At 37.6% G+C, this 132,397-nt stretch overlaps 14 protein-coding genes across 27 annotated transcripts; 9 read left to right on the top strand and 5 right to left on the bottom strand.

The window, feature by feature from the left end:
• Positions 1-15,833: 15,833 nt before the first annotated feature.
• Positions 15,834-22,350, top strand: LOC106643234 (uncharacterized). Its single transcript, XM_014358279.3, has 5 exons — positions 15,834-15,925; positions 16,058-16,394; positions 17,119-17,387; positions 20,537-20,725; positions 21,077-22,350. Exons 1-5 carry the CDS (start codon positions 15,923-15,925, stop codon positions 21,113-21,115), a joined length of 837 nt encoding a protein of 278 aa, XP_014213765.2. The 5' UTR covers positions 15,834-15,922; the 3' UTR covers positions 21,116-22,350.
• Positions 22,351-28,012: 5,662 nt separating this feature from the next.
• On the bottom strand, positions 28,013-36,533 carry mon2 (Mon2 homolog, regulator of endosome-to-Golgi trafficking). 3 transcript variants are annotated; one of them, XM_014358245.2, is made up of 21 exons: positions 36,004-36,533; positions 35,338-35,472; positions 35,035-35,217; positions 34,720-34,956; positions 34,385-34,510; positions 34,102-34,299; positions 33,776-34,025; positions 33,502-33,655; positions 32,843-33,405; positions 32,187-32,770; positions 31,938-32,113; positions 31,694-31,856; positions 31,231-31,632; positions 30,783-31,168; positions 30,529-30,691; positions 30,312-30,455; positions 29,886-30,199; positions 29,629-29,810; positions 29,299-29,545; positions 29,130-29,212; positions 28,013-28,804 (listed from the first exon to the last, which is right to left on the bottom strand). In XM_014358245.2, the coding sequence occupies exons 1-21, from the start codon at positions 36,127-36,129 to the stop codon at positions 28,632-28,634; spliced, it is 4,989 nt and encodes a 1,662-aa protein (XP_014213731.2). In that variant the 5' UTR covers positions 36,130-36,533; the 3' UTR covers positions 28,013-28,631. The 3 variants fall into 3 exon arrangements, with proteins under 3 accessions (XP_014213731.2, XP_014213732.2, XP_089445924.1); XM_014358246.2 differs by having other exon boundaries at positions 29,130-29,206; XM_089589798.1 differs by having other exon boundaries at positions 29,299-29,542.
• Positions 33,672-41,478, top strand: LOC106643225 (protein MEMO1). 3 transcript variants are annotated; one of them, XM_089589800.1, is made up of 9 exons: positions 33,672-33,693; positions 38,554-38,607; positions 38,893-38,974; positions 39,062-39,130; positions 39,262-39,374; positions 39,452-39,563; positions 39,643-39,862; positions 39,945-40,049; positions 40,129-41,478. In XM_089589800.1, exons 2-9 carry the CDS (start codon positions 38,556-38,558, stop codon positions 40,264-40,266), a joined length of 891 nt encoding a protein of 296 aa, XP_089445926.1. In that variant the 5' UTR covers positions 33,672-33,693; positions 38,554-38,555; the 3' UTR covers positions 40,267-41,478. The 3 variants fall into 3 exon arrangements, with proteins under 3 accessions (XP_089445926.1, XP_014213751.1, XP_089445925.1); XM_014358265.2 differs by lacking the exon at positions 33,672-33,693 and adding an exon at positions 37,834-38,004 and having other exon boundaries at positions 38,504-38,607; XM_089589799.1 differs by lacking the exon at positions 33,672-33,693 and adding an exon at positions 38,022-38,215 and having other exon boundaries at positions 38,504-38,607.
• A 117-nt stretch (positions 41,479-41,595) lies between these two features.
• Positions 41,596-43,193, bottom strand: LOC106643226 (RWD domain-containing protein 1). The gene is made up of 4 exons (XM_014358266.2): positions 42,827-43,193; positions 42,376-42,725; positions 42,101-42,287; positions 41,596-41,915 (listed from the first exon to the last, which is right to left on the bottom strand). Exons 1-4 carry the CDS (start codon positions 42,894-42,896, stop codon positions 41,800-41,802), a joined length of 723 nt encoding a protein of 240 aa, XP_014213752.2. The 5' UTR covers positions 42,897-43,193; the 3' UTR covers positions 41,596-41,799.
• A 2,607-nt stretch (positions 43,194-45,800) lies between these two features.
• Positions 45,801-74,181, top strand: Tusp (WD40 superfamily protein Tusp). Its single transcript, XM_089589852.1, has 18 exons — positions 45,801-46,576; positions 55,648-55,815; positions 61,694-61,876; positions 62,330-62,513; positions 63,494-63,880; positions 64,007-64,143; positions 65,754-65,842; positions 66,511-66,645; positions 69,058-69,577; positions 69,672-69,849; positions 70,101-70,693; positions 70,901-71,293; positions 71,377-71,605; positions 71,685-72,141; positions 72,235-72,369; positions 72,446-72,662; positions 72,991-73,161; positions 73,976-74,181. Exons 1-18 carry the CDS (start codon positions 46,481-46,483, stop codon positions 74,090-74,092), a joined length of 4,389 nt encoding a protein of 1,462 aa, XP_089445978.1. The 5' UTR covers positions 45,801-46,480; the 3' UTR covers positions 74,093-74,181.
• LOC106643273 (uncharacterized) lies at positions 69,019-86,965 on the bottom strand. Of its 5 annotated transcripts, XR_016292882.1 has the most exons (11): positions 86,361-86,965; positions 85,639-85,686; positions 85,271-85,402; positions 85,014-85,168; positions 84,748-84,924; positions 83,516-84,106; positions 83,062-83,265; positions 80,183-80,411; positions 79,339-79,893; positions 69,669-69,875; positions 69,019-69,585 (listed from the first exon to the last, which is right to left on the bottom strand). XR_016292882.1 is itself a non-coding variant. In XM_089589855.1 (8 exons), exons 1-8 carry the CDS (start codon positions 86,389-86,391, stop codon positions 80,391-80,393), a joined length of 1,359 nt encoding a protein of 452 aa, XP_089445981.1. In that variant the 5' UTR covers positions 86,392-86,965; the 3' UTR covers positions 80,181-80,390. The 5 variants fall into 5 exon arrangements, 4 of the variants coding, with proteins under 4 accessions (XP_089445981.1, XP_089445982.1, XP_089445979.1 ...); XM_089589855.1 differs by lacking the exons at positions 69,019-69,585; positions 69,669-69,875; positions 79,339-79,893 and having other exon boundaries at positions 80,181-80,411; XM_089589856.1 differs by lacking the exons at positions 69,019-69,585; positions 69,669-69,875; positions 79,339-79,893; positions 80,183-80,411 and adding an exon at positions 80,529-80,576.
• Positions 86,966-89,957: 2,992 nt separating this feature from the next.
• LOC106643276 (U6 snRNA-associated Sm-like protein LSm8) lies at positions 89,958-91,037 on the top strand. 5 transcript variants are annotated; one of them, XM_014358349.2, is made up of 5 exons: positions 89,958-90,054; positions 90,160-90,244; positions 90,315-90,355; positions 90,448-90,575; positions 90,654-91,037. In XM_014358349.2, the coding sequence occupies exons 2-5, from the start codon at positions 90,214-90,216 to the stop codon at positions 90,742-90,744; spliced, it is 291 nt and encodes a 96-aa protein (XP_014213835.1). In that variant the 5' UTR covers positions 89,958-90,054; positions 90,160-90,213; the 3' UTR covers positions 90,745-91,037. The 5 variants fall into 5 exon arrangements, with proteins under 5 accessions (XP_014213835.1, XP_089445615.1, XP_014213837.1 ...); XM_089589489.1 differs by having other exon boundaries at positions 90,147-90,244; XM_014358351.2 differs by having other exon boundaries at positions 89,958-90,108; positions 90,210-90,244.
• An 87-nt stretch (positions 91,038-91,124) lies between these two features.
• Positions 91,125-104,720, bottom strand: su(sable) (suppressor of sable). 2 transcript variants are annotated; one of them, XM_014358247.2, is made up of 10 exons: positions 104,149-104,720; positions 98,817-99,399; positions 95,719-96,193; positions 95,432-95,630; positions 94,657-95,268; positions 94,137-94,568; positions 93,490-94,050; positions 92,940-93,403; positions 92,563-92,848; positions 91,125-92,479 (listed from the first exon to the last, which is right to left on the bottom strand). In XM_014358247.2, exons 2-10 carry the CDS (start codon positions 98,861-98,863, stop codon positions 91,875-91,877), a joined length of 3,681 nt encoding a protein of 1,226 aa, XP_014213733.2. In that variant the 5' UTR covers positions 98,864-99,399; positions 104,149-104,720; the 3' UTR covers positions 91,125-91,874. The 2 variants fall into 2 exon arrangements, with proteins under 2 accessions (XP_014213733.2, XP_023245240.2); XM_023389472.2 differs by having other exon boundaries at positions 93,490-94,047.
• Positions 104,721-106,271: 1,551 nt separating this feature from the next.
• okr (DNA repair and recombination protein RAD54-like okr) lies at positions 106,272-109,933 on the bottom strand. Its single transcript, XM_089589441.1, has 9 exons — positions 109,547-109,933; positions 109,038-109,265; positions 108,775-108,965; positions 108,057-108,702; positions 107,723-107,984; positions 107,463-107,634; positions 106,980-107,385; positions 106,735-106,898; positions 106,272-106,625 (listed from the first exon to the last, which is right to left on the bottom strand). Exons 1-9 carry the CDS (start codon positions 109,547-109,549, stop codon positions 106,430-106,432), a joined length of 2,268 nt encoding a protein of 755 aa, XP_089445567.1. The 5' UTR covers positions 109,550-109,933; the 3' UTR covers positions 106,272-106,429.
• A 1,526-nt stretch (positions 109,934-111,459) lies between these two features.
• Positions 111,460-113,768, top strand: Fitm (acyl-coenzyme A diphosphatase Fitm). Its single transcript, XM_014358286.2, has one exon. It carries the CDS (start codon positions 111,718-111,720, stop codon positions 112,888-112,890), a length of 1,173 nt encoding a protein of 390 aa, XP_014213772.2. The 5' UTR covers positions 111,460-111,717; the 3' UTR covers positions 112,891-113,768.
• Positions 113,769-115,991: 2,223 nt separating this feature from the next.
• LOC106646351 (ER lumen protein-retaining receptor 2-like) lies at positions 115,992-118,540 on the top strand. The gene is made up of 4 exons (XM_023392112.2): positions 115,992-116,293; positions 117,197-117,389; positions 117,679-118,177; positions 118,402-118,540. Exons 1-4 carry the CDS (start codon positions 116,122-116,124, stop codon positions 118,447-118,449), a joined length of 912 nt encoding a protein of 303 aa, XP_023247880.2. The 5' UTR covers positions 115,992-116,121; the 3' UTR covers positions 118,450-118,540.
• A 615-nt stretch (positions 118,541-119,155) lies between these two features.
• LOC111642874 (ER lumen protein-retaining receptor) lies at positions 119,156-121,528 on the top strand. Its single transcript, XM_089589732.1, has 4 exons — positions 119,156-119,333; positions 120,540-120,729; positions 120,892-121,399; positions 121,508-121,528. The coding sequence occupies exons 1-4, from the start codon at positions 119,240-119,242 to the stop codon at positions 121,526-121,528; spliced, it is 813 nt and encodes a 270-aa protein (XP_089445858.1). The 5' UTR covers positions 119,156-119,239.
• Positions 121,529-122,244: 716 nt separating this feature from the next.
• Positions 122,245-124,667, top strand: LOC149375241 (ER lumen protein-retaining receptor 3-like). The gene is made up of 3 exons (XM_089589641.1): positions 122,245-122,463; positions 123,607-123,799; positions 123,919-124,667. The coding sequence occupies exons 1-3, from the start codon at positions 122,373-122,375 to the stop codon at positions 124,364-124,366; spliced, it is 732 nt and encodes a 243-aa protein (XP_089445767.1). The 5' UTR covers positions 122,245-122,372; the 3' UTR covers positions 124,367-124,667.
• A 6,342-nt stretch (positions 124,668-131,009) lies between these two features.
• LOC149375240 (uncharacterized) lies at positions 131,010-131,984 on the top strand. The gene is made up of 5 exons (XM_089589731.1): positions 131,010-131,092; positions 131,176-131,266; positions 131,342-131,481; positions 131,712-131,844; positions 131,931-131,984. Exons 1-5 carry the CDS (start codon positions 131,010-131,012, stop codon positions 131,982-131,984), a joined length of 501 nt encoding a protein of 166 aa, XP_089445857.1.
• Positions 131,985-132,397: the final 413 nt, after the last annotated feature.

Here is a 132,397-nt window from a genome sequence, read left to right as displayed (position 1 = left end):
CAAGAGGGAGGCTCCTGATATGGGGCTCTCTCTCTCTCTCTCTCTGCTAAACAGTGCTGTATGTCCATCATGTATACGCTGCAAACATTTGGCAATTATATATAGCCGTCGTAATATATACGCTGGCCAAGTCGAGAGCAGTTGTGCTTGCGCCGAGGAGCTTGCAGTGTAGTCCATGCGCGCTTTTCTATACGAGTCGCCGCGACTGGAAAGTTCACTAAAAGACGGAGGCATATATCTCTGCTTTTTTTTTTTTTCTTTTTTTTTGCCACAGAAAAACAAGCACTGCGGTTCGAGCTTTCGAGAAAAGTGGGAAAAGCACAGTGGGCTCGGCGATACGAGAAGACTGGACGACCGCTGGGGTCTGATCGCGGGTGCAGTACTGCTAAGGCAAGGTAAATAAAATCTTTGGATGTACATAGTATAGGTGCCTCGAAAGTTACTTTGACAAGTGTTTTTTCATCTATCGCGTCCAATCGATTGTTCAACTTTACACGAATTCGGAAATAATTAAGCCATCCAATGCGCACGAATTTAAAGCTACGGATTACCCCGTACGGTAATTAATTTTGCGGTTCCTTGCCAGATTGTTTACCTCACACGTAGATGTGTATGTATTATAGGTATGTTTTCACGTGCGATCTAAATGCTCGAAACGTTCCGTGTTGGGAACTATAGAGGGTAGAAACAAGCGCACGAGCGCACAATTTACCGCACCACAAAATCAACGGTCGCGCGCAATGCGAATAAGTGGGCAAACGCGCGCGTACCGCACGCAAATGTATAATATATGCTTGTACGTGTGCTTGGATGCATCCACGCGTTCCTCGAATTTTACGGATTTATGCAAAGGTACGTATATACACGCGTACGGAGCAATACGGACGTCTACATGCGAGCAATTTTCCTATGTCGAACCGATCGAATGCCCGAGCAAAACGGAGCAACAAGGTGGCTGGAAATATAATACTATGCGAGCGGAGCTTTCACTGGATTTTCTTCTTTTCCGTTCACGTGTCAAGTGTGGATGTGTGTGTGTGTGTGTGGCTACCCATCAAATATTTGCATTGGGGAGGGGGGTGAGTTGATTTTTGGGATTCATACACGAGGTGGTGGCAAGAGGCTTTTGTTACGTGTTGGGAGACTTTTTTTCCATAACGCGGGTGCCATCGCACACGTTCATCGAGGATGATTTTATTCGTTTTCATCGATCACGGGATCACCGGGTTATATCATCCGATGCATGAACCAATGCTCGCAAGCTGCCAGACCACGATACACTGTACCCAACTATAGTTCCAGTGTTTGGTCAGTTTTTTTTTTTTTTTTTTTTTTTTTCAACGAAGCATCGAAAAACGAGAGAGCTCGAGAGAAAATACCAAGAGTCTCGTACTAATCCGTCGGACCCCGTCTAATTTCTCGAAGACGTGCTCTCGCACAGCCAACGGGATGGAAGAACGTAACGGCAACCCCTGCGGCCTGCACCCCCTCGCACTCGATGAGCGACATTTCAATCCCCCCCGTGAAGAACCCCTACACAACCTTCCCAAAAGTTAGGCGCGCAGTGTAACATGCCACAGACGCGACAACACTCCAGTCCGGGGCTGCAAATCGATTTTTTCTCTCCCCCGGCAATATGTGACACGCAAAGGGGATAAAGCCCTCTTCTTTTTTCTCCTTCTTCTCGTTGACGCGTACGCACATTCGTGCATCGTTTCGTTTCCGAGTTTCTCATCGAGTCGCACTTGTTGCGTGCGATACCAGAGCCGAGCTTGCGCGCGGGCACCATCTACTGGCCCCCTATATATATACGTCTCCGTCGTGAGAATCGCACGTGTGTTTGTGCTCGCTGCTTCTTGGCAGAGGGATTACTTTTTTCTTTTTTTTTTTTTCTACTCACAGGTGCCCTCGATTATTAATAATACAGGCTCAACATGTTGTGCATGCATATACGTACATGTAGTTTTGAAACAAAAGTTACTAAATTAAAAAAAAAAAAAAAAAAGCCTGATTCTACTCGTATAAAGTCGAGGAGTTTATTTCTTCGAGATCTCGCGAGGAGCTGTCGAATCGCTCGCGGAACTCTGACAGCAAACTCGGGCGCTGGTTTCAACGTCGTAATGGAAAAAAAAAAAAAAAATCGAGTATTTCGCTGGGAGAAAGACCGAGGCTGTGAAATAAGTCCTCCGATGACCCAGAAAACCAAAATCCCAGTACTGCCACTCGTATACCTGCGAACCGAGAAACACGTCGGAACAAAGGAGCAGTAAAAAACTTTCCATTAAACCTTTAAACGCTGGGATGTGTGTGAGAGAATTTTTTTTTTTTTTTTTCTTCTTCAGTGCGCGGGTAAACGTTGGTCATTTTTGCCGGATGAAAAACGAACGTGCCTGTACCTCGTTCTCCGCTAAGCTTTTTACCGATGTATTTTCCTGGTAAACTTTTTTTTTCTTCTTCTTTCTTCCCCCTTTCCCCACCGGTTGACGCAAATGACGAGTCGTTGCGCACGTGTTTCTTTTTTTATTTTCGTCCAGCACGCGCCGACTGATCAGAACCGATTAGTACAGCGCGATATGTGTGGCGGTGTCAAAAGAAAAAGAGGATAAATATGATTAAATGTGGATCGTCGGCGTGATTCCATACCTTATATACAGAGCCTAAAAACTACGCGAGAATACGTCTTTACACCTACGCCTGCTGTCTCGCGTATTTACATCTAGTAATTTTAGCTGAAGCGCAACGTGTTGAACGGGTGTTTATGGAGATTAGATCTTTTTTTTTTTTTTCAATTATAGTTGTAAAATTTTAAAATTAATTATGTGCAAATTCCACTTGATATTTTTAATAAAGCTATACGTTACGTTGTCACTTTAATGGTTATACATATATACGTATTACCACATGTTCCACTTGGATGTGTATACATATAGAAGTCTTTGATGCAATTTCCAAAAGTACACAGGTGGTGCAGCGTACGAGTGAAACCCGCAAGAGTTGCAAGCTCAGAACGATTTTACGTATAGGTATGTAATATAGCATAAAACGACAAAGTGAATGGAAGAGAGAGAGAGAGAGAGAGAGAGAGAGCGTGAGCGTCACGCAGACACCGCGAGAAAGTAGGCCGCGCCCTGACATATATTTCATGCACATACACACACGTGTTTACTTACGTAATATAATATGCACTTACGCGTCCTTTGCTGCCGCGGGTTAACTCACTCCCCGCAGTAACCTCGGCCTTTAGGCTGTATCGTATCGCACTGTAGCAACTGCAAAATCACCGAAATCCTCGAGTGGTCTGTATTCCGTGTCCGTTCAAGTTGTTTACTAAGTAGTACGTACTAGAATTGCGAATCCAGTTTTTACCAAGTGATCGGATAACCCCAGAGTCAATGTTGAAATTAGCAAAGAGATAAATTTGCCAATAACCAATTTTCAAATTTTACGGTAACCCTCAAAAATCTTGTATGTACACCTACACTGCAATTGGAGCAATGTACTCGTTGGCTCGATTATGCGTTACATTATTTATCGACCACGTTATTGTATACGGTCGATCCAAATGACCATTACGTGTATACGCCCAATACATCACGTACCCCCGATAACCGACACTGAGGTTTCCTATTCCCCGAAGGGTGTCGCGAATACGTCAATTTCGGGCTAATGGAGCCACCCGCCCTAGCTCTTTGTTTACTGAATAAACGAAAAAAAAAAAAAAAGTCCACGCGTGTTCGTCGCTCCATAAAAAAAGAAAAAAAAAAATTAGCATCGATATAATTACATGCTGTACCGCGATAAAAATCGGTTCATGTTACGCAAACCCTCTATATGTGTAGTCCTCGATCAATCAGCGGGCTCGGTTGGCCCTACGCGTGAGTCAACGGTGATGGACGCGCTTGAAGGATTAGCCCACAACCGCGTCGAGGCAAACTCAATACGATATAATATACATTACACATGAGTGTACGGAAAGCCTCGAAAGCTCCTACAAACAGCTTTCGCCATACGTAAGAGGTAGACGTTTTCGTAACCCCCGAAAGCGTATGGTTTCGCAAGTTTCGTTTGCATCGGGGGTACTAAAACGAATTCAAGAGACGATGAAAAAATCTACATTACAGTGCTGAAACTGTGGATACGCAATCTCGGTTGTTATTGATCGGCTATCGATCGTCGTACCCGCAGCTCCGATAGACTTCTTCCGGACTAAAGTCCCGTTCGTCCAAATACGTTATATATATATATATATATACACTGCACAGATACTTTGTAAGCCCATATACTTGGGACTTTTTTGTTCTTTTTTTTTTTTTTTGTTCCTCATTGCGTCACTCGAGCCTCTGCCCCCAGTCACTCTGTTCGAGAGCACTGACATCGATACGAGAGGGTTTTCCTCCCGTCTGTAAAAGAGTATCCCTCCGCACATCTGACGAGGGTCAGACTGAGCGCGACACGTGCTTCGACGAGTCTGCGGTGAGTTCGAATTTGGACTCTCGTCTGATACATATACGACCTCCCTTGTGTGTGTTTTCCGCCTTTTTTTGTACTACCAACTTGTGGCGTCACCCTTTTTTTTGGGAGGGTGGAAGGGGGTCGGGTGGATGACAGGGATCGGCAAAGTTCGAGGAAGGGGACCGAATGAATTTTCTACGAAATTTGCAAGGCTGCAATCGATTTTTTTTCCCGGACTTACGCACGAGCTCGTATTTTGGTGATTTATTTATATTCATCGGAAAGAGCGCGCGTGAGGACTTTGAAAGCAATATCAGATTAGCTATTGAATTTCGTCATTCAAATGTTCCGTTGGACGGCAAATAATTTGGGACTGGGAAAGTTTGATTAATTTCAAAGGTCATGTGTATGTAGGTGTGACGTACCGATCGCAAGCTCGACTCCAGAATCAATATCAACTTGGAATCGCTGTAATTTACGAAGACGAAAAACTCAAATAAGAAAACTATTCAAACTTTGGCTCGTTTGGAAATTTTATGATGAGTTTGACTCGTTGAATGAATCTTCTTCGACTTGTCGGAAAAATCTCTCGCACTTTGCTTTTACGTGGATCGGAAAACTTTTGTCCCCTGCAGGGACCGGTTATTTACGATTGGTGATTGGATCTGAACTTTATTCAAAAGTTATAAGGTCGGTGGGAAGAGTTTTCATTGCTATTTTTATGAAATATCTAGAGTTAAAAAAAAATAAAATAAAATAAAATAAGAAAATAATCCATGGTAAAATTATAAAAGTATTGCTTTTTATTTATTGCACTTTTGCATTTGAAAGCCTCCGTGCATTAATCCAGGACTTTGTTGTTAATATGTAGGCTAAGTGTAAGCCGCTTAAGTGTTTCGTACTTGTGCAACTGGCGTATTACAAACAAACTTTAATGGTCTAGACTCTTGAATTATTTTTAAAATGAGAAAAAAAATTAAGGTATACCTAATGGTTCACAAACTCTATGCGTAGAGAGAATTGTATTTTTTTGAATCTGCAAGTTTCGTCTTCCGCGTGTTGTAGGTGCAATACACATAAAAATTTAATAAAAAAAAATTATAAACTATTCTACATCATTTTTTCGACGTTTCAAAACAAATTTCATCAAGTATTTAAAGCACTTGTTAGCGATTACAAAAAAAATGTTGAGTATATAAATCAGAATTGTATTAGCATAAAAAGTTTGTTCACCTTCCAATGACTGGTACTGAAAAAACTGAAACTCTGCGTGAAGAAAACCCCATTGTAATTATATAATTATGCCCAAACTCATGACGTCGTGCAAAGTCAAAGAAATCAGCGAACAATTTTTTGCATCCATTTGATATACTTGTAGCGAACAAGATAAAAAAAAAAAAAAAAAAGAATCCTCCCCCCGCCTACCCCCATCAACAACACTTCTCGCCTTCGCATTGCACTCGAAACGGCAATTCACCAAACAACCTCAGATCCCGTAGCTAACTAACTTAACTAACACTCTCCCAACGCGCGCAAATTAAATTCACCAGGTTGAAATAACAACAAGCCTAGGAGAGCGCGCGCGCGTGCACGTCCCATTAAAAGCCACTTACTCGACTCTGATGCATAATACATGTACATATATATATATATACTCTCCTGTAGCGTCAGCCGAAGGTAAACAGTGACAACGCCACATACCTACGCAATTCGCACACGTGTGAGCAGTTGAAATTACGCGGGCTAGTGCTCACGGGCAAGTAATATACACTATAGAATTTCCCACGTGTGCGATCGTCGTATTATTTAACGGGAGGAGGCCAATGCAATTAACTTGGTGGATAAATTTCGTGGCGCCGACAGGTGGGACAAGCCTTAGATTTTCGGACTGGAAATTGCGAGAGGAGGAAAGGAGAAAAATTATTGAGCGACGCGATGAATAAGATAACAGAGGAGTATTGCTTTCTTTTTTTTTTATAAAATTTAAAATTACATCGGCTTTCGTTACAAAAATATTTATCGATAATAATATTATCGTGGGTCGATTGTTGTCACTTTTACACAAGCGACCGATAAAAACTCTCTCTGACCCACGGCGGACCAAAGTATAATATAGGGCAACCCTCATTGTCATCAGTTATAAATCGAATTAGATGCTTCATTAGCGTTGCAGGAATAATGCTATTAAATCGATGTTGAGATTAACAAAGAAAAATATAAGATAACGTTATTATACGGAAGGTAAAAAATATTTTCTACTCGATTAAAAGTGGCAAAATTGGTTCAAAGAGCCAATCACTATGATCATGGTATACAATACAAGCAAAATTAATTACCAGACTGAAGAAAAAAAAAAAAAAAAAAAAAAAGAGAAAAGAAAAGGATCTTGCAAACTCGATTTTCTGAACCCACAGCTCGGAGGGCAAGGGAAAGGGGCTCGTTTCGCGTGGGCGGTTTTTCACTATATGTTTGTTGATCAGCAACGCGGGAGACCGTCGGAAAGCCAGGACTTATGAAAACCCACGTACATAGGTAGCAAGTGCGAGCGAAAATTCACAGTCTGTCGCATCTCAATGAAGCGCGTTCGAGTGCCTTCGAATCGATGATAAATTTAACGAAAGCAAGGCGGAAGATGGATGGATGGATGGATGGATGGATCGATTGACCCGCGCGTGGGCGAGTGAAATTCCAATCTGGAGTCGAGCGATGACGAAAACCCTCCCTCTCGATTGCCGCGTCAAATTCGTTTCAGTATACATGGCACCATTTTCCCGCGCTCACGTGTGGGATATATACATATGTATGCGTATGTGGCTGTTGGCTGTGTCGATGTGCCGCTGACAGGCTCACTCTTTTTGCCTATGTTACACGCTCCCGCTCATCCTTTTTATCGGCTATGGGCTCACGTGTCACGTGTTCTATACCTACTCGGGTGGCTATCGATTATTTATTACCTATACCACGCAGCCTATACACGTGCCCGTGCTGGTTGGGTGGCATGTATCAACCTTTTCTCGCTGTAGATCTATTGTACCTTATGTAGATGCGCTCGGCGGCTTCTCCTGTAGTACCAAAAAAAATGACGTGTGTTATGTGTCACGTACGTCATTGCAAGGTGTGTATCATACAGGACGTGTATTGTTGCAGTTATCATGTTTGGTGCACATGCAGCACTCGAGTGAAATTTTCCTCTGGTGTTTGCGAGAACGAGGTGTGCGACGAATGGGCTTTCTCTACATACGCTAATTTGTTACGTGTGCTCATCGAGGAGTTATCCATTGCGTGTGAATAATTTTTCAAGAGATTGATGCTCCTTCAAGTAAATCATTCATATCTTGTAGCGTTTCTACCATAAAGTAAAAAAAAAACAGAAAAAAAAAAAAAAATTTATCACGTTTCAGTAGTACAGACCGAGTTTGGTCAGACGGTACATTGTTTTTCAATACCCGACGGTTTATTGACTTTCCGGCTGTCAGAGATACATTTTTGTCTCACGTGTTACTTTTATCGCACCACTCTAAGTGATTTTATCGCATCGATTTTGGTAATAACATGTCACCAAAGTCTCCGATCGACGGCCGTGGCCATTGAACTTTTGACGTTTGAACTTAATGTCAGTGATTGTTCCCGATTTTTAGATACTTGCAAACTGAATTATTTAATCTGCCTAAAATTTTGCTCAAAGCTTTGAAACGAACATATCGCGTACTCAACTTTCGAGCAAATAGAAGTTAATTTTGAAACACGAGTTTGCGCGCATCTTCGTCGACAGTATGTCACAACAAGACGGATTTTTTGAAATATTGATTAACAATGTTTATGTCACTTTACTCGGTTTCATCGAGGACGTACTTTGATGCACTTTCGTCTAATTAAAAACAATGAATGAAAAAAAGAAGAAGAAGAAAAAAAAAATTAAGAAAAAAGGTAAATTAAGTCACATCGAAGAACTCCGAAGCATTTATCTTCCTAATGAACGGCAAAGAGAAAGTTCGGAGGATGACAAAAGTGACAAATATCCTGACGTAACTTTGCTCGCGTGCAAGAGGAGAAGAGGAGTTTGACAGCCGGAAAGCTATTAACGACTCGACACGCGCCTCCGGAAATTGCACGCCAGACTCTCCCGACTGGTACAGTCGAGCTGGACGAAGCAACCGTCCCAAAATCAATTGACCTGTTTGGATGGCGTTGAAAGTACGAGCCAAAGATACGCAATAATATTCCATCAGTCATTTCGTGGTTTCCCAAATAAATAAACAGAAAACTTTTCTTTTTGAAATATCGTAAAAGTGAGGCAGTCTGTATACAAAGGAACACAGCACCGAGTCGGAGTACCGTCGCATCGAGAAACTCGCGTATAGCGGCCTCGTCCTCGGTCGAGCTTATACGCACTTTCTTCTTCCTCCCCAAGGCTACCTTGTCCATACAATGTAGATAGTGGCATTAGAATCACAATCGACCGAACGGATGACGTGGTCGGGATCGGCCTGCAGTTTACGATTCGCGTCCAGAGGCAATATGATAGAGGAGCGAAGTGGAGGAAGGCCGTTTGGCGGTTGATCCGTAACCATCGTAAAGTTGCCGAGCGGATTACCCTCTTTTTCCAGACTAATGGACCACGGGAGCACGATAGAAGCCAGTGGGTCGCACAATCCATCATCGCGAGTTTGCAAGACAGGGCTTGTGCTTGATAATGTTACAAGTTTGCCAAGAGCTCCAAGTAACAACTTTCACGATGCCGCTACTCTAATTATTATGTACATGAAATCGTTGTATACGTAACTACGTTACCCACGTTGTTCATGACGGGTGAGTAGTCGAAAAAAGTTGGACCGTGTGTTTTTTCGGTGCGAAAAGGATGATACGAGGAAACGTTTCCCTCGCAAATGGAAAGCTCGTGGTACAAATTCACGTCGAGTATTAAGGGTAGGAAAAGGATTTATAAAGGTGTTGACACTTTTGTTACGAAAAAATTTTGCACAAAGGGGACTTTCTGTGGTGGAAATTTCCACTTTAACAAGTACACGTACATGCGAGCATCGTCAGCATGAACAAAACCCACACGTCTCCTCCCGACAACAGCTTCTTTTTATCACCGCAATAATAAAATACGCGCGCATACGGCACATATGTGGAAATATCATGCTAAGCACATCCGACAACAGCTGCGGCTGTACTATCCTCTCCCCCCCCCCTTCTCCTGCACCACGTCTTTTGCACCCTCTGTTTTCTTCGCGCGTGTCGCACAAAACATCAGCCTCTCTCGAGTGCCTCATGGTTTTTTTTTTTTTTTTTTTTTTTTTCCTACAACACAACTGCCGTTTTTGTTGTTGGACGACGGGACGCTTGGTGAATAATTTATGCCGGCCAAATGGGCCTTTGATTCGCGTGAGTTATTACAATCACGCGTGCAAAGCATTTTTTTCTTTTATATCAATGTGTACTTACTCACTTTTCATTTTAATGCAGTTATATGTGGTGAATCGTTATTGTATTTGCAATTCTAGAAGTACTTTTACATATTCCGGGTGCATATGTATTTCCCCCATCGAACTTTTATGGATTTACAAGAGCAAAAATTGACTTGGCCCAAAAATCGAGAAGCTTTTTTGAAGCTAGAGGTACAAAAAAAGTGATCTAATAAAGATTTACATTATAAATCGGACAAATTCTGTTTGACCAAACAAAGGGAAAAAAAAATCAACATTATATGCGTACACATGGATTGATTGATCGATTGGATGTTATTTCGGAATACACGTTCACGAGGTGATGTGGTCCATGTAGAAAAAAGAGTTCCCATATTTGACGAGTGTCGAGTAAAAAGATAAACGGACCATCAAAGTAAACAATCACCCATCGACCAATCCTTGAAACGATATATTTTCAAGAGCAAAGTTCTTTAGCAACATAAATATTTACTGCGCCTGACCAAGCATTGATACCGTTCACTGACACTTTTTTTTTTTTTTTTTTTTTTTTTCTTCCTCCTCCCAACGAAATCAAGCTATTTGCCATTATCTCCTGAAACTTGTTCTATCGATGAATCCATCGGAAAATCTCTAGCCACGCAGACGTAAAGCTTCACGGTACGTCCTCAAAGACTATTTTTATCGCGTGCACGCGCGAAGCCACGACCGCAAGGGTACATCATAAGCCCCGGATATATCGCACGAAAATCGAATCATCCAACAGGCGGCTCTTGTGCGCGCACAAGCGTGCCATAGTTGCTCCACGTGTACGGAGCCTTTGCGAAGCCAATAATGCGAGCGAACGAGGATCCACACGCGTGCCCGAGCAGACTCGGAAAATGCAGTTACGCGCTCCATCCTCGCTACACGTGTAGGTATATACCTATGGAAAATGCCGGAGGGCTCGGTTCACTCGGCTCTTCAGGAGGAAAGGACAAAAAAAAAGTAAAAGGCATACGTGCCGGGTTGCGAGGAATTCCCCCGGTGCTTTTGCCTCGGAAAAATCGTAGGCGGGAAGACGAATATTCTCGCGAGAGATAAAAGTTTAATGCCGTGTACGGAGCTGATCTCGGGTTGGCGTTTTTTTTTTTTTTTTTTTTTTTTGTTCTCCCCGGGGAAAATTCGCCAAACTTGAGATCGAGTTTACCGCGTAAGGCTGAAACTTGACGCGTGCACAACCGTTCGCTATATATGTATTTACGTACCTCGAGCGTTTTCCAATAAAAAAGAAATGGCGCGGGAGAGCGGCCATCAGGGTTTCCTCAAAAATCAGATGAAGCGGAGTAAGACGAACGAGTAGGAGAGAGTGAGCGGACGACGATGCGAACTGCTCGTGGATCGAGTACCGGCTCGCTGGCACGCCTTTGCGGAACCAACCGCGCGCCATTTTCTCATTTCCTGCTGACCGGCTTTTCTGCTTCTGTCTCTTTGACGGATCATCCGCGCTTCCTTTCAGCCACCAATGACGACTCTATCGGGTGCCATGCGTACACCTCTTTTCACTCAATCTTGAACCACTCCGATGTCCGACACACTTAGTATACCATGTCATGTCCTATGCGACCGAACGAATCAAAGCAGTCATGGGGATACTTTTCTCTTTTTTCAAACTAGAGAATTTTTTTACTTTCATCGGTAACGATTTAGCTGCGCCACCTTCGAATGGATGGCTTGTATGCACATCGATGTACGGCATCGAGTATGTTTCCTCTGTATACCTAAATGTTTTTTTTTTTTTTTTCTTTCTCACCTCGTGGGTGCACTGAAAAGGGCGCTCTGCACGCGCAAAAGACCATCATCTATTGTTTCGTTTCTCAGCGCCTCCGCATAATACAAAGCTATTCAAACGCCCCAAGGCTGTACTACGGCGAGGCGGAGCTATTGTTTCATAACTACAACCTCCCCTCATCCTCGTTCGTGGCAAATTGTTTTTCCGATTTTAATTTGTACGATTGCCCGACTCGAGTTCAGCAAATGCTCCGTTTTATTTTTTCCTTTTCCTTTTTTTTTAAACCTACTCGCCACGATACAAAGTTTTTGTTTGTGCTCTTCAAGCGCACGTTCAAAGAAGTGTCGGTGCTTGCAACTCGACCATTCAACTTTGTATACACCTGTCATTACGAAGGAAATCATTTTTACGTAACTGTTTTTCCTTTTTTTTTTTTTTCAATTATTTCAAAGAATCATAACATTGGTGAGTGTTAACTTTCGTGTTGATAAAAAAAAAAAAATAATAATAATAATAATAAATACTTCGAGCCTCTATTGCCCCGAAGCCTTAAATGGTTTTCGCAGTTTTCCTCAAGAGAGCTCGATGTCAAAGTTTCTGCCGTCAAAGCTCTTCCGAGGTATTTCATATAGAATCCTTGAAAACTTGTGGATATTTCCTTTTGCAAGGGCTCGATATACCTGATCCATCAAAATTCGAGGTGTCTTTGACTTTGAAGAGGGAAAAAAAGGGGAAAAAAATTTTTAAAAATGAAAGATCTTTCGATAAAACTTATGAATTTCCTGAAAGGAAAAAATTTTAATTTCGATCATATTTTAAAAGTACGACGAATGTATTCTTTGTAGTACATAGAAAAAAAAATAAAAAAAAAAATACCTACCTGCTATAAAATTTTCTTCGAAAGACGGATGCCGTCCTTTAATGAGAGCACTATTACGAGATCTCCCACAATCAAGCTGATTCTAATGGCGCCCCTGCACTCCAATCATAATTTAGTACTCGAGAATCCTTTGAAATTGGGAGTAACGCTGAAATATTTCGCAATGAATTTGAGGCCACAGCGCGAGTCAAAAACCACCATTGCCCACCTATATTTGCTTATAAATTACTAAGTTTGTACCTCACAATCCATATATACCCCCAACTACGTACAAAACAACTCAGTATCCGACGCAGAGCTATCGATTCGATTGAAAATCAAATCGCTGATTGCCTTGGCTCATCGTAGGTACATAAATTAAGAGCACTACTTGTCCCACGGGGTCTTGCACTGGCACGTGTCAACTGTGTCCATGTCTATACACGCGCGTGACTTTATATCGTCGTACCAAAAAACGGTGTGATGTACATCACAGAGGTGGGGCTTGTTACTTTGCTTTTTACGACCATAGACGTGAAAACGATCTTATACGAGCGATTGTTTGTTCGTGACATTCTCGATCGATGGTAAGTGTACAACGCCGTTCACATAAGAATCACGTGCCACATCGTTCGTCGCAAATCATACATCCATATTTGAAAAAAATCACCCTCCGTCAAAGAATCAAGTGATTTTGAAAGAAGAAGAAGAAAAAAACAAAAAATATTTAAGTACCCTTTAAAGTCTATTGTTGTCGTGACAAGAATCATAAAGTTAACAGGGCATTGTTTACACTTTCTGCCGGATCGACTATCCAAATTAGCCCATTGATCCAACGTAGCATCGGTCGCGTTGACCCTGAACTTTGGTTGTATCGTATTGCTCTCTCTCTGGGAAGCTTAAAATTATGTATGAAAAAATGCATAGCTCGTGTGGCTCGCGAGTTCGTCACGTACCCCCAGACGCTTCTCATCCCCTTTAATTTGTAAACAGACGCATTCATGGATATTGGCGTTCTTGGGAAGCACTCGATTCCCCGTGCCGAGCTGTGTACACCCATCAGTAGTAGCACGAGAGTGGGTTCGATTTCACCCTCCCCCCTTCCCATCCCCGTCTTTATATTCAAATCCACTTTGAGCGCGTGTACGGGCCGGTATACAACGAAGATAATGATGTGTACCAGTGCTTCGGGCAAGCTTGGGCGTAAACATCATCTGTCTTCGTGAGCATTGTTTTCTCGATCGATCGCACGTTCATTACGATTTTTTTGTCCCATTTTTCTTTTTCTATGGCTCGTGTTTAGGGGATACGTTGCGTGCTTCGACTCATCACCAGAGTACTTTAATTTTAGTAAACAACCAGCAAGGAAGTAACCCAATAACCATATCATAGTTGGTTGTTACTCACTGAGTGTGAATCAGGTAGCCCGTACAGGTGTTGTAGTGGACAACTCATCGCCGGAATGGATGACCAGAGAATTTTTCGAAAATAGGATATTTTGATGGATGCAGATATATGTATGTACATACATCGCTACCACCTCGGGGCAAGTGAGACTCGATGATGCATGGGAGCTCCTCCTCCTCCTCCTGCAGGCGCGTCTCGGTGAAAAAGTAGATCGTCACGCGAGAACCAGCCCCGAGGGCACGTAAATTTTACATCGCGATTGATTCTCACTGGACGTGACTCGGTGTTTCATGCTCGTGCACCCCGTCGCCTTAATCATCTCGAATGTTGACTTTGGCTATGCTAATGGTGCGGGCATTATCGCTCGAAGAAAGTGCCCTGAGCGAGGTTTTTTCATCGGAACGCGGGGAATGAAGGCTTCGATCCCGAGGTCGAGGTTAATTGAGTTACACGCGGTCTTTGATTTTCATTATAGATACGCTGGCTTCGTATAGTTGAGGCTAAGAGAGGGGGGGGAATTTTCGTGTTTTTCTTTCAGAGTGCTGAAATAAATCGAAACTCGTGAATTTTCATAGACACTTGGTGCTCCTGCGTTCAAGTATTGTGACTTGACCACACACGGATACATCTGTACCGTGATGGTTAGTGTGGGCGGTGTACGGAAAAGAAACAATCACCGATTGTAACTTGTAAAAAGTTGCACTTTCACAATGAAAAGCGACGAGACATGTTTCAATAAAATCATTGATGGTGAGACGAGTATCTGTTTTTCAATGTTTTGTGCGATTAATTACATTTCATCGACAGCAGTACAAAGATGACAAAGCACAAAGGGACGCGACGACGCTGCTGCCTTTTCAACAATCGGGCGCACGTACAGCCTCCAACGGTGTCGTGCTTTTGTTCGGATGAAAATATATTCCACGAATTCGTTTTGCTGCAACAGAAACCAAAAGATGTCACGGGACAATGCTTATCATTGCGCACCGTATGGAGCCGTCATAGGTAATAGGTGTTAGGCTCCTGTGGAACACAATTCATTTTACACCAAACGCACGAAGAGAAACATTCGTTTTTCAAGTAGGGAAATGTTTTTTTTTTTTTTTTTTTTTTTTTTTTTTTTTTTTTTTTTTCAAAGCAAATCGCCTTTTCGACTTTCAATGAGATACCACAGACGAGCAACTGTAGAACACCGCACTCCCTTCCTCCCTCGCTCCTTCCACACACCACTCCAGTGGAAAGGGAAACTGCTTCTTTAGTCAGAATTTCCCGTGCGCGCAGTTTTAATTACAGGCACAGCCGGAGGGACGTAACCCCAAGAGCTTGAAACCTCGCTCGTGAATCAGCCAGGCATTTTAATCAAGATTAATGTGTACGCTTACTTCTGCTCTCCCTTACATCTTCTCGTTCTCCGCGGATTATTAATTTTACAATATTACGCGCCATACTGCGTAATTTATAAATAGGTACTAGTCGTTGTCCCTATGTTTCTTTAGAAAACAATTGTTTACATTTCAAACAACGAGACAGTTAGATTGAAAGGGACCATCAGTTAACTAAATTCAGATTGCGAACCATCGGTCTGACCGAAAGCTGACTCTTACTACTTGCCAGCTGGAGCGGAAGCGACGAGCGTCCTTCACTCGCTCCCGTGGGCTCAAACGTTGTCCGAGCAATCGGCCAATGGCTCTTGGAAATCACAGCACTGTAAATTACCATCGTGGTAGTTGCCGAGCTTTCGCCTATACGCAAATTACAAGCGCAACCTCTTTGCAAACGTTTGACTCGAATCGATGGATTCCTTGATTGTTTTATCACGCACGCGCGCGGGCCAATACGAGCACTTGAATAATTAAATAAACAGATAATTAACTTGTTTTAACGAGTTACATCTTTGTTACTGTGTTTCAGCGAGCGAGCGAGCACATCCTCCCCGAGGTATCTCGAACTCTCGGTAATCGTTAGATCATCTAAACTCGCACCGAAAGAAGACTGATTCCACCAATGGTAATATTGTCACGGCTGCTCATTACTAGCAAAAATTGTATACCCATATGGTCCCCAAATTACTTGAATATCTCGCAAAAAAAAAAAAAAAAAAAAAAAAAAAATCACTCTAACCAACAACGATTATTGCAGAGGATGAACGTAGCAGCGAGCCTGGTTCTCTTGCAAACGACGTTCCTGCTGGCAGGTTCCCAGTACCTGAACAACCCGTTCGCCGGTCAGAGGCCCGTATCAGCGAGCAGACAACCGCAGCAGCCGCAGCCAGCCGTAGCCGGGCCGGGACAATTGTTTGGCAGCAAGCGCGCCTCGACAGTAGCCGAGCCTACCTGCGAGGAGCTGCGGGCCATGTGGCGCTACAGCAAGCGCCAGTCCCGCGCTGCCGAGAGCACCAACGAGCTCCCCGTGTACCGGGACCCTTTCTCCTACAACGTCTGGGAGGCCTACCCCAGCCGATCGCCGTCTTACTCTGGTGAGCTATAGTTTTTTTTTTGTTTTTTTTTGTTTTTTTTTGTTTTTTTTTTTTTTTACTTCGAGCTAAAAACAAAAAAAAAGTATAGGTGTTCGCAAGTGTCACTGTAGAACTGTAACGATCGATCGTCGCTCGGAGCGAGGGGTTATCGGGACAATCGTCCACGCTAAGAGACGACCGAGCACTTGATTCCATTGTGATATGCTGGTGCATTGTTTCGTTACGGCACGCCAAGGCGCATCATAGACAACGTTATTGTATCCCCCCCCCCCGGGCCAAGTGACGTGCTCTTCGATCTTCTCGCGCGCGCGTTTGTTTGCTTCTTCTCTCGACTCGAGACGGAACCGTCGGTCCCTCTTTAGATTGACGTGCTCTGTCCTACTTTGCGCAAGTACGTGGTTTTAATCGAAAGGAGGGTAACACTTGTTTTTGAGAGCAAGTGATTTTCCCAGGGAGATTTTTTATTTGTCAAATTGAATCATGCACGGACGCACATGATGATAATTTGCAACGCCTCTCGAGTCCAGGTTTCGGTATACAAAATACCACACCGTCACCCGCGTGCCCTACTCGCTGTGCGCCCACGTATGGCGTATGGTTCTCTTTACCCCGAACAAAAATCTGAAAAGTGCGTATACATTGGCGAAAAAAGAAAGAAAAAAAAAAAAAACAGAAAAAAAAGTGCTTTGCACAAACTCCATTAACCACGAGTCGTGTCCGACAGAGGATTACGTAGCGCGCAGTCGTTCGAGCGGGGCACCGATATACGGGAAAATCATGCACAAAATGCCGGCTGGCAGTAGGCCCCGCAACGGGAACGACAGATCCAAGGCGTTCGAGAACTTCATCAAGGTCTACGGCTACGTCAACCGGCACCCGCCTCGGAACCGGCAGACCTACCGAGTCGGCGGTGGTGGCTCCGTGACACCCCAAGCGGGTAGCTTCCAGCATCTCAAGGAACTCATCATCAACGAGAGGGCCCACGAGTTACAAGTCAGTATTTCTTCTTTTTCCTTCTTTCTTTCCACCCCCCCCCCGCCACCTTCAATTCTTACGCTCGAGTAGTATAGGTCAACGTACGGTCAGACGGACGTTTTTCCCCTTTTAAACGCTCTCGCGCGTGCACGTGGATGTGTAGTTGATTTGTTTCACCCTGGAAATACTATTTTCATCACACGGGACACAGAACTGTATAATTTTTAGAGGAAAAATGTTTCTCTCCTACATAATATGTTGGCACGCAATCATTTTCTTTTTTTTTTTTTTTTTTTTCTGTATTTTTCATTTTTCCTCTGTTTCGCAGCACTTGACCACCAAAGTGTGTTACAAAGTGATTTTTTGCTCCAAAGCTAACAGCTCTCGAAAGCCTCTATAAAATTCAAGTGCACTTATACTCTAGTGGGCAAAAAAAAAAAAAAAAAAAAAAAAAAAAAAAAAAAAAAAAATCCTTTCGTGACGTACGCGTAATTGAGTCGCAAGAAATTCATTCTTTCAAATCGACCAAATGCTTGTGACGTATAGCTTTAGAATCGTGTCGCGCAGAGTACTTTTGTATTAACAATTGTCATTAAAGTCGATTTAACCTTCTTCCCTGTAATATAGCACAATAAACAATGACGAGCGATCCATTGTTGGGTGAAACAAATAAAATATGGGACTTGACGCGATTGAGAGCAGTGCGCAATTTATTCAATTCAATTGCTTTTAGTTTCAAATCTTTGCTTAAAAATCAATAAAATAACGCGTCGAGCGATGCCGATATTGTTCAAACAATGCAATTTACAAGTACACGCGTGCACAGACGATATGCATTGCATAAACAAGCAAATCCTGATTGTTATTGCACTGCTACCCTACAAGTGTAAGGGGTGATCATTGTTTGAATTAAAAAAAAAAAAAAAAAAAAAAGGCATTCGTATAAATAAAAAGAAGGAAAGAAAGAAAGTTGAACATTGAAATCGGGCAAGTCTGCGGTACAAAGTCGGAGCTCTGTCCTAAGGTACGGGAGTTCTTATTTCATGTACAAACATGTACACGTTAGCTCATGATTGGAAGAACAAAATAGGCGATTTATTTTTCTCCCCTTAGAAAGACCTCGACTCCAGTGGCAATTTACAGGTCAACAAGGGTACTCGCTAACTCGAATTCGAATGGATGAAAAAAAGGGTGGTGCATAAATGGCCGACGAGAGTATACGCGTCGGGAGTTATTCGAGAAGAAGAAAGCTTGAAGTTTGGTCAATAATAACAGCAAAGTTGTCTCTAGATGGCAAATTTTTTTTTTTTTTTTCAGACAAAATGATATTCCGACATAGACAATTGGTACATCATCGTACAAAATAGCTTGTAAAAATAACAAGGATATTGTTCGGCCGACATTTTCATTATTTCGGTAAAATCGAGGGGCACCAGTTCCTTTAGACTTTTGGTACTCGCAGAAAGGGAATATCGTCGTAAGGTTGAAGCCAGAGGGAAAAATAAGACAACCCCATTCCATCGTCAAACAAACGAAAAAAAAAAAAAAAAAAATGGGGGTGCGGATCAAACAACTCAAAAATACGGGCACACAAGGATAAAAGGAGGATAGAGGGAAATAAGAAAGAAAAAAAAAAAAAAGTCGTCTGCACGACCGCGCGCGCGAAAAATTCAGTGCACGAGAGAAAAATAGCACTCCTCCCTCCCACGCCCCTAAAGAAGGGGCGATTTTCCTCCCACGGATCCTTTTCCTATAGCTCTTTCGAGAGCCAGCCTGCATCGCACCATCGCCATATCACCAGCAGCGCGCGCGTGTGTGTGTGGCAGAGCGGCAGGTCAAGAGGTGGCTATGACGTCAATCCTCGCGATGCGTCGGGTTATGCCGAGTAGAGCGTGGAGAGAGCCACCCCAGGCCTTTTCAACTGCACCGCGAGTCCTCGTTTTGGGCGCGCGCGGGATGTGTTGTCTGTTTCGAGTATATGCATCAAGGCACTCGCAATGTTAAGTACATATGTATAGGTATATCCTAAGGTAAAAACGAGGAATTGTGCAGAAAATTATTGCGAGTGTGAGAGCGAGTGGAAGCTGCAACGAGGGATCGCGTGCCTGTGTGATCAGTTGTACAGTAGTTACAATTGTATTGATCATAAGATTAACTTATTAATGATAAATTACAATTGAAGTGGTTAAATGAATTTTCATTGTTTTACACATTGAAAGTTTAATCCTTGTAATTAGGTTATTTTTAATTAACAATGACAAAAGTAATGGGTATATTTATCAACGCCTCCTTCAATTACAAATGTATGATTAATTTATTGTAACTTTGGTCCACCTTTATTACATCCCCGCCAAACTTTTGCGTAAAAGATGGAATATTTTATGATAGATGATAAATTAAAATTAAAGCATACATAAAACTTTTAAACGATATCGTACACTCGAGCTCATCCGCTTTTCGTGCAAACGATAATGCGGTTATCGGATCCACCGCCAAGAATGGCCGGAAATTAAGTTACTCGCTGCTTGAATGTTTAAACAAAATTAAAATGCAAGTCACGTCAAAGAGGTAAATCAAAGAGGATAGATCTATCGATACTCGCAAGCTAAATTCAATATTTGTATTGTTTTCTTTTGCTTTTTTTTTATGATAAAATTAATCAACTTTTCTAAAAATATGATATCCTTTTTGTTTCGCTATCCTGAAATTTATACATTTGTTTATGGATTTGTTATTCATTCAAACATTAAACGACATCACTATACAAAATTATATTATTTAATTTGTCTATTGACTCGATGCTCGGAAGTAATACGTGACCGAGGGTTTACACGAACCCCGTCAGTTTCTAAGGTCAAATTTGAATTTCCTTCCTCGATATACTAATGTGGATAATAAATATACTTCCGAGAAATCATGAACTACAAAGCGCATTAATACTTTGAAAAAAGCATATGCGTGCCCGGGAATAATAATAATAATATTAATGATAACTTGACTCTTTTTTAATCGCGATTAAGCTCAGGGTTAAAAAGTTAGAAAGAGCAATTAAGGTTTCTCAAAAGGAGTTGAAATTCAAGCCCCAGTGAAATAAAAAAAAAATGCCAACTACCCACAGAGGAAAAGAAAGAAATAAACGCTTTGGCGTTGGCCTTGGCTATTCGCAGGAGCAGCGCCAAGCCGAGGAGATGGCGGCACGCGCGGCCGTGCTCAAGGAGATGACGTCCGGCGAGCACAGGCGCGAGCCCCTCAATCCCAATCACCTGGACTCGCTCCAGGGATCCTACCAGGACCCAAACAGTTACGATTTTGCTCAGTACACCGCCGACGGACCCGAGTTCGGACAATCGTTAACGGTGAGTCGATATTTATTCTGTACTGTCCGATGGGACTTATTGGGGACTTATTACGGTACAGCAACGACAGCACAACCCCTACCTACCCAAAACGAGATAGACATCGTCGGAGGAGTATATTTACAACACATCCTTTGACGGGTCAATTCCCGCTCTCTAAAAATAGTAGCACCCCTCGAAACTCGTTGGGAAAAAAAAAGTCGCGTGCTGTGCGGGTTCATCGAACCCTCGCCCGATTTTTTTTTTTTTCTTGTTTGCGAGTTAGAGAACAAAAAAAATCACGTCAAATCAACCCTATTTTTATCCAGCCAAGCACACACGAGTTGACGAATTAATTTCTCTCTGCTCCAGAAATCCGATCGCTACGGGCGTGAGTACGCGCTACGTTAGACAATAACGAAAGAATAAAGACGACGTGGAGAAGAAGAAGAAGAGAAGGAGGGCGAGAAGCGCTGTACATTTGTGTGTTTTCTCTTGCGTTTGTCCAACACGTTGAATGAACGCATCGTCACCACCACCGTCATTAGGCGTTAGATCTACACTGCTGCTATACGACTTTTTTTTCCTGGGCGCATACATGTAGGCGTGCACGAGGTCTGGGACGCAAAAAAACGTTGACCGAGGTTTTCCTCCTCGCGCGGGGACAAATTCTTTTGTTTCTTTTGTTACCCGGAGGAATCGCTCACTCATGCGTTACACCAACTCGCTGGGGGAGGGGGGGGATGTGAAATAAACCGAGCAAGCTGATGGTTACCATATGGAGCGGTGTATCTTGCATCTTGAATCATTGGTTTCAAAGTCAAACGTGTAATTTACATGGGTGTGGCTCTTGCGATGGGGAAATACATACACTGTACGGGGACTATTCACTTTTCTCCGCACTACGTCTTTTACGCATGTTGTCTCCGTGTTGCTATGTCCGCGGCTGCAGTTCTCGTCCATCGAATCATTTGAACATGTATATATATCTATACCTTCCCACTCGAGCATATCAAGCTTTACTCTTGTATCTCTTTACTGTGTGGTATGTTTATGTAAGTGTACACGTTTATTATACCCGTTACGTGAGGATACTGTGTTAACGCACTTTGAGCTTTCCGTTACGTCGAGTTGAGTGTGAACAAAAATTGTGTAAACTTGCTTCCTTTTGCGAGTCCTTTGTCATATTATTGATGAAGGAAAAAGGAGATGGGAAATTTTTTTTTTTTTTTTTTTGTGTACCACTGTGTTGGAAAAATATGTGTTTCGTTGATTTCGAACGTCTTTGTTGTTTCCGTGTTTTTACACGTAATAGGCGCGACTCGAAAAATCATGCTGGGTAATATAAAGTATAAATGTCTTTTAAGATAACTTTCAACTGCTTATTGCGATTCCTTGTATACATATCTTTGATCCGTAACGTTGCATATCAGAGTAGAGACACATCAAGGTATGATTCGACAACTTTAGTCATTAAATTGTAGACAATAATAAAGTAATATTTTAGATTGGATATACACATGATTAAATTAAAGACAATAAAATTTTTATCAAGTATTGGTTCATTGATGGCAGTAAGAACAAAAAAAAAAAAAGAATTTTTAAATCTATACGCAATTAGAGGTAAAAAATATTGATCCAGTGATACGTACATATATATATATATACAGTTAAAAGGAGGAAAAAATTTACATTGACAATAAATTCTTAAGGTTAAATGTTATCACGCGAGCGTTTCATTGAAAAAATTATGTACATAATATTTTGCGAGATTTGAGACTCGGAATTTGTTTTCTAAAAAAAATTAATAAAATATATATAAAACAAAAAAAAAAAGAATACTATTTGTGTCGTGTTCGCTGGCAGAACTCAAATATGTAGGATGCATCAAGACAATAATAATACTATTATTAATATCATTATCGAAAACCATCGGTATGTGAGCGTAATCGTAAATTTAACGCCTAAATGTATAAAAAGTTTTGGGCGCGCGACATTACTTTCCTTAAAAAAAAATAACAATAATAAATTTAAAAAAAAATAATAATAATAATATACGAGAAAAAAGTCGTGATTTGAAATTATTGACAATAACAGAACGTCAGTTTTTAGATTGGATCGATCAATAATAAGAGGATTCAATGGGAAAGACGATGTAAAGAAGAACGATGAGTTCCTACAGTGCAGATATTTACAAAAAATGTTATACAGGGAACCGGAAATTGACAAAGAGTACAGGAGGTCGAGGCAGATTTTCGACTCGTGGCAAATAAAAAAAAAATTAAAAAAATGAAAAAAAAAAAAAATTTCCACAGTTGCACTGGACTATCATACCCGTGAAAACGGGCGCTTTTCGTTCTTCTTTCGTGCTTTAAAAAATAATCGAGAACGATCGGATATGTATTATTTAGGATAGTAATTATAAAAATCGACTTGTACATGCTATAAGAACAATCTTAATGGTAACTAATGTACTTATAAAAAGAAAAAAAGAATAAAAAAAGAAGAAATAGGAAGGACTAAAGAAAATGAATCTACGCGTATGTATTATACAATGATAAATCAACTTAAATGATATATATTTACCGTAGATATTTTTCGATACCTAGTAAAGTGATGTGGTTTCGATATCAAGGGTAATTATAAAGATAGCATTTAGAGTATCAACATACAACACACACACACACACACACGCACACCCAACAAACAAATAAAAAATGATAATTTATTAATTTACAAGCGGAAATAGGTGAAAATATTCATGCTTAAAAAAACTTATGTAATTAAAAAATTCATCGTTACGCTTGTAAACAGACACGCCAAACTGCACTGGCAAGAAAATTGCTCTGTGACCCCGGAAGCTATAATAAATCATCAGTCGTAACATCTTCCTCTCTACCGTAGCTTTGCTTTGTTTCCAATTTTTTAAAAAACTTTGCCGAGGCCAAGTGATCAGAAAATCACTTGCATTTATCAAGTACGGCTGATAAATTATTTTAGACAAGTGGTGTCTCATAAATATTAATTCTTGGTATCATTCAATTTATATTTACCGAAAATGGATCATCAATTTTCCAAAGCGGGAGAAAAGTCTCATGATTGAAAGCAGTTATTACGGTAAATGATGATTAACCGTTTATTCCAACAGAATATGTTTGCCAGTGCCCTTCCTTTACGAGTAAATGTATCAGACAATAATGTGGCTAAATAATGAGGCCTCAACTATACATACATTAGGGACTGAGGATATTATACATTATAAAAGCGAGGGAAAATTTTAACGCATGGAAGTAAGCAATGAGGAAATGAAAAAAGAAAAATCTCATTGCGAAGAAATTCCTGTGTAATATATAATTTTGCGAAAAATCTACAAGTTTGCTCGAGACACGTGGTAGGAAAACGGTTGATAAAAAAATGATATCACTGAAGGCTTAAGTGTATGAAATAATCTGATAAATCGAGATGACTTGATATTATGTTATATCAAAGCGGCAATATATAAATATGCGTATGATAATGTAACAATAAAAATAATGATAATAATAATGATAAATATAAAGCAGATTATAAGGATTTAGCGTTTGCGCTAATTACGTCAACGCTTGATGATAAAGACTTGATAAGTATATTATATATAAATAGAAATGATGTATGAAACACAAACTCCCAGATGCGTGCGATCAATCCTTACTGATCAATATTTATGTACTTCCTCTTTACAGAAACACAAATATATTAACTAATTACAAGTATCACTTTAATTTCGCTAAATTTTCTTACCAAAGTGTTGAAAAAGATTCTTCGAGAAAACAAGTGTTGAAAACTAATGACAATAAAAGTAATTGTAAGTTTTTGTTCTCATACATATTGATTATATGTGTAATATTTGTAAGCGTATGTATTTTACAAAAAAAAACAAAAAATTACTAAAAAAAAAGGACTCGTTAAAAATTTAATTAGATTGTACTGGCGATTTGCTATATTTTTCATCAGATAGCTAATGAGAAGGTATGTATCGGTTCTTTTGCAGATTACTGTAAAAAAATAAGCTTGCAGTGTGTAAATATTAAATATAGTTGAATTTTTTTTCAACATTACAGTTTTCATTTGATGAAAAAGGAAATCTGCTAAGCACAAGCGAAACTAAAATCAAAAAATATTCAATGATTAATTTTAGAGCAAACATTTTTTGATAATTATGTAACTCGTGACTGATTTTAAATTTCATTTCTTATAATATATAATTTTATAATTAAAAGAAAAAAAAGAATAAATAAATAAATAAATTAACTACAATAATGATAATATTAAATTTTGACTGACATATCTACATCTGTTTCAATCGGCCTTCTATACTTACATGGCTGGTCGAAACACAATGTCAGCCAAGTACCTATCCGTACATGTGCGCAGTACTTACTGTCTGAATGGAAAAATAAGGTGTAACTTTCGTAAGTGACCTATACAAATGAACATTCAGCGTAAACGTGTTCGATCACATATACATATATGGTATTTTCCTATAGGAATAACAATATTAGGGATTGACCTTAACAATATAATTAATCGTCGAATAAGGTATGAAATAAAGTGCTGCTTTTTTAAGTTTAATAAAAATTTAATTATTTGCCTGTAACCTGAAATAAGATAACATTTTCATTGAATCAGAATACAAATTGAAAATACTTAAAAAATTTTATTTTATCTGTATATGTTGTGCCAATGTGACTCAAGTATTTTTTTCTTGAGTTAAATTAAATTAAAGTTTATATACCATGTGCTTTGCATAAAAAATAACTGAATTTAGATATGCAAATGTAATTGTTTTTTGCGATCAGTTGATGTATATATACATATTATAAATAATACTGTTTTATTTCTACGTAAAGATATTAGTATATTATATGCCAATGTTCGTTTCATCTATAAATACTACAAATATAAAATGTGTACTTTTAGATTTAAACAATATAGACTTGATATTACGCCATCAACAACATCTACGATTTAAATTGTAGATAATTTTTATGTAGTGTACTGATCTCGATTCTGTTAATATTTATTTTTAGGTGATTGAATTTTTTTTTTTTTTTATAAAAATACCAATGCATAAAATTACTTTTCCAAGTTCGATTTCGTATGACTACTCTCTAACATAATGCCAAGACTATATAAGTGATTGGAAGGAATCGTTGTACAAGAAGAGAAAACACTGATGATTCGTTCACTAGATTATGTAATATAATATTTTTTTCAATTATCATTGTCAATTAAACAGTTTGTACAAGATTGATTTAAATGTTACTAAAAGTGCTATTAAAACAATTTTTATTTTTCGTACAAAAATGAAGCCGTTACTGAGAGACTGAGATATTGCACTAATAATTAGCTATTTTTCGCGTTTAATTGTACATAACAAAATTCAATATTTTTATTGCGCAGCCAATAAATAATGAAAAATAATGTAAACTGCATCGACAATTACATTACTGTAAACACGTAAAGAATTTGTTGTCAACACAGTAGATATTTTTGTACTTAATCTATGTAATTAACAAAAGATATCCGCAATAACTTCGACAATTCGAAAAATGTAATTATTCGTGCAATATCGAGCAAGTCAACAATGAAGAATAATTATTTATATTTCCATGAAAAATGGAGGTATTCAATGTATCAATGTTAAAAACTGAAAATCAAAATGTTTTTTTTAATTAATTGGATAAACAATTTTATGATTCCAAAACTTTTGTTGTTATATCACAATATTATGCATAATTTCTGTCAATAAATAGTGTTTTCATTGTTAATGACATGAGAAAAAAAAAACAACTCCCCGACACCTGTTCGATAAACAAAAAAAAAATGTAAAATAAAAAACGCTATATAATACACTTAACCAGTGACACAATAACAATGTCAATAAAATCCCATGAAATAAAAAAAAAAAAAAAAAAAAAAAAAAAATGTAATGTACGTAATGAGATAAATAAAGATGAACAGAGCAAGAAATGATTGAAATAGAATTATTCCATCACCTCGCACAGTCACATACTTATCCGATAATAAATATTTTCCAACCTTTTTTTTATCACTCGAATTTAATTTGACGCTGGTTTATACAACAGACATGGCGAGTAATTTCCAACGAGATGGTGAAGTTTGAGTACAAGAGACAGCTGCTATATTATTCCAAGTTTGAGCAGCGGAGTACGCATATATGCAAGCAGTATATATACACGTAAATTGGTAAGTATATAGTAGATTGCACGCGTACACCATCGATCCCAAGCAAGTATCCCGTTGCGCACACAAGTTTAGCCAGCTCGGTGTCGGTGGTCCGTGTTTCTCATCTGCGTACCACCCTAGCAAGTAGATCTCCCGCTTAATTAACTTTCGACTTAATGAAAGGACGACGACAACGCGTCTATACGTGTATTCCCCCGACCTGAACGAGTGGCTATTGAGATTTTAATTAAGAGGCCATTTTTGTTCATTCGTTATAATAGTTATTGTTTAATCTGCTTTGTGAGAGATTGTAAATGGACAGAAAATATATATCTTTTTTTTTTTTTTTTTCTTACTACAATACATGCAATATTTTTTCAATGTGCGAGCAAAGTGGTGGGTGTATACGTAACATGTAAGGTAAAATAAATGCAGAGGCTAAAACTTATTTCGTGCAATGGAATCCATAGCTTTATTTAATCATTGATTTATATATACATTATTACAGCATCTTTACTCGTGATTTGCATTCGTGCATTTACCTCATGAACACGGTATGATAATACAGGCAGATTTTTTTTTGTTCTTTTCTTCTTTTATTTATAAAATCATCTACGTATGATGTTAAACTTTTTTTTTATTCATTGTATCTTGTAAGTTCGTTCGATCATTATGTACACACAGAATAAAAAGTATATATCTATAAATAACTATAAACGAGGGTGCCATAGCGCACTATTTTCGTATGGATATTTCATTATATTATGTATCGTATTTACAATTAGAGTCTCGATGATTTATATACGACGATGAGTTATTTCTCACTTTTTCCTTGTTTTTTTTTTCTTTTTCCCTTCGAATGCTTACACAGCACAAATCATTTATGCCTTGGAACATCGATGTCCAAACCTTCGTCTTCTTGGCGGTATCGCATATATACCGCCTATTGATTTAGGATATATTTTGCTTCTCTTGCTGTGCACTCTGAATTTATCTGAATACGAAAAAAAGCAGCAGCAGAAAAAAATTGACAAACTTAGCTGCGATTTAGCTTTAAATATTCCGTCTCATTTTTTTTTTTTCACCGTCAGGCACACGACGTATTTAAACACACGCTATAGTGCTTAATTCAAGTGCAAGCATAGTAAAAAAAAAAAAAAAAAAAAAAAAACTTGTACTAACACAATATCACACGATAAAAATATTAGAAAGGAAGTTGATTATATTAAAGATTCTTTTATCTTTGAGTTGATAACAATAAGTGATGATTATGAATTATTTTTAAAAAACTTTACGCTGAGTAGGTAACTGTAAAAGAGGAATCATAATTTATCTAGAACAAGAATATATTAAAAATGTAAGGTCTGCGAACCTTAAAATTTATTTTGAAGAATCAATGATTCGTTTGTCTTCAAGACAGATAGCGTGCCTTGCAAATTAAAATACACGACTTGTACATGAACCATCGCCTACTGTTCGCTACGAAAATACTGCTACCTACCCACTTTCTCCCAAAGTAAAACTCAAAAAATTTTCAAACTCTGTCATAACAAAAATTCAACGATGTATTTTACTACTTTCCTAAATTCACAAATCTTAGATTCGTTGACGAGTTATCCATCCTTTCGATCGCTATACACATAAAGCCTGATTAGATGCAATTGCTGCTCTCCAAGTGGTGATTATGATACGACTTGGGTCAGACGCCGTTCGAGGCAGGTGGATTGCTGACAAATGGTGGTCGGAGGAGATCGTGGTACTGCATGAGCGCCTCTCTCAGAGAACGCGACACCTGACTCGACGCTGTTGCCACGGTACATTCGACGAGACAAGGGTAGAGACCGATCAGCTGCTCCCATACCGAGCGCTCCACTGTTATTCGCATCCGCGGTTAAAATGAGAATAAATTTTTTTTTTTTTTTTTTTAACGCTACAGGGTTGTAGGGGTAAAAAAATAGTCTTGATGGGTCATGATGGAGATGGAAATATTAAATGAAAGTTCTACTGAAATGGATTTTTCATGGGTTCAACGAAAAAGGGTTTCAGATAAGAGGTGAAACGGAAATAAATCCAACACCATTGTATTATTATGTTACTAGATTTTTAAATGATTTTAGGCTTGCGAATGGAAATAATAATAAAATATTATCCATGTAAAACAAAAATTCATGGAAATGAAGAGGGATAAATGACTTACCTTTGTTGGCAGGTGCCTTCTTCAACGAAACAACGAGGGTTGCAACGGCTTTGAGCACAAACGATATCTCTGACAACCTGTACCTAGAAAATAGTTCTATAGTCATCTTTTTGGGGGTCACACGTGACATTTTATGAAAAACTAAGTAGCCTCGCCCGATAAGCGTTACCTGGGTAGCGGGCACTTGCCACTTCTGCGCTCATCATCAATATAGCGCTTGAGTACCTCCTGAAATCGGTGCAGTAGTGCTGTGACTGCTAAACGACCAGCTACTCCACCCTCGTCTTCTTCTGTGAGACTTTCAGCCGTGCTTTCGATTTCGTTGTTAAGACCGTCGAGCAGAGAAAATTGAAGAAGGGTTTCAAAGCACGTTTTTGCGAATTCTTCCCGCAGCTTCGGTTCACCATTCTTCTCTGCTGTTGTTGTTAGATACGAGCGTTTAGTAATTTTCAATCACCATAGATCAAGGTTTTTTTTTTTTTCAAATCGAGATAATTACCAATGTTTGATGTGGCTGAGTGAATAGAACCTTTGTTTAACAACATAACAACTCGTAGTATAAACTGATGAGGAATCTGTTGCGAGTGCGGCAATACTTCATCTCGTAAAAGTTCCATTACTTGGCAGTCAACAGCTTCGTCAGCCTGGATTTCTTCAGCACCTCTATCTGTATTCATTACACTAGAAAAGCACGAAAAAGCTCAAATATTCGTATGATTCAGGATAATCAGTAGATTACTTGATATATGCCCTTACCTAGAAGGAAATAGAAAATGGTCGAGGGTATCTGCGAGCTTAGGCCACATGTTTTGAAAGTGATCCGGATAGTTTCTTGCCAATGGTAATCCTACGTGTAAAATAGCTAAAAGACTCGTCACGGCTAGTTTCCACGTTGTTTGCAAAGGGCAAGAGTACTTCATAGCCAAAGGAATATGTAGTGTTTCGATTATGTGCTTCAGGATCTGAGCATCGATTACAGCCATCTCATGCGCGGTCTTTTGATACAAATTAACAACCATAGACAAAGCTTTTTCTCCAAAAGGCACGTAGTTCATGGTAACCCAATCGGCCTGTACAAAAAAAAAAAAACAAAAAAAACAAAAAAAACAAACAAAAAACACGTTTTATGCAAGGAAATCGCGAAATACATTAAAATAAAAATTTAGTAATTGAGCGACTCACAGATATGCCTCTGACTTGGGAGATATGCTTTGTAGAAATTTTGCCGTACGTCGGCGCCTCACAAGCGAGTTTTGAAAAATACAGGAGCTGTATAAAAATTGGGCTAATCATACTTTTTAGATTTTCAGGCGTTGACAATGATTCCTAAAATAAATGATAGTAACATTTGACAATAAATATTGACGATGATGATAGTCAAAGAAAATTGTTTACATACTTTTTGAAGCAATTCCATAGAGTGAAGTACACCATCTTGCAATTGAGTTAATACAACATCTGGAACAGTGGGCAATACGAACGGCGTAGATTCACTGTGTACTGGTATAGCAACGGCATTTTTCAAAACGAGGCACAGATTTTGCAAGTCGGTTGCGAAAAATCTATTACAAGTGTGTTGGTATTAAAAAGAAAATTATAAAAACAATTAAACGATTAAAAAAAAAAAAGAAATCATATCGTGAGATGACTTACTTATTTTTTACATGTTGATAGACGGCGGGAAATATTTGGACGAGTGCAGTCAGGAATGCTTGTGACGGAATGTAAGGTTCAATTTCGGTTTCCTGTGGAGGTGCCGTGCTTTCTAAGCCAATGCTCAGCCAAATACGCCAAGCGACGATCCACAGAGCTTCGGAATCCTCAAATTGCGTAGGATCAGTAATTTCAGTGCTTTTTGGAAGGTACAGGATCTCTTGGAAGGATTTTAAAGCAGCCAGGGACACTTCGTTATTTTTGCTCAAGGCAGAATTTTCGATGAATTCCAGTAGAAGCGACCATGCGCGAGGAAAGTCACCGAGCGATTGCAGTAGCTGGCGTTTCGTATTGAAAACCCTTGCAACGCCGCTCAATGTTAGTACCTGCAAATCACAGTTATCCCTTGACTTCCACTCATTAGGAATTAAAACTTTCGATCCAATACCTGCGTTTCTGCCCATTGCTTCTGTGCTGTATTCCTAGAGTGGTGTATAAGAATATTGCCAGATGTATCGACCTTTTCATTACTGGCCGAACTTGACAAACTCCTCACTTTGTCCAACAGTGGAAACAAAACTTGCCAGAGTACTGCTTGCCATGTTGGCTGATTCAATAGACTTCCATGCGCCGAAATAGTCGAGAATAACGTTTGACTAGCAGATTTTCGTACTGCAGGTCGCGGATCGATACAGAGGTCCCCAAGTCGCGCGTACAAGCACATCCAGAGCTTATCAAAGGCTGGCATATTCGTTGTGCCTGGAAAATCGGGGAATACCGAGGCCGAGTCACCCCGCAGGGAGGCGCAAATTTTTTCTTGGTTTTGATAAAAGTAGTCACTTATGTTCCACTAAAATGATAAATTTAATTTAATATAACATTAATACTTCATAAATTTCACTAAGACGTACCATTTGACCAACGGCAGTAAGCGAGATGTTCAGCTCTTGAGTTTGAGAGCCAAACTTGGCTGCAGTGTCAACACACAATGGAAGGCACCTCCATGGCATCACAGGTAGAAAATCCGTTATTACGAGCTGCAAGCATTGAAACGCTACGCGAACCAAGTTTTCTCTAAGAATGACGAATAATCATTATCATAATTATCAAAGTTCATGTATTATTTATTGGCTTCATATGGGAAAAAAAATTTACCCATGATGATCTGAAACTGCTCCGATGATTCCAAGCACCAGAGGCCAACCATAGAATAATGTCTCACCGGCGCCATGAAGAATCTGTAGGACACATTCTAACTGCCTTTGTCTAACGTCTGCATGTCGTACCGAGGATAATTCTGACAGTGGTCCTAAGAGTAGAGTTTGCAGTTTCTGTAAAAGTAAAATCATCCAATAAGCCCGTTAATCGCATCATATGATTTATTCAAGAGAGCAAACAAATTACTTGATTATCTCGAAGTGGCTGAGGATATTTATGCTGAAGAGCAGCCTTAACTAAATACGTAATCGCTTCAACACCCCATTCTCTCATCCTGATATGTGGATGCTGGCACACTTCTAACAAATGGTTCGTCAATGGTCTCCACAAGACTTCTACTCTCGGTAAATTAACAAGGCCAGTTTCCAAGAGTTTGGCTACCGCAAATAGTGACGGTTCTCTATTCGTGTAAGCAAGTTCCATGGCTTCTTGACTGAGCTTGCAAAGCGCATCGATGAGATGATGAAGTGCCACATCGTCGAGATGCTGACTGCTCTCGAACAATCGGCTGAGCATAGCACTGAGGACCGGCAGATCGGCCATAACGGCCGTGGTTAGCATAGCGTTGGAGTCGGCAGCGGTACGCCCGGCCTTTAAAGAGCCACCAGTCGACGGTTTGAGCCCGAGTATCCAAGCGAGATGCTGCAATGTCGTGAGCACCAGGTGCCACGCGGTGCCTAAAATACTGCCGTGACAATGGGCTAGTAGGAGCAGGGCACGCATGCACTGAAGATTCTTTACTGTCAGCATAACCGGGCCTTGTTGAGCACCTGTAGAGTATGAATCATTTTTTCAACACATCATTAACAGGAAAGTCTTCTGTGCTTCTTACAAACACTCACCGATTGGGAGGGATGCGGTAGGAAGCGGTGTACCGACAGCAACGACCTGTTGCCTGTAATCTGGTTCACCAAGATTTGCCGGGTTGTACTGCCCACTTGATCCTCCCACACCAATGGCATCTGGCTGTGGTAGCTGTCTTGGTCCACTGGGTATACCCTGAGGCGCGCTGTATAGTACCGTAAGCGCATAATGTGGTGGCAGAGAAGCTTTGCAGATGGCCGTGATAAAAGCGTCGCGAGGCGTGTGAAGGTCGAGTAGTCCGCAGAGCGAGGCAAACGTCTGAATTTCTTTGAGAACATTCTCAGTGGCTGATTCATCGGTACTCGCGTCAATCAATGGACTAAGCGCCGCCAGCAAGCCACACCAACTTGAGTTGATAAGCTGTACGTGGAGCTTGCGATCAGCTTCTGTAGGCTCGTAGCGACGCTCTACTCCCTCTTCACGCGGTCCCGTTATAGCCATCGCGATCGAGCGGATTATATCCAATAAACAGGCGTAAGCGATACTAATACCATAGCCATCTGGAATTTGAGGTGGCTCAACCTTGTCCAGCATTTCGAGACTACAGCAATTTTTATTTATTTATTTTTTTCCTTTTCAATACTTTTTAAACATTTTGATTACATTGATAAACATCCATTGTTGTGAGCAAACTTACTATGTTGATTTAGCTTGGCCACTGGTGAATGTCGCTACAACTGGAAGCCAAATGCCTCTTGAAAAGAAGCCGGGCTGTGGAGTGACACCTGGTCCTATTGGCATACCAGCTAGCATTGCCGGAGCAGAGCCTTGTGCTATTGTTGCAGCTGTTCCTGTAAAAAAAAAAAAAAAAAAAAAAAAGTCACCTTTTGGTTACTAATAGTAAGAAATAATTAAATCTTTCGTTTGGATGTTTTGGAAAAAAAATAAATTTGAAAATAAAGTAAAACAACCTGTGTTAGATGATGCCATATTGAGATTAAGAAAGAGGCTTTGTACATAAGCGCCCAAGTTGTTGACTATATCCTGAAATATATTAGTGGCATGCGGTTTTAAGTCATAGCAGTTACAGAAACTTGTCAATAAGTCAGCTTGAACTGTCATTTTGTGCAAAACTTCCAGAGCTAATGCTCGCTGCCATGATGGTTTCTCGGGATCCAAAAACTTAACTATCAAGGATAAAAAAATTTCGCATTCCGTGACCTAAAATTGCATTTAAATTACATTAAATGAGTCATGCTAAAAAAATATTCATGTGAGAACAACGTTAAAAACTTACCAGTAGAGAATGATACTTTTGAACCAAGATTGCTACAACTCGCAACAGTCTCATACTGATGGGAAAATAGGGTTTGTCGAGGGGTGTGGCTTGTTGTATCGAAGCCGGCACGGAGTTTCGATATTTTATATTAGGTGAAAATAATTTTATTACAAGAGCGCATACACGTTCCTTAAGAAGAAAACTGAACTCCGGGTGCTGTTTGTGGAGAGGAAAAGATACTTTATTGAGCCTGTGCTTGGTGAATGACATTCAGGAGTTTGTGAACAAAAATACGACTTACTTTAAAAAATACTGAAGTAAAGTTTGTCAAAACAGACTCAAGTAATTCTAGACCGAACGTTCGTCTCATTTCAGTAATGCCTATTAACCAATATGGTTGATCTGCATTTACTAATTGAACTAAGTCCTTCAAGAAACAAAAGTACTAATTAGTAAAGGAGTAAGTGCATGAAAGAGTAGGTAGTGTTACATTCCAGTAGAATTCAATTTTATACACAAGATTAGAATACTTGAAAATAAATACACAAACAACTCGGCTAATTTTATTATTTAAATACTTTTTTATAAATAAATGATTCAAGGGTCAAAGTTAAAGTAAAATAATTTAGGACTCACTTGAAACATTAAAAAGGCATCAGCAGCACAAGGCCTCAGACCTTTCGGTGCTTGATTTGTAGGCACTTTAAGTTCTTCTAAATTACTTTCATCTTGCACTTGTTGGTCAGAATACTCTTCATCTTCAGCTACAACTCGCTCAAATACCAGAGAAACTAACTGTCTGACAGTGGCTCCAGCTGTATTTATAGTTGTTGAATCTTTGGTAAAGTGCAGACGAAAGCAAAGTACCAGATTCTAAATTACAATATTTTATTTTATTTACAATGAATTGAATAATTTGAAAACTAAATATTGTTCTTTGCTCCTATTTACCCTTGCAAGTGTTTCCCCATGAACTAATGAATTACTTGTGAGCAGCAATGTTACTGTTTGCAAAACTTTAACTTCTTCAATACCTGCTTTTATCAAAGTCCTCAAAGCATCCGTGATATACCTAGCTCCTTTTTGATCAATCGCCTGCTGGGTTATCAGTCTTTGCATTGTGTTAAGACAAAACTGAAATAACAATTATATTATCATTATTATTATTATTATTATTATTATTATTATTATTATTATTATTACTATTACTATTATTATTCTATGGCTGATAAAAATCATATTTAGTTCATTTACCTTACTGATTTTTACATCTTTGCTTTCACAACCTTGAACTAGAGGATAAAGAATTTGATTCACAACATAATAAATTTGAACTGGTTGATTGGACGAGGATGCTTGTTTTAACTTGCTTATTCCTTCTTCACATGACTGTAAAATAAAGTTTTATGTAATCAGTGTTCAGAACATAAATGTAAAAAAAATGCTGCCTCTTGTACTAACAAGATAGCACATCCGTACAACTGTTATCAAGCTATTCAATCATAAAGTCGCCTTAGTCATGTTCTTTGAAAAAAATCTAGGAGTTCAATGAAGTATGCAGATTCGAAAATCATTTTTTTATACTTTCATAGAAATATTTTAATTAAAAAAGAGTTAGAAAATAGATTAGAAACTGAACTTATGTAGCAAGCAGATGTATTAATGAGATACTGAGTTTAAAATTAAGATTAACATGAGTGGTAATTGACATAAAAAAATGTATTGAGTTTTTTTTTTTTTAATTCTTCCTCCCAACACATCAATTCAGTGACTTCAAAAGTTGTTAAAAGTTGTACAATGTGTAATGACTGCAGCATGAAGCCCAAAAGGCAAAGAAAAAAAATAAACAATGCAACATAAGCATAAAATACAAAAAAGTTGTGCTAGATGGTAATAAAAATAATATAGAAGCAGCAATACCTCTTTGATTTGTGGGTACTTCTTTTTGGTCTCCGAGGCCAGGGTCTTAAGGTCAGCCTGTAACGACTCAAATAACTTGGTATAGTTTTCCTGAGGGCCAGGACCAACAGCCTGACCTGACATCATGACCCCTCTGTACTGCACTAGTGCACTGCACGCACTAAATCACACAGCATTCGACACACACACACACACACACACCTGATATCCGTGCACCTTTTCCCGTCTGATTTTCCTTTATTTGTTAACTCTCCGTTGCAAACTAATTTTTTTATTTATTCATCACCATCCAAGCAGGGTGAAAGTATGTATCACGACAATCTGGTAGGATACGAACCATATTGCCGCCGTGCTACAGCATTGTATACCTACTGTCACTCAGTTAAAGTGTCAAATTTAGTGTGCGTTAATAAAACTTATTATTTTGGATGACAGACTCCTTTAGTTCTAATCTAACGTAAAACCCCAACAGGTCCTCTGACACACACCATGCACATACAAAAGCACTCAGCTCACATACGACGTGCCTCTACTCCACATCACCAGTATCACCACGAATCATTCCGTAGATCATATGCCATCATGGATGCTGGGATCCCAGCAAACACAAAGTTCTTAAGGGTGTTTTCTGCAATCGTCACCTGCAGTGAGTAATTTAAGGTTGCGCTCTACGTTACCGTCAGGTCGGTAAATCAACTACCTTGAATTAAACTATCTGGCGCTCTGTTCAGTAATCTGCGTCCAGTAAAAACAGCAGACGACAGTCACCATCGATGAAATCTTCACTTTTTTCTCGACTTTCACGTCGTCTGCTGTTTGGCATCTGCAGATTACAGAATATATATATCTATAGAGCGCCAGTTTAATTCAAGAGTTGACTTATCGACCTGACGGTAACGTAGAGCGCAACCTTAAATTACTTGCTGGTGACGATTGCGGAAAACACCCAAAGACATCTTCCGTGTGTTCCAGTAGCGCTTTCCGACAACTTACCGACAACTTAAACATGACGCAAGATATCAGAAGACATAATTAAGTTGTCGGTAAGTTGTCGGAAAGCGTTACTGGAACACACCCATAGCACTATAATCTAGGGGATTTTTCTCAAGACGAATTCCCCTAGATTTTTAGATTCCGAATATCGCAACACTAGATGGCGCTGCCTATTTTAACAGTGAAATGTGATCTATTTAAATTTAATATTGTTAATAATGACAGGTGTGAGTGCAACCACAGTAAAGACAATATTGAACACATTTTTTGGCAATGCGAACTCTTCGAAAAACAAAGAAATGACATGATGAAAGATTTGAGAAAAGTTGTCAAATATGGACCTTATTCTGTTATTAACTTATTGTCAAATACAAACCAAAACATTCTCACAATTTTGGCTAATTATATTTGCCAAATCAAAAAAAATATCTAGCATAAGCATTGATTATTTATATTCATTCAAAAAAGAAAAGAAAAATAGTATGTATATATACAAACGTATTTTGTAACATGACACAAAAACATATTCTATTAATATTTTCTAATGTTCATATTCATTGTAAGTGTATTTAAAATATGTAATCAAATATGTATTCTTAAATATTCTTGTATGTAAATGGCTATGTAACTCAAAGTTAATGCCAATAAATCTATAATAATAATAATTATATTTATATACTCTTTCTGGCGGAAAACCTTAGACTAGACCCTAGACCCTAGGTCGAATATGTAATATATCTCTATGAATATTCCACGTGACCTACCACCCAAGTCCCACCACCCACCACCCACGCTCCCACGCATCCCACATTACATATACTGCATACCTATATATTAGGTATTGTGTATATAGTAAATACATTTTATTGTGTATACACTGTTGACTGTGGTGTCAATGGTGTGGCTAGTAACTATCATGGACAGTTTTGTTGCATAATTGAATTGCTTTTACTTTGTTACTGCAAATGCAAATTTGCCTACAGTCTTCAAATTTTCACCAAAGTTTAGGTGAGCAAAGTTGACTACTTACAATGTTACAATTGACGAAGTAACTGTTAACTGAGAAGCGTGCATTATTAGTGTGTGTACACAATACATTACTTGCTGATTTGATTTGAATAGTATCCAAGAAGTTTTTTGATGTATCAATTCATATCTTGAAAAAAGATAGTCTTTATACAGTGAGATACAGTATATACACACTGCTTTGTTGAACCAGGTTGTTAACTTTTTCAATTTTTATTTCTTTTTTTTCTGAAATAATTTTTAGGGATAAAAATAATTCCTTTTTTTCATTGTGCTTAAGTACAGTTGATGTAAACATTTCTGTTTATCATTTTACCATTCAGAAAATTAACTTTAATACAGCACTGGGCTTTATTGGATGCTTGAATATTTATTTACCTTGCTCTTCACATACTTATAAGTAAACATGTATATGAGCTGATAAATTCTGGTAATCAAGCTACACCTGATCTAAGTATCTATTTCTGTTTTGCCCTTGCAGGTCCACGATTTAGTAAGCATCCTTAAAGTAATTGTCTCTATCTGTTGCTACAATGGCACCCACGAGAAGAGCTAGCCACGCTGGTAGCTGGTACACGGAGAACGGTAATTTATCAATTTATTTACCACCTATAAAAAAACAATCAAGTACCAAGATTTTAACTCCACAGTGTATTTCAAAAGTCCTTAGATAATAAATTTTTTTAGTCAATAACAAGTGAAAAGTTTTTATTTAAAAGCAGCATAAAAATGATTTTTTAAATGTTTTCATTATGCAATTTTAATCATCATCGCACCAATAACGCGATCAAATATTCTTCTTTTACTTAATACAACAGAAGCGATAGTTTTGTGGTAATAAGCGTTTTTAGAAACATTGATATTCTTTAGGTTTTGAGCTTAATAAACAATTGAATAACTGGCTAAGTGCTGCTGACTTGACTCATGGACCAGCTAGAGCTATTATCTCACCGTTAGTATACAAACTCCTGTTGATTAAACTTGTATGTAAGCTCTATTCTGAGTGGTAATTAATTGGTAAACACATTTATTTTTACAGTCATGCTGGTTACAGTTATTGTGGAGCCTGTGCAGCCTTTGCATATCGCCAAATTAGTCCTGTGGTGGTGTAAGTGTAGCTACATTCTTTACACTTGCTGATAATAAGAAAAATTTTAGAATTAGACTTTTTTCTTTTAAACTGTTTATTCTTTATTTCTATTGATAGTGATTAGAAATAAAAGACTTGCTGCTATGCAGCCGCAAGATATTCATTTTAGGTCCATCCCATAATGTGAGATTGCCAGGCTGTGCCCTTTCAACTGCTACGGTCTACAAAACACCGTTGTACGACCTTCAAATTGACCAGCAAAGTAAATAATATTTTTGTTTATTATGTAGCAATAGTAAAAAATTTACTAGTTCAGGACAATTTTTTTCTCTATTACAGTTAAAAAGGAACTTGTAGATACTGGACATTTTGATTGGATGGATATGGATACTGACGAAGAGGAGCATAGTATAGAAATGCAACTGCCATATATCGCTAAAGTTATGGAAGAGTTAGTTACAAATTTTTGAAATAGCGAAATTCAACGATATTTATGGCATATATACTTAAAACATCATTATCTTCTTCAGCTTTAAAGATTCATTCACTATAACCCCAATTCTTGTTGGATCTCTCACACCTGAACGTGAAGCTATGTATGGGAAACTTTTAGCTCCATATTTAGCTGATCCTCAGACTTTATTCGTTATATCTTCTGACTTCTGTCACTGGGGTCAACGGTTTCGTTACACCTATTATGACAAGTCATGTGGTGCTATTCATAAGTCTATAAAGAATCTTGATCAAACGGTAATTGTTTTTGTCTGATTATGGTGCATGCATGTAATTTTTTTATTGAATGGGAAATTTTATGCTTGAAAAATGTTTCCAGGGCATGGATATAATTGAAAAGCTAAATCCTCCGCTTTTTACTGATTATTTAAGAAAGTATGCAAATACTATTTGCGGTAGACATCCAATTGGGGTTTTACTACAGGTAATGTTTAAAATCTATGATTGTTTAACTCATTATACAAGTAGGTTATTGTTAATGACAATAACATTTCGTCCTACAGGCAGTTCAAAGTTTAAGAGAGACTAGTAATGGACAACGAATGTCTCTGAAATTTTTGAAATATGCTCAAAGTAGCCAGTGCAATAGCATGAGTGATAGTTCTGTCAGCTATGCAAGTGCATCACTTACTTTCGAGTGATAAAGCCCGACAAATCTTCTTCTAGAAAAGACAAAAGAACGTTTAATGCGTTAAAATTATTAGGTCAATTGAATAAAAAAATATGTATCGGCAAAGAAGGCAGCAAGAAATGTTATCCTCTCTTCTGTGTTTTTTGGTAAATATTTAAGTGTCGTTTTCAGACACTGTTGGAAAAATTTTAATCAGGCAAATTACCAGAAAAGGCCTCTTCCAAATGGTATACAAGCGTTCTACCATACTTACAGACATACTTAAACCGACAATTATTTTCATATTATTCGTCTAATAGAAGCGTGGTAAGCTACAAAATAACGAAGCTTGTGTTCTTCGAATTTGAAACAAAGAAGTTGTCCAGAAAATTCGCTAAACATCGATAAATAACTTGAAAGTAACGATAAACATGCTTTTGACTTGCATAAAAATTATTTAATTCATGCTTTAAAATAATAAGAAGGAAGGTGCCTTTAATTAGCTGTGTTATATCACGTTTCTAACAGACTAATTTTTAGGATCACAATTTTTACGTATTAAAATGTAATGCGTCTATTCAAATTTGAACAAGTAAAAAATATACATTCATTTGAGACGGACTTTTGTCAAACATGCTTAAATGTATTGAAGAATGAAGCCAAGCACGAGATCAACGATTAAAAAGTGAGATATCTTTTTAGTTAATCATTTACACATTAAATGCGAAAAAGTCATAAGTTAGTCGACTCCAGCACGAGCTCTACTAAGAATCATCTTTATTAGATAAAATGAGTGATAAAACGAAATAATAAAACTAATGTCGTTAAAAAAATTTTCACAGAACTTATAAGATAAATTCAGCGCCTAAACGTACTGTGTTCATCGATATTATCTTATTTTAATATATTTCGTTATAATTATTACTTTTACATTTATAGAACAAAAGTTATTGATAAATTTTGAGATACGAAATATTTATAACATGAAATGTGAGTCGTAATTTGTCGCGGTTATTGTACTATAACAACGCTTTAATGTTAAAATGTTAATACGAAAGGTATATTATTTATAAATATAAAAATATAAAACTTATGGTCTTTGTATCGTGATAAACTATCTTTTTCAATTGCGCTCAACACAGTATATGCATTTATACGACAATAAAATTTTTTATTTAAAAAATTGAATGGTGCAGCTACAGTAATGACATAGAAAAACAAGTTAAACACAAAAATTTAATCACATGAAAGGAAGAAAAAGAAAAAAAAAAAAACATTGAAAAGGGATATTCTTAGGAAAAAGTACCAGCAGAATGCATTTACTTAAATAAAGCTTTATGAACAAAAATATTCAGCTGTTTACTACACTTTTTTTTTTTTTTTTTTTTTATAAAAAAAGCACTTATAACCCTAACACCTCTCGTTAGTTCAGTTACCATTTGATATTTCAATCACAGACAATGTATAGGTCCTGAGAGGTTGCAGTGGTTCTTCATTTCAACGTTCTTTTTTTACAATTTCAATGATCACACCATAATATGATACATTTTCGTATGAGCACACTTTATTCACTGTCATCTGATGCATCTGGATTAAAGTCTGGGTCATCATCATCCTCATCTTCCAAGTCTAAATCATCGAGGTTTTGGAATAAACTTTCGTCCACTTTAACAGAATCGCCTAAAAATGTAAAATTCGAATACTTGTACATTTTCTCATTAAGACATTAAATGTGAAAATTATATTAATCAATAGGTTTAGTACATGTGTAAATTAATTTGTATTTTTTTGGAAATACGATTCAAATATATAAATCAATTTATTTACAAATGAGCACCGTTTATCTGATAAAAGAAACATCTTACCATCTTCCAGGAACTTGAGATCTGATTTGTCAAGAGTTTTATCTTTCATAAACAATTCTCTACCTGTCAGTTTCTTTTCTTCCTTCTCAGCCAATCTTTTTTTTTCATTGTAACCCATTTCTTCGTTGAACTTTTCTTTCCACCTCAAGAATGTTTCTACTGTAACTCTTGTTCCTTCAAACCTTTTCTGTTTTCCACAAGTTGCAACAATAATAACAGAGATTATAATTTAAACTTCCTACTATTTGAAGTACTCTAATTATAAAACAATTTACCATTTCTGCCTCTTCTTCCTCTTTGAGCTTTCTGGCTGCACTCTCTTCCCGATTTAGTTTGATTTTATCCCACTCAACGTTGAGCCACTCCTGAGTTGCACTGACCAATGTAAACACCATAACAATTCCTAAACTCTCCTCAATCTGTTCACTCAAATGTTTCATCAGCTTTTCTACAAGCCCATCCTCGAAATTTTCCTCTTCCTCGATGGAAACAATTGGCGGTTCGTCTGGATATTTGGCTGTGTATGTGACTTCTAATCTACACGACAGACCATTATCTGTATCTAGTTCGTACTCCTCAGATTTGATAACAATACTAAACTTGTGAAACGGCTCAACCTCTAGAACTAATTAACATGATAGGTTTAATTTGTTATCATCACTACAAAAGTAAATGTTTAGAAAAATATTAATAAAAAGAAAAGAAAAACAGGAAAATTCGTTTCACCTTCAAATTCACCACAGTAGATAGATTCAAGAGCCTCGATTTCGTTTATCTGCTCGTCTTTATAATCCATTGTGTTACTTATTGAAAATTATCAAAGTTCAAAGACAACTAAAATCTCATTCGCGAAATAAATCTTACACTCAAACTTACATTGAACAATAAAATTATTTATGTATAATTCAAATACATGCATAACCTAATGTCCTGCACTTAAATCTTAACCTTCTTGTCATGCACACTAACACAATTACCGTTTACATCACGCTCAAGCCAGCACAAAAATAAAAGTAATCTTAAACGATTAAAAAAAAAAAATCATTATTTCAAACATGCTGCATCTTTTTATTTTTAGTTAAGCGAACAACAAATTCCGACAGCTGCCGCAGACGAAATTAAGTGAGCACTTTTTTTTTTGGAATTTTTTTTTTTATCACTGCTCGCGCGCCCTCCCGTGCGTGCAGAGACATACAACTTATTTTCAACGCGGCAAATTTTCGATCGTATAGAGTATTCCTTTGCTAAAAGCAGACCTTATGCAGTGTAAGTAGAAGAGGTCGGATTAGGTCGGACGTATTTTCTTAGTGGTGATGGATACATGACAAAAAAATTATTTTAACAAATAACGAGCAGCCATCATCAGTTAATACATTCGTTTTCCACCTTAACTGTGCAAAAGTGTACACACTTTTTATGGCGCATTTAACGAAAACTTTAATGTTTAAAGATGGAATATCGGCACATTTGTTTAATCCTCCACCTCCGATCGCCCAGAGACGAGAGCTGCATCCATACACCTCTGAATATTCGTATGTAAGCCCCTTTGGGCGCCGTGCGCGTAAAAAAAAAGTGCCGTCTGATCCAAATTAACCGATCAAAGTTACAGACTTCACTCCAGAGTACTCCAGACGTTATATACACGCTATACGACCATACCACGCATACATTATACATACACGCATAATATAATATATTATATTAAGAAGCACGAAGGAGATAACGAAACAATTGGGGGAGAGAAAGAGTGGTACTTAATAACGAGGGTATACGTAAACAAAACTCAAGATTAGGAAATTCGAACAATTAAATGGGTATGCTGGGGAGGAAGGGCCGAACAATTTGACGGAATGTACATGTAAGAAACATACACATGTACAGCAGAAAAAAAAAAAAAAAAATTAGCTGTGTCGATCATGCCCCGGGGGGTGGTTTACATAGACAAGTACATACCTATGTATTTAAAATGAGATGTGGGTTAGTGTTACATGATATTATAATGTGTATGTAACATATAGGTATGTAGAAACGGAATAGATATCGGCGAGGCCGAAGTAGAAACAGACGAGTCGAGTAGGCCGAGGATCGGTATGCCTATACTCTTTGTCTGTATACAATGTAATGTGTGTCATTTGGGTGTTTGAATCTCGAATGTTTCGATCGTTTTGACGGATAAATATAGCCAATAAAGTTGAGATTGATAAATGAGCCGAAACGAGGGTGAAAACGAAAGGATAATGTATAGATATTTTCTAAATGATAAATATATGTACCCGTACCTTGAGTAGGTTTCATTGTTTGGTGATTATCACGAGGGCGCGCGCGCGTCAAAGATGTATAGTATCATAATCATACACACACACACACACATATATATATATATATAATTATACGTTAGTCGGAGTTTGAGGTATACATGGGTATAAAATACAGACACAGGGCATTTTTGTCTGGTTGATGGTTTAATTGCACGTGTACTTACAACACAACACGATTAATGCATATTGTAGATGTTTGAGCAAGAGACCATCAGCCTAGCATGTAATTATATATTGTGCAGTTCGATCGATTGTGTAAATCAATATTATAACAAGGGTAAGGGATCTTGGCAGAGCATTATAGGTGTGTATACGTGGATGCACGAGGTGGCATGTTGCGACTAAATAAACAAATAAAAAATCAAGCGAGGAAAGCTAAAAAATAAAAAAATAAAAAAACAAAAATCAGAGAGAAAAAGAGTCGATGCAAACGCGCAGAGTTCGAACGAGTCTAGAGTATATACGTATACAAGAGTATAGTAGCGAGGAAAAGCTCGCGAATGTAAGCTCTATATGTAGAGACGGCGCAAGTATAGTAATCGTGCCCCACGAGGTCGAGAGAGCGCGAGGCAGGAGATGTATAGGGGGTTGCTGTATACACACGCGCGTATATAATATAGCCGAAGCTTGCACGCGAAGCACATTGGCGCACGTACACCAGCCAACCACCACCAACTCGACCCTTGGCGCGCGCATACATCACATTATAGGACGCCGAGGGTGGCTGGGTGGTGCGCTGCGCTCTCTTTTCCCTTGTCCGCGACGAGAACGGCCCTTTTCCGCGAGAGAGAGAGAGAGAGAGAGAGAGAGAGATAGTATAGTACGCACGAGGCACTCGTCGGCGCCGAACGCGCTCGGACATGTAATGTATCCTCCCCTCGCTCGCAAAACAACGTAGCCGTCATGTCCCTCTCTCGCGGTGCATGTACATAATATTATATAGACCTATACGCATGAATTTTTGGGTGTATAATTCAACGACAAAGTCACACGGCCGAGGGATGCGCGCCTGTCCGTGACAGTATATATATATATATGTACAGCCCGATGACGTAGACGCTCTCGGGTACTCTCACACGCCGGGGAGGGGGAGAGAGCTTGCGAGCACATCACGTGCTTGCAGCACCCTGTGCCACCCCCCAGCAGCAGCAGCGAGCGACGGGAGCTCGAGAGGGGATGATGGTCGGGTCGTCGAGGAGGGAGGGAGACCGAGAACATGGCGGCGCGCTGCGACGAAACAAAAACAAAAAAAAGCCAGTGGCAGGGTTGTGTGTGTGTGTGTATACGCGCTCCACATATCTATATATGTACCCCCAGCACCCTCTTGCCCGAACGAGTGCCAGCCGGCGGTGGTGGAAGCGGCGGCAGTGCGCCAGCAGACACTCCCCCGCTCGGAAAGCTCCTCCGTGTACGTATCGCTCGGCTTCCCTTGAAAAAGGTGTTGGTGCTGCTACTGCTGTCTATGTGCGATTTTTTGTGCGATTGGCGATTACGTTTGTCAACTCGAAGGGGGTAACAATGGCAACACGGGATAGCCCATTGATCGCCGCGGGTGTGACAGCGGAGAAGTTGAAGGGAAAACAGTAAGGGGGCATCGATTTATTGACAGGTGGTGGCGGACGCGCGAGAGGAGCCAGCGAAATTTTTGAGCGGAAAGAGAAAGGACGGCCAGCGAACAATAATGTGGGAATCGCAGGTGCAGCAGCAGCAGCTCTGGCCATCGACAAGGCAAAGGACCGCGGTGTGCGCGCGCGTTGTTTCCGTTCACAGGTGAAACGGCACCCATCGCCAATAACCATCCCGCACGCGCTTTCTACAGTATCGCGAAAGAATATATAGCGTATAGGTGTTGTAGTATACACGTATAGACGACAAAGGGACGGCAAGAGGTGCAGCTGTCTTTGATGGGCGAGCCCTGCAAAGTGGCGCGGGCAACGACGCCAGTAGTGATATTCATCGAGGGACGAGCTCGAGGCGGATTGATGAGCAACCCAAGGACCAGCATCGGACGCGTTAGTTTTAGTACATTCGTCTCTCGTCCACAATACACCCTGGCACCAAGATGCACTTGTACTTCGAGAAGAACAGCAGCGCCAAGTGCGACTGTAACATACTGTCGCTCAGCTGGATGGGCAAACTACCGGACGAACTCCAGGAGGTCAGTTGTGCTACTTTTTTTTTTCTCCATATTTCGCGCGAGAGCTTTTTTTGTTTTTTTTTTCAACGTAGGGGTCGGGGTTGCTTGAAAGGGGAGGTTTTGTGTGTGTGTGTGTGTGTGTGTGTGTCTGTGTGGTCGAGACGTGCGGTGTTTTGCTCCGATTGGACGTGGAGAGGGTAGGTTTTTTTCAACCGGTTCATACTGTACTGTATACGAAATTACCCTCGCGATGCGCTTACAATGTGGTACACAATTAGTTTTTATGAAACAAGCGTTCATTACGACTAAACCCACTTTGAAACTAAACCACTAAAAAATAAAAAATAAATCATCATAAATAATGTCTTTCTTTGCGTGAAAATGTATTTTAATTCTGCTAAAAATAAACTTGGATCAGATAAACGATTGCAAATGACGCATGATGGATTTGATTAATATGTGGAGGTACTCAAAAGGGCATTAATTATAAAGGGATTCAATGTGAAATAAATACTGCATTGAAGTTATTTTTAAAAACGAGTATATGAATTTAATCACACATTGATATGGCCAATACGCCAAGATATGATACGGGGGAAAAGAAATATGAAAGACAAGTAGTGAACAATGTACAACGTAACGTGGCCTTATGTGCAGAAAAATGATTACTGCAAGTACAACCCTATGATGTACATTTTGTTTTCCTCAAAAGGTATAATTGCAATAATAATTTTACGTGAGCGTCAAAGTAACGATAATAAAACCCCACGACTGTACGGTGCAAGTTCCTTCGTCGGCCGGATTAGCGATACATCAGTGTAATCCCACGAAATTCAATGAAACCTTTTAACGCAAGGGCAAACGATATTATATATTTCGTACGCACACCCGCGATACATTTGTATTACGAAACTTTCACGACAGCCACTCTATAACTATCCATTTAATTAGCAACGGAGAAACTGCTGATGTGTACGGCTTTTGCGGAGTACGTGTACATATACGTACGTGTTACACGTACATACCTGCAACCTTAATTACAACCCCGTGCACCGTGTTTTTTAATTAAAATCTCGGCTCTCCTTGTTAGAAATTGACTATTAATATCAATTCAATGGCACTATACGGTACGTTTTTTTTTTTTATTATACTATATACACATACACATCAACCACTACCATAGCAACCCCTTGTTTGAACCCTCGCTCAATTCTCTTGAAAAATTAAACGTACACCCGCAAGCAAATACGCTCCGGGAACCCGAAGTAAACATCGTTAAAATCTTGGGGAGAGAAACCTGCACTTTATCTCGAAATGAAAAGAAAAAAAAAGAATAAATAACAAATAAGTAATAACTAAAGACACAAAAAATAAAAAAAGCCCTCGAGGCACCAACACGAGCGTCAATGGTAGTAAAAAAAAAAAAAAAAAAAAAAAAAAAACTTGTGGCGTCTGCGTAATTGTTCAGTAATCTCCGTTGTTTGGTCAAGGCGTCTCTGTCTCTCTTACCCCCGTCACAGCCGCCACCGCGTAATTCGCCCGAACAAACGAAACTCACGCAAGGGCGATGAGCATATACAACTTCAAAAAGAAACCTTCGTTAATCCCGGCTCGAGGGACCCCTCTGCTGCTCTCCCTTCGTCTTCTTGCAAGTTCAAAGAAAGCGGAGTCTCTCTCTGTGCGCGTAATCGAGTAACGACAAGTGCACCCACTTTCCATCACGCCTAACGCGCGTGTACATGGGTATAACAGTAGTCAATCACCCGAACATCCGCAACGTAGTACAGTAGAAAGCTTATCGTCACTGGGCGAAGCCCGGGAGTACGTGCAGATCGAAAGAGGCGTTTCCCGCGTAGCCGTCAGACAGCAGAGGCCAATTTTGTACAAGCGAACGGGAACTGCTGCTAATGAAAAAAAAAAAAAAAAAAAAAAAAAAAAATAGAAGAAGAATTTTATTTGTTAGAAGCTCAATTTGTGAAGGAGAGTGAGTGTACGGTGATCGTAGTTTGGCTGACCGGTGATCCGCCCTCCTGTGTATGGAATGTGCATTGGGTATTGCCGATGGAAAGGGAACGACGGATATCGAAATCGAACGAGCTAATATGTAATAGCGCGGCGGCGCCGACCCCCCTGACTTTACTGTACCGTCAACTATACACTGCCGGAGGCTAAACTACACGTACGTATACGTTTGCCTTTTACCACGACCGGTACTACTGTGTGCGAGTCTTGCTTCGACCGCGGAAATTAATTGTCGCGCGACTACTACGCCAATTTACTACCCTTGCCACCCGATTTCTCTGCCGAACTCGTTTGTCCGATTGTTTTTAGTCCAAGTTAATTTTTACGCGCAGACTGGGGCACGCAAGTGGTTTTTTTTTTTTTTTTTTTTTTTTTTCAACAATTATTTTTATTCGTCACTGTTCACAATACACTATAGAGAATAATTTTTTTCCGCCTCGTATAACTGCGAGAAATTTTTGGATATAGAAGTTTATTGCAAAGTATCTAGAATTGCATATTTTTATAATTTTTCAATTACTTTTTTCTTTTCTAAATTCTAACAAATGAAGCATTGTTGTTTTAGCAAAAAATTGTACTTGAGAAAAATTTATAAAGTATCCAAGTCTGTTGGTACACAAATAAGAATTTTTTCGTTCGTTAATTGTGTGTCGGTATTGATGAATCATTCGTACTACCTTTACATTATTTTTTTTCGTTGTCGTTCGATTTTTCATCGATTGGTGTGAAGCGCTTTGACTGTGTACGAATGTTGAGGTAGCAAAGTTAATTATTGCTCTCATGTACTGCGTCGTCAGTATTTATTCAAAGAGAGTTGATTGCATTGTTACAGTGGTTGCTGTATACTCTACCTCTCAATGTGTTTTTTTTTTTTTCATCAGAAGAGCTCTTCACGCGAGAAATTAATGTTTCGATGGGAAATTTCTGTCGAAGTCCAAGTCGATGACAAGCTCATTAAAAAGAGAAGGTACAGTTAAATGATGGCATTTTGATTTATTAACAAGCAGTGAATTTTGCTATTTCGTGTACTTTCGGTGTTAGTACAACAACTATACTCACAGAATAAGGTTAAAAATAAAACTCAAAAGTAAAAAAAAAAAAAAAAAAAAAAAGTTACCAATAAAAACTTTCCTGCAAAACTTTCAATTACTTAGTTTGCTTGAAACAGAGCTAAGCAAAAACAAGAAAAATTAAATGTAGTCGCGTGTGGTGGTCCAAAATAATATTAAATAAGCAATAATGTTCAAGTAGTACTGTTTTCTTCTTTAATAAAAAGTATATTTGTATCATGTTGATGTATACGTATAAAGTCTCTAAATCCCGTGCTTGCAAAAAAGATCGAGAAAAAAGACAGAGGCGCTCTTTTACCTTGCCGGCTCTCGAGCCCGAGTAAGTGTGCTGATATCTCGGACGTGCTTACATGGGTATATTTAAACACAAGTTGCTCATATTGGGGTATTGTGTGTGTACCCCCATCTATACAGCTCGTTGAGCAGGGGGCAAAAAAAGGAGAAAAGAAAAAAAACGGAACCTGAGTTTTTCACACCTCGTTCAGAGAATGGAGCCCACGGTTGAAAAGGGCAGACGTGACGTGGACTGTGGCAATTATGTATCACGTTCGTTGTAATTGATTTTTTTTTTTCTTCCACTGCTAAAATCAATACACCATTTTCTTTTTTTTTTTTTTTTTTTTTTTTTTTATTTATTCCCTCTCCAACTTGGCGCGCCGCACGAGTTAACCTTGTACATTTATTATTCGTTAACATCAGAGGTTACAACTTTTTTTTCCCCCCTCGTTTCTATAGGGTAGCAAATTCATCAAAGTGCCATTCAACGTAAAATCTTCTACGAAGTTCGGGATGAATAAAAATTTGGTGAAAATCAAAAAGTTGCATGGTTTCGTCCATTAGTTAATAGTCAAAGCAGGCGCGTGGCTCACCGTCGAACGCTTTCAAACTATTCAAAGTCTCGTCTCGACTCGTCAAAAAAGTTGAAAAACCCCGTGAATTTATGACACGACAAGTACTAGTGTCGAGCACAAAGTAGGTACTATACCTTGTAATAAACGTGCCAGTGTGTGCTTAATAGTTAACTCACCGTTATAGGCGGACCAAACATAATTACAGAGCTCGAAAATTCAGAGATCAAATACCAACGTTCACCGGCGGAGGAGTTTCCTCTCTGTAATTTTTCTCGCCGAGGATTATTGCACGTTCGCTCGACCGTGCAAGTATACTTACCCGGTGATTACCCTTATTCCCTTGGCATAATATCGGAGCTTTTACCGGCAAACTGGAAAATTTTGCAAACGTTTTAAAATTCATGTCGTCACCATGATTACACTCCAGCACGCGTCACTCACCCCTCGTCCTTTTCACACGTAATCCACAAAGATCCATCGACCGCAAAAAATCCCCCTAATTATAAATGTACCAGCCCGAGGCTGCAACAGCTCAATTGAAAAAACCACGGTCGTTGACGACGATAACAGTAAACGAAAAAAAAAAAAAAAAAAAAAAAAAAAAAACAAAGAGGGAATACAATGTTCCAGCCCCAAAGTTCGGTGCAATAGTCAAAAGAAAAGAAAATCTCCAGCCGTGCTGGTGCAACCTCGAAACATTCCTCTAATAATAGGTCGCCGTTACTGGCGTCGTCGCACACGCTCCGCGCTCGTTGCGGCAACAACATAAAGACCATCACGCGCGCGTACGTAAAGGTACATGTACATGTAGGTGTGTATATATATATATGTGTAATAGAGAACAAGGGGCAGAGGAAGGAGCTTTCAGGGTGCACGAGTTTATAATGTGCGCGCGGATCGATGCCGCAAGGGAGTATAAGGAAAAATGAAAAAAAAAAAAAAAAAAAGGCGGGGGTGGTTGGGTGAAGCTCTGCCAATACATTTACGTGTATGCGAATACACTTGGGTGCAGTGGAGAAAAGAAGGCGCACCTTACTTCCGCGACCAGAGCTCGATTTTTTCTTACCCTACCCTCCTCTCTCTCTCTCTCCCTTTAGTCTCCATGTACGCGACGAACTCCCTGTTTTCTCGTAACGCACGTATGCTTTTTTTTTTGTCCACGCGTCCCCTTGGCGCGACGTAACGCATATACGTATATCCATCTCGTCTTCCTTGCACGTTATAAACATACAGGCTCCCCCCCTTTGTCCCGCGTTACGCGAAACATTTCAATTATGAGCGCACAGCCCGTGGATGCATCCACACGGGGCTTACACGTCTAGTAAGTACTTGTATATATTTGTATACACGCTGTTGCAGGTACACCCCAAGGATACACATATAATACCCTACCCTTCCGTTTTCGCGACTGCCTAAGGAATCCTTATAGCGGACAAATTAGTGGGGCTCTTCGCTGCAAGCGTTTTTTCTGCGCGCTTACAGCTTCGAAGATGATGACCAGCTTTTCCTGAGATTCCTGCACGCAGTGGTCCATAAGCACTGTGCTCGAGGAAACCTTATTCTGATTCCTAATTTTTTCGATGATTTTTCAATTTCGTTCGAATTTCAAGGAAGCCTTTACGTCTAACTTTGCATCCCATAACTATATACATATATATGCACCGACTACAAAGATGAACTCACTGCTCCGTCGCCTACGTGTATATGTACACATACACACCTGTGCTTATTATTATTATTATTATCATTATTGTTATTATTATTTATAACATATTTTGAAAACAGTACGGCAGGAGTAAACAATGGCTTCGTTATTGGGTAAACCATATGCACGCTCAGCTGATATTGTTTACAAATTACCCGGGCGGGCGTGCATCACTGCTATAAACTCAGGTGAAAAGTTATTCAACTGGAACATTACAAACTTTGGCCTATATACATCACGTTGCGCGCGTATATATTGCGTAGACTTGGAAAACATTTGGGCATGGGTGTAGGTAAGGGTAAAAAAACAGAATTCTATTGAATCGCGATTTTAGGTACATCAAAGGTAAATTTCAAAGGCGAACGTGCATGTGGTCTCGAATTGTCTTTACCCAAATATAATTCGTATCTTTTGATTGACATAAAGTATAAGATGACTGTGTGTTATACTTCGCCTTTAGATTATTTTTCTTGGGAACGGATTTTCCATGAGCGTCCAAGTGAGAACTAATGGAATATTTTTCACAGGAACCACGTCAGCTTGATATCAGGTCAACTGAAAAAATCACCGGCCAAGGCGGCTCCTCGCGCTCAGAGATCAATTTATTATTATTACCTATATCGCGTAAAAAAGTAAAGTATTGCGAGCTCTTCGTGCACTGAAAATTTAATTTCTCATTAAAAAGTCTCTCCACGTTACCTTACAAAGTTTCGAATCAAAATTTATTTCTAATCCTCTACTTTATTACCTTCATACATATATCTCGTGCAGATTGAAACTTTTAACTCAGTCAAAGTTTTTTCTTCTTTGTTCTTATGCGTATATTTTGCAATGATGCAATCGACCCCTACATCTCACAATTGACGTATCTCCACTACCATACCAAAACATACGTATACCATGCTAAAATTGAATGCGTTTCTAATAAAACTTAAGATTTACAATTTGAGCCAAACAAATGGGGAGAGTTTTGGTTTTTTTTTTTTTTTTTTTTTTTTTTTTTTTTTTTTTTTTCTCGCGGATATCTACATGTAAAGCAGAGATGAACGAGATTCAGAGATGCTGTGGCAGAACTTTTCACGAGCCACGAGAGACAGCACCTCGGAAAAATACCATGTGCAACATAATCCCTCGCGACACCCGACTTTTGCCAACATTACCAACGCAGATGCCTCCATGTATATGCAACAGAGCTTTCCACTCTCGGCTACACCCCGAGCTAAGATTTTTCTTCACTCACCCGCACACACGACCGATGAGTTTCTTCTCTCTTGCGACGCACGTATACATAATAACTGTACATATATGTATACACACGGTGCATCGCGCAAAAGCGGCTGGGGGGGGAGGAGAGAGGGAGGGACATGTGCAGGAGAAAGAGTCAAGGGTTCGGCGCCGCGCCCTATGGCTGCTGTCGCGACGACGTGCGACGAGACGAGAGAAAAAAAGGGAGGGATGGAGCGGTGCATTCTTGAGTCTATATGCTCCGCGCGTGGCTTTGGATCGATCTCTCGTCGGCCACCCTTGGCTGGGTGAAAAATTCAAATTTATGTGGGGATAATGGGCTCTCGCAAGCTCGCCCGGACCTTTCTGTCTGTCTCTGGATTGAAATTCAATCTCAACCCATTATTGGGAACTGGAATGTATTGTTATTGTTATTGTTATTATGATCATGGTGTACACGTGATTCGGCGTACATCGATGGATGAGCTTTATCCGCGATGGCAAATCATTTTACGAGTTTCGAGGGAATGTTGCAGAAAAAGGGGGGTATACAAGTATATAGATGGTTGTAGAACTCGATGCGGGCGTAATGAAAGGGGCCGTGGAAAATATTATCACAGTCTGTCCGGAAAGTACGCAATATGAGCTTGCGACGGAGGTGAGAATTCGCGGAGAGCCGTATATCTCTCGGCCGTTGAGCCCAAGCGGGTAGAACATCTCAACAAAACAGCGCTTACTTACTTGACACGAGTCCCCCGCCCTTTTAACTGTTCCCTCGCTTTGTCTAATACACACGTACACGAGTAGAGAAAACGAGAAAAGAAAGTTCACCACCGGCCAAAGTAGGTATGACGACGCATTGAAATTCTTCGTTCTTTCTTTGTTGCATCCATACAGTACTTATCCCTCGAGATTAAAGAACACGCGAAATAAGAAGAAGAACAGACTGGTTGGATTGGTCTCTGGGCGTGCGTGTGCACAGGTATACGACACATCCGTTGTCCTCTCTTTTTGTCTCGCCTTCGACCTCTACGATCAAATTGGGGTAGTTTTATCCTTATCGCTCGGCTGGCTTTTCACCCTTTCCTTTGCCTTAACAACTTTCCAGCCGATCTTGTATTGGGAAAAAAAACCCCCCCATTGTTTGCTCGTTCTTTTTTTTTTTTTTTTTTCATACCGTGCAGCGTGTAATGGATACTCTGTAAAAGCCCGACAATGCCCTGTTAGTCGAGTTTTTATTTCCGCGAACTGGCTCATACGTCATCAGTTACTTTATAATTTCCCAAGACTTTTGGAATCGCTCTGTACTTGCGCTACACCAGACACTGGCAAGGAAAACAGACAACGCCCAAGCATCGCGTTTCTTTTCAAGCACATTCAAATTGGCATTCCTTTTTTGTTCAAAAAAGCTGTACACTCGTCATTGCGCAACGTCATAACGATGCTAATTATGACATGGCCCGCGCAAGTGCAGTGTCAATACACAGCTAGTCTCTATACGTATAACAAGAGCTTTGTGCAGAGTTTTCGGCCGACCGAGAGCGAAGCTATAGCTACAGGCACGACTTTTAGACGCGCGTAAGACGATGTACCTTGTTGTACTCGTAACGTTTAGTTATCGGTTGTACCTTGTGTTCAGTCGTGCGGTCGATGAGAAGAGAACATTTACCTCCGTGATACAATCCGCTCTCGGGAAGAAGTAAGACCAACGCCAAACTCAACCATCTCGTTTTCTCTCTACCTTCCAATTCTGAATGATACGAAAAAACAATAGTGCACGGTGTACGAAAATTATTTGTGCAAATCATTCAAAGTCAATTTAACTTGTACACCTACGCGTACATCATACTTGTCCCCCTCGGCCCCGTCAGTAGGGATGTATTATATAACCCGCGTGTATACGTAAACCAATTACTTAGCCTGCACGTATTGCAAAGACAAAAAACAAAAGCCCCAAGGGTAGCGTTTACTTTCGTTTCAAGCTTGGAAAATAATTCTCCTTTGCCATGCTTTCCGGTTGCGCCGTTGAAAAACCCATAAAACGCGAGCGTTTACGTGTCACATCGATAATCCAATACAAAAGCGCCGATGAATAATAAAAGATAAAAGACGTGCGCAAGTAGAGCGAAACAAAACATATGTAACATGTGTGTGTGTGTGTGTGTATTTATTTATTGTCTATAACGTAAGTACATCCTCTTTGTATTTTTCCATTGGTAGGACGAGAGCTGGAAGCTGTACAGGCGCAAGTACTACCAAGAGGGTTGGCTCGCCACGGGTAATGCGCGCAGCCTCGTCGGCGTGACCTTCACCACTTCGCATTCGCGCAGCCGAGCACCGGAGTTGCCCCTGCGCGCCAACTACAATCTGCGGGGACACAGAAGCGAGGTATGTCGTACATCATCATCATCACCACATGTTTCGTTCGATCGTGTCTTTTTTACACGTGGACCGAGCCCCAAGTTGTTTCTCCTCCCTCGCGTGTTGCATTGTCAAGTCTATTTCCAAGGGCTGCCGGTTGTACTTCTATATACATATCCATGTGGATGCCAAGTAGTTACCTCGAGTGTGATATATGATACAGGTGAACGATGATTAAACGAAAAAGATTTGAAGGTACAGCCGAGTGTTTCAAGCTGTATATTAAGAGCTAAGGCAATTTTAACTTTTGAAGGAAAAAAAAAAAAAAATTGCGAAAATAGCGAAAATAGCAAAAATAAGGGTACCTGATACATTTTGGGCTTGGTTTACCAACAAAATGTGTGTCGACATGTTTATACGTGTTCGAGTCATACGTGCGTATTACCAACCCACGTGGTGTACGGCGTCATTTTTCATTCCGCGTGTATCCTGTGCAGAGCTCGTGAGCTTTAAAATTGTTTTCCAGGAACTTTACGCGTGTGTACTGTAGTCGCGTTATGAAAATGCATTTTTAAAAGCGCATGGGAGAGGAAACAGACGCTGTTTGCCGGATAAATCGGGAGATTTTCGTTGGGTTGTTTTGATACGATAAATTATTTTATTTATTATGTTTATTAATAAATAAAAAAAGGGGTAATGTAAGAGTAAAATATTTTATTAAGTTAAAGGATAAAAATTTTTCAACGAAAATAAATTAATTTTAATACATCTAAATTGCGATTTTAGCGTGTGTCTGACCAAACGTAGTTAATACTACTTGTTTCTCTGCAAGAGGGTTATGTGCTCAAAAAAATATGACCATTCGTTGAGTTGCTCGTTGATAAATATAATACGTAAAAAGTTAATCATTAATAAATGTTAGTTTTTTCACGTGTCTGACTAAACAAGGACATTACTACTTAAACTTCTGGAGGATGGTTGTTTGCCTAAAAAATACGAATGGGGTTATTCTTTTGTAACTCTGTAGGTACGTTACGTTAATTTACAATCTAAAAAATGTCAAACAATTGATAAAAATAAAAGAAACGAAAAAATTAAATTAAAGATCCTTTCAAGTCCCTTGACTTGGATCTCGAGTGAAAACTTTCGTGCGCTTTCGATCGAAGGGTCCACAGTTATATCGAATCAATGACAATAAGAGCAGTAAATCCCACACCTGAAGCCTTTATGCCTATCATTGTCCGCTCTCGCAGCAAAATCGTCCCTCGGACGCTCAAAGAGGCAAAGATAGAGATACGGAGAGAGTGGGCAGAGGGTAAAAAAAAAAATAAAAAAAAATCTCCTAATAGCCCTACTTCAGCTCCCTTTCTCTTCTACTCTCGACTCGGCATGAAGATTCGAAAAAACGACGAGGAGAAAATGAATGTGACCGTTTTCACTCCCACCCACCGACACACACACACATCTACATAGGGTTGGTACAAGCTAGCTTTTGCACTCGTGAAAAGAAAGAAAGAAAGAAATAAAGGTGGGAGGGTGGACGGGTGAGAGCGATATTACCACTTGAGAGGAGCAGGCAAAACTTTTACCGCGCACAAGTGGACGACGATGACTACGACGACAACAATAAAGGCGCTTCTTCTGCAACGCTTGTGTGTTTACGTATGTATGTATGTATGTATGTATCCGTATAGAGACACGAGCCAACATATAACTGTGTATACCCTGTACATTGGTACAATACGAAGCTTCTGTTTTTCTGAACATTTATGTATACTTTTTTTTTTTTTTTTTTTTTTTTTTTCCTTCCGTAGGGAAACGCCGCTTGGCAAACAACGACGACGACGAAAGCGAGACTTAGGCTCCCAAAATGCCAGTTTGGCGCGACGTTCCGGCTCTTATTTTTCTTTTGTCTGCAAGGATACATCTGTACATGCACAGTGCGTGGACGTCATGTATTATACGTAAAGTGAGCCTTATCGCGATAAAAGCTAATTCAATATACGAGGTACGAGGTACGCGTTGGAAATAATTTTCTTTGAACGTCATTAGATAAAAATTTCAACCGGATAAAATCTCGTCTGTGCCCCGTACGGTTGTTACCCCAACGCATGTGCAAACTTATATAATATTTATATTTATGTTACGGGAGTTGTAAGCTCGTAGGGGAAACTTTGAGGAGAATTAAGCCGACTCGAGCTCACGCATTTGGGCATTCATTAAGGCGCTCACTCCCCGTGCTGCGGGTACTGTTGCGAACTAGCTATTAATAGGAGCGCGAGGCTAAACTTTTAAATTAGAGATCCCAAGAGCACGTCATTTAACTTTGAATTTCGCGTGTCTCGTCGGCTATGTATATACACGCAAGGAAAACTATAGTTGAAAACTTGGTAAACGGCTGTCCGGTGTATCATCAAGAAGGTAACATAGCATCGCGGAGGAAGGGGTGCAAAATTTATTTCCAAACTCCAACTGTTGCAATGTTATCGGTGGCTCCCGTAGCGCGGTGCTTATTTTATTTTATTTTTTTTTTTTTTGTTCTACAACAAACTGGGTGCTTTCGGCTTTGAAAAGCCACTCGCGCTGCACGCGTCGACTGTTATCGGCACAGCGCACTCGTATATGCCGCTCTGTAACCGTGTTTTTTTTTTTTTTTTTTTATAACGGTACTCCGAACATGTGCCTCTACACATACGGGTCAATTTTACACCGGCGTCGATAACAGGGGACACGGGGGTGAATTACTACCCGGGCTTGTTTTTTTTTCTCGTTTTTCGTCGCCTAGAGATCAACCTAAAAGTGGTTTGGATATTTTTTACAGTTACTAGGCAGATGATCGAGAACCGTCGGATTGGAGTTGAATGATCAATCGCCCGGACGGATGTGTCGTTTATTGCAATACGCGAATGCTGCTTGTTTGTTTGGCCATCGGTACCTATGTGTATAAACATACGGTTTTCGAGACGAATATTTCGCACAATTTTCGGTTGACTGTGACGTACACACCATGCTAATACATACGTATTTGTATTATACATATAGGTAGATACATGTAAGTTGTAACGAAAAGTTTTTCACCAAAGAAGTACTACCCCTTGGGGGACGACATATACGTACACGTGATGCATCGATGCTTCATCGTTAAAAAACTCTTTCGATATGCTAGAGCACTATTTATGCAACTGCACAGTGTTAATAGAAGATAACTCTGTACGTAGGATGTCTCTCTTCTCGTAATGTACGCATAAATGTCATTTACATAGTACCTTTTATACATCCAACTGCACGTACGTGTCTGCAAACAGAGCTTATAACGACAAATACCGTAGTTCAACGTATATACCGATATCATATAAAATATACCTACGTCATACATCGCGTATAGGTATACATGTTAAACACGGGAGGAACCAATAAACGCCGAAATTCATTGGCTTCTCTTTGCTCGAGAAAAAAAAAAAAGAGGCGATACTGGTGGGGTATGCGCGACATAAGGTAGTGAGTATATATATAGATAAAAATAGTTAGGCGATGGGGTGTCTCGTCTCCGGAGCTTTTTGACTTCTCGCCCCGTATTGAGTCTTTCGAGGGGGCACGTAAGGTGCGAGATCCGAGGTGTACACGTATGGCACGAGTGGAGATGAAAAAAGAGACGCTCGCAAGCCAAGTACGTCTACATACGTATATATATATATGTATTAGAGAACAACAGTGTCGAGGAGGGCGAGTCAATGACGTTCACCTACACCATACCTACTGTATATAATCCTCCTGATGCTTGTGTATATATAGGTATACGTATGTCTCGCTTTTGGAAGTCAGGCTTATAGAAATCAAGAGCACAGACGGGGTGGAGCGAGATCGCCTCTATTTTTCTTTTTCTCTTATTGTATACTCTGTACATTTCCGTAATCGCTCTTTCCGTGTAAATCGTCGGAGGAAAGGACTGGCGCCGACAGTCACTTTGCCAAATACTCCTGTGGAGCGGTCCGCTTCGACTGATTTCACGTTGCTATATAGTTGGAGATCGAAATTTCAAGTCGAGTGTCGGACTCGGAACATGCCATATATATATACATACATTGTCGAGTTTTGCGATTTTTAACATCGTGCCTTTGATCGTGGGAAAATATTTAAAATGCATCTCTAAAACACACAAAATGGTACTCTCTGTAACTCTGAAATTGGAAAAATATTGCAGTCTGAATCATTGATATACTTACCTGTCCCTTTTTTTTCCCACCCAAGACGTTCGTTTATGATTCTTTAGACTATACAAGAAAAAAGAAATGAAAAGATATGTTTCTTCCGTATCTTCGAAAATAAAAACACGAGTTTTCGGTCCCTCCCCATGCTATGCATACGGATAAAAAATTGGCGTCCATTCAATTTTTCAAAAAATAAAAAATATCAATATCCAGCCTCGAGAGCAAGTTGAAAAAAAAAAACCGTTGCTCCATTTTAACAGACGCTCGCGTGCGTTGCAGATGTTGTTATTGGCGCACACAGAATATAAGGGAGGATGATGCACATACGTACAAGAATCCAGTGTATGTGCAGGCAGAGTAGCCGCGCGTGCATGTAAATAAACATCGTGTATGAGTAACAACAACCGGAGCAGCCAAGCGCAGAACTGGCGAGTCGTTTTCCCGACTAGGGAATATATATATATATAGGTTATACTGTTGTGTGTTGAAATTCTCACCCCTGGTATACTCACAACGCGCGGGCGTTTCGCTAATGCGGTAATGGCAGCTCCCGCGGTATATATACCTATATGGGTACTACGCGTACGTGTACCCCCCCTCCCACCCCCCACAGTGAGCGGGGTGTAATCGATATATACTCGAGCGAGCGAGCCAAAAGTCGAGCCAAGAGCTAAAGAAACAGATGACGCACGATGACTATTTCTTTTTTTTTTTTTTTTTTTTTTCTGCCACGTTCGAAGATAATTAATTAATATCTTGTACACCGTGTGCGGTAAATCCCAACTCGAGAACGGCTCCAATCATTTCCCACGGATAAAATGCAAAAATACTTTCTCGGTTATCGATTACCCCCTTTCCCATCCTCCTCCAAAGGGAGAGTACCCTACACTTCGGTTCCGGTAATTTCAAACTCGTTATCGGGAACGAAGATTATCGACTGGTCGTTGGATGGCGGTGACAGCGTCGAGGGAGTTTTCTTCGATTCCGCTTGTGAGCGCAATCACAGAGACAAAAAAAAAGGGGAGGTGTTTATTTTAAATAAGCTTCTTTTTCCCCCTTCAACCCTCGGCGTGCAATATTTAACGTACACGATGCAACGCCCATCACCGGTAAATCTGTTTCAAGTAGTATAACCAACGATTAGTCAGACGGGCTCGAGATTGAAGAATTTAAAACCGATTCCTCGCGCATTGCGAAATTAAATAAATCGAAACAAATCGAATCTCGACTTTTGGTACCGTAAAAGCCACACCACCCGATCGAATGAATCACCGGTGAACGACAAAAGCGATGAGAGAAAGAAAAAAGAAAGGCTTTGGTAGCAGTGGGACAGTACACCGTTCAGTTTCACGTATAGAAATCTCCATGAATTACGGCGACCCATGTATTAGCACACATTTGCGCTCTTTCGTTCAATTGCAGCCGCGAATCGGGAGGTTTATGGCGGTGTCTGCCTGCCAGCGATATGAATACACACCCATACCGCCCCCCCCCCTCTTTCTCTCTTCGACTCGCGTATGGACTGCGGCTGTATTTCGAGGACAATAGCGCGAGATGCGAGGGGCAAACATTTTTCTCTCCTCGATTCTATTATTGACGAGGAAAAATAATACCTACATGAAAAAAAAAAAAAAAAAAAAAAAAAAAAAATGTAACGTCAATATAATTGTAATAACGATGAAATACACACGTTGCAGGTGATACTGGTAAAGTGGAACGAGCCGTACCAGAAGCTGGCCTCGTGCGACAGTACGGGGGTGATATTCGTGTGGATAAAGTACGACGGGCGCTGGAGCATCGAGCTCATAAACGATCGAAACACGCCCGTAACCCACTTCTCCTGGTCGCACGATGGACGCATGGCGCTCATCTGCTACAAGGTGATTGTCTCTCTTTTTGGCCGACGGTTGCTCGGGCACAAATGTAATGGGAAACTGTCAGTCGGAGCGAGGACGGTGATTGACTTTTATGTATTTCCGAGGAGACAACGAAGGGAATGTACGGCACGATTGAAGGCCAAACGTCGAGTTTTGCACGCGGCCTCGCTTTGCTTATCAAGGACCTACTTTTCTTTCTTTTTTTTCCCTCATCCCCCATTTCTCGTTTCAGTTTTGACAAAAAAAAACTTTCGATGATCTTACTCGGTCACGCTATCACAGTGCCATAGACGTTCAATTACAATTAAATGTAGTACCGCATTGGCTATTCCGGAAAATTAAATTTACTCGGCATTGAACGTGGGAAGCAAAGGTCGACGCTCATGAATAATAACAATAATAACGCATTTCATATTTTTTCTTTGGCACTTGCTACACCAATGAATCCATAATAAGGACGGCTTCGTGCTGGTGGGCAGCGTGGCGGGCCAGCGTTACTGGTCGTCGATGCTCAACCACAAGGCGGTGATAACTTGCGGCATTTGGACCCCCGACGACCAGCAGGTCTACTTCGGCACGACGGCCGGACAGCTCATCGTCATGGACGTGCACGGAGCCATGGTCTCGGAGGTACAGCTCGGTGAGTTCATCCTTTTTTTTTTTTGCTTTTTTCATCCACACATTGTGGGCATTTATTCATAGGAAACGCGAAATGGGATTTTTTTTTCCTCACTCCTCCGTCCGAGTTGAGCTGCTGGGGTTTTCAACGCCACGGCCGAGCGAGCGTTCGGGGATTTCGAGGTGTAGCCGCGGAGATTTTTTTTTCCACCCAAGCATCCAGTCGATTATGGGCCTTGGGGAAAAAACGTTGGGTATATATATGCGTGTCGGGTTGACGCCCACGCGATCTCGGCCGCTACACCCCCTTACATTCGATCTTTCGCGTCTTGGGATCATGAATTCCATCCATACCGTTATTTCGCGTTCGTATTTAAAACAAGGGATAAACAACAAAGTCTTGAATTTATCGTTGTCGGCGATCGATGGCATCTCAAGGGGCAGAAGAAAAAAAAATGAAACAAAAAAGAAACGGGGAAATATTCATTCGACCTCGATTAAATCGACGCCAGGAGAGTTTATACATCGTACACAAATACGTACACGTAAGTGTATATCTGTAGAGGATCGATGAATATTCCACTTTGGCCTGTCGCGAATAACAATCAAGATGGGAGCGTTTTATTTCGCGCTCTTTTATGCAGACAGTCACGCTTTCGACCGATGTATACGAATATAATTTTTTGCGAGGGAATCGATCATCTTCCTGCTATGAATTATCTGTTAAAAAAAAAAAATTATCGGTTCTTTTTTTTTGTTTTGTCTCAACAGTAAAAAAAAAAAAAAAAAAAAAAATGAAGGGATGATGTCTGAGCGATGGCAACAAAGATAAAACGCTCTTCTTAGTATGATTATTGAACTGTGTGGTATACGTACCTATAAATTCTTCTTGTCTTGAATTTTTTTGAAGAGACAATTTGGTTTTCACGAGGAGACAAATGAGAGCTCTTGAAATCATCAAGCGCAATAATCAAAACGAAACAAACGAAAATCGGCTCGCAGGTGCTGGAGTGACGTCAATGGCGTGGTCCGCGGAAAAATTCAAGCTGGAGGAGGACGACGACGAGGACACCGTCGGCGCCAATGGTGGGGGTGGAGCGGAAGAGTACGACCGCGACGACGAGGATGACGACGAGGACGACAGCAACAGCCGCGGAAACGTCAACAACAACAACAACAGCAACAGTAGCGGAGGTGGTAGGGCGACGAGTTGCCGTCAGTACGTGCTGGCGGTGTGCCTGGCCGACGGGAACGTGGTGCTGTTGCGGTCCTTCGACGACGTCTCGCCCGTGACGATAAACACGGGCCTGAGGCCTCCGTTGCACGCCGAGTGGAGCAACTCGCGCAAGGTCTTGGCCATTGCGGGCATCGAAGCCAATGGCCAGCAGTCCCAGCCGCAATCACCGACGAGCCAACAGTCGCATTACTTTCACCACCACAACCACCACCATCACCACCACCACCACCACCACCATCAACACCATCAGAATAACAATTATTATTGCAACAACAACAACAACAATAGTAACGGCAATGGTTACGGGACCGGTGGCTACTGCTGCCAGACGGGCAATCTCGAGTACACGAATCTGCTCAAGTTTTACTCGGATACTGGGGCGCTGATCTACACCATTGTCATACCTTACACTCAGGTACAAAACAAAACAATCAACAAACCCTCGTCGTTCTCATTTTACGTTATACAGGTAGATGCTATGCGTTAGCTCGTGAGGAAATAATTGATTTGTATTACTGCACTCGTGATTTTACCCGGCAAGTTAATTAAATTTTGTTTGACAATTCGAAACAAAGGTTAAAACATTGATTATTGATGGGTTACCTTTCATTAATAATGAATTATTTAATTGTGTCACGAGTGGGTTTATCGTTTTTTGCTTTGGGAGTCGTTTAAATTAACGAATCTCGTGAAGCTTGTCGGCTCGGATTAATAACGCGCGTCGTGTGTCGTCATCAAAGGTTTGGTTTTTTTTTTTTTTTCCACCTTTCAGAGGTGAATCTGCAGCGAGTCGGCCGAGTTTTTAGCCGGAATAAAAGTATTAATAACTTTTTTTGCCTGTCGAGGTGGTTAAAAAAGAGATTAAGTTTGTTTTTTGACACGGTGTATAAAAGTTAACTCTTGAAACAATCGTCTAAAAAAAAAAAAAAAAAGTCAAAGCCCATAAATGGATGCGTAGAGAAACTTTTCACCTGTGATTCATGACAATTAGGAAAAAAAGAAAAATGCAGTACTATGTGTATACGTGTGTCTTTTTTCGACTTGAACTTGCACTCTAATGAATTAAATTCACTCAACAAGTGTATAAGCTTCTTCGATTGGACCGTGCATTTGCCGTGATTGCTCGAAAAATCAGCAGAAGCCGTAGTAGTTTACATTTTAGCGATTTATCCTTCAATTCGCTTAAAATGTGTTTCACTATACCTACTTTTAATTTTTAAGAAATGAAAAAGAAAAATTATGTTACGCAAAGCGTTGAAACATTGTGCTGAAAAAAAAAAAAAACAAACCATTTGTTTTTAAAATATTCAAGGAATAAATCGAACTGGTGTACCTGTGCACTTTTTTTTAAAACTTTGATTGGAGACCAAAGTAATAGCCCAAGAATTTGAATACAAAGTGCCGCAAATCATACGTATATATTCATGAACACTAAATTGCCCGCGAGCTCCCTTAATTCTGCGACACGGGAGATTATACGCTTTTACTTCTGGAATAATAATAATGATGATCATAGTAATTGTAATGATAATAAAAACAATAATAACACAAAACATTGATTTATTCTCTTTGGAGGTAAAGTAGTGAAATACGCGCGCAAATGTAAAAAAAAAAAAAAACGTCAGAGAACAATGGCGGTAAAAATCAAGCCACGATCCTGCAATTCATATATTTTAAAGAAAAAATCTAATAATGGAAAAAAGGGGGTGAGAAGAGATGATAATAGAACTGCTTCGGGGCACACGCGTATGAACGACGTGCAGCGCTTTGTGCCTCTTCCAGTGCCAATAACACGCGCGTCATCGGTACAGGATTAACCTTCCTCGCTCGCTTCTGATCCAATCAGCCCTACATAGGTATATATTGTATACGGGAACATATAAATCACGAGCGAGCCGTACATGATTGACGGAGTAAATCCTCGTGCAGGGTGATTTTTCCCATTTTTTCATGGCACAACGAGAAGCATAATGAATCTGTGTGTGCTCTTTTGTTCCATGACACGGCTGTCCGGCTGGTTCACAGAGTCCGGTGACCGCTATGACGTGGGGCCACAACGACCGACGGATTTTCGTGGCTACCGGGGCACAGGTTCACGCCGCTTGGGTATCCAGGTAATTTGAAGAGTACATGTTTGTCAATACATCATTGTTAACTTTTTTTTCTTTTTTTTCTTTTTTTCTTATGGAACGGGACGTACGTGTACCTTATATACATATCGATTGGAACACCCTTTTGTTTATATCTCATTTTTCAAGTTATCTCGACGCGTTATTTTAATTGCTTGATTTTCGACCTAAATCATACTCTTTTGTACAATTTGGGTGCCTTCGATACGTATTTCTACGCCAACGCGAATAACGACCCCAAAAAAAATGAAACGCTACAGCTCAACAGAAAAAAAAAAAAAAAAAAATCCAACGGTAGCTACATTAGCGCTAATGGCAAAATCACGTACCCAAGTGCGCGAGAGATCGGTCATACGGCATAAATCATCGTAAAGTAGTATATGGTATACAAATACCGATGAATAACGAGCCTGCATGTACATCGTACATACGTATGTATATTATGTATACTTATACTTGCGCGAGGGTGTGCAAGGCGCAACGATGCGTCACCTTTACCACCGACTCTCCGTAGGGAATAAAAAAATTTTTTACACGTGAACCCCCTCTCGCAACCCCTGTCAATAATACTAATTCTCACGAGGATTCGGGTCTAATGTTCTATAGTATTGTTGCACGACGTGTACGATACTTATATTCCTTTTAACGTGTAGGGGTGTTGGCTCGCTGCAGCTTCTCTCGAGGCTCGCCCTCAAGAACGCACTCGAGAAGGAGACGAGCGTCGCTCAACTGCCGCTCCCGCCTCGGCTGAAGAATCTCGTGGCTGGTCTCTTCGTTAACACCATACGGTAAGTCATCCTGGCCTATTTCCCCCCTCCCCTTTCTTTAATACCTCCCTTTTTGGTTTTTCTACATACAATACATAGTAACATGTAGGTGTAGAATTGAAGGTGCACGGAGGGGAGTTTTTTTGTCCCATGCTCTTGTATCCGCGTGAATAGAGTGGATCGATAGTGGCGACAGAGAGATGTGGTTTTTGATGAAGTGGATGGCTCGGGGAGATTTTAACGAAGGTCCTCTATAGGTGGTGAGGGATTATTATATACCATGCCTCTGTAGGTGTTTGTTTGTTTTTCTTTTTTTTTTTTTTCCTTAGTACAAAAACGAAGGGCGCACAGCGGAACGGGTGTTATTTCTCATTTGAATTTCGAAACGAGAACTGCGAGTTTTGCGACTCCTCTTAAAAACAGCTCGTTCAGTTGCAAGAAGAGAATTTAATTGGCTTTGTTTTCGGGAAAATAAGTGTCCGATAGTGGCGTTTATTGAATTTACCGCCCAATGATGCACCGTCTCGGTTGGTTCGTCGTAGCAAAAATTATACAAATGCTCGTAACTCCATTATACACAGGTGCGATTGAATCGGATATCCAATTATCTTTTGTCATGTTGCGTCATCATGATTCAATCAACGTTGCTTCAAGAGGAGTTGCAAGTGGGGGTATGTTTATCATCAGCAATTTTTTTTTTTTTTTTTTTTTTTTTTCACCCAGAAGGCTTCTCGACACGGTGCACCTACAAAAATAATCGATACACCTCATTAGCGATGCAGTTTTTGTTATGGATGCAAGAGAAGGCGGTTTAAAAAAAAAGGCAAGGCACCTTTTATCACTTATTTTGTGCGAAAAACCACGCGCGGGGCTGAGTATACAGTCACAGCTGGACCACCAGGAGAGAAAGAGAGATAAATTAAATGCGTAGGTACATGTATACGTACGGTGGGCCTGACGCGAGCGAGCGACCGAGTACACAGAGAGCAACCTGAGAGAAAAAAAAGGGAGAGAAGTAACGGAGGGGAAGATTCGGAGCGAGGGAGACGCTGAGGGGAAAAGAAAGATAATAAATATATGTATACGTATAGTCTCCGCAACGGAATTTCCACTTTCGAGCTGATGTACATTAAAGGTATACGATGTATACAGTACACCGCGTCTCGAGTCGTCGTGTGTACTTTGTAGAAAACTACAGACAAAAATATGTACATGTATATGCGCTTGCATGAGGGAGCTTTTGTCCGTCGAAATTCTATGACACGCTTTCTTATCGAAAAACCGATATGTACGTAATTTTCCGACGACCGGACATCTCCGTAGCTATATACTTACTCATACTCATGTACGGGAAAAAAAGGTGCACTCAAGTAGCCTCTAATTTCACGACCCTCTCGGAAAAAAAAGAGCGAGCGAGAAACTTGACTTGTGTACTTGCGTCCCAGTATTTTTAATCTACATTTTACACGAACCACCAAAGTAAATTATCCTCTCTCCTTCACTGGTTCTTTCTTCTCAGGAAAAAGCTTCTTCGTCCATGTACTTAAGCTCAGCTGGGTTCCCCGTGATTGAATTTTACAGGGCGTAGTTGAATGCCGATCGAGAGTAAAAGGGGCTTAATGAAGATGCAAAATATTTGGGGCTGCGTAAACTAGCCAGAGTATCGTCTACGAGTAGGTGGTAGCTGATGATATGCTTATACATAGTTTGCAGACTTGTTGAAAGTTTGGGGTGAATAAAAAAAAAAACAACTATTTTCACGAATGTGACTCTCGTGTGACGTTAACTTTCGAGACAAAGTTTCACAAGGGGTTTACGAGTTGCCACGTACCATCCATGCTCTTCAAACGTTTCGAGTGCCATATAAATTTTCAAGTGCCGCGACTATGCGATATTATGCTGCCTCGCTTGGACGGTCGCATTAAGCTCATTACGGTACACTGCATGAGCTCTCGTGCCCACAGGAATACGTGTAAAATAGGCTAATTACCTTCAAGTTGCAGGTATACATAAGTTAAGAGACACCAGCTTCCGCGTGTAATTAAGCTTCTTTTTTTTTTTTTTTTTTTTTTTCTTCACCTTGTTCTTTTCACCCACTGAGCAAACATCAGCTATTCGTATAGAGGCCCATCGAGAGCGCGAAATTTCAGCACCGCGCAAAACTAATACACTACTTTAATATCTTTCGAAACCCAGCTGTGTAAGCGTATTAAAACCTTATTTGGCTGGATGTGCGAAGTAAAAACGAATTAGGTACATGTGCATCAACAACAAGTTTGTACAAAGCCGCAGCCACAAGTTAGAATTGGATTATTCACTGATTACTGCGTACACGGGTCAAGCTCGTTTATCAACAAAATGATATTTAATTACGATACAAAGCCGTGCAATACCTACATGCCTTCATGATGATGATGCAATAATAATCCTCAGATGCTGCGTACCGGAACCACGCGAACTGCGGCGTTTCGTGTCGAGGCCACCGCCAATTGGAGGTCGGCTGCACTGCACGATGTTGCGCAATCCCGGCGAGCCACCCCACAGCTACACCCTCTACGTCGAGTACCTTGGCGGCCTCGTGCCGCTGCTCAAGGGACGACGTACCAGCAAGATCAGGCCAGAGTTCGTGATCTTCGATCCCGAGACTGGGCAACAACAGCTACAGCAGCCGCAAAACGGCGAGTCGACGACGACTACGAACGGTGGGGTCGGTGGTGCAGGTGCAGCCCAGACGACGACGACGACGGCTACGACGTTGCAATCGGATTGCAGGATGGCGGCGGCGTCGATGATGTTACCTTCTTGCAGCGACGACTCGGACGACAGTACAGTTGAGCTGTGCGGCGGATCGCCAAGGTTCAGGAGACGGAACCGCAGAAGGTGCCGCACGTCGTACGAGCGTAGCGCTAACAACGACGACGACGAGGCGAGCTACGTCGACACACTGCCCGAGGTGATGACCTGTTGTTGTTGTTGTTCTGTTTACTCTTAATTTGATGAACAATAATAAATTAGTGTCAAATTATAAATGATATTCGATGTACCAGAATGCGAGGCTCGTCGAGGTAACGTCCAACATATGGGGAACAAAGTTCAAGTTTCACGGCCTGGCAGACTCGGTGCCAGCGAATCTCGGGCGAGTCACGTACAGGCCGTCTCTTTTGCACCTACAGCCCCGACAGATGACCCTCGTAATTACCGAGCTCAGGGACGATCTACCAGCAGGTGAGAAATCCAGCCCTTTGATATGCCTGCAATGACGTACAGATCGATAATATAGTTGTTACATATTCATGAAATATGCGTGCATGATAATGTAAACACGTAGAATAATAATAATAATAATAATAATAATAATAATATAGTATTCATTGTAAAAATCGCTATAGTTATATCTAGACAACCGTCATCAGTATACTGCTCTGTTAATTAACGATGTGCCCTCAACGCAAAAGAGACGCTTAATCTTCTCATAGGTCCCGATCCGAGCTTCAACCCGAACCTCTTTTCGGAGGACGAGGAGGACGTGTTCTCGCAACAGGAGCCGACAGCAACTTTGGCATCGCGGCAGTACAACTTATCGTCGATACCTCACTGCGCGGCGCTGGATCTGCTCAGCCCTCAACAGCAGCAGCCACCGCCACCGATGATCGCCCCAATGACGCCTCTGTCCAAGCGCCGCGGCAGCGGTAGTCTTTCCGTCCGACCTAGAATTCCTGCTACCGCTGCTGCGTCGACCTCGTTACCACCGCCACCTCAGTACGAGTCACGGCCCGAGCTCTCCATCAACAACGACGAGGAGCCGTGGCTCGATCGAGGAGGCTCGTGCGTCGAGTATCTCGGCAACCATCGGCACCTCGGCTACGGCCCGCCAACTGCCGAGCATCACCCAAGTGGCTACTCCGGGGTCATACCTCCGGGTTACCAACACTATCACCCGCACCACCACAGGAGTGCCACGTACATGGCGGCCTCGCGATGCTGCGACGTGCCGGCACTCCAGTCGCCCAAGAACGCTGTCGCGCCAACCCAGACTCTCATTGCCACCTCTAGCCCCGGCGCCACAATAGTAAGTACCAAGTGTTACCACTTTGTGCGTGATTGCTCGAAAAACTAAAAAAAAAGCTTCCCCGTTGATTCTCAACAACGTTTGCGATTTGGAGGGTAGGCTAAATTTTGTCACTTGACAAAGTCAACAAGACTCGAATTTCTAAAAACAACTACTGTGATTCATAACACGGGATGGCAAATGAATGAGTATGCGATATCAATGCAGGGCGAATACACAAACAACGTGCAGAGGATGAAGACCGCGCTGGCTGATCAGCAGAGCGCTATAAGTGGCCTGTTGAAAAAGGACCTAGATCAGATCGGTGGCGCGACCGGTCGGCATTCCAATTTCCTCGGCGAGGACTGTTGCTCGTCGTTTCCAGGGACAGTGCCGAGCTCGTACGGCTACGCTAACGGCCTCGGCGAGCAGTACAACGGCCCCGGGTTCACAGCCAACGGAGCAGGTGTTTTGCTCCCCAAGAATGCCAACTTGACGACTCGACACAACCAAGAGGCCTCGGCGACAACGAGAACCGGACCAGCCAACGCTGGGCACAGCTCGCTCATGGAGGAGGAGGAACAGCGCAATGATGTGCCCGCTCTGAAAAATCAGTTCCAGGTGAGCAAGGCTGCAGGGAATATCACAAATATAATATTTAGCAACGAATGTATGAAATTGATGATGACGATACCCTCGTATAGTTCCAAGCGTCGCATCGTACGCCGACAGTGGTCAGCATAGGTCCAACTCAAGTGTCGGCCAACTCGATAGTCCGTAGTTGTAGCGTCGGCTACCTCGACCTCGTCGACGCCCAAATAGTCCCCTGCGAGGAAGCCATCAACATGTTGCGCAAGGACGCGCCCAACAAGCGACTGTTCCTCGTTTCCCGGAAACAAAAGAGGAGACGCCGCTGCGGCAAAGAGAACCACGGTTCGTTTGCATTTTCTGATGATTCGCGTGTATTGTAACAACGAGGAGGTTCACGAGTACATATTTATTTGTTAATCAGCACCGGTGGCCAAGGATGGCAGCGCAACGACATCCGCGGTGGTGGTTCACAGATCGACGCGTCCACGACTGAGCGACAGCGGCAAGTCCCGAAGTTTGGACTCGAGCGAGCTATTCCCGTCCGCGGAGCACATAATCGCTCTGCAACCCCGTCTGGCCGAGCTGCCCGCGGAGGAGGCTCTTGCCGTTGCGACCGTACCCAATACAGTGGCAACTAACGCGTTGGACCATTACAAAGACAACAACGACGCCGATGACGACGACGACGACGACGACGACGACGACGAAGATGGAACGGAGATCGAACAAAACGAAGCCAACGTGCGCAAAGAGGAGGCTGACGCGGCCGCGGTGGCTGCCGTCGACGCGAGCAGGAGATCCAGTAGGGGTGGCATCTGCAGGGAGCAGCTGCCGATCATCGAGAGGATCGCCAAACCGTCCTCGTTGTCGCCAATTCAGTAAGTCTGCGCGGTGTACAGGCTTTTTAAAAATTATATTGTGGTAAGAAAAAGAAGAATGTATTCGACGCGTACATTATCGTGTACCTATAGGGGATCGAGCGTGAGCACGTCCGTGGCGTCGTCGCTCGACGGATTGGCCTCGAGACTCGACGGACTGGCGGCAAAGCTCGGCGACTACGAGGATTGCCACTCTCTTCCACCGCCCTCGCCACGGCCGACTTCCAGGTAACGCTACACCTATTGGAGCACGTATTTTTACACCAGGTGTAAAATTTTTATTGTTTGTTGGTTTCTATCTCAGGCTGCCGAGGAGCTCTCCGAGCAGTCCCGCGCCCACGAAGAAGGGCAAGAGGCCAGCTTCCGCGTCGCCGATCCGAAGAAGGCTGCTCTCGAGTCCCCTGCTCGGTCGCAAGTCACGCAAGAACCGCAACGAGAGCTCCGACGAGGAAGGATTCGTGGACGACATCTCCAATTACCGCGACCTCGAGTCTTTCCAGAAAGCTCAGCTACGGCAAAAGGTAACATTTGCACTGAGGAAAAAAAAAAAATCACCGTCATATAAAATGGTAAAAATATAATCTGGTAGCTTTTTCCGATTGCTAGGGACTTTTTACCATTTTTACACTCATCTCTTCTCATTTAAACAGTAATTTTTATCGTTAATATAAGCACAACATACGGTAGAAATAACCGTCCGCAGCCATTGAATGGTAAAAATTTAGTTTGCCAAAAGTAAAAAATCCCTAAATACTACATTTACCATTTTTGCACAGTAATTTTTTACTATTCCTTTTTTTTTTTTTTTTTTTCCTTAACGTATCTATACATGTGTATTGATGTTGTCAGCTGAAGCAAAGAGGAGGCAGTTACCCGAGCGAGGCGATGCGACGTGAGATAATAATGCACAACAAGGCGCCAATGTGGAACGAGGCTAATCAGGTTTACCAGCTCGATTTCGGGGGCCGCGTCACCCAGGAGAGCGCCAAGAATTTTCAGATCGAATTTCGAGGCAATCAGGTATGTATTAATTACATGTTCAGAAGAGATGTGGTTGGTAGCGATTTTTGAGTATATTTCGGTCGATAATACAACCAGCTAGGGATATGAAGGAATTACTATTTATTATTTTTAAAACGAATCACACGATGGATTTTTTCGGGTATTATGTCTAAAACTCCCGGGGTTTCCTTGTGAGAAAATCCAGTCAACATCTGGTCTGCACAGTCGGTAAGGTTACCGACAGTTTATAAAAATCACACGTGCCTATATATCTTATTTGATTAATTTTCGAATAAGCGCTCAGGTTGACTCCACTCCGTACAACTCTTAAGTATCATACATAATTGTGTATTTGTATTCCGTGTACCAAACTGCTGACACAGATATTATATCTTTTTTCATATATTATATCTAGGTCGGGATATGTACCATATAACATGACATAAAAGTTCATATAACTATTACATCTCCATGGGAAATGCACATGTAGGTGTATTTTTTTTTATTCGATGGATGACCGAATTGTCAAAAATTATAATAAAGCGACTTTTAAGCTCGCACACCCGCAAATGGCAAATGGGACGATGATGTGAATATTTTTTTTTTTGTTTAAACGTATTTTGTAAAAAAAAAAAGTATGTATCAAAGATTTGTTATGAGCTGTCAAATATTTGACTGAAATTTTAATACGGACACGATAAATGATGAACCAAATCATTGTAATAAAATTGATACATTCACAATATTAGAAATTTAACAGTGAAAAAGATTTGAAGTAACGGAAAGAGGAAGATTTGTGTCGATTGAAAGTCATACATTGATATCTGTGTAGGTCATGCAGTTCGGAAGAATTCAAGGGAACGCTTACACGCTGGACTTTCAGTACCCATTCAGTGCTATTCAAGCGTTTGCCGTTGCCCTGGCGAGCGTCACGCAGAGACTCAAATAAATATACAAGGACAAGCATACAAGAAAGAACAGAAAGAAGATACCTATAAGCATTTGATCGCGCTCTAACAGGTAAAATGCGTGTTACGTGCCCGTGAACAATTTTTTTTTTTTTTTTTTTTATTGATGTAAGTGCATAAACAACAAATGACTATTACGTATTTTCGCGGATTTTATCGAGTATCAACTGTCGTAACAATTAAAATGAAGAAACGCTGGAGTGGCGATTCCAAAATGTTACTTGTTATACCTATATTGCGATTGTAAGATTTTATGTAGATGTAGGCGATTCAGTGCAATCTTTATCCACGCAGTTGACGTAATACTTGTTACATGCGTATGATTTTTTCTTTTTTTTGCCCGAAAAGTTAGATGAAAATGAGGAATTTTTCGTTGTGTACATTGAGGCATAAGTACACTTTATAATAATGCATTTTTGCAACTTGTTTTCAATTAAGTGAGAAATGAAATTAAAGTATTTTTGTCAGGGTCTTTTTTTGCTGACAAAACAGTTATACAAGCATATAAAAGTACTGTCTTAGTGTTATAATAGATATGACGGTTGGTCCAAATTATTAAAAATCAGATAGTGTAACGAACACTACTTATTTTTGTACATCATCATAAATGTTTATGGTAATCATCGAAACAAATTCTTTTTTTTTTTTTTTTCGTACAATACGATAAAAGAAATTAGAATTGTCGAAATGAAAACCTAAGTTGTTCAATATGCCACGGATGTACATGTATTGTAATGGAAATTGTGTAACCACTTGAAACCACGAGAGACAAGTTTAAAAGCCACGAAATGGGACAATGACTCGCGTTGTGTTTCGTATAGGTATACAATACGCAACAAACAATGCAGTTTAAAAAAAAATAATAATAATAATAATAATAATAATAATTACTGGAACTTCTTCATTTACAGGAGCTTTTAACCGTCCAAGATGCTTTGATTCAAACTATCTTACCCTATATATATGAGTAACTCATCGGTTCGAGCGTATTTATAAATGGCGCGAAGAGGCGTCAAGCGAAATGACAAAAATACGATAAGATGTACCAATTGTATAGTTTGTTATCCCTTGCATATTGTAAGCTTAGCTAGTCATTATCCAATTGATATCTTATACTTTAATAGGAAATGATTTTTCGTACGACGTGTATGAGATATTAGTGTTGTATTGGATAAAAAAGAAGGCCATCAAGTAATAATTGTAAAAGAAAACAAAAAGAAAAAACAATGTACAATTCACTCGCAGATACGCGTGAATATATTTGTGACGCTTTTTTCCTAATGGTGCAATCGGTATATATTTATAGTACATAAATGTAACTATGATAGTGTAGGCCTGCGCTCGTTATTTTGTACGTGTACATAAAAAAACTTATTGGGGACAAAATCGCGATATGAAATGAGAATGAGTAGTTGAAAAGACAAACATAAATAGTAAAAAAATTGCGCTTGAGTGCGAGATGTGCTTTTAAATTGTGATTGTTCGATGACACCCCTTACCCCATGTATTAGACGTTCCTTCAAGTTGCACGCGAAAATTGTTATCTTCGTATTTAATTATTGCTTCGTAAAATTGTGCTTGTAACTTTAGGATTTGATGAATTTGTATCGTTTTTGTCGTACGCACGATGACATGTACATAATATGTACGTCATTTATGGCTCTCTAATTCTATTTCTATATTATACTTTTTGTGTAAGTATTAGGTATATAAGTATGCATACGTAAACTGGTTTGTTGATTTCGTGTTTGATATCTCAATTGAAAACTTTTTATAGTTGCAATAACTTACGTTTAATGTGTACCTGGATGATAAATCAATACATACTTTTACCTCAAACGGGTACTTCAGAATTTTTGGAGTAAAAAATCCAGTCGATGCGCCAATCGTCAAATAATAAATTCACGTGTTACGAAAGTCAAAACACGCGTTGGACGAGCTTTTGACTTTCGGAAAAAACACAAAACCGCAAGTAAAATTTGAGGCTGCATTGTATGTATATAACAGGTATTGAATTCACACCCCAATGAATTGAGAGCGTTTTTTAACAACCTTATTTTGCAAGCGTTTGAGCAAATAAAAAATCATGACTTTGCCTGTACTCAACCATATGCTTTGATATCGTGTACACTTACAAACCCTTAAATATTATATATAAAAGCAATCGTGCAATACGTCCGTTATATCATTGTGCTTAAGAGCAAAATTATTGTCTTTGGTATGACTAACTCACGACATAATACATTTTTTATTTCATTTCTAAGGTTATGAGGCTCTTTTACCGTCAAGCTTGAATCAGATGGCGCCAGGGCACGTCGCGGCTGTCATGGCCGTCTCACTCACACAACATTACTTTTCAGTGTTGTATGTACATAGGAAATTAAAGTGTAGTGGTGAAGCGCAATATTTGAAATTTTGAAATGAATAAGGAAGACAAGAAAAAATATTATGGGAGCTTAAAAGTTTCCGAATTGAAAGAGCTTTTAAAAGAGAAGGAGCAAGAGTCAGTGAAAGAAAAGCAGAACTCGTGGACAGGTAAGCCATGACTTGGGAGCGGCAAAAATGTTGGTCTCCCAATTGCTTCGAGCCACTTTTTTTATCACACAATCAGAAGAAAATTTAAATTTCACTTTCTTATCGCAGGATATTACACTGCACTTCATTTTTCCTACTATCTTTAAACGTAAATGCAAACAAAAATTGTCTGCAAACAACAGCAATCATTTACAAAGGTTATGTCTTCTGCTTTGCTCATTACACAGATAGGCTCACGGACACAATACACAACTGTAAATTTAACAGTGTGTAAGTATGACAGCCGCGACGTGCCCTGGCGCCATCTGATTCAAGCTTGACGGTAAAAGAGCCTCATTGTTTCGAAACCTTGGTTTTGTGCAATAAAACTCGTTGCTTGACGACTCAAGTTGGTCCATGGAATAATAATTTAATAGCATTGTTCGAGTAAAGATACGTGCAAACGAAATGAGTAATTTTTTCACGACTGAATAGCGTATACGTATGAAAATAATATGCTGTATTGTAACTATTGTAAGTACAGGTATTTATACGTAAAAAAAAAAAGAGGTACGACATGTGCAAGTGTTACATGACATGTACACTATGTAACGCGCATAAATATGTGCGGAGACTTTAATCACAAGTTCTTAATAACCGATCGTACTGCTATAATATAATATATTTATTCACGCGAAGGCATACTGTTACATATTTTTAGTTTTTGCTGCCAAAGAAAAAATAAGTTATATTAGATAATTAATAACTGTGCAATACACCTTTTGTTACCAAGTATGCATTCAAACGAACGTTAAATAAATATTTGTAAATAAATTACTGAAAAAAAAAAAAAATTTATCTGTATTTTATCAGAACATCACCAAGTTGGATATTACTGCAGTCATAAGATTGGTGTTTCCTGTGCAACCTATACTCGGGGTCGTTAAATCCATTATTGCGTTCATTCACATTGGTTGTCTGCAAGTCCGGTGGACAATTAATTTACTCGATTTAATTAACCCTAAATTAATTTGTTTTCAATAGGCAATTAGGTGTCTGATTTGTGATGAAATAATAATGGGTAACTAAATAATATCTTATAGTTACAAAAATACTTTCAAAACTATTTTTCTTACTTCGGGCGTCTTTGAGGGTCGGATGTGCCCTCGGTAGGAAAATTAGGGTTTGCCCCTGGTGCGCATCCAACTAGGGCAAGCACAAGAAGTTCTTTGGATCTGGTGCTTGCCTCGGCGACACGCGCCACCAGGTACGAAAACTACCATTTCTTAATATTTTACCGAAAATCTTGATTTAAATTTTACATATGGGTAAACAAGTTAATGAATAAAATATTTCAGTTTCGAATGATTATTCTCTACCAGTTCGTTAATAGAATCTCTAAGAGTTCTTGGCAAATGTCATGTGGTCAGGATAAACCTATTTTGATTTTCACAGCTCTGCATAACCACTTTGTTCGAGTACCTGTACCTGATAGTTTTGCCGTATTTAACAATTTAAAAGCTTCTATTTAATATGGTGCGATTCTTACCGTCTCAAATAACTGTACTTAGGCATTCTAGTATCTCTAAAGTCATTAATTTTAAAGCCAATAATGTAACACCCAAACAAGACAGTATATATAACCTTTTTAATGTTACATCAGTGACCTTACCGACAATACCGACTGGTGCCGGTTATTTTCTACAAAACGAAACCCTCTGGAGTTTTAAACATAGAAAAACATTCATAACGCGCCTGAAAAAAATCAGATGAGTTTGTACATCTAGGGTGTAGTCAAAAAGAAATATTAATAATAGTATATTTCCACAGTAGCGATTTTTTTTTGGGATACAATTATTACAAAAATATTCAGCACCTACGGATAGAACATATAAAAATCTCTTCTACTGATTTTATACTCTAAAAGGGAAAACAGCTAGGTACAATCCTATCTGGATACACAAGAACCTAATAAACCTTATATTCCTATATAGTCTAGAATTGAAAGGTTTTTACGTGGACACACATACGTAGGTAAGTACTGCACTTAATTCTCTAACGATTTACATTTGAGCTGTAATTAACTTTTCAGAAATAATGGGTGCAAAAATTATTGGGGCTATTTGTTGACATGTGTAAAAAAAAAAGGAAATGTTAATTTAAAAGTTTGAAATTTCTATCACAAGTAAAAAATTGTTGAAAAAATTAAATTAGGATAAAATTTCTCCACATTTCTCGTAACGCTACTTAAATACTAAGAAAAAAAATGGTGGTATGGATTTTTATAGGTGTTAATTTTGTGATAATTTCAATTACGTATAAATAAATATTACTAACAGTAAATAATTCAGCATTGACATCGTATTCTTAGGACTATGTAAAACTTGATTTCCATTCAAAATGTATATAAAACTGGATAACAGAAATAAATCAAAGAAATGTTAGATGGGACATGCTATCTAAACAGTAAGTTGCATGGTGAAACAAAAATTTTTTGTATGCGCAAAAAAAATTACATAAAAAAATAGTTACTTTGTAAATAAAAATGTTTCAGGAACTACAACTGCACTGAAAATATTAAAAAACGAAATAGTTAGTTCAATTAAAAGTAAGTCACTCCTGGTTTATACAACGACTGAAAGTATAAATTATAAAAAACAGAGAATATATATGTGTACAATCATTTTATAGAGATACTAGTTTTTGTACTTGCCTCACTGCTGCTGTCATTCAGTCGTTGAAGGCAGCATGCACAAACTTCAGTGGCAAACCTTGCAATCTGCAATTTGAAGTCGGCTGGCAGCGCAAGCACACAGCTCATCGCGTTGTGGATGTATCAATTAATGAATTCGTTAAAGAATCATCGATTGCCACAATTTCATCGCTTTCGTTTTAAAACAGTGTTTAAAAACGCATATTCGAAGGTTCTCATAAAAATGAGTCCGACGATGGCGCGAGCATTGCTCAGCGCAACGATGAAACACGCAAACTGCGCTGGAGAAGCGCAGAACGACGAGCTGGACGCGCGCGAGATTTGCGCAAGATTTGCAGCAGTTGTGGTACGCAGACATCGTGATGACACTGCGTCAACGGTGTGCAAATACCAAATGTTGAGGAGTCGTGCATACAGTATGCACAAAATTGTGAAGTGTCGGTACTGTGATGGCCCTGTTAATTTCCGAAAGGCTTGCCAAACACGTCGTGGTTGAGCAAAGTTGAAGATGACACCGTAGTAATGATACCAAAGTTGTCTTGAAGAAGTTGTTACCTATAAGGTAAGGCATATCTGTTAGTGGGAATTCGATAAAATAATTTCTTTGAATGACAAATTCATAATTCTTAATGATTAATACTTTGTACTCATTCCTTTTGTTTAGGATGGTTATAGTTTCAATTAGATAGAGCAAAAATATTTTATTTCTAAGTCTTAAAATTAACACCGACTTCTCCAGCTTAACATATTAGCCCCAGCTTTTTATCAAAATATTGGTGTAAAATTAAGTGCTTCTCCAACTTCGTCAACCAAAAGTCATTCCTTCAAAAAGAATTACACTCACCTTCTGGTATTATGTTTGATAACTTTGTAAAAAAGTTTTTTTATGTTAAGACAACGTTTGCCTATTTCAGGATGTCTATCATACGTGATAGCGTTGATGGTCCTCTGAAGTCTAAGATTTTCGTTGGTTCAAAACGAAATCTGAAGTCCAGCGCAGTAAATCATAGCAAGTGCTACTTACTCACTCATTTGCCTTATTCGTTTATTGTCTACTCATTAACTATAAGTACCTGTAAAAGAAAAGAATAGTTGAGACAAAAAAACTGAGATGGTATTTTTTTTTAGTTACAAATTACCAATAACACCTTCAAGTAGAAAATTCTGCACCTTCAAGGAAGGGCCATGTCGTTTTTTCTTATATCTTTTAAATCTGCGGTTAGGTCAATTCATAAGGACTGTAACGACAATTTTAATGGAGTGATCAAGTTGAAAACAGTGCAGTGTACGATGTTGACGTAAGTGTTCCAAAAATTTTAGCTTCAATATTATAAAATTAAGTTTTATCAAGGATTGAAACCATAGAAGAAAATCCATTAAAAAATAAAATCAATAACTTATAACAATATAATTACCATACAATTCTATGTGAATGAGAATGATTTCATGACGTAACAATGTTTGGAGTAAAAAATAAGTGTGTAAATTCACAACCAACAAGTTAATTATGGAATTTAAAGTTTTGTAGAATGGATGTTGTTTATGGTTAGTGCAATCAATGATGTAACATAATAAAAAAAATTTTTTTAAATAAAATAATAATAATCACACATTAAATCAACTGTAAAAACAGTCAATAAAATTTTTTACTTAGTATTATCAATGTTAGTATTTGTTACTATTGAACAAAAAAAGTTACTATTTCATGAAAAGATGCATTATTTCACATTAAGTTCACTGTACTTTTTTAAAAAGACAAAATATGTGTGATTAGCGAAAAATATGAAAATTTATTTTTACAATCATGATTGTGTTCTATACATTAGCTAATTAATTTTACAAACTTACAATCCTCGAGTTATCATGAACTCATTTTTATTATGAATGCAATATTTAGAGTTTTTATGAAAAATCGGTAGTTGGAAATGAACAACAATATTTTCAATTATAATCAAGTGCTTGCATGGATATAGAGCAAATTGGTTTTGTTAACGTTAGCAAATTTGTCAACATAAAACTTTGTACAATAAAAACTCAACGTCACTGCATCGTCACAATGTAACTGCAATGAAAACACCATGTAAATATACTAGTGAAACTCATTTTAAGTCAGTGTAAATTATAGAATAATAATTAAGAAAAACCCTGTAAATGTTATCTCTGGTTTACCTTTACTATTGGTTTAAATGACAACGCAAAATATCTTTATACCGATTTTTCGCCCATACTCTCACATGATTCACATTTATGCGCGTAAATTATCTTTTACTAAAAATTAATGTATAATTCTTGATACCTCATGGTTAAAGTGTGTTGAGATCTTATTTTTGTGAAAATTAAAAAAAAAAAAAACTTCAAGGAAAGCTTTTGCAATAAGTTATACATTGATTCCTCTTCTTTGCATTGTATTAAAAAATAATTTACACGTTTGACAGAATCGAAATTGTTTTGAACGACAGACTCAAGTCTGTTACATTTTGTGTATCTACTAATATTGTTAATCAAGATTTTGAAACAAACGCATACCAATAATCATTAGAACTTATTTCAGAATAAGTTCACGTGGGACTAATAAACACATAAAAATCGAAAAACGATTTTTAGAAAATTCTTTTTATTTCTAAAAGATTACCAGAAATTTTTTGCTGAAATGCAAGTCCACTAGACAGAGTATTACTAATTTCGTATTAAAAAAAAAAAAAAAATCTTTTTAATTAAATAGATTAATGAAAAAAAAATTCATTGATAAAAATTGGTAAAAATTTGTACAAAACCTTGCTCAACGTTTAGCAAAACATACAAAATTGGAATGAGCAACACAATATTTTATACAAGTTGTTTTTGACCTTGTATTAAACATGATTATAAATCCCTAATTTCTTTGAAAAATCTAACACAAATTAGGAAATCATTAAATGTTCTTGAAACTTGAATCACATTTCAATTTTACAAGAATGAATAACATTTTAATTTTATCAAAAGACACTTTAAAGATAAAATTGAATGTCAACTAGATCTCACCTTAATTCATGCAATTTAATTTCCTGAATTTGTTGCAAATTTTTAATAAAAATAGTTCAACAATTGTTATTTAATAGCTATCTGGTGACAGGAAATTTTTTTTGTTCCCTTTTAGTGTAAAAAATTGTGAAACCAGACTGGACGTTTTTAAAAATTGGCAATAAATGTATTTTAAGTGCATGCAACATTATGTTCTTGGAAGAATTTCAATCGTTTATTTGCAAGATTGTATTCTTTACTAAGCAGTACACAACTTTCGTTCTATTGTTCTGATAAATGATTGATAAAAATAGAAAACGCATCAAAAATCTAAGTGCATTATTGATAAAATTTTTCCAAGATCATGTATTTTTTTTTTATATATATAATTCAAGTTAAAAGAGCGTGAAGTAGTTTTTTGAAAATCTGTTGATTTGTTTTTGTACAATTCGCTGTAGGTACCTTGTACGTACACTCATTCACACATCATAAAACTGTTTAAGTCCCTTTAGTTCTCAGTATTTTTTTTTATCATTTGCTAACATTTGTATTTTCGGTTTCAACGACTCATGGGAAATAATTTGAAAATTTTAATAAACGTCTATAAGTTGCAAATTGAAATCTACCCAGACAAGAGATTTAGGGTTAATCTAAAAAAATTTTCGTTATAGTACTGACTCTACGTTTGCATATAGGACAACGATTGCCATTTGACATGCAGACCTTTTTTGCACACTTGTAGCAGCAGCACTGATGTCCAGTCTTGCCATGATTAAAGACGCTATCCCTCTTATTTTCGAAGCAGGTTATGCACAGCATCGACGTTGCAGAGCCTTTCTTCTCTAGCTTTTGCAGTCGCTTTAGCAAAGATCTTATCGTAATCTCTGCACCCTCCTCCTCTTCATCATTTTGTTTTTCGGTGGTAGCCTGTAGCAGAAAAAAATTATTTTATTTTTAACATATTTCATTATTTATTATACCAAAGGTATTTTCAAGTAAATTTTACTAATGTGAAGCTTTTTCTACGAATTTTAGAAAAATCTTCTGTTACAACTGAATAAAGAATGTATGACGCAATATTTAAATATTATGAGCAGTTCGAGTAAATTATCAAGTGCCTCTAAAATAATGTTTATAACTAATTTATAAAATAAAAAGTTGTTACGTAAAAACATACACTATCTTGCGAGGACGAGTGTTCATCCTTTGATAGTACACCAGAGTCGACTTCGTCAGTTATCTCTTGACTAGATGTCGTTCTGGTCAGATTAGTGGTGCTCAGAAACTCGCTGTTCTGAGAGACACATAGCGTTGGTTCGCTTATCTGCGATTCCAATGTCGACTTCTCACAGTTTTGGGATATGAAGATCAATGGTTCACTGTTTTGAGAGAGAAGCGCACTATTTTCTTGGGGTAACTCTAAGGTGGTCAACACTTCGCTGGCCTTCTGATCGGACGCAGAGGACATATCACCGCTGTTCCGAAGTGACAACTCTTGACCTGACGTTATTGCTGCGTCTATGTCGCCCTGGCTCGAAAGAGTTCCCAGGTCCATTTCCGAGAGGTCCTGTGAATTCGATATTGCCGTCGTCGTTGATTCTACCTCGCACTGACTTGAAACTATTCCAGAGTCTACTTCCGAAAAGTCCTGTGAACTCGGTATTACCGTTACCGTATTCGTCGTCGTCGTTATTCTGTCCGATTTTTTACTGGATTTACTTGTTGATCGGGGTTTCCTCCTTGGCCGTGGAAAATACGTTTTTCTCTCCTAATACATCGAAACAATCAGCTAATTAAACTTAATTTTAAATTTAATAAAAGCGATATTTCGCGGAATTTTTTTATTTAGGAGCAGATAGTTTAAAAGCTTTTGTTGATAAACAAGACGCGTTATGACGCGTCTCTGCTTGCTGTTAAGTCAAAGTGTTGCCTATACGGGTTGTCGCGTATAGCTTTGTTCTTTGAGACAAGTCTAAACGTGTTTCTGGGCAAAGAAATTCGTGTGACGCGCGCAGCTGTGCGTTTGGGCGTATATGCATGGAGAGATTGGAGAGATGACTCATTACTTGCATTCAGCGCTCGTTTGAAAGTATATACCATATAGTGAAAAATGATCATCCGTTAAGTTATCCGAACCCTTATTTACCGACTTCTAGTGCACCATGAAGTTTTTTCCCAAAAAATATTAGATGTTTCATACACACAATAAAATTTGTTTCAATAACAAAAGTATTAAAAGAGTAATTTTTTAAATAAAAAAGCGTCATTAATTAGTTATTCAATCAAACCGATTAGATGAATTAAGCCTTGGTACTCATTTTACACATTATGAAAAAGTTTAAACGATTTTTATCATTCAAAGTAGAGCTTAATAGATTTTTGTTAATAATAATTGTAGAGATATCATACCTGAAAACATTTCCAACAATACTGATACAAAGAATTATTATTTGGATTTTTGCATTGCACACAAATCTTAAAAGCTGAAACTCTTGCTTCGTCGTCTGTAGAACATCTCGAAACATCACTGTCATCAGCCATACCATCCGAGTCACAGAAAGTTATGAATTCCACAGCCACAATATTCTGAAATGAAAAATTTGATTAACGTACATACAGATGCATCCAATTGGTAATTTTATTAGTTCATCAAACTGTTATGAATTGAAACATACCTCTGGTTCCGATGAAGATGACAGGCTGTTGTATAGATTATTACTATCAGAGGACGAATGTATTTCATACTCTAGGAGTGGAATATCGCGTTCCTCAAAGTCGCTTTCACTCACCCATGTATGTGTTGAAGTATCCGAGGTATCTCGTGCAAACTCTGCATTAAATTTCGGACAAATTATCAAAATGGTTAAAAAACCGCAAAAGCAGATAACAGGATAAACAATTAGTGTTGCGGAAGAGTGTGAATTGTTATTACCAGTCTCGTATCCCTGTGCAGTATAGATGGACTCATCATCCTCACTGCTTGGCTCAGACTCCTCCTCCAGAGTAAAGTACCACGAGTACCTCGATCTCTTGCGGTCAGTTTGAAGCTCACGTTCTGTATATTCTATTAAAAAAAAAAAAAAAATGTTGCATACGTGAATTTAAGTGCAGAATACGTAATAATGCTAGGGCTCGTGTCAAGCAATCAGCTGCACACAAAACTCAAACGGTCGTTCTTTAGTTCGTATTCTTTTTTTGAATGTGATAAAAATAATACAAGCACACATGATTTATTATACAATCGTGTAATATTTAGCAGAAGTAATATTACAAAAAGAAGAGAAAAAAAACAAAGCTTACCATCGTCTGATGCCTTTCGTTTGTTGAAGCCACCTTGATTAAGTGTACCTGTAAATAGCACACGACTCCGGTTAGCATTCCTATTATCCTCCTCCTCCGTACAATTCCTCATCCTTTTATCGTTGGACACGCACACACACACATACACCGCGCACACTCTTATACAAATGTCTCGTTCGTGTGTCTCTCCTCTTTTTCTTCTCTTCTCTCGGCTCTTTCTCTTTTTCTGCAGCAGCTTATACCTATAGAGAGGAACAGCAACTTCGGTCATGCATGCACCGGATGAAACCGATGAACAAGCTATGAACTCCGCAGGAGCGCGTGCTTTCGATAAAATTTTGTTCGCTGCTTTGCTGCCAACTGGCATAATTTCGTTGTTGGCTATACGTACATGATCGTGCACACATTAGCATAAGCGGAGACATGTCGCGACAAGCTCTTCGAGTGGCTTAATTTTTCTTGCTATCTATATATATCTCGAGCGCATTCATTCACACGGACGTAACGTAACTATGTGATGTAGGTATCATCATGTATTAAAAAATGCGCCGACCACATGATCATCCCGATTTTGTTCTGATGCACACACGAATATAATAAGCGTACTAATCTTTCTCGTATTTAAAGCTTCAAGAAGAGAATTTTCGCTTTACAGAATTTTACAAGGAGAGATGCATGAAAGAGTCATAATATGAGCAAGAACAATATACTAATGTCCATACCTGCGGGTGCTGCACTGATGGCGACGTTCATACTTAATGTGAACCCCCGAAAAGTCTTGCCGATGACTACGTTGACGAGTTTCACTTTAATACGACGTACCTACGTTTTACGTATGAGGCGTATAAATATACACCCACGGTCGTGTATAAATGCGTATATGTGGCAAATATATTCCGGTGCACGGCGAAACTCCCGAATGTCTGAACTCCAAGTTTTATTTAATACAATTGTTGGTATGGAATTAATAAATGGGTGTGCGAATAATTGTTACGTTGCCTAACTACTTAGTGATTTACTTGTACTTGATTTCATAAAGTTTGACTAGAACAAGAAAAAAATAAAAGTAAGCAATATGTACAAAGCGCGCGCGTGTATCGAGCCAACCAAGCCGAAAACGCTGCAGTCACATTAAAATTTATATCTATATACGTCGCACTTATTCGTCGTTGTCGCGCGCGCGAGGCTATATTATACACGTTGTTACGGGGCCACCTTTTCTTGAGGTCAGAAGAGGAGGGGGAGAAAAAACTTTAATGGTCCGAAAGGGAGTTCCTTTTCTTCCTTCGCTAAAACACCCCAAGGACGCGCGTAGTACGCTACATTAGTAGGTATAGTATACTACGTACTACGTGTAGTAGTAAAGTAGTAAATAGTAATAGTATAGTATGGTTATTGGTTATATATAGTTATATTATACATAGAGTAACGTCGATACTTTATTGGTACTCTTGGTTGGTAGGTAGTATATGTAAGAATGTGTAAATGGGTATTTCCACGGTAAAATTCCACCACTAACCAATCCCCTTGCAGGCTTGCATGTACTGTACGTGACCATTGACCATACACTAGAACGACACTACATAATCTGTGCGCTAGTGCATTTTAGGATCAGCGCCATCTAGCGTTTCGGATTTCGCGGACTTATACACCGGCAGTACCCTTAACCGGCCGCAATCGTCACCAGCAAGTAATAGTGGGTTGCGCTCTACGTTACCATCACGTCGGTAAGTCAACTACGTTGAGTTAACTGCACTCTATTCTCTATTCCGTAATTTGGCTAGTTAAAATAGCAGACGACAGTCAACAGCGATGAAATATTCACTTTTTTTTCGACTTTCACGTCGTCTGCTGTTTTAACTGGCCAGATTACGGAATATAGCGCCAGTTTAATTCAAGGTAGTTGACTTACCGACCTGACGGTAACACAGAACGCAACCTTAAATTACTTGCTGGTGACGATTGCGGAAAACACCCTTGAGCGGCGTTACCACCACGACCTACGTAACTTTACAGCCTCTGATTTTATCATACTGATAAAGAGAGCACGGTGTAAGATGTACGTGAAGTTATGTGTAGTAATTAAAGAAATTACTAGCACAGACAATGTTTACATTTCATTTTATCTGTACAAAATTAGTTGCGGCTGGATTATAATTGATTAAATGGCTCTAATATAAGAAGTAATGGATATTTGGATCAGCGCCATCTAGCGTTGCGAATTTCTGAACTAAAAAGTGGCCCTAAACTTTTGAACCAGAGCTTTAGCGCGTAGAGCCATTTAGTCAGTTATAAACCAGCCGCAACTCATGATGAAGCTATAAAATGAAAAAAAAACGATACATGTGTTTTTGGCGGCAAGTTAACAATTAATTTTCTACCAAAAAGTCGACCTCCTATGTGTTTATACTTTTGAAGATAAACTTTTGAGCATAAGATAGATTGTTAATTTGCCGCCAAAAACACACGTATCGTTTTTTTTTCATTTTATAGCTTCGTCATGAGTTGCGGCTGGTTTATAATTGACTAAATGGCTCTAATCCTGAATGCTCTGATGTAGAATTTTAGGAGCCACTTTTGGCCAAATAATAAAGACCGCTAGATGGCGCTGATCCAAAGTAATTATTGCTACTTGCAGTTTGCAGTAAAGTCACTATATTAGTTATAAACCAGCCGCAACGAATCTTATGGATACAAATAAAAAAGTGAACATTTTTTGTGCTACTTGCGGCAAGTTTACAATTTATCTTTTACCTAAAAATCGACCTCCAAAACCATCAATATTCGACTTATCTTATATGGCCCATAAAATCGACAATATTTACAATATAACAATACTCTAGACCTTTTACCATTAACTAATGAAAGGACAGCCCTTCAACTTTAGATTTCCAATAAACAGTTAACTTATATAATATGTACAAAGCAAAATTTGTGTTACAGAAATCGTAAATCACGATCAAATATACACGTAAATTAAATAAATCAGTCCAAAAGAAACAACCGAAGAAAAAAGGCCTGAAAAAGAAGCACAGTCACACGAAAAGTCTCATAAGAATGGAGCATTGGATCTCACTTAATCAGAGAAGGTTGGGTTCTTTGTTTATTTATAATACTTCAAATTTACTTTTCTGTAATAAATGTATTTTTCAATTAGTGAGATCCGATGCTCCATTCTTAGGAGACTTTTCGTGTGACTGTGCTTCTTTTTCAGGCCTTTTTTCTTCGGTTGTCTCTTTTGGACTGATTAATTTGTGCTTACATGAGTTAATGGTAAAAGGTCTAGAGTATTATAATTTTGTAAATATTGTCGATTTTATGAGCCATATAAGATAAGTAGAATATTGATGGTTTTGGAGGTCAATTTTAAGGTAAAAGATAAATTGTACACTTGCCGCAAGTAGCACAAAAAATGTTCACTTTTTTATCTGTATCAATAAAATTTGTTGCGGCTGGTTTATAACTAATAAAGTGACTTTACTGTTAGTAGCAATAATTATTTTGGATCAGCGCCATCTAGCGGTCTTTATTTTTTGGCCAAAAGTGGCTCCTAAAATTCTAAATCAGAGCATTCAGGATTAGAGCCATTTAGTCAATTATAAACCAGCCGCAACTGATGACAAAGCTATAAAATAAAAAAATAACGATACGTGTGTTTTTGGCGGCAAGTTAACAATCTATTTTATGCTTAAAAATTTATCTTCAAAAGTATAAACACATAGGAGGTCGACTTTTTGGTAGAAAATTGATTGTTAACTTGCCGCCAAAAACACATATATCGTTTTTTTTTCATTTTATAGCTTCATCATGAGTTGCGGCTGGTTTATAACTGAGTAAATGGCTCTACTAGCTAAAGCTCTGGTTCAAAAGTTTAGGGCCACTTTTTAGTTCAGAAATTCGCAACGCTAGATGGCGCTGATCCAAGTACTTCTTATATTAGAGCCAAATAATTAATTATAAACCAGCCGCAACTAATATTTTTGATAGAAGATAAAAAGTTGACATTGTCTGTGCTGTTTGCGGCAAGTGTACAGTTTATCTTTTACCCGAAAATCTACCTCCTGTAAGTATTCTTATATCTATTTGCTGCGATCTTTGTCCTACACTATATATACAAATGTTTAGTGATTTACTTCTGCTGGAAATCCCTAGAATCTAGGGTTTTTTTCAAGACGGTTCCCCTAGAAAATAGTTCGCGTATGTCCGCGAAATCCGAAACGCTAGATGGCGCTCATCCACATTACACACAGTATATATATATTATGTATTATATACACACGGATGCAATAATGCAAATGACAATTGACAATACCTATAGGTTATATATACGCCACACACACCCACCGGTTATTCGCCAGAATCTGTGTTCACGGGATTGTTGTAGTTTTCCAGTGTCTTCATCTCATCACTTGAAAAGTAAATTTTTTTGAATCAGTACCACAGCCCAGCGTGTCAGCGTGTGCATTTTTTGTGTGTAAATATAAACCTTTGAATATTTTATCTATCAGCTTTGAGTTTCAGCGGCTACACTTTATGTAAAACTATTATCATTATTTAAAAAAAAACTCCAGAAATATGGCAACAGGCTTGGAAAATTACGTTAATCGTATCCTTTTTTTGCTTCATAATCATTACAAAAGTGTATTTAAACCACAGTTTTACCTATACTATCACAGACACTGTTTCAATTATAACGTCAGATGGCCGCAATTTTATCGTAAGTGCTTCTACTTGATTTTATTTTATGTATTTAGGGTTATTTTATTTGTTTTTTTTACTATTCAAAGTTATATACTTTTTACATTTCAGGGAACTTTAAAGGGTTTCGATCAGACTATAAATTTAATTTTAGACGAGTCACATGAAAGGGTTTACAGCACTACTCAAGGTGTCGAACAAGTTGTTTTAGGACTACAGATTATTAGGGGCGACAATGTGTAAGTAATTAGTTCATAAAAATTGCATTCCAATGCAGTAGACTGTGTGCAGCGTAAGTAATGTATTTTTTTTTTCAGGGCTATAATTGGAGAATTGGATGACGATCTAGATGCTCGCGTTGATTTATCTGTTATAAGGGCAGAACCACTGAGCTCAGTCACACATTGAGTGTATTAGTCATAAATAAATTTACATTTATGTTGATTGAATGCTAAGTATGATTTTGATTGTAGTCATACTTTCATTTGCGATAATACAAGACTGTAAATATTAAAAATCTAGAAAATCATCTACTCTGTACAATAATTTTACTTTTGTAATAAAAATGTCTCACTTGTATCTCTCAGTTATATGTATCTCATTGCTCAAGTATGCCAAACGTTGGTTGTTAATAAATGCAGATTAATTTTTTACAAAAAGTGTGATTCAAGCTTAGAAAATCACTTGCAAAGGTGTTTGAAGTTAATAGGATAAATTAATTGAAAAGTAGATGATGTTTTATTAGAAAGTTTATTACGTTATAAATTCAAAGTTCATTAAAGAGTAAATGTAACATCATGAGTTGTGAACTTATATAATTGTCACTTGTACATATAAATATGCCTTTATACATACATTAACATATGTTTTATGTACATGGAAGACATAAGAAAAATGAATCTCAAAGCATGTACAAAGGAAACCTTTATTTTCTGGAAACATTATAGGTAAGTAAAAATTTGTAATTGAAACAAGTTCTAAGGACTTACGATTTAATATAACTCGCATTTTTAACTGGCTTTGTATGTACAATAAATAACTGTTCATTTAAATCAACCCATTTGGCATTTTGTACAACTTTCATTTTATAAACGATTTTTGACAAGGAAAAAAAAAATTTCATTGCCGCAATTGTACACAATGTCAAATTATAAATACTTTTTTTTATAGCCATTTCTCTTAAAACGTTTTTAACGCACATAATGTCAATCGATCAATTGTGACGTATAAATTATTCAAATATACCTATATACTTATTTCAAACTTAGGCTGATAAAACTCAACAGAAATTAATCGCTGTATAGTATCAGATAATGCTTTCAAAGCTTTAACAAAAAGTTTTATCTCGCTAAACTCAGAAAGTTGACAATTGAGCTGTTATCTAAAACTTATGAATCAGTTGTATTGTATGTCATACTAAGAGACACATGCACTGTAACTATAAATATTTACGATTTTTAAAGCTTATTCTCTGAAAATTTATACAAATGTACAGTTTAACAAGCATGCACCAAAATTTTTTACATTTTTTAGTTTCACTAAGTTAAGTCTTTTCTTCTGGGCATGCCAGAAAATTTGCCTCCCCTTGGTGGTCTTCTTCGATCTTTCCGACCAATTTTCGAAGGATTTGAGTTCCAGTCGGCTGAGCCACCGAATCCCGGTTCATCCATTGGCCCGTTAGAATTAAATCTGTGATCTACTCGATCAGAATTAGGTCCATTAGGGCCATAATTATTGTAGTTATCTGTTGGATAGCCCCGTCCAGGCATATCATACTGATTCCTAACATCTTGACTGTAGTTAGGTAATGGACCTGGTCCTGCCCCTAGGAGCCCAGTGCGTTGTCCACTGTAGTACTGCCCTTGTCCTGACATCTGAGGTCCACCTTGGCCCATGCCACCTATTCGCATACTAGAGCCACCCATTGTACCCGGACCTCCGTTGCCTGACATGTTTGGACCGTCACGCATCATCGGCCCCATGCCACTGGGTCCCATCATCGAGTTACCAGGCATCATCATTGACTGGCCCATGGATTGCTGCATCCCTTGATTCATGCCCTGTTGCATACCATGCATTTGCATGTTGCTTTGACCTTGCACAAATGGAGCTTGGATGTTCTGTCCCATACTCAGTCCCATTCCTGTTTCAATGAAAAAACCATGTTTTAACGGCAAAATTTTCAATCTAATTTTTATTGTATCACAGAATGAAATGTTATGTTACCAGGTAAATTAAGGTGTTCCTGAACGGGGTGCTGCTGCACCGTTGTGGGTATGATTTTCGGAGCGTGAACCTCAAGCGCCTTGCGCCTTGGATCAGTTCGAACGAGCGGCGGTGACTTAGGTGTATCCAACATTTTTATCGGTGGTGGTGACATCGGCGAGTCTACAATATCGTCCTTACTTAGACGGAAAATTTTTCGTAACCTCGGGTCGTACTTAACCTGAGGATCATTTTTCGTTAGCTTAAGTCCTGTATAGTCTGGTCTCGGAACGTCCACCACGTATACCTGTTTGTGTTACATCATAGCCGTCAACAATTGCAATTAGTCATTGAAATAAAAAATAATTACAGATGATTTCACCGAGAACTCTGCTCACCTTATAGGGAATTGAGGGATGTGAGTTTAGTCCAGCTTCAATTTCCGTGCATGGCATATGTGACGGTACCGGCTTGAAAGGCAAGCCGAGCATCTGCCTGAGGTCCACATCACCAGATTTAGCTGATTCCGGATAGTGGCCACCTACCAGGCGCAAATCCGTGTCACCGAAACTTGGACCTGGTGGGAAGCACCTTAAATCCATATCCTTGCGTCTGTGATCCTGATCCAGCTTAGCTCGCAGATCCGTGTCCAACGTTGCATCTTGGGCTATTATACCCGAGCTATAAATACTCGTCTCGAGTCTAAGGGAACGAGACTCTTTGAGCTCTGGCGCGGGTTTGGTTGCCACTGGTACAGTTGAACTTGTAGCACCCGCCCTTGGATCCTCTCGGCGTTGCCGGGGATCCCTACTCATTCGCGGATCTCTGGACACAGATCCTGATTGCGCTGTTGTTGAGGAAACTAGAATTTTTTAAAATAGTTTTTTAAACATGAACGGAGTAAATAAATTTAAAAGCTGTGGTGTTACAAAGAATTCGAGCACTTACTGGAAGACTGTGTTGGACTATTATTTCCAGTCTGATGCTGTGGCGAGTTTTCCGCTGTCGTAGGTTTTGACACTTCTTCGACACTAGATGCCTCTGACTCTCTTTTGCTCTTCAAAGCCAACTCCTTGTCGTGCTTGTGGTTCGAAGAACTCTGGGCCTTGATAGTCGATAGCAGCTTTGATACCTCCATACTAATGTCGATTTTGCTCAAATTACCAAGTTTATCGACGATCGCTGCAGGCTGCGGAATGCTCAATGGCTGCGGCGTCGTGTCTACCTCCATCGGCTCCTCTTTCTTCTCCTCCTCTTCCTCCTCGTCTTTCTGATTGTCCTTCAGCACTATGGTTAACTGCTGTTCATCGTCGTCGTCATCATCATTGTCATCCGAATACCAATCGTCTTGAGATATCTCCTGGTTCTCTGTGTTTTCCAGATTCTTGAAACTATCCTCTGCCTCACGCTGTTGTTGCTGTATCCTCATATACAGCTCTTGCGTTTTTTTCGGCAGACTGGTTGGCACATCCGTTGCCGGCAAATCAGAATTTTTCGTCTTATCTGCTTCTAAAACAAAGAAGAAAATTTTTTTTATCATCGATCCTTAATTTTTCAAATTGATTTATAATTTGAAATCTCTGTTTTACAATTACCTGGTACTTTCAACTTTTTCTCCTCGTAGGCTGGTACCGCACTCACGAGGTTCACATCCTCATCACGATCGCTCTCCTCGTCTATTTTAGACTTGGTAAAACTAGCCGCTTCGTCGGCCAGATCAATGACCAGAGGCTTCTTGGCAACCCCGCCCATCAGCTGTCTAAGATCAACGTCCTTTGTGAGAGATGCAATCGACGCAGACGGATCATTTTTCTCTTTAACTCGTTTAACGTCCAGATTGATGTCGTTCGCCTCATTATAGAAGTTTGCAGAAGGAGCTTTTTGCGGCTTGTCCTGGTTGCCAATGAAGCTAAGCTGCGACGCGGACTGTACGAGCATGTCGATGGGTACTCTGTCGTCATTCGAACCCCAGCGTGTTTTCTTGCCTGACGACCCCTTGCGATCCTTATATCCTCTGTCGCGATCATCTGTTAATTACAAATAATTGAAAAATTGTTAGTACACAGCGAGACTTTCATATAAATATCTTGAGATAAAAAGTATTGAGTTTATTACCATCATCCCTGCCCTCATTCATAGTTGCCACCTTAACTTCAAAAAGACTCGGGATCTTCTGATTCGAGCCATCATGGCTGTGAGACGAATTTCTCTCGGTATTGTTTATCAGGTAAAGCGCACCTTCCCTGCTCAATCGCGGAAAGTTACCAAGTATCTCTTTTGGAGCGGTCTCCAAGTGCTTCAGAAGAATATTCTTCACCTGCTCGTTCATGGGCTCGTGTGAGAACTTGCAGTTCTCGCCTAGGCCGCACTTGAGCCCTGTGTGGAAGAACTTGCACGGGAAATCGTGGTGCATGTAGAGGCACTTATCGCGCTTGGCACAACAGTCCATCAAGTAGAACTTGCAAAGTTCCATCTTTCGCGGCGGCAGGGCATTGTGGGAAAACGGACAATCGTCGCCCCGATGACACTTACCCTGCATATAGTACACGCATATCGATTCCGGATCTTGAAAATCGTTCATCTGATTGCGCCGGCCATTGTTCCGTTCATTTCGAAGCTGCGCACGAGTTCTGTTCTTGCCACGTTCGATTCTGTCGTTCTTTGGATTCCTTCGGTTCGATTGAATCGGTGCCTTTTTGTTGTTGCGTTCCGCTTTGGATTGGGACCCTATGAAATTTTCGAAAAATCATGAGAAATATGTAAACAGCAACACCAACATGGTATTATCCACATTTGGTATAGAAAACATGCAACGGAAAGAGAAGAAAATATAAAACTATGCATCTAACTAAAAAAAAAGTGACTCTTATATCAGGTAGCAATGACTTACATTTTCCGACCCGCTTGTTGTCGTCGCGATGCCGATTGGGCCGGTCATCAAAGTCCGAGCCACTGTTGTAGTTGTCGCGCTCAGAACGCCTCGGCGAGCAGTCGTCGTGGGAGCCCCGTCTCGAGGGTGACGCACCACGCACAAAGACCAAGTCATCGTCGTCCTCGTTGACGATCTCCTCGTCGCTCAACTTTTTTTTCTAAGGAGCATAAAAATAATCAAAATCAAAATCATCCGATCAACGTCTCATGCTAATTTTCAATCACAAAATCGACGATCTCTCTTACCTTTTGATCCCTGATCCGCTCGTCTTCCTTCTCGTCGCGATTTCTCTTTCTGTTTTTGTTCTTGTTACCTTTACTCCGACCAGACTTGCTATCATGATTCTTGCTCCTGTCCTCGTCGAGGGCAGCTCTGATGGCTTTCTCCACGTCGCCAGCCCAGTCATCGCTAGACGACACCTTTTGCTTGTTCGACTTGTCGACGTTCCCGGACTTTTTGCTTTTGCCGGATTTTTCGCTATCGAAACCCTTGGACTTGGGTGCTTCAGTCTTTGTGGTATTTTGGGACTTGGGGGGCTCGTCGGCCGCAGCGTCCGCAGTATCTGCTGCTGATGTTGTTTCTGATGCGGCGGATGGGGTGGCCGGAGCTGGTGCAGCCGCGGTGACCGGCTTGACTGTGTCTGGGACTACGGGCAGCGGCTCGTCGTCCTCGTCGGAGGGTATCTCACCGTCCTCCAAATCGTCATCGTTATCGATACTGCTGTGAATTTTCGTTTTTTAATTTTCGTTTTTTTTTTTTTTTTTTGGGTTCGTTGGTTTTGTTAATTGATTTATTTTTCTCTTTCATTTTTTTCAGCGCAAAATTTTTCAGATGAGCTTACCCAGGGTTTTAAAACAGTGATGTTACATAATTATTATTATTATTATTATTCCTCAATTAAAGTGCTTTTGCTGGATTTGCATCGGTGCTTTTTATTAATACATTCGTTTGTTTTCTACTTTTTTTTTTTAAGTAACTGTTCTTAGCTTCTCACCAATAAAACGCGAGTACTGAAAAAGTAGTCTGTATTCGAAACGTATGATGACAGTCATGTGTTTTGATGAAGAATCTGAGTTATTGATTTTATTATTTTTTTAGAGCGTGAAATTTTTCGTTTGATGGGGAATCTAACAATTTGTCTAACTTCGCTTTGATTAATTTGCAATTTCGTAAGCAGCAAGGTGACACGAGTAGAAGTAAATATGTACTGTTGACAGTTATATTTTTAATCTTTAGATAAGATAAAACGTTTCTTCTTGAAGAGTCAAACAAAGCGTATAAAGAAATTGAACCAGGTAGCGATTAAAAGTACTGTATTTCTGAATTTCAATTACTGATTGATTATCTTTTACACGGTTATAGCATCCATTTCGTGTATTAAAAAAAAATAAATAAATAAAAAAATAACATTTAACCCAGAACACGTTTTAAGCGCCAAATCAAATATTAGAGAAATTTTTTGGGAATGTTTCTGTACATCAAACTGGACACAAGACGAGTCGAAAAAAAAAATTACTTGAATGCCATATAAATGAAGTAGTCAAACTGGACTTTTCTTACCACAGTGTACCTGGTCATTAAAAGAATACTAAAAAATCATCGCCATAATTATCACTGTAATCGTTGTTTATCATCATAAAAGATCACTTCATCATTTTCATCATTTCCATCGTCATTATTATCATAATCATGAAACATCATAGTCATCCACTGGTCAATTGTAAATTTCATCAAATTTTGGCACCAAATAAAGTTTTTTTTTTTTTCATCATCATTGTCATTATGCACACTGTAAAGCATGACATCGTTTTCATTGCAGTTGTATCATTGTTGTAATCATGATCATCATTTTTGTCATCATCATTATGTTTTACATGCTGCAGCATCCTTTTTTTAAGGTAACTAAAAACCTCGAGATTGCTGTAATTGTTTAATATTTATAATATGTTTTGTAAAAGATGTTTGTGACCGTATTCCGAGTTATCAAAACATTTTGTTAGAGTATAGGAGTTGTCGTTATGTAAGTTCTTTGTCTGCCTCATAAGGAACTGCCTTATCACTGTATATTAACAAGACTTAATGTTACTTCCACAAACAAACATTGCTCGATAAAAAAAAAATTGTTAATTTTAAGTATCAGAAGTTGATGATTTTTGAAAAATGAGATCAAACTAAATTTTTTAAAGTTAAAAAAAGTTATTATAAACCGCTCGAAACGAGTGGGTTGATAAAAAAAAAATAAATAAATTTAATTTATTTAACAACGAATACTCCGCAGCAACACAACGTATTTCCAGCAATTTCTTTCCGACAATTACGTTTTATAGCTTGGTACATGTATTGCGAAGCGATTGTATTATCAACGATTTTAACTTCGCAATGCACCACCTGAGCATGACACGTGTATATCACTCAAAATGTAAAAAATTCGTTTTCGTGTGTCAACAGAAATATCGATGGTAAAATTAAAACAAAAAATCAAATTTGACTCATTACTCGAAAACAATAACCGAACAAAACAAAATGTCACATTTCCACGCACTTAGACGCAAGAAAGTGACTTTTAATCAACTTATGACAAATAAAATTTTCTAATTCGCCCCTAAGTGGAGCGCAAAATGTTGATTCATTTTTTTTAATGAATTAATGATGACAGTGACGATTTTTTTTAAGTACGTATGCGTAATTAGTCATTCGATATCTGTTTAAATAACCATGTTGACGACATGCTGTCAAGAATTTTTCTTCAAGTGACTCGAATACATTAGAATTTTCATCAAGTTTTGCATGTTTCAATGAAATAATGTCACTCACTTAATGGTTGCATAATGAACATTATACGAATGAATATTATAAATGAATTATCGACACACGAAAACTAATAATAGAAAACACAACAACAATACTTATAATAATATGAATAGTTGTGCTTTCAATTCAAATAAAGATAAACGAATAAAAATAAATTTTAATTGATTGAGTTTAGTGCAGGTACGTGGATATATATCATATAAATTTCTTACGTAAAAATGTGCGAAAAAAAATAACGTCATGTGAACATACATCCATACGTTTGTAAAGTGGTTGTCTACAGTCTGTATAAAAGTGTACGATACACGTGTATAATATGTGAATGTCACTCGGTGCGTCGCGATGACGCTTATTCTTACCGCTGAAGGTATGTTATACCACGTTTACCTTTACCACGGGTTATAATTTTTTCAAAAAAATTTTGCGCTTCAAAAATAGAAGAAAAAAAACAGCATACTTAGGCTATGAAAAAAAAGAAAAGAAAAATTAAATTAAACGAAAGAAAAAAAACAGAATGTAAAAATGATCAAACCTTTGAATAATAGTCTCGGACGTGGAAATACTCTCGAGGGCCATCATTTATGAACGATCGCAATGGAAATTTTTAAGGCATAAACCAACTGAATCCTTGGGGGTAGGCCCCTCAAGGGCCGAAGAAATAAAATGGATAAAAAGAACAGAAAAAAAGGCCGTTCTCTCTTTTCTTCGGCCTACTGGTGATACGCCACTTGCATCAATACTGTGCGTCCTCCCCTACAGCATATCTTTCTTCTTTTCTTCTTGTTGTCGATGTTGTTGTTGTTGTTGTCGTTGTTGTTGTTGTTTGGCTGATGGACTATTTGACATGTGACATGGAGCAAAGCTCGCGGCATCACACATGGGTGCAGAAGACGCGCGTGTGTTAGATTCCCTCTATTTTTCGTATCTATCTCTCTATTGCTTTAATACAACGGTGGTATGAGACGGATACGTGACTCAGAAAGCATCGGAGAATCAAGAAGAGAAGAAATCCGGGTGCCAAATTTTTTTTTTCTAGCGCACTTATGGGAGGGGCCAAAAATAAATTGAACCCCGTTGCACGCGTTGTTAGATCCTCCTCTGGTCCTTACGTCGTCCTACAAAGAATAAAAAAAAAAAAAAAGAACAAAAATATTATAATGTGGATTTTTTTGTGCGACTACTGCTTTTTAGTTTGCTAACGACCGTTAACATTGCGTGTTTCTATCCAAGTGACACTATATACAGCCGTCATTGACGCAAGAAATATGCTAAACGAAATTGCGCCACTACGCATTGATCGCTACTATGACTGACTTGAATAAAAAAATTTTTTTTTTTCCTTCATTGCATCCGTTCAGATTCAACTACTTGCCCCAATGACAATTGCGAGTCACCTATTCACATCGTACAATAAAACGCTCCCGTATTTTCTCATCGGGTCAACATTGAAAATAAACGCAGTACTAATAACGATGCAAACGTGGCAGCGATTTTAGCAAATCATGCTCTTTGAAAAAATCACGTTTATAGCTTTCTCTTGATTAAATATCCCTGACGACCGATATAACATGTACGCATGTAAAAAAAAATTTTTTTGTTTCACTATTTTAATTTAGATGCAAGAAAATAATAATGTTCGAACAAGCCAGCAAACAAATATCGAACTCCGGACGCTAATCACGATGTAAGTACGTAGTTTTCGCTTCACCGTCGCCACAGATCTTTCTCCCCATCATCTCTCCTTTCGATCGATCCCCTTCGCTGTAACCCGGTGTATGTGCTTGTATATGCGTTGTCGTTCACATACGAATGTGTAGGTACTCGTATGAGATAAAAAAAAAATATATATATATATATTTGTGCTAGTTCCAGAGTATATATATATATAAACTTATGTTTTTTACTTTCAAAGAGATAAAAAAAATCTCGCATTATATTCTACTGTTTTGACAGCTAAAAATAGAAAATTTAGAAATAAAAAACTATGAGGTTGAGAAAAAATTTTCAGAAGATTTTTTACCCAAGTAAAGTATAAGTACCGAAATAATAAAAAAAAAACTGAAAAAGCTGCACAAAAAGTCAAATTTATTTTTGGACCCCAAACATTTTTTGCGGAATTCCTCATAAAGTATACTTAACGTGGTATCACTATCATGCCACTCTCGCGAAACCGGATCGGCTTCTCCCTTTCTCTCTCTCCCTACCTGATGCTTTTGCGCATGAAATCACGCGTAGGTATAGACGGTGCATGTGACCGAATATTATTGCCTAGATACCTTGTGCATGTTACCTTTGAACTAGCCAGGAAAATAAGAGTTTTACAGCTGTTGTGTGAAACAGCGTGAAGATGATGTAGTAAAAATATACGTTTTGCTTCGATCTCTAGTAATAATTGATGCCTTTCTACCTACTCCTACGTCTATTAATAATTACGTCTTAGTCATCATTTATTTTGTTTACTATACTAATCTGTTGTATAAAATAAAACTAATTTGTATTTGAAAGCGATTAATTCTATTTACTTTTTCTCCTAGAAAAATATTAACGCGGCAATTAAATTTTCTTAAAATTATGAATATTTAATTGTTGCATTAAAAAAACCAAAATCGATATATTATCGGGTAGACTCGTGATAGTAAGAAAATGCCCGTCGGGGGATATATTTTTTAACGTATACGTAAGTGGAAAGTAAAGTATAAATTTGAATGGCATTTGCGCGAGTTAAATTTAGAAAATTCATTTTGACGATGCTTGTTGAAATTGAAAATTATTTTTACAATATTTTATTAATTACAGAAGCGTGTGAAAAATTAATAATTTCAGTGCGAAAATTTTTTCTATTTCAATAGTTGTTACAAAGGGGATCGATATGCTGTTTTTAAAAACTTTGCTTTAAAAAAAAAAAATTAAAATTAGCAATAAAAATAAATATTGTCAATAATTCATTCGAAAGGGTGAAATTTCTAAGCAGCAATTTCACTCAAAGAATTATCCGAGACATTGATTTGTACGAGCGTCGTACTTATCTGGTATGAGTTATTAAAAAAAAAATTTCAAATAAAATAAGAAAAACAGTACACCTGGGCCGGTCAAACTATATTGACTCCCTGGGAATTAAACTTTACTACATACCTATTCTATAAAAGGATGTCACTTGTATATCTGCTTAATTACCTGGCACAATAACAATGATAACGTTCTTTCCAGAGAGAGGGAAAATGTAAGATCGTGACGTGTCGATGATAGGTACTGAAATTATTCAACACTATACTTATATCCATTGTCGACGCTCCAATGTGACATATGGGAAGTAAAGTTCTTTGTATGCTAGAATATACATGTGAATTTTTGTTGGCATCTTTAATTTATTGTTAAAAAATAAGTATGCACGCAGTTTCTCATTAAAAAAAAAAAGAGAAAAAAAGAGGTATGTTTTCAGTTGCAAATAAACGAAAAATTTAACATGTATCTCAAAAAAAGCAAATATACGCTCATTCGTACCGGGGGTCCCAACGATCAAGGGCATCGCTCTTACGCCGGATGGAAAGAAAAAAAAAAAAAAAAAAAACTTTTGAAAAATTAATCGCGCGATCACACCCTTCTCATAATCGATCAGATACTCGTTCCTCCTAGTCACTCCCTATATGTAAATGTATAAAAGTCTTACAGAGAAAATCGTCATTGTTCGCTATGTCCTCAACATTTTAATAATCTCGGTGCGCCGAAAAATCTAAAAATTTTGTAACAAGAGACCTTCACCGTTTGTTAACGCGTTGTATTCTACAAAATTTTCCAAGACTTTAATATTAAAAATCGAAAGTGAAAACGCGTATACGAACGTGAAGTCACGTGTAACAGAGTCTAACTTAACGAATACTTGGGGAAGACTATAGGCACGACTCTCCAAGACTCGCGGTTCTTGAGTTCAATGATTCACGGGGTTCAGTCTTCCCGAAGTTTTGAGTCCCAAGGTCTTTCGTTACCAAATTTTTTCCCGCGAATAAATATGTCGTATAAAATCTCCACGTCGCCTCTTTACTCCTGTTTCTCGCATCCGAACACCTGGCTTTTAAAGTAACTTGAAACAGCGAAACGGGATCTAATCGAATCCGACCTTCGTAAATGTATTGCGCGAACAACGTACGGGATCTATAGTATGTCCAAGTCGGCGGTGAGTGCATGCATGTGTAGGCGTGTATCCGTCGACTTGTAAGTAAACGGTGTAGAAATGTCCGTGATTGTTAAATTCTTTAACAAGACAGATAAGCGGCGGCAGCCATTTGTACGTTATGCATGCGTATATCCGAGCGCCCCCACTTCAATGTAATGTTGTACACGATACAAATGTATATACCACGTATCAAGTCTTTGTGTCTATGTACGTGCCCTGGATTCTATACAGCTTCACCGACCTTGATTTATTCTTAAGTTATTTTGCACGAAAGTCGAGGAAATTTCAATACTGCATAGGAATTATTTCGACACTGCCTAAAGCACTTGACGCAAACATGTCACATGATAAATTATGAGTCACATAAAGTTAAAATCAAGCCACGCGTATTGAAATGGAAAGGAAAAAAAAGAAAAAAAAGATATCGCGATAGCGTACAAAAAAAAAAAAAAAAAAAAAAAAAAAACAAATCAAGATGATTAATAACTTTCGTACGCTATATAAATATGAGCATCTCTTTTTTTGGAAAGAGGTGAAAAAATTGTGGTATTATGTACCCGTTGCCAAAATACAAGACAAACTTACGCAATGGCACGCCAGTTCAGGCGATTAATGGACAATACATATAATATACATGTTTATGTACCTACACATATATTATACATTAATTGAACTGCTTCTCGATAAAGGTATTCATTTTACGTATCTGCAGCAATATATACTGTAACAAAAGAAAGAGCACAGGCTTCGAGGATATGCGGCGAACAAACAACTTGGGCCGTTCAGTCTTGATGTGTAGTGTGTTGTATGTATCTATAGTTATAGGGACGGATAAAAAAAATAGGTATCGCGTCAGTCCGGCTGTGGATGTGTCGTGTACACATATATACATGCGTCATGTCTGATTGCTTTTAAAGTTGTATTGACGGTCGGCGCGTCGTCATAGTTTGTTGATGCGTGCGCAGCTGGCCGAGATCCAAGAGATCGGGCCGACGAAGGTGGTGCGGGTTTGGTTTCGGAAAAAGAGAGAGAGAGAGCGACTATTCCTGGCGCACACACTACATGAACTACATCCATGCATGCTCGGAAAAATATGGCCGATCGATAATTTGATGCCCCTGTTTTTTCTTTATCTCACCGATTGAACGTTATTCGTGTACATACACTAATAAAGGCGGCAACACGTGCAAAACTATACAACTGAAATCCGAGGTTAATCTTCAAATGTAGAGCTTCGCGTGGCGACGATTGTTTCGTTCCTCGTAGTTCAAGTTTGAATGTACTCACGGTATACTTACATCAAAGTGTGTAATGTCAATTCAACAGAAACATTACTCAAAGGAGAAACGCAATAGAACTAGCGGATCAGCGTGTAATATAATAATATACACGTATGGTGGGAGAGAAAGTCTGTGTGTAGAATGGACTCGTCCGTTTGTCTGCAGTGCTTACCCGAATGACGTGTTGAAAATTAGCGAATCAATATGGCGCCAACGTGCGAGAGAGAGAACACGAGAGTAGTAAAAATATACACGGAGACACACGTGAAAATAAAACGAGCGCGCCCTCGAGTTTACCTACCCGAATTGACACGTAGTTGAAACAACGCAGTTAACGGCTATAAGAAACTTTGTTAGTTATAGGTACAATGATAAAAAGATGATCGAAGCGTAAATAGGCTTCGGGTTATTACAATGTTCTTTGTCCCGAGTAAGTGTCAGAGATCCGGGACCGTGAGCGTAGCCAACCAACCATCACCAGGCAACTTTTTTTTCTCTCGGGGCCCCTTTTTCTTATTAACGTGAAAAAGTATGCGTTTCGAGAGAAAAAAAAAAAAAAAGAAGCGCAAGAGAAATATTTGGGTTTTCCTCTCACGCGCGCAATAGACGTATTAAATATAATCAATGTACATATATATCGATGTATATATGTATACGTAATTATGTATACGTATGGCACAGAATAGATGCAACAGTGCTGATCTGTCGTGAAGCAGAATCGGAAAAATAAAATCCCGATTCTCTCTCGTTACGTGTGCGTGTACGTGTAATAAATAATATATGTCAAGATAAGTGAAGTTATAATAAAATCTCGGATTTTATAAAATTCGAACTTGCAAATTTATAAGAACTAAACATGGCCACATCTGGAACTATTCTGAGAAGGGCGTCGTGCAGCTTCTCCTTTCTGCTTGATGCTCGAGCCCCCAACTGCAGCGTCAGCAGTTCCCCTCCACACGCTCCACCTCCACTCTCACTCTGGCCGCCGAAATAGTACATGCGAAGGGGAAAAGAAGGAGAGAGAAAGGGTCGAACTGGTGAGAACCTGCAGGAGCGCCAAAAGCTTGCTGCTGCAAAGCTAACCAATCGCGTTGCTTTGCTTGCACTTTGCTAATCACGTGATCTGTCCCCCCTTCGATCCCTCTCTTTTCCTCTCCTTTTTCTGCACGCCTCTGCAACGCTCTTTTATTTTTTTATTCGATTCGCAATATTCGCATCAGCTGATGTGATTGTAAAGCTTTTCTGCTTTATTTTGATTTAGTTGCAGAAAATCTTTTTTTTTTTTTTATATTAATAGATAAACATACACATATATAGTATTTAAGGTTCTAACTTCATATAGACGTAATATACTCAAGTCCACATTAGTCCAATGGTTTTTCTAACTGAAGAGTTAGCACTTTTTTTTTAATTTACGATATTGATGCAACGGCGCAAAAAATCTTTTTTTTTCTCTACTTTTAATACAGCGGGATAAAAAATATACACGTTATATGGTTTATTTATTTTTTTATCGGAAATTGGAAACTATGTAATATTCCTAATAAAAAAAATACACTAAGTACTAAGTGTTAAATTTTAATTTACTAGTTGACAATTTTTCATCGACTTCAAGAGACCATTCAACGATTCAACCATTTACTTTTATGATTTCATTGAATCAATACATTAGTTAACTATTTAGTAAGTTTAACTTAGCGGAAGCGAGTGAGTTTGAATGCTTGAATTCTTTGTTATAATACAAAACAGAAACAAGTAAAATATATTAACCAAGCAATTTTGGTGGTATAATTTATTATATATTGAGGTATACCTGTAAAGCAATTGACCAATATAAATGTTTACCAATCCAAAAACTTTTCAGCGAAATAAACGTATGTGTACAACATATGAATACCTTCAAAAAAAATCACGAACGTCAATTCAATAAGCAATATAAAAAAAAATTTATAGATTTATAGCTGATCCTCAGAGGAGAACTTTCCTATCCTTTGTCCCATGGCTACGTATATACACATAAGTATTTTATTAATAAAGAAGTATACGCTCTGTCTAACATTAATATGTTTATTACTATATAGATTCTCATGAAAAGAATACAATTTTTGTATGTATATGAACGATGTACAATTACCGAATCACCTAATCACCTTACTTTCATTCTTTTAGAAGTATGTACCTGTATGTATATAGATTGTGGGGGGGGGGAGGGGCATGGGGCTGCAAAAGTTGCTTAATTCAATCGCTTTCTCTCTCTATTTCTCTTATGAATTCATTAGAATATTTACGTTCTCTTCAAACAAGTATACATATTAATTCAATAATAAAATTTTGATACATTATTGTGCAAAAAATATCTTTACAGATTAATAATTGACAATATTAAAGCTTATATTTTTCAAGTAACATAATGGCTGTTTTAGTATATTGGATAATATTTCGAAAGAGAAAAAGTAAAGAAATTATAAAATTTTAATGTTCTTATAAAAATACAAAATATTTATTGATTTTACAAATTTATAATTTTTAATGCGTAATTATAAATATATATCATAATAATTTTATAGATATACAACGAATTATTTTATAGTTTTAATAATTATTTAGCACTTTCCCCAGATATAATGAGTTACATTAATACCTCTTTTGTCCATCACAGATTGACTTTTTTATATGTAAATTATAGGAATATTTTCATGGTTTGACTTGTTCATGAGAACGGTGATGAAAGACAAATGAGATTCCACTGGGCCAACATTGCCTTAATGGAATATCTGGTAAATGTTTTGGATTTTGAGAATGCCTCCAATCTGACAAATCAGAATTACAATCGGAGTTTTCTGGAGGGCCTTTTACTTCAATTCCATTGATACAACGTTTGCATTTGAATCTGAAAAAAAAATATCAAGTGATTAAATGATGTAATGAAGTTTTATAAAAGTAGTCATTAAATTAATTTATTATATTTTTAGCAATTTATTGCTATAAAAAAAACTTACTTCGAATGTGTATCAGACACTGTCGATTCTTCAAGACTAAACAGATCTCGCAGATCATTTTGGGTGAAGTGTCTTGCCACATCTTCATCTTGATCCACTACAGTCGAACTCAAAGCTTTTTTGTGTGCTTGTCGTTGGAAAATTTTTTCCTCAATTGTGCCTGTCTATTAACACGAAATGTTACGTTAAAATTTTAATCTCTAATTTTCATGTAAAAAATAAAAACAAAGAATATGATTTATTACACAAAGAAAACGGTAAACAAAACATGGTTTCTTTTGACCATCTCTCCAAACCCGAGCCATAGCTTGGTCATCATTTGCGGGATTCCAGTCAGGATCAAACATTACAAGTCGATTGGCACCAATTAAATTTAAACCACAGCCTCCCGCTTTCGAACTCAGCATGAATATGAAATCGCCGCTATCTGGCTTGTTAAAATTATCGACAACTTTGCCTCTTTTTTTTATACTCATGGTACCATCGAGTCTAACGTATTTATACTTTCTTTTTGCACAAAGTTTTTCAAATAAATCAAGAGTTTGTGTATAATTTGACACCAGAACAATTTTGTCGCTTGTAGTGGACTTTATGAGTGCCAGCAGACAGTCCAATACCATTAATTTTCCAGACATTTCTGGCAAAACATCCCTGTCAATAAGTGAATTAAGAATAAATCAAAACGAAGAAATGATTTTTAAAAATATTTGAAATTGGTTGGTTCTTACTTTGTACTGTAATTGGCTGGGAGTAATTTAGCTGCACCCTCGAAACCATCTGAATTTTCTTGAATTTTGTCGTAAACAAGATCTGGATGATTGCACAATTTTTTCAGAGAAGTAATTGCAGCCAGAGCACTGAGAGTGCCTCCACCCTTTTTTCCAGAACCACCATCAGCAACTTTGGATGACCAAATAAATATATATACAATTTACGTTCCAAGGCGCAACCATTACTAACAAGTTTCAAATAATAATGAACAAAATACCTTGCATTGACTTTTTAATACTTTCACTTTTGATAAAGTTTTTGTACAGTTGAGTTTGGAGAGCCGTTAATTTTATACACACCACTAACTCATATTTTATAGGCAAATACTTAGACAGCAATGCACTTGTTCGCCTTATAAGGCACTTATTGACAACTGTAACTAATTCAGTGAGTCTTTCTTGAGCAAGTGCTCGCTCTTTGTCAGTGGCTCCTGCGTCTTGTCCGCGAAGAATAGGATTTTCAAATTTTTTTCTAAATTCCTGTAGGAATTTAAGAACGAATACATTAGTGTCATTTTCTTTATACAAGTTTTTGATAAATTTGTGAATTACCTGAGCTGTTCCTAATAGACCAGCATTAACGAAATGAACTAACGAGAAATACTCAAGCAAATCATTTTGAATAGGAGTTCCACTCAAAAGAACTCTTCTCTTGGCTTTCAACCCCATTAATGCTTGGTACGTTTGGTTTTCCGAATTTTTCAGTCTGTGTCCTTCATCACACAAAACTAATCCCACCTCATCTTGATGTAAAACGTGAGAATGTAATCTAAAGGTTTCATAGCTAATAATAAGAATAGGATTTGCGCACCTTCGACCATAAGTTTTCATAAAACTAGTTAACTTTGTATCTATTTCTGCTTTACTGCCGCCATCAATTGCAAGTGGTTTTACTCGGCTGTTAAGCCACTTGAAAATTTCATTGTACCAGTTTTTAACCAGTGAACTTGGGGCGACAATAATAGCTTTGTCAATTAAAGGCTTTGCTTCAGGGCCTTGTTTCAAAAGTGTCCATAATAAAGTAATACACTGCAATGTTTTACCTAAACCCATTTCATCAGCCATGATGCAGCCATAAGCATTTTCAATTCTTTTACCAGTAACACATTCGTACATGAATTTCACACCTTCTCTTTGATGAGGCCTGAGTACATTGCACAAAATTGGATCTACTACTACATGTACGAGTTTGTGCTTTCTGAAAAATCATTGATATGGTAAATTAATCACGCAATAAAAAAAAAACCTTCAATTTTTATCTTTCACTTACTCATCAATTTTTATACTTTCATGTTCTGAAATTTCTGGTGGTGCATAAACAACTAGAGCATTGGCCTCATCTGGATCATGTAGAGCTCTCCTGGGGCCTGCAAAACGAAAACCTAATGGACGACCGCTACATTCGTAACCGGGTACTGGACATTTGAATGGTTTCGTCAAAAGTTTTTTTATTCTTTCTTCCTAAAAAAATGTTTTTTCAATTCTGATCAAGACTGGAACAATCATTAATTAAAATGATAATAGAAGACTTACGTGCTCTGATATGACTTCTTGCACCACAGAAACGTCATCGATTGACAGAACACTCACTTTGCGATCTGATATTTGTACAATTTTTTCAGTTCTTCTTCGCTTGTTTTCTTTGCTTGCTGGTTTTTTAAGCTCAAAAAGATCTAGCCTACTTTGTGTTAATTGACTGTTGATTGTGATTTCTGCAAGCAAAGGGCGTTTGCCAACTTTACTTGGAGCATTTGATCTTATCTGTAAGCACATAAAAACACGTAAAGATGAGAAAACACTTATTCAGAGCATAGAGGATGTCAAGTTTCATACTTTGAATGACACAGAGTTTTTCAGTATAAATAGCACATAAAAATAAGATGAAATTTTTTTTTTCTTTTCATAAAAGGTCTGTGAAAGTCACAACGTTAGAGGTTAGTTTTCTGAAATCTCGTTAAATTAAATCTTATTCGAAACAGATTTTTTAAAACATATTTAACAGTGAGAAACGTAATTCGTATTACTGAAATACGCAAACTTACCATGATTTTTTTTTAAACTTGTCACTATAATAAACAAACAAACACTACTTCTTCCACCTTTGAATCTCTTTCAAGCAAGACGTGCTTTTGTTTTGTTAATTTTCAAATTATAGTTTTTGAATCCCTTCGAGGTACATATACATAACATAACTGTACTGCAGACTACAGTACTATAGTTTTCACCTTTGTATATTCATTATTATGTAGATAAATTAGATCTTGTACAGTTAACAATACTTAACATACTTAATCGTCTCGTTTGCCTCGTATCATTTTACAGTCTTGTTAGCTTTCTCGGCTTTTTAATCTTTTTTCAGTGTTTTTTTAGCACGTGTGCAACAGTTATTAGAGATTTAGATTAACATCACTATAACAAAACAGTGTCAGAGTAAATGTCAGATCTTACCTAATATATCTTATAAATATAAACTCATAACTCATAAGATTTATCTGCAGTCTGCAGGTCAACCGCCATACCACCACGCAATCGTCACCATCAGCAGCAAGTAATTTAAGGTTGCGCTCTGCGTTACCGTCAGGTCGGTAAGTCAACTACCTTGAATTAAACTGGCGCTCTGTTCCGTAATCTGGCCAGTTAAAATAGCACACGACAGTCAACAGCGATGGAATCTTCACTTTTTTCTCGACTTTCACGTTGTCTCCAGTTTAATTCAAGGTAGTTGACTTACCGACCTGCCGGTGACGTAGAGCGCAAATTTAAATTACTTGCTGGTGACGATTGCGGAAAACACCCCAAGCGGCGTTACCACCACGACCTACGTAACTTTACAGCCTCTGATTTTATCATACTGGTAAAGAGAGCACGGTGTAAGATGTACGTGAAGTTATGTGTAGTAATTAAAGAAATTACTAGCACAGACAATGTTTACATTTCATTTTATCTGTACAAAATTAGTTGCGGCTGGATTATAATTGATTAAATGGCTCTAATATAAGAAGTAATGGATATTTGGATCAGCGCTATCTAGCGTTGCGAATTTCTGAACTAAAAAGTGGCCCTAAACTTTTGAACCAGAGCTTTAGCGCGTAGAGCCATTTAGTCAGTTATAAACCAGCCGCAACTCATGATGAAGCTATAAAATAAAAAAATAAAGATATGTGTGTTTTTGACGGCAAGTTAACAATTAATTTTCTACCAAAAAGTCAACCTCCTATGTGTTTATACTTTTGAAGATAAACTTTTAAGCATAAGATAGATTGCTAATTTGCCGCCAAAAACACACGTATCGTTTTTTTTTTCATTTTATAGCTTCGTCATGAGTTGCGGCTGGTTTATAATTGACTAAATGGCTCTAATCCTGAATGCTCTGATGTAGAATTTTAGGAGCCACTTTTGGCCAAATAATAAAGACCGCTAGATGGCGCTGATCCAAAATAATTATTGCTACTTACAGTAAAGTCACTTTATTAGTTATAAACCAGCCGCAACGAATCTTATGGATATAAATAAAAAAGTGAACATTTTTTGTGCTACTTGCGGTAAGTTTACAATTTATCTTATACCTCAAAATCGACCTCCAAAACCGTCAATATTCTACATATCTTATATGGCTCATAAAATTGACAATATTTACAAAATTACAATACTCTAGACCTTTTCTACTACAATCTATTTTCTACCAAAAAGTCTACCTCCAAAAATATAGACATTCACATGGTTTAATAAAATCGACCATATGGCATTACTTAGTAGTAATTACTTTAATTACTTAGTAGTAATTACTTTAATTACTACACATAACTTTACGTACATCTTACACCGTGCTCTCTCTACCAGAATGATAAAATCAGAGGCTGATGTAAAGTTACGTAGGTCGGTAGGTCGTGGTGGTAACGCCGCTTGAATTAACTTATTTGAAATTATAATGTATTTTGAAGATGCAGGGCCCGTCGTCGTCTACTTTTAGCCTGCGTCGTCTGCATTCTGTGTGACAACATCAAAGTTCCAAGATAAAAATAACAAAAAATAAAAGTAAAATTTGTGAGTGCAGTTTGTTACTTTTTCCTCGTACAACACATTAGATTCTTATTTAATTCTTTATTAAGTTTGGCGTTGAAGAAAATAAGGCTTGTATGCGTGTACCGCAGAGTGCAGTGAAAGAAAGGGTTACAGCTTACAGCCGTACAGGTTATACAAAGATACTCCGCGAATGTCGAAGCGCAAATCGATACACTCCGCGGGAGGCTTGCCGAGCAGCTCAGCGGCGAAAAACAATGTTTTCACAACGAATTTTAACTTTCGGCCAAACTCCACGCAGGAGGACCGAGGCGGCACACGGCCGATAGCTGCTCCAAGCTCCGTAAGCCTTGTCCTGGTGACGATGATTTTGCACGTCTGCAAGAAGTCCCTGCTTTACGATCCACGACTCAAGGCTGTCATATATTTCGCGGCGATATTTGTAGGCTCCATCATAGCGGATGTTGTGTCAGTACCCAATACCTATTTCGCCAAATCCAACAACTTTTTAAACAGATTCTTCATCAAGTGGGCCTGGGGCTGGCTTCTCGCGACTGCTGCGCCCTGGATAATTCTCACGGCACACACGATAGGTTGCGGTAGGCGCTCAATTCTTATAAAACACCTCGTTCGGTTGGCCTTTGCCACAGCTGCTTGGATGCTCTGGATGAATATTTTCCGCTATGTGGAAACCAACTATGGGCGCTGTTTGGGGACGAGGGATCGTGGTTTGCATACAAAATCCAAGTGTCTCCAAGCTGGACAATTCTGGAGCAGCATTGACATCTCTGGTCATGCCTTTATTATTATTTACTCTAGCTTAATTTTGTCAGAAGAAGGCTATTCTCTGCTTGGGTGGGAAGGTATCAAGAACTTGATTATGAATGAAGAGTACAATAGGAAGTCATCCACAGAAAACACCACAGGATGTTTGCGAAATTTGTCAGATATAGATCTAAATTTTTTGAAAAAGGCTTATGAAGCTTTGACACCGTACTTAAGAGGATTATTCATTGCCATGACAATCCAGCAAGTCATTTGGGATGTGATGCTTGTTGCTACTATTTTGTATTATCACATTATGATTGAAAAGTTTATGGGTGGTGTTGCAGCTATTCTGACATGGTATGTCAGCTACTATTGGTTGTTTAGACTACCATTGTTGGGTATGGTGATGCCAGGTGAAGGAATTTTCAAGTATAATGAACTTAAAGAAAAGAATAACATACCAAAGCCAAAACGTTCTTTATCAAACAGAGGTCCGACTTTCATGGGTATGCCAATAAAAACCTGCAGGGACGAACTTGAGAAGAATGACTCAAAAACAAGAGATGTTGATACAGAATTAATATATAGGAGAAATTGATGTTTTAAGGGATATTTTAGTACAAAAGGGTGTATAGTAAAAAAAATTTACTTCAGATTTTTGAAATTGGACATCATCTAGTTATGGATCAAGGATAGATTTATATTTATTAACAGGGTTTTATTTTGGTGTTATGATATTACCTTTGCTTAAAAAATTGGAGCTAAGTAAATTTATTACAAACAAAGTTTTTATTTCTGTTGATGTGTTACAATTTATTAGTTTTAATTGTTATTATTTTGTGCAATTTTTATCCATGTGTTAATCAATGTCATTAATTGTGTCAAATTTTATTCAAACTCCAACGGATTTTTTGTTTGATGAGCATTATGAAATATCAACTTTTAGTACTGCTCACAAAAAGTTATTAGTTTTGAGATATCAAGAAGTGTTTACTCTAGGTGTATTGCACTGACCTACTAATAGTAATGTATGTTTTATTTTAAAAATAACGTACACTGCAGCATTTATTTGTAGTAACAAATTCGATTTGAGGGCAAAATCGGATTTCTAATAAACAAAATTTGCATACTTAAATTTTTTTTTTTTATACTCTGGTCATCCAAATTTTCAGATAATGATAAAATAAAATTAGAAGCGAGTCTACATTGCAAAACAATTATCATTTGCTTTATTTATTAATCGATGTAAATGCCATTCATAGTATTCATACTAGAGCATATGCACCTACTGTAGATTTCTTGTGTATTTTTACAATTAATTTTGATGAAGCGTTTGCTTCATTAATTACCCCATGACTGACTGTTACTTGCAGTGTTGAATACCTATGTATATAATCGTGTGTAATCACTGTGTGCTAAAAATTTATACTTGTAACAATTTTCCTGTATAATATATTTATACATTGATCAATTCGATTGAAGTTTGTAATAAATAAAATATTTTTTGGTACGAATAATGCTATTATTATTTTAGCCTAATTGTATCTTTACATGTTGTGCCAAAACCAATCTTATGTTAATAAATTAATTTATTGTCACAAAAACAAAACAAAGAATATAATTAAATTCACTCAAGGAGCCATACATCGCAAAATATTAGGTATACAATTGCTACAAAATAATTTACAAGTAATCGCGTACATTTTTGGATAATTATATGATTTAATCATAAGTCACAGTTGCATAATGAAAAATTGCAGTTTTCCACTGTAATTATAAATTATCATACGTCTTTTTATAAAGTCATTAATAAATAACTTTATGAATAATTTAATACAATTGAAAAAAATTAAATCACATTTCAGGTGATTGTGACAAGTATACGTGCACAAAATTATACTATCGAAAGTGTTAATTACATAAGGAATAGTTCAGTGATACTTCCATTAAGTAAATAAAAAAATATCGAGTCACGTTTAATGAATTAAAAAACAATTTTTTTTTTTTTATGATTTTTAAAGAAATACGCCATTAAAGGAAAAGATAAAATCTTGCTATTTTTAAATGTACAACAAAACATAACTCATAACGAAATAATGTTTGATTTTTTAGCTTGTCTTTCATCGAACCCTTATACTCGAAATTTGAGTTGATCTAAACCATCGATAGTCTAATGCAACTTAAAAAGATAGTATATGTTAATTAAAATTAATTAAGTAGATTAAGTTGAGGATCATTTGCATTTAACGCTGGAGCTAGAATCAACGCTAAATTCTGGTGACTATATTCCCTTGATTAACATTAATTTTCTAAATTCATTAAAAAAATTGTAATCCTTGTGACAAACTATATTGGACGGCGAAATTAAAATCATATTTTTCCAACCTAAGGGCGTTTCTTCTGACCTTCAGACGTTTGCGGCGCTCTCGGTAGAAAAAATAGTGTTCACCACACAAGTGGCATGCAACCGGGGTTCCCCGCAGTCCCTCTATACCGGGCACAAAATAGCACCGGTGATGAAAACTACTATTTTTTTTTCTTTTAAAATATTTTAACATTGTCTTAATGAGTTCTTTAAAATTTATTAAACTGCGATTAGCCAACACGTGTGTCTCCTTACCGGGAACATAATTAGTATAGTTAATTAAGACCTAGTAAGCTATCAGCAATGCTGTTAATTTTTTTTTTTTTTTTTTTAAATATAACATTACATTTAATTTTTCTATTAGCTTCTTTTCATGAGTACAAAAAATGAAATGAAGAGAAAAAAATGAGGATTCACAGGCATATTGTACGTGGAGGAAAAGAACAGCAATATACAGCATCAAAGATGTACAGGGTACCTCAATTTTTTTTAACCCAGTGCTGGCACAAAGGTAGTATTACAAAAAATTGATCGGTAAGGTTACAAGAATCTTTTATTTTATTTATTTATTTTTTTTTTTTTAATGAAAATAATTTTTATTTAAACGCTTTTGCAAAATCACTTGGTCGATTCTTGAGCACTTAATATCGAACTGTATTGTATATTATTCGGGGACCGGAATGTATCAAGATAATTTTATTAATTTTAGATATAGATAAAATAAGCAGTCGTTTTCTGTGACCTTATCCATCTTGGTATAATTTTTAACTATCGATTCGAACGGTGTAGTATCGAAAACTTGAAACTCATGGTAATAATCTGTACATGTTGTAAAAATTCAACTAAGTTGTGGGCTCAGAATTTCCGTTTCATTAGCGTTCTTTCATCATTTGGAAACCCACGTTTTTTTTTAATTTGTCATGAAATGTGTTTGAAGAAATATGGTTTTTCCATTGTAACGTCAGCATTAAGTTGTACCTAAAATTTTTTTTAATTAAAAAATTTTAATCGTCTACAACAGTGATGCTTTGCACAATATGAAAGTAGACATGCTGTGTACGTGCATGCGTATGCAAAAGTTTTGGGCTTAACAATTCGAAAATAAGGAAGACGCGAAGAGAAGTGATAGTTAATGCAAATAATTGTTGATGCACAGTTCTTATCTGTATGGCACACAGAAGTGACAAAATAAATGAAGAAAAAAAAACTTTTTGATCGTTTATCGCGCTCTTGTTACTTCTTTATCTGTTATCTTTGCTGTTTATCTTTCTGAGTGTATGCGTAAGTGTGCACGTATGCACGCTCGTGTGCGTATTTGTACTCGCATTTCGCATATGTCACAATGATGAAACGACCATTATTGTATGCTGCGTATACTGAGTAACTGACTTACTGACACTGACAGAACACCGACTCGTACAAGTATCGGGAATTATTTTTAATGTTTAAACGTCCACCAGAGACATGTCTGCAATTCACGAAACGATGGAAGTGATCGAAGTTGTTGGTGACCCTTATTGCCTTACCAAAATGCTATGCTTGATAGGAGTATTATTAAAAAGTGTAGGCTTATGGTTCCTAGTAAGTGCTAAAGTGACACTACTCATACAAATCCTTTGGTATCAAAATTATGCTGGTAAGTTTTTGCGATTATTGATTCATATCTCTGTGTGTGTATGTGTGTGTGTGTGTGTGTTGTAAAATCGTGTACTTTCCAACGTAACAGTACATAGTAAGTAAAGTAAAAAAATAATTGAAACGTGTCTCGAGGAAATGAATATTTTTTGAAAAATAACCTTACTCTGGTATTTAATTGTTGGCACAGGTATTTGTAAAAGTCTACAGTTCTGTACTTAACTTCCTGCTTTTACTTACAATCGTACCACTGAGAAATTTGATAGCTTGGTGGTTAGCGTTCTACTTTTCCTGGCGTAATAAACTTGACCGATACGTTGTTTCGATACTCGAATATTTTTTAAATCTTTTTCTGATTGATATATATATATATATATATGTCACTATAGAATTACCCTATAATTTTTTTGTAATACTGATTAACAATTTTTTTTTTTCATTTTTTTCAATATTTTAAACGACTGCTTGAGCTTAAAAAAAAATCAAAAATATTTTTTATAATTTTCGCATTCTTTTTTCAAGTTTAAAAAAATTTGCCAACATAGATAAACAAATTTAAAAAAAAAAAAATTTAATTATCTTCCTGTTGGGGACACAGATTAATTTTTTAATTCATAAACGAAACTATAATTTCTAAAAACAAGTTCTACGTATTAACTATATTTAAAATAAAATTGATTCCAATATAAAATTGACTTCAATCGAAATGGTCTACGTTTTTTATCTCTTTGTATTCTACTCAATAATATATTCAAGTCTAAAAAAACAAAAATAAAATTATAGATGTTTCTTTGAGTTGTATTTTTGTGTGGAATTTTTTGTTTTCTTGTTATTTATTCATTTAGCGTTATTTTAATTCGTTTTATTCATACGTAAACATTAATTTTGTGTTAAATTTTTTTAGGTATTAGTGGTCAAACGCAATTTCTCTACTCGATAGTTTTTACTACAAGATTTCTGGACTTAATTTCGAGTTACTATATTGACCCTACGAGTTGTTATTTAACAAAAATCATTTTGCTGTTTATGTCATACAGCATTACCTTTTTACTGTATTTCTCGAAAAAATCATGTCAAAGAGAATACGATAATTTCAAGTAAGTAGTTCAATAATTTATGTAATTAATCTATTGTTTTCATTTTTTTCAATACTTTTGTAATACTTAACTATAGAAATAAATTATTCAAAAATTATTATTTCGATTTTTGTTGCGATTAGTATACCACAAAAATATTTTGAACAATCAAATCATCGAATATAATCCATCAATAATTTATTTTTTTTTTAAATGTGTAAAAAAAAAACCTTGTAGCTGATTATTCCGATAAAAAATTTCTCATTTTTGTAGCAGATCTAATGGTTACAAATCTTGCATAATTTTCCAGAAAACTCGACATACTCGTACTGTCAAGCTTAGTGTTGTGCCAATTGGTAAACCATGGCACTGATATCATCAACGTCTTTCGCGCGTTCAGCGTCTTTCTCGAGGCAATGGTCATCATTCCCCAGCTTTACTTTTGCTCGAAAGCAAAAAAAATCGAAAAGACGATCTACAACTACATAATTTTATTGACACTGTACAAATCCTTCCATCTACTGAGCGAAGTATACAACTACTTCTACGTGGAATCCAATTTTGATCGAATTGCGGTTGCCGCTGGTGCCATTCAGCTGATATTTTACTGCGATTTTTTCACTCGCGAGCAGAGCGATTACAAGGAGACGATGAACAGGGATGTAGAGACTGGAAACGAGCATCAGCCGGAAAATCACGATGTTCACCCCAAGGAATCCGAAGCTATGAGAAGCGCGGCTGCCCCTGCCACGGGGTACTCGTGTGACGTTGTTTTGCTGCCTTCTATGCTCGTACTTGGCGAAGATAAGGTACGCCGATAATTAATCAAAGTTTTGTTGGTCCGTTTTTTTCTCTCAGATGTACACATACTCGAACACAATGTTTTAATCACATCATACCAGAAAATGTTAATGTTTAGTGCGTAAAAAAAAAAAAAAAATAAGTTGTTACTGAAAAATTGAAGAAAGAAAATATAATAAGCAACAAATACTGTCATTATATAATCTTCAAATGGTATTAAAATTTTTTCTAGGTCAATGCAGCCACTCCAGCAAATATGAAACAGGAAGAAAGATATTGAACGTAAATCGTCAAACCAACGATGTGTTTTTTATCTCGATGATAAATATGTTTCAAATGTTTTTGAAAAATTTATTAAATAAAATGTATAAATGAAATCATGTGATTCATCCTTATCCTAGTAAGTTTTTTTAATTCAGAACAAATTTTTCGTATTGACGCTCATTTGAACTTGAAACTCGCTGCTGTATAGTAATTAATAATCAAAATGTTTTATTACTATAGAATACTTCCTAATGATGACCTAAAAAACCACTACCTTATTTTAAGGTTATTTCTTACCGTGATTTTTCGAAATTTGATCAGAACATAGTAAAAAGTTCAAAATAACTCATACGTGGTACAAGAACTAGCGTAAAAATCGGTAAACGTAAACTTGATACAGACAGTCGACTCGAAATCGTTTAGGAAATACATCAATTAGATTTTTTTTTGTAATGGCCTGTAAATATCTTAATATTCATCAGATATTTCAACTTGAGTATTGTAGTGATTAAAAAAAAAAAAAAAAAAAAAAAAAACAGTTACAACATGAAAAGAAAAATTACCACTAATTAATTGAAAGATCTAGCCGATAGACAGTACTAACTATTTTAAAAACGTTCGCAGTATATGCAGTGCAGTTGGCAAAGTCGGATGTATACACCCACGTATATACGTTCGTTGGCCGCGTGAAAAGCTTTAGTGACAGACAGTAGATACTTAGACTCGGGCCAGTCAGCACCAGTGTGTCACGTGTAGCGTGAAAGTACATTTTTTAAACGACTACTTCTTTAAACGTTGTCACAATCATGCCCGATGAAATACACAATGTTGCAAATTATTTACACATATTGGCAGCCATTGCTCTACTTGTGAAGATCTGGTCCACCCGAAATTGTGCAGGTACATACGCCATGATAAGGATTTTTCTCGTATGAATCTTATACTTTAGTGCGATGAAAATGTGCCGAATATTTTTTTTTAATCTTTCACAGTTTACGAAAACCATTTTTATCATTCCAATGTTCGATTTTCCGAAGTTTTGAAATCGCGTCAATTTACGAGATTCAACAAGTCGATCTATGTTCATTTGTATGTCTGTGGTGCAGATAGTTCAACTTATCTGGCATTTTGTACATCCTATCTATAATCTGTTTTTTTATCATATCGTCAAAGATTGATTATCGCGTGACTGAAGCTTTTGATGCGTTTTTTTATTGGTTGAGGCACATCACGTGGTTAGTTTGGGAAGATTTTCCAAAAATCAGATGTATTTAATTGATGCTACATAATATTAAAATGAACGAGAGGAACAATGTTCAAAATGTTTGTAGCATTCTTTAAAAGCGAACTAGACAAAAAACTGTATTTGGCTTTAAAATAAAATGAAATCAAAATATTTGCAAAAACATTTTTTTTGTTTATAGTTTGGTATGCCTTTTAATAATAAGATGAGAAAAAGTCTACGTATGTGATAATTTAATAGTCATAATTATGTAGATCGCACGAAGCACATCATACATAGTATAATATACATATACATATTTAAACGGGTGTACATTAAAAATATTACACAAGAATATTTTTTTAAATTCCTCTTTCGGCATTTTTTACATCATTCATATTTTATTGTTTAACGTCATCTCCAACCGGTGAAAATTAGTTATTTATAATTTCATTAATTATGGCTAAGAACAACAATAATCATGAAAAATTACCGGAAACTATGTATGCACGGTGTATCCTAGTTTTCCGTGGTTAGGTAGTTAATTAAGTTGAACTTTGTTTTTGAAAACCACAATTTCTATTCTACTTTGAGAAACTAGACTTTAGTAATATTTGATGCATGTCAGAGATAAAAAAAAAAAGATAAAATTTTTGTAAACTCGATGTAATTCAATAATTATGAATAAATACAATAATTATACATCAACGTTTTTATTAAAAAAACACTTGAATTAGCTGACAATCTGGTATTAAAAATAGTAGACGGTTATCGGACACTGAATAGTATTATTACAATAGTAATAAATAATTGATAATGTGTTGTTAATTTTTAAAATTTTCTTCAAAATTGTTATTTATATTAAAAATTTATAATTTTCACAGGTGTCAGTGGAAAAGCTCAATTCTTGTACATGATGGTTTATGCAACGAGATATTTGGACCTATTCACTGTATTCATATCGATAGAGAACACGATTCTAAAAGTATTATATATTATTCTTGGATACTGCACATTACTGACAATATTTCTATTCTTCAGAAAAACTTACGAGTATAAATATGACACCTTTAGGTGAGGATTCAAAGTTTTATAGTATCATTAAAAATGTGCAAACAATTTTTTTACTTTTACGTTTACGTACAAGTAATTTATTTATTTTTTAAAGTTTTTATCTATTAAGAAATTACATTAGTAATTGAAATTAAAATACAACAAATTTTGGTTAACTCACAGGATTGAACGACTTATAATCCCATGCCTTGCGATGGCGATGCTAGTCAACTACGAATTTGAAACTATGGAGGTCCTTTGGCAATTCAGTATGTATCTTGAGGCAGTGGCAATGGTACCGCAGTTTCATTTTATCGCCAAAGCTAAATACATTTACAAGCACATGATTTACTACATTATGGCCCTTGCCACTTACAAGGCGCTCTACATTGTTCACTGGATATATCGCTATTACGAACGTAACCAATACGACCGCTACACTCAAGCTAGCGGGGTCATACAGTTGATGCTTTATTGTGACTTTTTTATTAGAGTAATTCCCAAACTGAGTCTAAGGGAATCTCTAGAAGAAAGAGTTATAGCCGATGATAATTCGGATGACTACGACAACGATGACAAGAATGTAGCTAACGTGGAATACGGTGATATGTCAAATAGCGGTCATTTGAGTTCCAATATAAGTACAATCGTTCTGACTCCGGCAATTTTGGCTAATTTGGACTGTGACAAGGTTTGTTTCATATTCTTGCAACTCTGTGATTTTTTTAATAAATTTTTTTCGTACCATGCAACTACATAATTTTACTTTTTTTTTTTTTTTTTTTTTTTTTTTTTACAGGAAAACCTCTTAAAAGAATAAGAGTACCTTATCAACTTTTGATTAATCTACTTTAGTTTAAACATTTCAATGGATGTCAGATCTTTTTATTTACATGAAATTTGATTAATTTTTGTATTAAATTGTTTATAAAAGTACGTACATTCATTGTTTGAAATTATTTATCAGTTAAAATTTTTTGTAACATTAATTCAAATTCGGAATGTAAATTTCATTTATTAATTTACAAAACCTACTCATCATAACCTTTTTCATGATTTACAAGCTAATGCGATGAGCCTACGATTTTTGGGAGACCGAGTCGATTATGCACAAAAATGAGAAGTGAACGAGTAAATTTTTTACTTTGTTTAATTGTTCACGGGGAGTTGTTGAACGATGCAAATTGTTGAACGATACAGCAGTGTAAGTGTCACTCGGCAATGCTATATTTAGTCGAAAAAAAGTTCATGATTCATTACAAAGTTTCGTCCATTGAATGAAATTTGCGGAGGAGCACTTGATTGCTCAATTACGTATAGCCGGGAGAGACTGTACTGATGGATGGATTCTGCGCGGTAGATGCGCCGTACTGATTGGATAATCCTTGAGCGAGGTCTCGCTGTACTTGTACTTACTTATCACTACACCGAGTACCGTGTTGTACTGCGGATACATATATATACTTATAACTTTTTTAGAGAGAGAGAGAGAGAGAGAGAGAGAAGAAGACAGATCGAGCTGCTAGTCGAGCCGATCGCGCATTGTTGTTGGCTACCATGCTCGGGCATGTACTTACTTTGCATATCGCTAATCATTCTTTCGTTGTATTGAATTTCAATTTATATGTAATTTCGATTATTGTCGAAAACAATTGCAAGAAAATATGAACGATTATCAAAATATTGGAATTTTGTTGCAATTCGTCGCTATTACTGTCCTCTTTTTGAAAATCATATGTACTGCCGATTGTACGGGTAAGTAACATTTACAATTTATTGTTGCTTTTTAAAATTAAATTAAAATTATTATTACAATGGTTCGGCATTCCGGGAAAATCGGTGATACGTTATTATAATTCGAGCGCGAACAATCGTACTTTGTTTCGCATTTTCCAAACAACAATTCCAAGCTCAAAGTTCACTTTTATTGTAACCGACTGAGATAAGATAATACAATCTTTTTATCACACATCTCCCACGATCTCCCCGAAACCATAGGCAATTAATACGCCAGACGTGAAACGAGTGAGACATGTGTTCAACCTTTGAAAGTGTTGTTTCATCTATAAATGATGTCAACTCTTGAAAACTAGAAATTTCAAGGAATCGGATAGTCAGCATTCGAAAATTCGTAAGATTTGCGCTCGTAATAAACCAGTGGACAGTGGGTGCTTGGGTACCCAAGTAAGAAGTTATACCTACTTCTATAAAATCATACGGCAGATAATATATGAATATAAATATATACCTTCTACAAAACCGCATGTATTGGGTATATACAAAGGTGCCGAAATTATCAGTGGAATGAGTTTATATACGTTTATTAGTTGTGGTTTCAATGAATATTTTAATATTTAGTAACTGAACAATTATAAGCAATGTATTATGGCACAATACAATTTAAAAACAATATTTAATACCCAAAATACAATTGTATCTCAAAAATTAAGACAAACCATCCTGTAGTACCGCTTTCTTCAATAGCATAGTAGTATATGCCAGTGAATGTCCTTTCAGGACGTTTATCAAACATAGATTTTAATTATTGTATTAATACAGTAGTAAAGTTGTTTTTTTTTTAATTATGAAAATTTTGAAAAAATGTGAAAAATTGTGTTAACAATTATTTATTTATTTAAAAAATAACGAATTAATGATAAGTAAATAAATGTTTATTGATACATATTAAAGCTGCTCTCCTAATATATACTAATTTCCAAATTAAAAAAAAATGTACCTAAAAAGTATACTTCATTAAATAAATTATTCATTTATTTAAAAATATCGGTCGTTTTAATTAAAAAAGTAAGCCCATGCCAGACTCGTACATCAATCAATCAATCGAAATCGACATAATGACGATACGATATACGCAAACTGGGTGATTTTTTTTCGCAGGCATCAGTGGAAAAACTCAAATACTCTTTGCTTTGGTATTTACTATGAGATACCTCGATTTGCCGCTCGAGTTGCAAGTTTCCTTACTGTCGTTCGTTATCAAGATCATTTATTTGTTCGTCATATATCTCACCGTCACCTCCATCGTGGTGATTTTTAAAAAAAGTTACAATCAAGAGTACGACACGTTCAGGTAAACAAACAATCGCTCGTTCATGTGTAATCACTCGCGGCACTACAGGCACGTTAATTATGATTATAATAGAAACGATTAAACGTTCGCATTATTAATAACCTCGAACATTTTCACAGGTTCGAGCTGCTGATTGGCGTATCAATAGTGTTGGCTCTGCTGGCCTCTTACAAAAAATGGGAACCCCTTGAGGTGCTTTGGTACACGAGTGTATTTCTCGAAACCTTCGCCATTTTTCCCCAAATTCAATTTACAATACGCTCCCGCTACGTCGGAAGTTCGCTGCTGTTTTACGTCGGCCTACTCGCTTGCTTTCGCACCTTCTACGTGGCCCAGTGGGCCTATCAGTTTTTGGCATTGGAGCACATCGGTAATTACGTCGTCGTCGCTACCGGAATAGTCCAATTCGTCATCTACTGCAGCTACTTCGTTTGGATGATAGTTATATTCAAAACCCAATACGTGAACCTCGAGAGTCAAATCATCATTCAGCCAGATGTTTTGACGATCGTCCAGGCCAACGGCACCGAAGACGCCAAGAAAATCGAACCTTTGCTGGAGGATTGATTTTTTTTTTTTTTTTTTTTTTTTTTTTTTTCGTTACCACGAGTACGTTCAACGTTTGACACAAACATCCAAGGCTTCCTCGCAATGCTTTTTGCTGTGAGATGAAAAACTAAAAAAAAAAAAAGATGATAATCGCATTTTGCATTGCAAGTCGTTGAGTTTTGTGTACAGATTTATCTGAAAGAGTAGTTTTTTGACATCCATACATTTACTAAGAACATAGTTACGAGTAAGAGAAATATATAGCTACTTTCTCGCATGTACAGAGATAAAAAATATAATTTGTACGCCGTATAAAACAAATATACATACATAATATATGTGCCAGTGTGTGCTGTCGTTAAGAAAAAATTATATTTTTAAAATACTTTTTAAACCAGATAATTTTTTTTTTAATTTTAAGTTTAGAACAAAGAATGTCCATTGATAAATTTTATTCTTACATTTTTTCAATTATACTGTAAAATTTACAAAGTATTATTTGTACTTTACGTTAATTTAAAGTAAATCAGAAATTGTAGTTGCCTAAGATAAATAATGTAGGTCCGTGTTGTTATATATATAAATAACGAAAAATTATATTTTCATAAATTATCCAATTTTTTGTATGTCATAAAAAAAATTTTATTTTAAATTTAATTAACAGAACTTCACCACCTTTAATTAATAAACATTAATTTTTTTTTCTATACTGCCAATCACTATTTTTAAAAACTTTTACATTCATTTAACTATGATAATTCTTACTAAAAAATCAAGCATTTCATCAGTAATTAAAATTTGCCAAGTCTTTCAATAGCTGTTAAAAAAATTTTATTTACTAAATACCTTTTTATTAATATAGAGCACATAAATATTACATATGCGCCAGAGTAAATAATATGTATGTACAAATTATAGCTCTTAAGAATTTAAACGCAATCGATGTTCTCACGTGAAGGCTAACACAGTATGTAAAACCTAAAAAAAACCCCGAGACGAACTGTCAATATACATCTGAGAGAAGTAAAAAAATTATTTTTGGAAAATTTTACTTTCTAGTACAACAATAAGTTTTTATGGTTGTTACTTGAATAAATTGTTTGCTTCCAAGTAAAGTTCATTACTTTCTCATAGCATTGTCAATAAAAGTATTATTTCTATGTATTTACAATTCAAATCGAGTGAGGTTGGGCCATCTCAAAAATAGCTGTAATACTTGTACGTATAAACAAAGGAATAAAAAAGTAAAGTTAATGCAAAATACATGTTCGAACTTACTCATGGAATTGTTATAAAAGATAAATATGTTTACAAACGATTTTACGGTAAAGAATTCCCTCGTCATACTGCACATTAAATGTGATAACCGAAGACCAACTGAGCATGCTTTATATTTTATAGATAAAATAATAATTTATTATTAGATAATTTTTTAGTACATTCATACAACACTCTCTGAAGTGAGAAAACGTGTATCCCCGTGTGAGAATAAAATTACACGAAATTGAAAAATTACAGGGTGTTTCGTCCACACCGCAGTAGTTTTTTGATTTTCCTAAAATCAAATATCTACATTTACCTACGAAAGCGAAAAGAAGAACAGTGCGAAAATTTGGTTGAGCCATTCAGAGTGCCCCCATGCAGTATTAGTTTTATGTCCATATATAAATTGTAATCAATACTAATAATCACAAATATTTTTTCTATATTTCAAAGATAATTGAATTTTAGCTAGCGATTGAAAATGGCTACAGAAAAGTCAGCAACCGAAGATTACGCTTACCGTAAAATTATTTCGGCCATTAAACTACACAATAGATCATTAGAGTTGAGATTTCATTAAATTTTATAATACAAATATGTATTGAAGTATAACTAGTAAATTTTATTTTTAATGTATTTACAAATCTAATACAATCCAAGTATGATTATATATTATTTACTTTCTCAATCATTGGGTGTGTTGTGTTTCTCAGCTGCGGTGTAGTTTTATATTAGTACTAGCAGCCCCCCGTCTCGGCTTCGCCCGAGACTTACTAAATAAAACACCGTAGTGTGTTGACACGTAATGTGAAACATTTTTAGTTAGAAAATTTTACACATATTCCCGATACATCTCAGAACAAAAATCTTCTTATTAAAAACATATTTTTTCGGAATCCATATAGTTTATTTGGTCAAATAATAAGGTGTACAAATTCAAAAAAATAATTATGCTGAAAAGGACTGTGCGTTCTTTATGCCATAAAATAATCGATGGCTATAAGAAGTTGTTGATTTGGTTTCTTCTGTGTAATTCACGAAAAGGGCTATTTTTTAAAGCTGTTAAGATTTAAAACCCCCAAAAAATTTATATTAAAAAAAAATTGTTTTTTCTCATATCTCACAATTTTATTACCAGAGCAACAAAGTCCTGGACCTTAAACCCAACATTTTTATTGCCACAAAAACACAAATACATTTTCTACTCATTAAAAAATCTGAAGTAGGATCTTTAAAGATTTCAGAGATTGCTGTGAGGGTACAATGAAAAGCTGATCTCTCACGTAATGGACTCTTAAGTTGACGATTTTGACGCTGCTGTTTCAATCTCGATAAATTTTCTGCGTCAGTTTCTTGACGCCTCAAATTGTATTCATTAGATACATTTGAGGTTTTCTTTCCAATATACCCTTTTGCGACTATTGGTATGCTTACGACTTTTATGACCCCTAAAGGCTATTTTCAGTCAACTTTGTTAATTTTAATACATTTGTTGGCAAGGTAGTTCGACGTCCGATGGCCCTAAAAAAGACCGGTGAGCTTCTTAAGTTAACTCTTTTTTGACTGCAGTTAACAGCAATTGTGACTGCCTGGATACCTCAGGGTGATCTTCTCTGGCTTACTGTTGAAGACCCAGACTGATTAGGAGAAAAATTACAAAGTCCAAAGCTTTGGGGCTAGTTGTAGTGCTCTTTCCCAACGTCTCCCGGTATAACGTCAAAGACGTTGGTGTCTAAAGCACCTTTTTTATTTTGCAGATTTAGTTGTTTTGGTGATCTTAGGTGGGGAGATTGGTTAGTGATACTTGTCCAGTGGAGGCTGTTCCGTTGGCTCAAGTTTTTTTTTCCTTTATAGCTGTTATAGGTTTGCCCAGCGCAGACCTTGGAGAGGATCAGTGATTCCTGGTTGAATGCTTAGAGTCGAGAGGGTAATATAGAGTCGTCGGTCACCGGGTTTCCCAGCCTTGCGAAGAACAACTCCGCAGGTGACGTCTGCCAGTGAATAGCTGACTTGGTTTAATAGTGCCCGTCTTTAGTTAATATAGTCTTTTAGTTGACGAATCGCTTCCGGAAATGGTAATAAAAATGTATTTGTTGGCAAGGTAGTTTACACTAAGGTGGCCCCTAAAAAGAACCGATGAAATTGATGGTTAAGTAGGGAACGTAAATACTTATAATGGCCCTAAAAAGCGCCAGTGGTGAAACTTCCAGGCTATTCTTTATTATTATTTCTGATGATGAAGAGCTGGCTACGGGTTGCTTGATTCTTACCCTGGGAGTCTCGATGTACGGAGACTGTGATGGAGGGAGGTACGCCGCTGACCAAAGAATATCTCGTCTCGGGTCGTTCCCTGGATAACTAACTGCTCAATTGCTCATCTTTAGACGGAAACATGTGGGTAAGCGCGTTGGGGACGCGACTACCAAGAAGGTAGCCGTTGTGGCTTCCCGTGGCCATCAGAGCTGTTTTTCCTTGCTTACATTTGTAGCCACAAATTCTTCAACTACACCAGATGGGATGGTGGGACTGCCACACAACTCTGAAGAGTTGGTGCAGATCGTGCTCTGGCTAGATATGTCTCCTGGTATTCTGGCAGAGACGGCATCGGTTGGAATTAATTTATTTTTCTTTGATCGCACTCGTCGAGATTCAGGGTGAAGGGACACTTGGGTCCGTTCCCCCTAAGAGAAGAGTGTCGTCCGTAACCGGGATACCCAGCTGCAGGACTTTCACCAGTATTCTCTGAACAACTTGATGATCTGCCGAAGCTTCACTGTAGACCTTACGATACGCTCCGGCCTATTATAACCACACTTATTTAATTATGTTGCAGGTAGCTTCGATTTTATGTCGACGCCACCTAGCGGATTTTACTGAACTAAAGTGAAAAGCTGGCGTATTTTTGCAAAACTTTGAGCTCATTTATTGCTATTGTTATTAAATTTTTTAAGACAAAAACTATACTAAAACCATCTAGGAAGTATCATGAATCAGTGTGCAAAATTTCAGCAAAATCGGTTCAGTAGTTTTCGCGGTTAGCGATTACAACGGTTTTAGCGACTTTGCTTTATATATTAGTAAGATGTTAAAAAAACCTGAGAGGAAAATCTAAAAAATTTACTAATATTATCATTATTTTGCTACTCAATGTTGGTTTATTTTCCATCTTTATAAATAATGTAAATACTGCATATTTAAAGAAATACTTATTCGTAATTCACAATGATTTAAAATGAATCAGAAAATTAACTAGTATATAATAAGTAATACAGGTGCGTGTCAGCGCATGGAAACGAAAACTACATCTAATATCTGTGTAATGAAGACCCAAACATTATTTAATGAAGCTTTTGTTATTTTTTTTCTATTACATTGAAAAATTACACGTAAAACGTAAATAGTGAAAGTTAAAAACTGCTGCTAATTCATAGGGACAATAAATAATCTTCAAACTGACAGTTACTAGTATTTTTTGAACTTTTTACATTTATCCAACTTTTTATTTTGATGTGTTTCTTACTTTAAAACAAATTATTGCACCAGTCACGAATTGGAATTTCCTTATATTAGTCTTTTCAAGACAACGAAAAATATTACTTAATAGTTATTTACTGTACTGTAATCTTCTTGTAATAAATAATTCTTATTCTAATGGGTAAACCTAATGGAAAAATTTGTCTGCTAATTTTTTACTTAATAAAAAAAATATTAAGTCCAATTAATTTATTAATGTAATTTTTCTTTTCTTTCATAACAATAACAATAATAAAAGTGTATTTACACTTCTCTATCAGCAGAAAAAATTTTTCATGGCTGTAAAATATTACTCGTTCCTTTTGTTCACAAGTACTTCACTTTGTTAGCTAGAAAAAAAAAAAAAAAAAAAAAAAAAAAAAAAAAAAAAAAAACAGAATTTGAATTGTGTTGCATTAGTTTTAACGTTTTCCAAGAAATTTTCGTCCCAAGGTATCAAGTTTTAGGAATCTCTCTGCAGCTTGAACTATTTCTATAGAGCACATAAATATTAGATACGTGCCAGAGTAAATAATACGCATGTGCAAATTATAGCTCCCAAGAATTTTAACGCAATCGATGTTCTTACGTGAAGGCTGACACAGTATATGTAAAACCTAAAAAAACTCCCGAGACGAACTGTCAATATGGATCTGAGAGAAGTAAAAAAAGTGAAAATTCATAAGTACTTCAAGTTTCATAAGGATTTGTTGGAGTTGGTTGGAATGTGGCCGCCAAGATCACGGTTGAACCAAATAATAAAACAGTGTGTAGAGATTTTTATGATTAGCGTAATTTGTTTCCCGCACGTAAGTAATTACAATATTGGTCATGAAAACATTTTAATTTCGAGTGCAGTAGTAAGTCTTAACTATTTTTAGTTTAATACATTATTTACAATAAATAATATTTATAACTATTTCCTTCAATAATAAACATAAATATTATTTTTAGCTATTTACAATCCGTATGTATTGTAGTAAAAATTTAAACCTTTGTATAGAAAACATTTGCGGTTTCCTGTATGCTTCAGCAATAATTCTGAAATTTGTCTACATACTGTACAGTGAAAAAAAAGTTAGTTTAAAATATTAATTAAACAAAAAAATTATTGTCACTTTTTAACGCTTGGACCAATTTCACAGATGTTTAACTTGTACGGGGTCACGATGAAGTTGTGGGAATCAGTAGAGGATGAAGATGAAAAAAAAATAATAGTGAAAAATGTGAAATTAGGACTATTTAGATTTTATGTTTACTTTGGTAAATTTTTACAGTTTCATTCCCAATGATAAAATGAAACTCGTAACATAAATGTGAAATCGTTTCAGGATACTTAATTGTGGCTTTCTTTGGTTTCAATGAAATGATATTAATGCCTGTATTCTTAGATTATGTTTATCCATTAAACGAGTCACGATCGAAGATTCTGATTGTTAACGCTCGATATCCATTCGACCCATATGATTATTATTACGAAGTTTATTTTTTCACATCCATCACTTATCTAATTGGTGTCATGATTCTGACAGCAATGGAAGGAGTTTATATTTCCGTTATACACCATAATATTGGAATTATAAACATTGTTAAGTAAGTTCTATTTTATACCATCACTGTATTTCTTCCGTGATGATATAACAATAACAACGAATGAAACATTTAATTTGTGGTGTAAAAAAATATTTTATTTTGCATGCTAACAAATTACTACCAAACTTCTGCAATAGCATTTTCCGCAGCGTCACACTCTCAGATCTTAGTAGATAGAAGTTATCATAATAAACATAAAAAATTTCTTAATCACCATTAACAGCTTGTAGTTATCATCACAAATAGTTTTTCTATATTTCAAAGATAATTAAATTTTAGGTACCGATTGAAAATGGCTACAAAAAAGTCAGCAACCGAAGATTACGCTTACCGTAAAATTATTTCGGCCATTAAACTACACAATAGATCATTAGAGTTGAGATTTTATTAAATTTATTAATGTAATCATGTATTGAAGTATAACTACAAACTAACATATATATATTTTTTTTTTATAGATTTACAAATCTAATTCAATCCACGTATGATCATATATTTACTTTATCAATTTTGGGATGCGTTGTGTTTCTTAGCTTCGGTTCAGTTATAGTATGTTAAATAAAATAAAAAAATTTTTTACTATTATGAACATTATTTTGTTAATAAAAGGTGATTACTTTTTAGATTATGCAATACGTAGAAGGTGACATGGTCAATCTCCTTAGGATGATTTTAATCCTGTTCGGCAATGCCTTTTACCTATTTAACCTTAGCTGGCAGGCTCAAATGTTGACAAACGAAAGCAACGATTTATACACATCTACGTACTTTTCCACCTATACCAAAATAATTTTTTTACCATTCTAAGCTTAAAGTGATAACTAAAAAAACCACTTTGTAGCTGATGGATGGTAAAACATCGTATGCGCTGCAAGGAAGGAAAAGCAAAACGTTTATTGGCATTAAAGCCAAAGGCTACTTTTTCTTCCTAGATACGTGATGTACAATTTCATCTATATTATTTAATATTATACATGACAATATTTGTTTTTAGGTACATGAACGAGTGGTACGAAATACCTGAAAAAGCCAAAATTTTATTGAGAATAATGATGATGCGTTGTATAAAACCAACAAGTTTATTGGCTGGAAATTTTTACGAGATGAATTTTTACAATTTTGGAGTCGTAAGTATTCGTTTGTTATGAAGCAAACTATACGTTAAAATATGGTGATTGTACAAAAAAAAATAAAACACGATTTTTACTTTTAGATTATCAAAACAACACTATCTTATGTCACGGTTATATCTTCTTTTGGAGATTAATACCAACCATTGTCTTTTTAGAAGTATTATAAATAAACAGTGTTAATTTGCACGTAATAAAAAATAAATTTAATAAGAACCTGCAACGAAAAACATTTACTACCAATTCCATAAATGACCTATTTGATACAGAAGACAATCCTGATTTATTGTTTGGCTTCATTTTTAGGATTAACGCAACCAATTTTCCATATTATTTTATTAATTGAAATAATTTTGCAGTAAAAAAGTTAGTTCATTGGTAGTTTATTTTTAACCCTCGTAACAATAATTTTCGGAAAATATTTGTTGATAATGATTTTACGTAAAATTCTGAAATTAAAAAAAATATACGCTTGTTTTTAAGTATGAATAAATATGAATTTTGTAATGGGAAATTATCTTATTTAGGAACAAAGTATACAATTAATGTT

The sequence above is a fragment of the Copidosoma floridanum genome, unplaced genomic scaffold, assembly GCF_036245765.1.
Source record: "Copidosoma floridanum isolate Cflo_tuat_1 unplaced genomic scaffold, Cflo_Japanese_pri ptg000009l, whole genome shotgun sequence".
In the NCBI taxonomy this organism is placed as follows: Eukaryota; Metazoa; Arthropoda; class Insecta; order Hymenoptera; family Encyrtidae; genus Copidosoma; species Copidosoma floridanum.
Note: the sequence above shows the minus strand (reverse complement) of the source record. Positions and strands in the feature narration are given on the sequence as shown.

Bases quoted from the DNA above. Each gene is read 5' to 3' on its own strand.
- LOC106643234 (XM_014358279.3), top strand. The intron at 16,395-17,118 runs GTGAGCTATAGT...CGTGTCCGACAG, and splicing joins CCGATCGCCGTCTTACTCTG to AGGATTACGTAGCGCGCAGT. The intron at 20,726-21,076 runs GTGAGTCGATAT...TCTCTGCTCCAG, and splicing joins AGTTCGGACAATCGTTAACG to AAATCCGATCGCTACGGGCG.
- mon2 (XM_014358245.2), bottom strand. From the start codon at position 36,129: ATGATGTCAGGTCAGGCTGTTGGTCCTGGCCCTCAGGAAAACTATACC. The intron at 31,633-31,693 runs GTACGTCTTAGT...TTATCATTTTAG, and splicing joins TTACTGCCGTTGGTCAAATG to TGGAACATAAGTGACTACTT. The intron at 29,546-29,628 runs GTAATTATCTCG...TAACAACAACAG, and splicing joins CTCAGCCACATCAAACATTG to CAGAGAAGAATGGTGAACCG.
- LOC106643225 (XM_089589800.1), top strand. From the start codon at position 38,556: ATGGCACCCACGAGAAGAGCTAGCCACGCTGGTAGCTGGTACACGGAG. The intron at 39,375-39,451 runs GTAAATAATATT...TCTCTATTACAG, and splicing joins CCTTCAAATTGACCAGCAAA to TTAAAAAGGAACTTGTAGAT. The intron at 40,050-40,128 runs GTAATGTTTAAA...TTCGTCCTACAG, and splicing joins CAATTGGGGTTTTACTACAG to GCAGTTCAAAGTTTAAGAGA.
- LOC106643226 (XM_014358266.2), bottom strand. From the start codon at position 42,896: ATGGATTATAAAGACGAGCAGATAAACGAAATCGAGGCTCTTGAATCT. The intron at 42,726-42,826 runs GTGAAACGAATT...CATGTTAATTAG, and splicing joins CTACTGTGGTGAATTTGAAG to TTCTAGAGGTTGAGCCGTTT. The intron at 42,288-42,375 runs GTAAATTGTTTT...TGTGGAAAACAG, and splicing joins AGGAAGAAGAGGCAGAAATG to AAAAGGTTTGAAGGAACAAG.
- Tusp (XM_089589852.1), top strand. From the start codon at position 46,481: ATGCACTTGTACTTCGAGAAGAACAGCAGCGCCAAGTGCGACTGTAAC. The intron at 72,142-72,234 runs GTAAGTCTGCGC...GTGTACCTATAG, and splicing joins TCCTCGTTGTCGCCAATTCA to GGGATCGAGCGTGAGCACGT. The intron at 72,370-72,445 runs GTAACGCTACAC...TTTCTATCTCAG, and splicing joins TCGCCACGGCCGACTTCCAG to GCTGCCGAGGAGCTCTCCGA.
- LOC106643273 (XM_089589853.1), bottom strand. From the start codon at position 86,391: ATGAACGTCGCCATCAGTGCAGCACCCGCAG. The intron at 84,107-84,747 runs GTATGATATCTC...TCGATGTATTAG, and splicing joins ATTGTTGGAAATGTTTTCAG to GAGAGAAAAACGTATTTTCC. The intron at 83,266-83,515 runs GTATGTTTTTAC...TTTCTGCTACAG, and splicing joins ACTCGTCCTCGCAAGATAGT to GCTACCACCGAAAAACAAAA.
- LOC106643276 (XM_014358349.2), top strand. From the start codon at position 90,214: ATGGCAACAGGCTTGGAAAATTACGTTAATC. The intron at 90,245-90,314 runs GTATCCTTTTTT...ATACTATCACAG, and splicing joins CTTGGAAAATTACGTTAATC to ACACTGTTTCAATTATAACG. The intron at 90,576-90,653 runs GTAAGTAATTAG...TTTTTTTTTCAG, and splicing joins ATTATTAGGGGCGACAATGT to GGCTATAATTGGAGAATTGG.
- okr (XM_089589441.1), bottom strand. The intron at 108,703-108,774 runs GTAAGTGAAAGA...ATGATTTTTCAG, and splicing joins GAAAGTATAAAAATTGATGA to AAAGCACAAACTCGTACATG. The intron at 106,899-106,979 runs GTAATAAATCAT...TCGTGTTAATAG, and splicing joins TTGTTTACCGTTTTCTTTGT to ACAGGCACAATTGAGGAAAA.
- Fitm (XM_014358286.2), top strand. From the start codon at position 111,718: ATGTCGAAGCGCAAATCGATACACTCCGCGGGAGGCTTGCCGAGCAGC.
- LOC106646351 (XM_023392112.2), top strand. From the start codon at position 116,122: ATGTCTGCAATTCACGAAACGATGGAAGTGATCGAAGTTGTTGGTGAC. The intron at 116,294-117,196 runs GTAAGTTTTTGC...AAATTTTTTTAG, and splicing joins TTGGTATCAAAATTATGCTG to GTATTAGTGGTCAAACGCAA. The intron at 118,178-118,401 runs GTACGCCGATAA...AATTTTTTCTAG, and splicing joins TCGTACTTGGCGAAGATAAG to GTCAATGCAGCCACTCCAGC.
- LOC111642874 (XM_089589732.1), top strand. From the start codon at position 119,240: ATGCCCGATGAAATACACAATGTTGCAAATTATTTACACATATTGGCA. The intron at 119,334-120,539 runs GTACATACGCCA...TAATTTTCACAG, and splicing joins GTCCACCCGAAATTGTGCAG to GTGTCAGTGGAAAAGCTCAA. The intron at 121,400-121,507 runs GTTTGTTTCATA...TTTTTTTTACAG, and splicing joins CTAATTTGGACTGTGACAAG to GAAAACCTCTTAAAAGAATA.
- LOC149375241 (XM_089589641.1), top strand. From the start codon at position 122,373: ATGAACGATTATCAAAATATTGGAATTTTGTTGCAATTCGTCGCTATT. The intron at 122,464-123,606 runs GTAAGTAACATT...TTTTTTTCGCAG, and splicing joins ATGTACTGCCGATTGTACGG to GCATCAGTGGAAAAACTCAA. The intron at 123,800-123,918 runs GTAAACAAACAA...ACATTTTCACAG, and splicing joins CAAGAGTACGACACGTTCAG to GTTCGAGCTGCTGATTGGCG.
- LOC149375240 (XM_089589731.1), top strand. From the start codon at position 131,010: ATGGCTACAAAAAAGTCAGCAACCGAAGATTACGCTTACCGTAAAATT. The intron at 131,093-131,175 runs GTTGAGATTTTA...TTTTTTTTATAG, and splicing joins CTACACAATAGATCATTAGA to ATTTACAAATCTAATTCAAT. The intron at 131,482-131,711 runs GTACTTTTCCAC...ATTTGTTTTTAG, and splicing joins AACGATTTATACACATCTAC to GTACATGAACGAGTGGTACG.